General features: G+C 42.7%; 1 protein-coding gene and 1 non-coding gene across 3 annotated transcripts; both read left to right on the plus strand.

Moving 5' to 3' along the window:
* Positions 1-8,723: 8,723 nt before the first annotated feature.
* Positions 8,724-106,535, plus strand: LOC115105705 (nectin-3-like protein). 2 transcript variants are annotated; one of them, XM_029628012.2, is made up of 8 exons: positions 8,724-8,916; positions 56,966-57,313; positions 58,200-58,499; positions 58,747-58,864; positions 58,998-59,149; positions 87,270-87,414; positions 91,820-91,922; positions 104,880-106,535. In XM_029628012.2, exons 1-8 carry the CDS (start codon positions 8,835-8,837, stop codon positions 105,045-105,047), a joined length of 1,416 nt encoding a protein of 471 aa, XP_029483872.1. In that variant the 5' UTR covers positions 8,724-8,834; the 3' UTR covers positions 105,048-106,535. The 2 variants fall into 2 exon arrangements, with proteins under 2 accessions (XP_029483872.1, XP_029483871.1); XM_029628011.2 differs by lacking the exons at positions 87,270-87,414; positions 91,820-91,922; positions 104,880-106,535 and adding an exon at positions 62,687-65,277 and having other exon boundaries at positions 8,731-8,916.
* trnav-uac (transfer RNA valine (anticodon UAC)) lies at positions 64,259-64,332 on the plus strand. The gene has a single exon. It is a non-coding gene; the product is annotated as a tRNA-Val (tRNA).
* Positions 106,536-118,360: the final 11,825 nt, after the last annotated feature.

Raw genomic sequence — 118,360 nt, forward strand, 5'->3', positions numbered from 1 at the left:
AGGGATTCCCCTATAATGCGGCAAGTCGCTCATCAAGGGGGTTGAGCTCCGGTGTCCCCTTTCCCCCTTTCCCCCACATGTGGCACAAACACTTTGTCTGTGTAAGGCTATGCGCCTTTTGGCCTCCACTTTTATGTCGGACCATTTTTTTTCTGAGAGGGTCCGACCTTCTGAGCCAGTAGCATTCACAGCGTCCACCACATGCTGCCACTCTAACGCCTAATTGGCATTTGTAACGCCCACACTGTGTCCACCAAACAATATATTTTTTCTTTCTCCAACCTCCCCTACAAGAACTTCCATTTCACACAAGGTGAAAAAAAATGTTTTTGCCTTTCTGTCGGGATTTGCTGTCATTGTCGTCATGCAGTCAGTGTCGATGAATATTAATTAGGGGCGTTTCACTAACTATTTATAGGCAACTATGGGCGTTAAAAAGGGTGGGACAGGATGCTCGCTCACTCACGCCAAATTTCGAGTTGATTGTGATTTATAAAGGGAAACAGGGAACTGTGTTATAAATCAGAATATTTTTGTGCATAAGCACTTTATCCTCCGCACAGTTTTATAAGTGAGGCCCCGGGTGTCTGTGACAGCACAGAGCAGCCTCCAGGTGGCGCAGTCGCATGTCGAGAAGATCAGACAGCTCTCTGGAGGCAGAGAAGAACCTAAAGGAAAGCCAAAGGATCACGCTACCTGCTGCCATGGGGGAGAAAGTAGACATCCCATAGGCATATCTGCGAATGGATTAACTTTAGATTTTTACATCCATTCTCACACCTTTGAGGCATTTACACTGTTGTCCACATCATGCTGTTTATAATGGGACTCTGTACTAGACACTATAGATTGATGCTGCCTGTATGGAAGCCTAGTGTGAAAAAGACCTCTAATGGTGATCTGGTTATAGAGTGGATTTGATTTCCTTGGCATGACAATGATCAAAAGTTGTTACTTAAATTCCTTGGAATCAAATCGTAGCACCTATACTGCTATTGTGAATATTGCTGTCATGAGCTTGTGTGCATTTAAGCAGAAAGTCCTATTTTAGATTACAGCTTCAACGCTGTCTTTTTTACATCATGTATTAAAATGCATTTTTACAGGGGGGTTGATACGTGCTGAAAATACAAGTATTGGTTATGACTCTAAAGGAGGCAAAAAGTGCATGTGACATTTTTTATTGCAGTCTGAAGTTGTTTGTTTATCTGTATCAGTTATGTTGTCACTTTAAATGTATACTGAACAAAAATATAAAAACAACAATTTCAAAGATTTTACTGAGTTACATTTCATACAAGGAAATCAGACAATTTAAATAAATAAATTAGACCCTGATCTATGGATTTCACATGACTGGGAATACAGATATGCATCTGTTGGTCACAGAAAACGAATAAAAAAAGGTATGGGAGTGGATCAGAAAACCTGTCAGTATCTGGTGTAACCACCATTTGCCTCATGCAGCGCGACACATCTCCTTTGCATAGAGTTGATCAGGCTGCTGACTGTGGCCCTTGGAATGTTGTCACACTCCTCTTCAATGACTGTCCGAAGTTGCTGGATATTGGCGGGAACTGGAACAGGCTGTTGTACATATATATTTATCCAGTGCGTCCCAAACATGCTCAATGGGTGACATGTCTGGTGAGTATGCAGGCCATGGAAGAACTGGGACATTTTCAGCTTCCAAGAATTGTGTGACAGATCCTTGCGACATGCTGAATGAGGTCATGGTGGCGGATGAATGGCACGACAATGGGCTTCAGGATCTCGTCACAGTATCTCTGTGCATTCAAATTGCCATTGATAAAATGCAATTGTGTTCATTGTCCGTGGCTTATACCTGCCCACACCATAACCCCACCGCCACCATGGGGCATTCTGTTTACAATGTTGACATCAGCAAATGGCTCGCCCACACGATGCCATACACATCGTTTGACATTTGCCCGTTACAGTTCAAACCGGGATTTATCCATAAAGAGCACACTTCTCCAGCGTGCTAGTTGCCATCGAAGGTGAGCATTTGCCCACTGAAGCCTGTTACAACCTCAAACTGCGTTCAGGTCAAGACACTGGTGAAGTCTAAGAGCACGCAGACGAGCTTCCCTGAGACGGTTGACTGCCAAATTCTCTATAACAACAGCTCTGGTGGACATTCCTGCAGTTAAAACTTGATATATCTGTGGCATTGTGTTGTGTGACAAAACTGCACATTTTAGAGTGGCCTTTTATTGTCCCCAGCACAAGGTGCACCTGTGTGTAATGACAATGCTGTTTAACCCCCTAGAGTCGATTGACGCAACGGTGCATCAATCTAAGTAACATAGCAAAAAAATCCCCATCAAATCTGTCAGTTCAAGCTAAAGATCTGTTTTTTTTTGGATTGGATGCGACTCAATCCCCCGCAGCTGCCGATATCACACTTCCGCATCTGCGATGAAAAGTGGCAGAGCTAGAGCGGTGTTTGTCAGACAATGAGAACATGAAAAAGTCTGTAGAGTCCGAACGGTTTGATCTACTCTAGTTTATTTATTTCTTGAACTGCATTGTTGGTTAAGGGCTTGTAAGTAAGCATTTCACGGTAAGGACTACCCCTGTTGTATTCGGCGCATGTGTCAAATAAAATGTTATTTGATCTACAAACTCTCACGAACACGAGGGTGATCCCCGTTTTGCTCTACAACCCCCAAAAGTGTCACGTGAGTTGTCTGAAGGTAACTGGTACTGGTTTTAAAAAATGAATGGAAGGATGAAGGTAGTTTTGTAAACACATTTTTGCACAATGTTTGAGAGAAATAAGCTTCTTATACGTATGGAACATTTCTGGGATCTTTCATTTCAGCTCAGGAAACATGGGACCAACACTTACATGTTGCGTTTATATTTTTTCAGTGTAAATAAAAAAGGATTTCTGATTGAATGATTTTTTATTATATTTGTTACTAGTACGTAACATGCCAATAGAATAGCATAGGATTTGGTCTGGAGTGAAACTTGGTCTGACATCAATTTCTTATGCAATCAGAGCATTGAGATAAAATGGGTGAATATTTCCTTTAAGTCAACAAATGATGTCTTAAGTCCATGATTTATTGACTTAAGTCCATGTTAAGTCTTTTCTCAAGTTTGAATCGGGCACCCAATAAAGAGCAGTATGCAAGATGTGTTACCAGTGTCATAGTTACCAGTGTGAATTCTCTATTATGGCCTGCAGATGTCGATGTAGGTTCAAATATGGTCCTAGCTGTGCAGCTCTCGACTATGAATCTACTCATGCATGATGAGGTGTAATCTTGGGAGGAATAAAGCAGAAATCCAGTTGAAGGCTAGGCCCTAGTGAAGGAATGCACAACTTTATGGTGGTTTTATTAACATGCGCTCACCTTAAATAGTGGTCTTTCCCTCACTCAGTCAGAATGTATCTCTTTCAAATGGTGCCTATCTTTCCTATTCATTGAAGCATACAACTTGATGCTCTGGGATGTGAGCTCATCTTGATATTAGAGTGCTGGTGAGGTTTGAAAAGCTCTGACAATTTGAATCGGGGTTAAACGGAGCTGCTCTTCCTCCCGGGGAAGGACTGCCCGTTCCATGATCTCGCCATCACGGTTGACAACTCCATTGTGTCCTCCTCCCAGAGCGCTAAGAACCTTGGCGTGATCCTGGACAACACCCTGTCGTTCTCAACTAACATCAAGGCGGTGGCCCGTTCCTGTAGGTTCATGCTCTACAACATCCGCAGAGTACGACCCTGCCTCACACAGGAAGCGGCGCAGGTCCTAATCCAGGCACTTGTCATCTCCCGTCTGGATTACTGCAACTCGCTGTTGGCTGGGCTCCCTGCCTGTGCCATTAAACCCCTACAACTCATCCAGAACACCGCAGCCCGTCTGGTGTTCAACCTTCCCAAGTTCTCTCACGTCACCCCGCTCCTCCGCTCCCTCCACTGGCTTCCAGTTGAAGCTCGCATCCGCTACAAGACCATGGTGCTTGCCTACGGAGCTGTGAGGGGAACGGCACCTCAGTACCTCCAGGCTCTGATAAAGGCCCTACACCCAAACAAGGGCACTGCGTTCATCCACCTCTGGCCTGCTCGCCTCCCTACCACTGAGGAAGTACAGTTCCCGCTCAGCCCAGTCAAAACTGTTCGCTGCTCTGGCCCCCCAATGGTGGAACAAACTCCCTCACGACGCCAGGATAGCGGAGTCAATCACCACCTTCCGGAGACACCTGAAACCCCACTTCTTTAAGGAATACCTAGGATAGGATAAAGTAATCCTTCTCACCCCCCTTAAAAGATTTAGATGCACTATTGTAAAGTGGCTGTTCCACTGGATGTCATAAGGTGAACGCACCAATTTGTAAGTCGCTCTGGATAAGAGCGTCTGCTAAATGACTTAAATGTAAATGTAAACTAAATCCATGGTCTTTTCCCTGACTGTAATTGTGTAAGGCTTTAGCCACAATTAAAGTCCTAATTTAACACCTGATGTACATAACAAATGGCACGTCTCAATAGGTGGTCCAGATATGACATGACATAGCATACATGGGGGGGAGGCCAATGACATTACATCAGGCCAACTGGCATACATGGGGGGGAGGCCAATGACATTACATCAGGCCAACTGGCATACATGGGGGGGAGGCCAATGACATTACATCAGGCCAACTGGCATACATGGAGGGGAGGCCAATGACATTACATCAGGCCAACTGGCATACATGGAGGGGAGGCCAATGACATTACATCAGGCCAACTGGCATATATGGAGGGGAGGCCAATGACATTACATCAGGCCAACTGGCATACATGGAGGGGAGGCCAATGACATTACATCAGGCCAACTGGCATACATGGAGGGGAGGCCAATGACATTACATCAGGCCAACTGGCATACATGGAGGAAGTCTTTAAATTCTCTTTGGTTTAGCCTTCATGGAAAAAGCAGAATTAAACGGTCTAGAACTCCAAAAGTAACCCGGTCCGAACAGAGTACTGTACAGAATATCCTTGTCCCTGGGAAAACATGTAGTCCATTGAAAGACCCTTAGCTATACAGCTAGACTACAGACAAACATGCATGCATCCATCCATCCATCCACTGACCCTGGCCTGGGAAACTGGAAGCTTGAGTGTAGTTCCCTCAATTTCCATCATGACTTATTGTGCTCCATAGTCCCAGACCTGGCCACAACCCAGACAGACACTTGTGTATGAGACAGGACAGGAAAGAGAGAGAGATTCATGTGGGTAAACACAGAGGGGAGGAGGAGACCCACAGAATAAGAGGATAAAGAAGACAGAAAGAGGGGGACTTGTACTTATTTGATCTTCACTACGCCAGCAGCATTCACCAGCCCCACTCCAATCCCCCCTGGCCCTCACTGAAGAGCACTTGAGGCTTACATAACATTCCTCAGAGAGACAAAGTACTCTATGAAAGAGAACAATGTGAACACGAAGAGATGTTTGTTGTCCATGCCATAGGACAACAGCACAACACATTTTTAAACAGACTCCTCATATCCTACATCAAACATGTTGTCATCATGGTTATTGTTCAAAGTGAAAGTTCTGTTACACAGCTCCTTTTCCTCCTCTGTTGCCCTCGGCTTCAATTAACTGCTTCATTTAATTAATTATGTATTATAACAGTTGTATTGTGGTTCCACATGAGAATTTGTGGGAAAAAATGTGCCCTCTTGTCTGACAATGGAAGTGCTAATGGTTTTACTTCTCTACCTTTCTTTAAATAATTATGCTGCCTCTCTCAAAACAAACCATTAATTTCCTTGCTAAAGATATGCAGATGTATTTTAACGTGGAGCAGAGTGCAAAGCATTCATCTAAGATTAACAGGACAGGACCTTAACTGTGCAGGTTCTGTTGCCATTTGTGAGTGTGTATGTGTACAAGCGTGTGTGTGTGTGTATGCTGTATGACCTATTCAGGCTGTCCAGTGTAAAGTCTGTTGGGTGCGTGTGTTTGTGGTAATTAGGGGAAACACTTGTGAAATGAGAAGATCAGTAGGAGATGACTGCAGTAACTGACAATATCCAATCTGGTTCCAGATTATTCACAGGCCATAGATGTCTATGTCTCTATGATGATATAGAGGGGTACAGACAAATAGAAATATGAACATAAACAAGTTCTGTAGACTTATAAATGGAGTTTATGTGGTAGATCATCTGAGATTGACAGTTACTGGCAAGGCCAGCTTCTCTTTGGATATTGTCAGTTGGCGAAGAAATAAACACACTGCACTGTAAACACACAATAATGAAATACATTCTATTTGAGATATAGTGTACATGACTGCATTATGAAATCCTAATATCACATCATCACTGTGTGAATGAAGATATTGCATCAGTGGGAAAAGCTATGTAGGAAAAAGTGAAGACACCTGAGGGATGATAGAGTAAAAAATGAGTTTGAGACAGCTAAGAGACTATTTATGCTTGATCCGAAAATGTGGTCGGAGGCGCCGTAAGATGGTGTGACGCAATTGCGATGTCTCCGGAGGCACACAGAGGCCAAACTGAGCTCTGTACCATATTGCCGTGCACCTCTCAAATGTTCTGACAACGTGGAAGGCTACGTATACCTCTGCATTTACATGCTTGGTTGATAGGTAGGTGAGAGCAGAAGGTAAATCACCATAAATGCTGCACGGCCAATGCAGACGTTGAAATGACCATGCAGCACCTTTAAAAGATAAATAGATTGAAATACAATACAGTGTCGAGTTTCAGGTCTCAGTTGATCTAAACATTGGCAGATGACAAGGGCTTGTCCAGAGCTGAGTGAATGCCCCTGCTCTCAGGCACATCGATGCGAGGACTCCCAGGGCTCTGCTGCTGGGGCCACCGACAAACAGGACGCTCATGTTATGACAGCCACTCACTGCCCCGTGGTGAGGGGTTGTGGGAGAGTTTTGGAAAACTTTGAAGTCATTTTATTTTGATGAGGTCATGAGTGTGGTGTAACCAATGATGTATAAATGAATCACTGGGTGTAACCATAGATCATACAATGATCATAAAATGAAACAAATGAAGCATGTACAGTATTTGTTCCACCCCCTCCACCATCAAAACTGTCCAAGACTCCCTAACAATAGGACTCTGTACCATCTGTAAGCCTGCCTCTGTGCAAGGTGTAATCAAATCAAAATCAAATGTATTTATATAGCCCTTCGTACATCAGCTGATATCTCAAAGTGCTGTACAGAAACCCAGCCTAAAACCCCAAACAGCAAGCAATGCAGGTGTAGAAGCACGGTGGCTAGGAAAAACTCCCTAGAAAGGCCAAAACCTAGGAAGAAACCTAGAGAGGAACCAGGCTATGTGGGGTGGCCAGTCCTCTTCTGGCTGTGCCGGATGGAGATTATAACAGAACATGGCCAAGATGTTCAAATGTTCATAAATGACCAGCATGGTCGTATAATAATAAGGCAGAACAGTTGAAACTGGAGCAGCAGCACGGTCAGATGGACTGGGGACAGCAAGGAGTCATCATGTCAGGTAGTCCTGGGGCATGGTCCTAGGGCTCAGGTCCTCCGAGAGAGAGAAAGAGAGAATTAGAGAGAGCATATGTGGGGTGGCCAATGACTGTGGGTCTCATATACTAGGATATCAGTGTCTGAGCTCTTTGTAGCCCCAATATTAATGTAATTTCATCACTAATCTGACGAGGTATCTCTGAGATTCTAATACCCAGACATTGTGATTTCTTTAAAAAGTCTCTATCAATGGTGTGCTCAGAAAAGTATTCATAGCATTCACAATGGCTAGGGCACTCCAAGATATATTTTTCCCCCATCTCATCAATCAGCCGGAAAGATGTGCAGAACACATCCCAACACACACACCCTGGGTTGCCTCACACTGTGCCAAGGTGTGGATGAATAGGGTGGCATGAGAGTAATTGTGTCCCTGGTGGCTCTTGAGAAGACATAATATGAGACTCAAATTAAAGCACTGACCTGGTTAGCTTCCAGCCAACAGGAGGGGCACCCCCCCATAATTGCTGTTTGCAAGGATTAGCTAGTTAATTTGTGAACGCCCCAATTAGACTTGGGATGGGGTGGTGGGGGTGCTCTAGTTGTTGAACAGCGGCAGGGGGTCGGATACACAGATTGGGTTTTTGGAGATAGGATATGGTGGGGGATTACCCGTGGGGTACAGGGGGTTAAGGTTGATACTGGTCCTGTATTAACTTGCCTTCAGAGAGAGGTGAAACATGCATAGAAGAGGAATTAATTCGTACATGGGGTGCAGCGATAGGCCTAAAGCAATGGATGATTGTGGACACAAACACACTGACACATGCACTGTGCTCATTGTGCTGCATTCTCCATGCTGTACACAGCAATGTGTCTGAATAAAACCTCCACTTGGTGAGAATATGTGTCAAGGCCAGAGTGTTACTCAACACATGTCAATCATATTGATCTTAAGAAAAGCTTAATTCATTCTTCAGTGAATTTATTATAATCATGTGTTGTTTTTCACTTATCACGGGGAAGTTAAAACACATCACGCATGCTTTATTTCATACTCAGTAGCCTAAATATGTCATGTAGCAACACAATTTAAATCAATATTTGCAATAAGGATGACGTAATCTAACAACGTCTTTTTGGGGTGGTGTGGTGGAAGATTGCCTCTCATTTGGCTGTATCGCTGGAATCAGGTGAGCTCCCCTTATCGCTGCTCTAGTGGTACAGTCCAATCGCAGTTAGGAGTTGTTGCTGAGGAGGTTTCATGGTCCGGCGGACAGACAAACGTGTTCGGTGAAAGACGGATCTACTTTCAAAATGTTCCTGCCTTGCCTCAGGAATTACCCGCTTCATAAGAGACAGCATGCTGTATTTATTTTTCTTCTGTACAGCTTGACAGGTATGCTATCCATTATGCCCGCTCGCTCGGTAACATTAGCTAATGTAAAATATTTGGAGAAGTTCTGAGTGCAGCCAACGAGAGCGAGCCAGAAAGCCGAGTGTTTCGCGCGACTCTGACTACTTGTATGGGGCTCCTCTACAGTCTGAACAACATTTGTTTTAGTAGTTCATTTTAGATGTGGACTGTATTGTTTCGATAAGAAAGGTTGACTTTACCATTAAGGACTGTGCAAGGGCAAGGCAGGCGTCCTTTTGTTGAGAAGTTTAGTGTTGGAATGGTGCCGCTGCCGATGATTGTGTGGTCCGCGGCTGCCATGGAAACATTATTCATGTAGGCATTATTCACAGGAAACCACTGAGGAGCAACAGTGAGGTGCTCTTTAGTGGTGAGACAACTTTGAAGAGCAACACGGTCGCACAGCAACTGCACTCACCTTTACTAACTAAACTGAAGACGTCTGATCCAAACAGCCAATACTTGGTTGTTGTATTTAGTTGAAGTTATGATTCACAATTTTATTTACATCGCTCCAAACTAGGCCCCTTTTGGAGAGTGGGGACTGTGGGCGCTACAGCAAGGAGACCCCTGGCTGCTCCTAACATAAATTCCATAATAGGACATTTATGGTAGGAGACACTCACCTGTAGTGTTATGTGCTTTTAGCAACACAGGTGTTTCTACTGAACAAAAATATAAACGCGACGATTTCAGTAATTTTACTTAGTTACATTTTATATAAGGAAATCAGTCGATTCAAATAAATACATTGGGGCCTAATCTATGGATTTCACATGACTGGGCAGGGGTGTAGGCATAGGCCCACCCACTTGGGAACCAGGACCACCCACTGGGGAGCCAGGCGCAGCCAATCAGAATGAGTTTTTCCCCATAGAAGGGCGTTATTACAGACATAAATACTCCTTAGTTTCATTTGCTGTCGGGGTGGCTGGTCTCAATTCAATTCTCTGGCAACAGCTCTGGTGGACATTCCTGCGGTCAGCATGCCAATTGCATGCTCCCTCAAAACTTGAGACATCTGTGGCATTGTGTTGTGTGACAAAATGGCACATTTTAGAGTGTTTTTTTTTAGTGACTCCCAACACAAGGATAATGCTATTGAATCAGCTTCTTGATATGTAAACTAATTTGTGCACAAAATTTGACAGAAATAAGCTTTTTGTTCATATGGAACATTTCTGGGATCTTTTATTTCAGCTCATGAAACATGGGTCCAACACTTTACATGTTGCATTTATATTTTCGTTCAGTATACATAGCTACAGTAGCGTTGCTTTCAATTGTGTTGCGTTGCACAAAAACAGTCCGTTGGAAGCCAGAAGTTAAATACAATTCCATTCCAACTTCTGTGCCGGTGGGTGGACCTGTTGGTCAGTGTTCCTCTCTGCTTACCTCATGGCAAAATAAAAGTCCCCCACAAGTTTTTCCTTTTTTGTCCACATATGGTGCACGTGCAGGACTTTTTATTTTTACATGAGATAAGCGGAGAGGAAGTGCGTCTACAACAGACCCACGTTTGGGAAGTCTGTATTATTAAACAATCTTTTAGATATTTTGTCTGAATTGCCCATCCTGCTTAATGACCAACCATCCTGTTGAAATGGAATTGTATTTAAAGGTAGATTCCACTAAATTCCATTGCCAGGAGCAGCACAGGTGATATTGAGATGAGCTAGATGCAACACTTAGCGCTCAGACAGTCGAAAATAGTATCTGCGTGGAAGCCACAGGCTTCAACACTCTTAGTTGTTGTGTAAATTGACCCACTATGATGTTGTTTACTTTCTGCATATACGTCATCTTGCTGAGTCTACCTTTAACTTCTGGTTTCCACGGAATGTTTTTGTGCAACCAAATACAATTGAAAGCAATGCTAGTGTATGTAAGTACACCCGCATTGATAAAAGCACCTTCCGTGGTGTCTGTGTCCTAGAAATAGGAACTAGGGAATATCATTGTTCATTTTGGCATTATTTTTTATATTTAGTCTTTTGACAAAAAATGTCATTGTCTTTGGAACATTTTTGCCATTTTAATTATGATTTAGTCTAGTTATTGTCAAAATGACAGTGGGCCATTTTACTTAAGTAAATGCCATTTAATTGTAGTCATATCACATTTTATTGCCTCATTAACCTATAGTAAAGATAAATCACAGATTTTCATGTGCACAAACATACATAGCCATGTTCTACCAACACATTTTTCTACATAACTTCCTATCGCATGATTCTCTTCCCAACAGTCAAATTGGCAGAAGAACACATTACTCTGCAGCAGGTTAAAAATCACACCCCATGACAGGGCTCCAGAGAAAGATGTTCCCCTGGTGGCACTTGTACCACGTTTTCAGTTTGTGGCACCAGCCTATGATTTGGGCGCACCAATTTTTTTCTGTGGCAATGTAAGTGCTTGATTTGGACTGAAATAGTATGTGGACACCCCTTCAAATGAGTGGTTTCAGCCACGCCCGTTGCTTACAGGTGTATTAGTTTACAGGTGTATTAAATCGAGCACACAGCCATGCAATCTCCATAAACAAACATTGGCTGTAGAATGGTTCGTTCTGAAGAGCTCAGTGACTTTCAACGTGGCAACATCAATAGATGCCACCTTTCCAACAAGTCAGTTTAAATTTCTGCCCTGCTGGAGTTGCCTGGGTCAACTGTAATTGCTGTTATTGTGAAGTGGAAATGTCCAGGAGCAACAACGGCTCAGCCGCAAAATGGTAGGCCACACAAGCTCAAAGAACATGACCGCCGAGTGCTGAAGCGCGTAGTGTGTAATGTCTCCACAAGAACTGTTAGTCGGGAGCTTCATGAAATGGGTTTCCATGGCCGAGCAGCCGCACACAAGTCTAAGCTCAACATGCGTAATGCCAAGTGTCAGCAGGAGAGGTGTAATGCCCATTGGACTCTGGAGCAGTGAAACGTGTGCTCTGGAGTAGAGGTCGACCGATTATGATTTTTCAAATCAGATACCGATTATTGGAGGACCCAAAAAAAAGCCGATACCGATTAATCGGCCAATTTTTTTATTTATTTGTAATAATGACAATTACAACAATACTGAATGAACACTTATTTTAACTTAATACACCAATAAAATAAATTTAGCATCAAATAAATAATGAAACATATTCAATTTGGTTTAAATAATGCAAAAACAAAGTGTTGGAGAAGAAAGTAAAAGTGCAATATGTGCCATGTAAGAAAGCTAACGTTTCAGTTCCTTGCTCAGAACATGAGAACATATGAAAGCTGGTGGTTCCTTTTAACATGAGTCTTCAATATTCCCTGGTAAGAAGTTTTAGGTTGTAGTTATTATAGGACTATTTCTCTCTATACGATTTGTATTTCATATACCTTTGACTATTGGATGTTCTTATAGGCACTTTAGTATTGCCAGTGTAACAGTATAGCTTCCATCCCTCTCCTCGCTGCTACCTGGGCTTGAACCAGGAACACATCGACAACAGCCACCCTCGAAGCAGCATTACCCATGCAGAGCAAGGGGAACAACTACTCCAAGTCTCAGAGCGAGTGACTTTTGAAACGCTATTAGCGCGCACCCCGCTAATTAGCTAGCCATTTAACATCGGCTATACCAGCATAATCTCGGGAGTTGATTAGGCTTGAAGTCATAAACAGCGCAATAGCTGCTGGCAAATGCACGAAAGTACTATTTGAATGAATGCTTACGAGCCTGCTGCTGCCTACTACCGCTCAGTCAGACTGCTCTATCAAATCACAGAGCCTTAGTTTCCGGATTCGACCATATTAATGACCTATCATCTCAAAAACAAAACGTTTATTCTTTCAGTGAAATACGGAACCGTTACGTGTTTTATCTAACTGGTGGCATCCCTAAGTCTAAATATTCCTGTTACATTGCACAACCTTCAATGTTATGTCATAATTACGTAACATTCTGGCAAATTAGTTCGCAATGAGCTAGGCGGCCTAAACTGTTGCATTTACCCTGACTCTGCAAGAGAAGTGACCCAATTTCACCTGGTTAATATTGCCTGCTAACCTGGATTTCTTTTAGCTAAATATGCAGGTTTATAAATATATACTTCTGTGTATTGATTTTAAGAAAGGCATTGATGTTTATGGTTAGGTACACGTTGGAGCAATGAGTCCTTTTTCGCGAATTCATCGATTATATGCAGCGCAGGACACGCCAGATAAACTAGTAATATCATCAACCATGTGTAGTTATAACTAGTGATTATTATTGATTGATTGTTTTTTTATAAGATAAGTTTCATGCTCGTTAGCAATTTACCTTGGCTTCTTACTGCATTCACAAAACAGGCAGGCTCCTCGTGAGGCAGGTGGTTAGTGTTGGACTAGTTAACCGTAAGGTTGCAAGATTGAATCCCAGAGCTGACAAGGTAAAAAGCTGTCTTTCTGCCCCTGAACAAGGCAGTTAACCCACCGTTCCTAGGCCATCATTGAAAATAAGAATGTGTTCTTAACTGAGTTGCCTAGTTAAATAAAGGTGAAATTATTTTTAAACAGAAAGGGGAAAAAAAGAGCATGTACACTGATTGTTTAAAGCAAAACTACCAAACCTATCGCTGATGGTGAACCTTAGCTATCGAAATAAAATCTCTTCAGCAGATAGCCTATAGCCAGAATAGAGTTGTCTCTGGTAGCTTACTTTTATTCCAGTAAAATACCATTTTCAACAGCGCATAGTTCACAATAACCAATTAAATTGCAAGTTTGTCACTCAGCTAATAAAGCCTAATATTGCGCAAGCCATTTTAGCATTTGAATGTGCCATGCAGATGTGCAAGATCAGGAAGAGGCCCCCTAGCTCGTGTTGGTCAGCATGCGAACCTGGGTACAGTGTGCAGTTTTGACTAGGCTACTGATATTCCCTCCGGTTGTTCGGCATGGAAAATGACTTCTAGATCAATGATTGTCAACAACATTACATGCAGTTTGACACTGAAGGAAAGGACGCATCATTTGCCACAAAATATGAGGAATTTTCGGGAAGGTAGAAAGAAAGTAATATATAATGTTAGTGAATTGGCGATTCATACCGTTTGATTCGATTTTCTGACTGATGCATGTTACATTTTGGATCAGTTTGGGGTCCAAAGCTTCCAAAGCTACTATATATATTTCCCGCAATTTGATTTTGAAATGTTATACAGCCAGAAGCCTTTTTACTCTATCCCAGAGCAGCAGGCTCCAGCGAAACAGGCCCGGGCTGGGCAGACCCTTTCATTACAGGAATCATGAGGATAATGCACTTTGACCAAATCATAGTTTTAGCTGCCAAAAAATAGGATGTTTTCTAACTTGTTAGTGAGGTGACCATGTAATAAATGTTTAGCTCACACTGTGACCAACAAAAAATGTAACTTGCACAGCCAAGTCAAAAGATCGCAAAATGCAACTAAATGGCCACATTCTGGAGCCCTGCCCCTTGACATATTGTGGCTATATTGTACTCAAAGTTCTGTCATCCAATAACAGCATTGCAACATTACAAAGAGAAAGCCTTTACAATTCTACTAATCTTATGCATGCTTTTGATTGGACTAAACAAATAACACTGAAAAGCTATCAATCTCTCCAAAAACTCTTGTCCAGTCCATTTACTAGTCAGATTTTAGTCACAGAGATTATTTAGTTTCATCTCGTTTATCGTCAACCAAAATGAAAAAACATTTTCATTTTGTAAAAAAAATCATTCTGGGTCTAAATTTTCGTCAGTTATTGTCTCGTCAATTGACACTGGAAAAATAGCTGTTTGACAAATATTTTTGTTGACTGGGGATTATCTGATGTAGGAAGTGGTAGAATCTGCAGACCGGTCCAGAAGACATCAACATGATGGTCACCTTTTGCTGGTTACAGTCAATTGTGGGTAATACAGTGCTTGATATTGAGTTTGTTTGTGGACATCTGTCTCCATTTACTAGACTGACGACGATCAAACAATAGTCTAAAGGTGGTCTCGCTAACCATGACAGAAGATGAAATAAACGCATGGCAAATTGGTCCAATTGGTGTGCCATATGCAGCACCTGTCTCTAGCATTGAAACGTTTGCTGTCAGGCAAGTGAGCATTAGTTGATTGATTTGGGGTCTGTGCAGTTTAATCTGTTTCTCCTGTCCTGAAATGATTGAGATGCACTTTTTGTTGTCAGTTCTTTATTTTAGTTAATATTATTATGCTGTACAGCAGGTGCTATAAAGATGGCTGTCGACTTCCCAGGAATTGGTGAATCCATAAAAGTCTCTTTAGGGAGATCAACGATGCTCCAATATAGACATGATGGTCGGTAGGCTAGTTCTGTGGTCATTTATCTCACGGCTCTTACATTAGAAATGGTGGGCCATGTTGTTATTGTTGCCTGGTTTAGCAGGGCTTTTCATGAGACTCAAGCTGTTTCTGTTGTCTGTCTGGTTAAAAGTCAATTATTTATGTAGTGATGATTTTTTTTAAATAATGCAGTCGATCCTGTTTAGAGATCAATATGGTCTCTCTCGCTCTACACACACACACACACACACACACACAGACACAGAGAGGCGTCTCCAGCCAGTGTGAGACCTTGGGTCCGGTAAGGTGGAACACAGCCCCCCAGGTGGCCCATGCATGGCTATTAGCTGCTGTGTTCAGACTGACTGATGGCAACAGGGGAAGAGGAGAAACAGTTAAAATACCACAGGGGAGCGGGGGATTACTGCCGGCATTCCTCTCACATCACTGGTGACTGCTGTGTCTCTGTTCCCTCTGTTCTACACTCTTAGAAAAAAAGAGCTATCTAGAATCCCCCCGCTGCCCCATAGGATAACCATTTGAAGAACCCCTTTTGGTTCCATGTAGGACCCTTTTTGGTTCCATGTAGGACCCTTTCCTCAGAAGGTTCTGCATGAAGCCAAAAGGGTTCCATGTGGAACCAAAAAGGGTTATTTCTAAGAGTGTAGGAGGATCCTCCTTCTCATTTCCTCCTCTACCCTTTATTCTGTTGTCAGCTTCTATCTATGTCTTGGCTCCTTCCTCTTCTGTCAGTATGTCTTCCTGCTTGTGGCCTTCGATCGATGAAGGCACTGATGTGACTTGGGAATTGAAAGTAGCTCAATGCTTTTACTGAACCCACACCCACCTTCTCAATGCATCACTGTTGTCTCTGCAAAATATTTGTACACTGCTCAAAAAAATAAAGGGAACACTTAAACAACACAATGTAACTCCAAGTCAATCACACTTCTGTGAAATCAAACTGGCCACTTAGGAAGCAACACTGATTGACAATACATTTCACATGCTGTTGTGCAAATGGAATAGACAACAGGTGGAAATGATAGGCAATTAGCAAGACACCCCCAATAAAGGAGTGGTTCTGCAGGTGATAACCACAGACCACTTCTCAGTTCCTATGCTTCCTGGCTGATGTTTTGGTCACTTTTGAATGCTGGCGGTGCTTTCACTCTAGTGGTAGCATGAGACTGAGTCTACAACCCACACAAGTGGCTCAGGTAGTGCAGCTCATCCAGGATGGCACATCAATGCGAGCTGTGGCAAGAAGGTTTGCTGTGTCTGTCAGCGTAGTGTCCAGAGCATGGAGGCGCTACCAGGAGACAGGCCAGTACATCAGGAGATGTGGAGGAGGCCGTAGGAAGGCAACAACCCAGCAGCAGGACCGCTACCTCCACCTTTGTGCAAGGAGGAGCAGGAGGAGCACTGCCAGAGCCCTGCACAACAAATGTGCATGTGTCTGCTCAAACGGTCAGAAACAGACTCCATGAGGGTGGTATGAGGGCCCGACGTCCACAGGTGGGGGTTGTGCTTACACCGTGCAGGGGTTGTGCTTACACCGTGCAGGACGTTTGGCATTTTCCAGAGAACACCAAGATTGGTAAATTCGCCACTGGTGCCCTGTGCTCTTCACAGATGAAAGCAGGTTCACACTGAGCACATGTGACAGACGTGACAGTCTGGAGACGCCGTGGAGAACGTTCTGCTGCCTGCAACATCCTCCAGCATGACCGGTTTGGCGGTGGGTTAGTCATGGTGTGGGGTGGCATTTCTTTGGGGGGCCGCACAGACCTCCATGTGCTCGCCAGAGGTAGCCTGACTGCCATTAGGTACTGAGATGAGATCCTTAGACCCCTTGTGAGACCATATGCCTGTGCGGTTAGGCCCTGGGTTCCTCCTAATGCAAGACAATGCTAGACCTCATGTGGCTGGAGTGTGTCAGCAGTTCCTGCAAGAGGAAGGCATTGACGCTATGGACTGGCCCGCCCATTCCCCAGACCTGAATCCAATTGAGCACATCTGGGACATCATGTCTCGCTCCATCCACCAACGCCACGTTGCACCACAGACTGTCCAGGAGTTGGCGGATGCTTTAGTCCAGGTCTGGGAGGAGATCCCTCAGGAGACCATCTGCCACCTCATCAGGAGCATGCCCAGGCATTGTAGGGAGGTCATACAGGCACGTGGAGGCCACACACACTTCTGAGCCTCATTTAGACTTGTTTTAAGGACATTACATCAAAGTTGGATCAGCCTGTAGTGTGGTTTTCCACTTTAATTTTGAGTGTGACTCCAAATCCAGACCTCCATGGGTTGATACATTTGATTTCCATTGATAATTTTTGCGTGATTTGTTTTTGTCAGCACGTTCAACTATGTAAAGAAAAAAGTATTTAATACGAATATTTCATTCATTCAGATCTAGGATGTGTTATTTTAGTGTTCCCTTTATTTTTTTGAGCAGTGTATATTTGACAGCACTGGCATAATAAGACGGACACAATGTTAGATAGAATTGTATTGTTTGACCTGTAAGGTTGTGACTGTTATGGAATTTTGGGTAATGATTAATTGTCATGCAAATGGCCACAGTTATTGACATAATTGTAATTTTTGTTAAAATGTTTTGAGCTTGTAATGCATCTTTGAAATGAGCTACAACATAGGCCTACCTAATGAATACAAAACAGCTTTAGTGACACCCCTGTCTCAAAACGAATGTTTTTTGACCACTTGGAACTCCCAATCGTGCCATTTTGCTCTTAAAATGATTATGTATTAAGACGATTTTGCAGATTACTCATTTTAGTCAACGGTTATTTTACATATCAAATCAAATTTATTTATATAGCCCTTCGTACATCAGCTGATATCTCAAAGTGCTGTACAGAAACCCAGCCTAAAACCCCAAACAGCAAGCAATGCAGGTGTAGAAGCACCATCATGTCGGTTACATGATTATACGATTATTGTGCCAGCCCTATTGACCTGTAATAATGCTATGAAAGCATTGTGTTGATGTTAGGCTGTGGAGGGCAGGCCAGGGGCTACAAAGGTGAAAGAAGGGATTCTGAATCAATCATGTTCTCTTCACATCAAATCAAACTTGTATTCGGCGCATGAGACAAATAAACAGGTGTAGGTAGACCTTACCGGGAAATGTTTACTTACAAGCCCTAACGAACAATGCAGTTTAAGCTACCCTGCCCAGTGGTTAGAGCGTTGTGCTACTAACCGAAAGGTTGCAAGTTCGAATCTCCTAGCTGACAAGATACAAATCTGTCGTTCTGCCCCTGAACAAGGCAGTTAACCCACTGTTCCTAGGCCGTCGTTGTAAATAAGAATTTGTTCTTAACTGACTTGCAAACTAATTTGCCAGAATTTTACGTACGTAATTATGACATAACATTGAAGGTTGTGCAATGTAACAGGAATATTTAGACTGATTGATGCCACCAGTTAGATAAAATATGGAACGGTTCCGTATTTCACTCAAAGAATAAACGTCTTGTTTTCGAGATGATAGTTTCCGGATTCAACCATATTAATGACCTAAGGCTCACATTTCTGTGTGTTATTATGTTATAATTAAGTCTGATGGAGCAGTCTGACTGAGCGATGGTAGGCACCAGCAGTTTCATAAGCATTCATTCAACCAGCACTATCGTGCGTTTTGCCAGGAGCTCTGCTGTTTCTGACTTCAAGCCTATCAACTCCCGAGATTAGGCTGGTGTAACCGATGTGAAATGGCTAGCTAGTTAGCGGGGTGCGCGCTAATAGCGTTTCATACGTCACTCGCTCTGAGACTTGGAGTGGTTGTTCCCCTTGCTCTGCATGGGTAACGCTGCTTCGAGGGTGGCTGTTGTAGACGTGTTCCTGGTTCGAGCCCAGACAAACAAGCAAGATTTCTGGCTCTCACAGACCTGTAACTTCTTCTGTAAGAGGCTCCTCTGTCCTCCACTCGTTACCTGTATTAATGGCACCTGTTTGAACTTGTTATCAGTATAAAAGACACCTGTCCACAACCTCAAACAGTCACACTCCAAACTCCACTATGGCCAAGACCAAAGAGCTGTCAAAGGACACCAGAAACAAAATTGTAGACCTGCACCAGGCTGGGAAGACTGAATCTGCAATTGGTAAGCAGCTTGGTTTGAAGAAATCAACTGTGGGAGCAATTATTAGGAAATGGAAGACATACAAGACCACTGATAATCTCCCTCGATCTGGGGCTCCACGCAAGATCTCACCCCGTGGGGTCAAAATGATCACAAGAACGGTGAGCAAAAATCCCAGAACCACACGGGGGGACCTAGTGAATGACCTGCAGAGCTGGGACCAAAGTAACAAAGCCTACCATAAGTAACACACTATGCCGCCAGGGACTCAAATCCTGCAGAGCCAGACGTGTCCCCCTGCTTAAGCCAGTACATGTCCAGGCCCGTCTGAAGTTTGCTAGAGAGCATTTGGATGATCCAGAAAAAGATTGGGAGAAAGTCATATGGTCAGACTAAACCAAAAACTCAACTCGTCGTGTTTGGAGGACAAAGAATGCTGAATTGCATCCAAAGAACACCATACCTACTGTGACGCATGGGGGTGGAAACATCATGCTTTAGGGCTGTTTTTCTGCAAAGGGACAGGACGACTGATCCGTGTAAAGGAAAGAATGAATGGGGCCATGTATCATGAGATTTTGAGTGAAAACCTCCTTCCATCAGCAAGGGCATTGAAGATGAAACGTGGCTGGGTCTTTCAGCATGACAATGATCCCCAACACACCGCCCGGGCAACGAAGGAGTGGCTTCGTAAGAAGCATTTCAAGGTCCTGGAGTGGCCTAGCCAGTCTCCAGATCTCAACCCCATAGGAAATCTTTGGAGGGAGTTGAAAGTCCGTGTTGCCCAGCAACAGCCCCAAAACATCACTGCTCTAGAGGAGATCTGCATGGAGGAATGGGCCAAAATACCAGCAACAGTGTGTGAAAACCTTGTGAAGACTTACAGAAAACATTTGCCAACAAAGGGTATATAACAAAGTATTGAAAAACTTTTGTTATTGACCAAATACTTATTTTCCACCATAATTTGCAAATAAATTCATTAAACATCCTACAATGTGATTTTCTGTATTTTTTTCTTCTCATTTTGTCTGTCATAGTTGAAGTGTACCTATGATGAAAATTACAGGCCTCATCTTTTTAAGTGGGAGAACTTGCACAATTGGTGGCTGACTAAATACTTTTTTGCCCCACTTCATTGCACTTTTACTTTCTTCTCCAACACTTTGTTTTTGCATTATTTAAACCAAATTGAACATGTTTCATTATTTATTTGAGGCTAAATTGATTTTATTGATGTGTTATGTTAAGTTAAAATTAGTGTTCATTCAGTATTATTGTAATTGTCATTATTACAAATAATTTTTAAAATCGTCCGATTTAATCGGTATCTGCTTTTTTGTCCTCCAATAATCGGTAACGGCGTTGAAAATTCATAATTGGTCGACCTCTACTTGACAGTACTCTAATGGTTGGGTCATGGGATCAGGGTGGTCCTCATGAAGAGGGTGGGATTGTATCAATCCAAAACCCAGAGCCTCACTTTGATCAGGTAAAGGCCCCCACACACCCACTCTCCCACTGCTCTACTCCTGATGCCTCTACATCAAAGCCATCAAACATGGGACTGTGGTCGACTCTGACTGAAAGAGAGAGCGGGAAACGCAGAGGCAGGGCTGCCTGTGTTGAACTCATTATGCTCTACTTCTTACCTGTGTTAAACCTATCCAACTCCCACTGTGCTGCTGCTGCCTCCGCTGTGGCTCAAATGGGACGATACCACATTCCTTCATTCAATAATGAGAAACTGGCCAGACATTCTGAGAGATTTGAGATTTGCGTCAGTCCTGACTTGTGCATTTTGTTAGAATCTGCTGCTTTTGTGTTATCCATTTGACACTATGTGTAGGCCTACTGTATGTGTCTGTGATTTCCTGCCTCATGTCAGATGTGTGTTCAGAAACCGCTCTTCTCTGGGTTTTATGTAAAGCACGTACACAAACACACAGGGACACCTGGCTAACACATTGGTATTCTCTGGTGATTCCCAGGTCTTCGCTCAATGCCATTACAATGTCGTGTCAAGATTGACTAAAGTGTAAACTCAGCAAGCCTGCTTCTCCTCATCCTCCTCTTCAGCCTCACTCACTCGCCTCTGCTTTTTACTCTGCGCTGTTGCATCTGACCCGACCTTCACCCTGACAGAGAGGAGGAGAGGGGCAATGGGAGGGAGGGAAGCAGCTTAAGCATGCTCGTTCTTTCTCTGGGGAGGGCCGACCTTCACGACAGTTAAACACACACACTCAACCTGGCTCAGTATAATAATATCTTGTGTGTGTGTGTGTGTGTGTGTGTGTGTGGTAAGCATTTTTAGCTGGAATCAGAAGTTCCATTGTAGAAACATTGCAGGATTGAGGTAATTTCAGTATATTGATAGTATTTAATTAAAAACGTGTTGTTCTTAATTATCTGAAGGGACTCTTTTTGTTAACAAGCTATTGTTGGATATGCTGAAAGTGTGTGTGTGTCAATGACTGAGTGACTTTACATGCACACAAGAATGGGATTATTGCGGATAGTCAAATTAATATTATAGTTTGATTAAAATATTTACATGCTTTGCAAGAAGAATGATTTCCCGAATAATCCTTTTTACATGGACTTTTCTGAAATCAGGCTACCTGATGGCACTTGCCAGTCAAAACGAAAATCGGCAGTCAAAATGAACGTTCTACCACAGCGAACATGTTATTTTTTAGGAAGAAAATTTTATTCTGAGTTCGGACATATAACGTTTGTATGTGAACTACTTCTAAGACACATACATTGTGGTTACAAACTTACTTCACTCACACTAAAGAAGGAGGCTCGCTCGGCTGGTGCTAGCACATGCGGAGATCAAATATACTGCTCGTACGCCAATTAAGGTGTTTACATGTCCTAAAAATAATTTGAAAGATAGCTCAGAAAACCAGGTGTTTTAATCGGCGTGTGCTTACTTTGATTTTGACCTTATGCCGATTTAAGATCAGCAGAGTAAGGTGTTTACATGACTGTTGCATAATCTGCCTACTGTTATAATCAGTTTAATATAGAATTATTAGCGTGCATGTAAACATACTCATTAAATATGAATGCACAAAGCCATCGATCGGGCGATGCCTTTTAATTCCTATGTGAAGATTTAGTCTGCAGTGTGGAAGTTCAGCTTTACAGCGTGATTGAAATTTAAAGGTAAGGTGGTAAAGGTAAAGGTGTATTCATGGTAAACGCTGCATATGTCTGCTCATTCAGAAATACCCTTTAAACTTATATTGCAGAATCTGTAACCCTTTAGTTTTACAGATTGAGTAGAGCCCTATATAGCGCATTTGAAGCCAAGGAATTTGGTTAAGATGTTGTCTTATGGAGACAACATGCACAGTTTGAGTTACTCCAGGAAGTGATGTTGCAGGCTACCTGAGTGCTGCCCCCTCCCATTGAGTATCACAAGTTGAATTCCGCCTTTGAAACTGCAGGCTGCCATCAGCAACTAAATTATCCTGATAACTTATTCTTTGTGCGATTTGTAAAATAATCAGTTCAAGGGCATACATCCGGTGTAATAGAAGCAATTATTGGTACCATGATTGTCTTCTATTAATTGTGTTTTTTACATGATGGGGGACCTGTTTTCTGAAAGCAATGCCTGCAGTACTGCCGCGGTCGGCCTTGAACGTCTGTGGCTTCAATGAGAGGGGGCAGTCGTTCTTCCAGTGTGTGTGTGCGCACGTGCTCGTGCATTAGGGAGGGGGTGTGGGGGTTCACTGGGCAGGCTGTCTAAAGCAGTGACCCAGCACAAGCTTTGTAGGATCTGTCTTTTGTTAGCTCTTTAGAGGATTAGATTGATGCTAGGTTTAAATGCTTGTGTTTTGTGGCTGAATGAAGAGAATATGATGGGCCATGTTGATGTCTGTTTTTGTTTGAGTGATGAGACCCTGACCTCCCAGCCGGACATAGCCTATGTTTTTCTAATGTGTCCCCTCCCTCTCTTGAAAGGAGTTTATTATCAGACTACAGAGTACTACCAGATGCAGTTTTTAACTCGAAAGGAGACTGAAACTGAGAAATGTACCCCTCCCACTCTGTATTTGACCTTTTACATTTACATTTACATTTAAGTCATTTAGCAGACGCTCTTATCCAGAGCGACTTACAAATTGGTGCGTTCACCTTAAGACATCCAGTGGAACAGCCACTTTACAATAGTGCATCTAAATCTTTTAGGGGGGTGAGAAGGATTACTTTATCCTATCCTAGGTATTCCTGAAAGAGGTGGGGTTTCAGGTGTCTCCGGAAGGTGGTGATTGACTCCGCTGTCCTGGCGTCGTGAGGGAGTTTGTTCCACCATTGGGGGGCCAGAGCAGCGAACAGTTTTGACTGGGCTGCGCGGGAACTGTACTTCCTCAGTGGTAGGGAGGCGAGCAGGCCACTGGTGGATGAACGCAGTGCCATTGTTTGGTTGTAGGGCCTGATCAGAGCCTGGAGGTACTGAGGTGCCGTTCCCCTCACAGCTCCGTAGGCAAGCACCATGGTCTTGTAGCGGATGCGAGCTTCAACTGGAAGCCAGTGGAGAGAGCGGAGGAGCGGGGTGACGTGAGAGAACTTGGGAAGGTTGAACACCAGACGGGCTGCGGCGTTCTACAGTTCTTTTACAGTGGCATTATACAGTACCTTCAGAAAGTATTGATACCGCTTTACTTTTTCCACATTTTGTTGTTACAGCCTGAATTTAAAATGGATTAAATTGAGATGTCACTGTCCTACATACAATACCCCATAATGTGAAACTGTAATTGTTTTTAGTCATTTTTACATGTTCAATTAAAATTAAAACAAAAAATGTTGAATGCTGAGCTGTAGTCAATGAATAGCATTCTCATGTAGGTGTTCCTTTTGTCCACGTGGGAAAGGGCAGTGTGGAGAGGAATAGAGATTGCATCATCTGTTGAGGCAGTATGCAAATTGGAGTGGGTCCAGAGTTTCTGGGAAAATGGTGTTGAGCTGAGCCATGACCAGCCTTTCAAAGCACTTTATGGCTACAGACGTGAGTGCTACGGGTCTTTAGTCATTTAGGCAGGTTACCTTAGTGTTCTTGGGCAGAGGAACTATGTTCGTCTGCTTGAAACATGTTGGTATTACAGACTCAGTCAGGGACAGGTTGAAAATATCAGTGAAGGCACTTGCCAGTTGGCCAGCGCGTGTTCGGAATACACGTCCTGGCAATCCGTCTGGCCCTGCGGCCTTGTGAATGTTGACCTGATTAAAGGTCTTACTCACATCAGCTACAGAAAGTGTGATCACATAGTCGCCCGGAACAGCTGATGCTCTCATGCCTGCTTCAGTGTTGCTTGCCTCAAAGCGAGCATCAAAGTAATTTAGCTCATCTGTTAGGCTCGTGTCACTGGGCAACATGCGGATGTGCTTCCCTTTTGTAGTCTAATAGTTTGCAAGCCCTGCCACATCCGACGAGCGTCGGAGCCTGTGTAGTACGACTCAATCTTAGTACTGTATTGACGCGTTGCTTGTTTGATGTTTAGTCGCAGGGCATATCAGAATTTCTTATAAGCATCCGGGTTAGAGTCCCGCTCCTTGAAAGTGGCAGCTCTACCCTTTAGCTCAGTGTGGATGTTACATGTAATCCATGGCTTCTGGTTGGGGTATGTACGTACAGTCACTGTGGGGACGACTTCATTGATGTACTTACTGATGAAGCCAGTGACAGATGTGGTGTACTCCTCAATGTCATCGGAAGAATCTCAGAACATATTCCAGTCTGTACTAGCAAAACAGTCCTTTAGCTTAGCATCTGCGTCATCTGACCACTTCTTCTTTATTGACTGAGTCACTGGTGCTTCCTGCTTTAATTTTTGCTTGTAAGCAGGAATCAAGAGGATGGAATTATGGTGAGATTTGCCAAATGGAGGGCGAGGGAGAGGTTTGTATGTGTCTCTGTGTGTGGAGTACAGGTAGTCTAGATTTTTTTTGCTCTGTATGCACATTTAACATGCTAGTAGAAGTAAAACTGATTTAAGTTTCCCTGCATTAAAGTCCCCGCCACTAGGAACGCTGCCTCTGGGTGAGCGTTTTCCTGTTTGCTTATGTCTGTATACAGCTCATTGAGTGCAGTCTGGGTGCCAGCATCGGTTTGTGGTGGTAATTGGACAGCTACGAAGAATATAGATGAGAACTCTCTTGATAAATAGTGTGGTCTACAGCTTATCATGAGATACTCTACCTCAGGTGAGCAAAACCTCAAGGCGTCCTTACTATTAGATTTCGTGCACCAGCTATTGTTTACAATATACACAGACCACCACCCCTTGTCTTACCGGAGGCGGCTGTTCTATCTTGCCGATGCAGCGAAAACACCGCCAGCTGTATGTTATTCATGTCGTCGTTCAGCCACAACTCTGTGAAACATAAAATATTACAGTTTTTAATGTCCTGTTGGTAGGATACTCGTGATTGTAGTTTGTCATTTTTGTTATCCAATGATTGTACATTGGCTAATAGGACTGATGGTGGAGGCAGATTACCCACTCGCCGTCAGATCCTTACTTGCAAGGCACCCCGACCTATGTCCCCGATATCTTTCTCATGCGATCCACGGGGATTTGGGCCTTGTCGGGTGTCAGAAGTAAATCCTTCACGTCCAACTCGTTAAAGAAAAAATCTTCTTCCAGTATGAGGTGAGTAATTGCTGTCCTGATATCTAGAAGCTCTTTTCTGTCATAAGAGATGGTGGCAGAAACACTTTGTACAAAATAATTTTAAAATAATGCGGAAAAACACTAAAACGGCAGCCATCTCCTCCGGCGCCATTATCTCTTTAATACAGTTACATTTTATTGGCTGTGATAGGTGAAAACTGAGGATGGATCAACATTGTAGTTACTCCACAATACTTACCTAAATGACAGAGTGAAAAGAAGGAAGCCTGTACAGAATAAAAAATATTCCAAAACATGCATCCCATTTGAAATAAGGCACTAAAGTATTACTGCAAAAACTAGACGAAGTTAACTTTATGTCCTGAATACAAAGCATTATATTTGGGGCAAATACAACACATCCCTTAGGACCGCTCTTCATATTTTCAAGCATGGTGGTGGCTGCATCATGTTATGGGAATGCTTGTCATCGGCAAGTAATAGGGAGTTTTTTTAGGATACAAATACATGGAATAGAAACACATGGAAACACAGGCAAAAACCTAGATGAAAACCTGGTTGTCTGCTTTTCAACAGACACTGGGATACAAATTCACCTTCAGCAGGACAATCTCCTTCAACACAAATATGTAACTCGTTTCAGGAAACTAGGTGTATGTTGCGCGTCACTACTTTACATGAGAGCCATTTTTAACTACTTTTTATTTTGATCAAAATGCGTTTTTTGGCAGAAATGCCTTCTAGAACATGTAAACTTTCATGTCCCTTAATAACAAACATGTATGCCATCTGTAAATACGAATACAATTGTTAAATTACAAGCCTAATTGGTTGAGCTGTTCAGTATGTGTAGTAGGTAATCCTTTCTAATGCTGTTTTTTTAAAGATATCATGAAGTAAAACTGCATAAGTGTTGTTCTCCACTTTCTGGAGGACAGAGTTTTGAAATCAGTGGAATTAGAGTATTATAGCTAAGGAGATGGAGATTACATCTCCGGATTACATCTTCAAACTAAGGGCAACCATGGCATCCGTGACAGAGGGAGAAGCGTCCATTCATGTACATCACCGTTCAAAAGTTTGGGGTCACTTAGAAATTGTTTTCATTTGTCCAGTGTCTTTGTTCTTTTGCCCATCTTAATCTTTTATTTTTATTGGACAGTCTGAGATGTGGTTTTTTCTTTGCAACTCTGCCGAGAAGGCCAGCAACCCGGTGTCGCCTCTTCACTGTTGACGTTGAGATTGGTGTTTTGCGGGTACTGTTTAATGAAGCTGCCAGTTGAGGACTTGAGGCATCTGTTTCTTAAACTAGACACTAATGTACTTGACCTCTTGCTCAGTTGTGCACCGGGGCCTCACACTCCTTCTATTCTGGTTAAAGCCAGTTTGCTCTGTTCTGTGAAGCGAGTAGTACACAGCGTTGTACGAGATCTTCAGTTTCTGTACTTTTCATCATAGGTACACTTCAACTATGACAGACAAAATGAGAAGTGAAAAGAAATCCAGAAAATCACATTTTAGGATTTTTAATGAATTTATTTGCAAATTATGGTGGAAAATAAGTATTTGGTCACCTACAAACAAGCAAAATTTCTGGCTCTCACAGACCTGTAACTTCTTTAAGATGCTCCTCTGTCCTCCACTTGTTATCAGTATAAAAGACACCTGTCCACAACCTCAAACAGTCACACTCCAAACTCCACTATGGCCAAGACCACAAAATTGTAGACCAGCTCCAGGCTGGGAAGACTGAATAGGTAAGCAGCATGGTTTGAAGAAATCAACTGTGGGAGCAATTATTAGGAAATGGAAGACATACAAGACCACTGATAATCTCCCTCTATCTGGGGCTCCACGCAAGATCTCATCTCGTGGGGGCAAAATGATCACAAGAATGGTGAGCAAAAATCCCAGAACCACACGGGGGGACCTAGTAAATGACCTGCAGAGAGCTGGGACCAAAGTAACAAAGCCTACCATCAGTAACACACTACGCCGACTCAAATCCTGCAGTGCCAGACGTGTCCCCCTGCTTAAGCCAGTACCTGTCCAGGCCCGTCTGAAGTTTGCTAGAGAGCATTTGGATGATCTAGAAGAAGAAGAATGCTGAGTTGCATCCAAAGAACACCATACCTACTGTGAAGCATGAGGTTGGAAACATCATGCTTTGGGGCTGTTTTTCTGAAAAGGGACCAGGACGACTGATCCATGTAAAGGAAAGAATGAATGGGGCCATGTATCGTGAGATTTTGAGTGAAAACCTCCTTCCATCAGCAAGGGCATTGAAGATTAAACGTGGCTGGGTCTTTCAGCATGCCAATGATCCCAAACACACCACCTGGGCAACGAAGGAGTGGCTTCGTAAGAAGTATTTCAGGGTCCTGGAGTGGCCTAGCCAGTCTCCAGATCTCAACCCCATAGAAAATCTTTGGAGGGAGTTGAAAGTCTGTGTTACATTCTCAAAACATCACTGCTCTAGAGGAGATCTGCATGGAGGAATGGGCCAAAATACCAGCAACAGTGTGTGAAAACCTTGTGAAGACTTACAGAAAACATTTGACCTCTGTCATTGCCAACAAAGGGTATATAACAAAGTATTGAGAAACGTTTGTTATTGACCAAATACTTATTTTCCACCATAATTTGCAAATAAATTAATTAAAAATCCTAATGTGATTTTCTGGATTTTTTTCCTTCTCATTTTGTCTGTCATGGTTGACGTGTACCTATGATGAAAATTACAGGCCTCATCTTTTTAAGTGGAGAACTTGCATAATTGGTGGCTGACTAAATAATTTTTTTGCCCCACTGTATGCACTGTTTGTTTGTTTATGCATTTCTGTGATTATTTAGTTTAGTTAGTAAATCAATTATTTAAGACAATTGGTGTAAAGGCTGAGTTCGTGCAGGAAACAAACAATTTACGACGTTTGAAATGAGAGGTAAAGAATAATTCATTAATTAGACTAATTGATCAGATATTAAAATATCTGAAGAGTTATATTAGGAAAATTAACTTTAATCTGAAGATTTTCCTTGGTGCCCCAACTTCTTAATGAATTACATTTACATGATTAGTTTAATCACGTAATAATAAGTACAGAGAATTGATTTGATAAAATAACAATCTCAATTTAATGATGCCAAAGACACAACATCTGTGTTGTAATATTATTTTTTATCTCAGAGCCATTTGCTTTGCTAGTTATAGCCTACCTGCAAATTCATGCGGGGTAGTAACGTCATGAGTTGGGATTATGGGTAATTGTTTAGCTACCTAGGTCAGAGTGAGCGGTTCTCTCATTTGTGTCTGGATGTAGCTAGCCAAAGTTAGCCAGTTAGCTTGGGCGCTTGATTGCTGTTAGGACAGAGAGATCCTTAAAGAGATGGGTGGGGATAAAGCCTAAGATGATGTGAACGGTGCTGAATGGGTGTAGACAAAGAGCTCCTCGGTATGTGTGCCAAAACATTAAAGGGACATTTTCTCAAAAATGAGGTTACAAGTTTGTCAACTTTCAAAGCAGAATTACTTTCCCATTGTTCCTCAGCTGTAGTGTATGATATACCATTTTCTAACTCTGAGTCTCTATTTTATCCAATGTAAAAAATAAATTATAATTGTGCTACACAAGACCGAATCAAGTCGGTTGGTCACATATACACTGGAGTTGCTTTCAAAGACGACATTGAATGTTCCTGAGTGGCCTAGAAAATGTCTATCTAGCAATGATCAACAACGAACTTGACAGAGCTTGAAGAATTAAAAAAATAATCATGTCCAAATATTGTACAATCCAGGTGTGCAAAGCTCTTAGTGACTTACCCAGAACGACTTACAGCTGTAGTCACTGCCAAAGGTGCTTCTACAAATCATTGACTTGGGTGGGAATACTTGTGTAAATGAGATGGATATTTCTGTATTTAGTTTTCAATAAATTTGCAAAAACATATTAAAAAAGAGTTTTCACTTTGTTATTATGGGGTGTTGTGTGTACATGGATGAGGAAAAAAATTGTTTTAATCCATTTTGAATTTCGTCTGTAACACAACAAAATATGGAATAAGTCAAGGGGTATGAATTCTTTCTGAAGACTCCTTTATATGCTCTCATTTCCACTCTTATACTATTTTGTAGTTATAGAAAGTGATATTTGCCGATGTGCTTTAAGATGAAGAGAGAGACAGCAGGAGCGGTAGAGATACTCTGATGATCGGCTATGAAAAGCCAACTGACATTTACTCCTGAAGTGCTGACCTGTTGCACCCTCGACAACTACTGTGATTAATATTATTTGACCCTGCTGGTCATCTATGAACATTTGAACATCTTGGCCATGTTCTGTTATAATCACCACCCGGCACAGCCAGAAGAGGACTGGCCACCCCACATAGCCTGATTTCTCTCTAGGCTTCTTCCTAGGTTTTGGTCTTTCTAGGGAGTTTTTCCTAGCCACCGTGCTTCTACACCTGCATTGCTTGCTGTTTGGGGTTTTCGGCTGGGTTTCTGTACAGCACTTTGAGATATCAGCTGATGTAAGAAGGGCTTTATAAATACATTTGATTGAGAGAGAAAAAGCAGCATTTTAAGTGGGCCTAGACTATTCTCATTGTTGATCACATCAACCCGCAAAGGCATTTTAATAGGAAAAGCAGCCTTGGAAAATGACATCTTTAACCTCTGCCAGAAAATGTGCAGCCAGTTGAGGAAATCTAGGACTGGGAGATGTTTTAATGCAAATGTAATTATACCATAAAAACCAGTCCTGAGCGAAAGAGCTCACTCCTCTACTGACTCTTCTTCTGTCCCATCTCTAACCCGTTCCCCTCCTTCTCTCTTCCTCCCTCCTTTTTTTGTACATGACCTGCAATGCTGATGGCAGATAGCAGCACTTGTCATCTGTTATTCATCATTTGTGGTTGGTTAGGTCTGATGATGCAGAGCTGGAGGCAGTGACTTCTTCACCCTGGTCTCCAGCCACAATCCTGCTAAAGAGGAGAGTTTACACTGACTGGTCTCTCCTCTTTATGCAACTCCTAGTCAGCACAACAGGCCAGGAGGGTGGATAAACTTGACATCTACCTTCCTCTTCTTTTCCTTTTAGTCCACCCACCTACTCTGTCGTTTCCTGAGATCTTATTTCATCTAGCTCACTGTAGACCTACATTAAATGATACTTTTTGTTGTTGAATTATTTATATTTCTGGAAACAGGAAAGGCATCTCTAGGGGTTAAAATATACCACCAGTGTTTTCAGATAGAGCTGAAGTTGACTGTATGAGACACGACTGTACTCTTCGTGGGTTTGTGGGCAGACTTGTGAATGACGTCTCCACATAATTATCTAGCTGGTGCATCACTCTGGCTTGAGGTAGGTTACTTTTTCAGATCCCCTTGTCTATGAGCTGTCTGTGTGGGCATGGATTTACACTGCTAAGGGAATGTGTGGGGATGGCAGGGAATTGGTAACCAGACGGTTTTGGAGTCCCTCTGGGGGATGTTGTAGGCCTATCCATTCTGCTCCAGAGCAGAATCACTTAACCTCAGCTAGTGAGACTGTTTTAAAGTTGCTCTTACTGTAACTCCCACCCACACGCAGTGCAGAAAAGAGAGTGGCACAATGAGAATGGACACAATGAGAAGTGCCCTAAGGGATGGGTGGGTTCATGCACAGCATGTGTGCCTGTGGAGCCGTGTTTCCTCTTCCTCCCTGCACTATGAGCCTGTGAAGGTGTGTTTTATTATTATAAGCCAGCCTATTTCTCAGTGCAACTAGAAGGCTAGAAGACATGTTGGATGACTAGTGTATTGCTGATGGGCTGAGCACAGTGTGCTGATGTGTGTAGCCTAGCTTGTGCAGAGTGGTGAACACACTGTTCCATAACAGCAGCCCTTCAATTATGAATGCACAGCACTTGGTAACATTTGTTACCCTTATACAAAGTGTTTTTAATGGCATTATGACCCAGTGTAATCTCCCACTGCTCGGCTATTGTCTCCTGTTGGGGAACTCTGATTGGGACTGCATGGGGCTTCTTTCTCTGTGATGTCATATTCTGCCCAGTGCTAGTGGAGGTTGTTCCCGCCCAGTGTGGTTTCTCTGCACTCAGTCAGTGACTGAGTCTCTGACAGGGACCAACCACCAGGCCACTGTGAGGTGGGTCTGTGGCGTTTCACTGTCAGCCCTCACCCTTTCTTTGTTTCTGCCCATTGCCCTGGAAGGCTTTAATGAAATCTTGGCACCGGAGGACCAGCCTAAACCCTACTGTTTATCTGTGTACACAGCATGTTTGTGTTTTACCACTTAGCCTGAACAGAGTTATAGATGGGTAGTCTGTCTCAAGTTAGTTGGTGTCTTTGCTAGAGGATTTTCAACCTCTACTTTGAGGTGGTTGAGCGAGGACATTCCAGGCTGTGTGAGCACCTTAGCCTACATTGAGGGCTTATTGCAGATCATGGGGTACGTTCTATGAGCTCCATATACACTTTAACACAAGGCCTGTTGGTTGCCAGAGAGGGAAGGCTTCTGGAGATACTGTATACTCACAACGACCAGAGTAAACAACACTTTATAACAATTCAGTCTAGGCTGCAAGGACAGGGAGGGTCATACTGTGTTTGAGCCCTCTGTTTTCAAACTACTCAAACAATAACTTTGTTCAGAGACAAAACTGAAACTTAGAATGAGGAGGGAAAAGTTTATTGGGTGGTATGTCTCAGGACTAACCACAGTTCAAAACAACTTGTTTTCACAAAACCGAGATGCACATCCGAGACGGTTAAAGCCGAGATGCACATCCGAGACGGTTAAAGCCGAGATGCACATCCGAGACGGTTAAAGCCGAGATGCACATCAGAGACGGTTAAAGCCGAGATGCACATCAGAGACGGTTAAAGCCGAGATGCACATCAGAGACGGTTAAAGCCGAGATGCACATCAGAGACGGTTAAAGCCGAGATGCACATCAGAGACCGTTAGGCTATTATTACTATTTCAATTATTTTGCTTTGCCGACATTGACTCACTCTTGTCTTGTCACTTTGTGGCATTGCCAACAAAGCTTGTTTTAGTTAGGATTTGCTGTTAAGTAAAGGAGCCAGAAGAGCCAGAATGAGAGAGGGAGGGTTGTGGAAGTGGAAAGCTCTGTGACTCACAGAATGCTGCCTGGTGTTGTGCCACATCTCTTCAAACTACATTTAGCTTTGGGACAGGATTCACTCTCTCCCTCTGCTCTCTCTCTCTTTCTTTCAGACACACACACACACACTTGTAATTACTGTGGCTCTCCTGGCGACAGGCGTCTGTCCGCTACTCTATAAACAAGCTCGAACCACAGCCAATCAGACCAGCTCATTTACCCCCAGACCCACCAATCAACCACTCTCAAGGCCTGAGGGTCATATAATTATTATTTTTTCTTAGGGGATAGATCGGCTTTAATATAGCAGATAGATTGTAGCTTCCATCAATGTAATTGTCACTTCCAATCCCCCATATATTTTTTTGCAAATATATACACTACCGTTCAAAAGTTTGGGGTCACTTAGAACTGTCCTTGTTTTTTAAAGAAAATCAAAAAACAATTGTCCACTAAAATAACATCAAGTTAATCAGAAATACAGTGTAGACCTTAATGTTGTAAATGACTATTGTAGCTGGAAACTGCAGATTATTATTATATATTTTTTTAATCATTTAAAAATCAGCTGTTTCCAGCTACAATCGTCATTTACAACATTAAGAATGTCTACACTGTATTTCTGATCAATTTGATGTTATTTTAAAGGACAAAAAATGTTTGTTTTATTTTTTAAAGTGACCCCAAACTTTTGAAGGTAGTGTACGTACGTATAAATACATATACATACATGTGTGTATATATACATATCTTTTTTAAATGATATTTTCCTTTATTACTTTCTAACCCTACCACCCCTCCCTAATTGGATTAAACTAGTTAACAACAACGCTTAGGCCTTTACTTCCAGCTTATACATACTATATGGGGCGGCAGGGTAGCCTAGTGGTTAGAGCATTGGACTAGTAATCGGAAGGTTACAAGTTCAAATCCCCGAGCTGACAAGGTACAAATCTGTCGTTCTGCCCCTGAACAGGCAGTTAACCCACTGTTCCTAGGCCGTCATTGAAAATAAGAGTTTGTTCTTAACTGACTTGCCTAGTAAAATAAAGGTAAAAAATATATACATTTTATGGGCAAAGTCTGTTTTGCAATAGTTGTTTTTGCTCCTTTTCTTCCTCAACCTCTCCCATCTATTCCTGATGTCCATCCGGAATGTTTTCTATTTGCCATATCTTTCATACTGTGCTCTTTCGCAAAAGTTCTTAACTTTTATATACATACAAAACTTTGGAAAACTATATTCCCTCTTGCCTTGCTGTTGCAGAAACAAAACTTAAGAACGGGAAGCATAAAAAAATAGCACACAGAACAGATCCACTGCTTCTTAGACTTGCTTTCAATGAGAATGAAAGATACAGTGCCTTGCGAAAGTATTCGGCCCCCTTGAACTTTGCGACCTTTTGCCACATTTCAGGCTTCAAACATAAAGATATAAAACTGTATTTTTTTGTGAAGAATCAACAACAAGTGGGACACAATCATGAAGTGGAATGACATTTATTGGATATTTCGAACCTTTTTTTACAAATCAAAAACGGAAAAATTGGGCGTGCAAAATTATTCAGCCCCTTTACTTTCAGTGCAGCAAACTCTCTCCAGAAGTTCAGTGAGGATCTCTGAATGATCCAATGTTGACCTAAATGACTAATGATGATAAATACAATCCACCTGTGTGTAATCAAGTCTCCGTATAAATGCACCTGCACTGTGATAGTCTCAGAGGTCCGTTAAAAGCGCAGAGAGCATCATGAAGAACAAGGAACACACCAGGCAGGTCCGAGATACTGTTGTGAAGAAGTTTAAAGCCGGCTTTGGATACAAAAAGATTTCCCAAGCTTTAAACATCCCAAGGAGCACTGTGCAAGTGATAATATTGAAATGGAAGGAGTATCAGACCACTGCAAATCTACCAAGACCTGGCCGTCCCTCTAAACTTTCAGCTCATACAAGGAGAAGACTGATCAGAGATGCAGCCAAGAGGCCCATGATCACGCTGGATGAACTGCAGAGATCTACAGCTGAGGTGGGAGACTCTGTCCATAGGACAACAATCAGTCGTATATTGCACAAATCTGGCCTTTATGGAAGAGTGGCAAGAAGAAAGCCATTTCTTAAAGATATCCATAAAAAGTGTCGTTTAAAGTTTGCCACAAGCCACCTGGGAGACACACCAAACATGTGGAAGAAGGTGCTCTGGTCAGATGAAACCAAAATTGAACTTTTTGGCAACAATGCAAAACGTTATGTTTGGCGTAAAAGCAACACAGCTCATCACCCTGAACACACCATCCCCACTGTCAAACATGGTGGTGGCAGCATCATGGTTTGGGCCTGCTTTTCTTCAGCAGGGACATGGAAGATGGTTAAAATTGATGGGAAGATGGATGGAGCCAAATACAGGACCATTCTGGAAGAAAACCTGATGGAGTCTGCAAAAGACCTGAGACTGGGATGGAGATTTGTCTTCCAACAAGACAATGATGCAAAATCTACAATGGAATGGTTCAAAAATAAACATATCCAGGTGTTAGAATGGCCAAGTCAAAGTCCAGACCTGAATCCAATCGAGAATTTGTGGAAAGAACTGAAAACTGCTGTTCACAAATGCTCTCCATCCAACCTCACTGAGCTCGAGCTGTTTTGCAAGGAGGAATGGGAAAAAATGTCAGTCTCTTGATGTGCAAAACTGATAGAGACATACCCCAAGCGACTTATAGCTGTAATCGCAGCAAAAGGTGGCGCTACAAAGTATTAACTTAAGGGGGCAAATAATTTTGTACGCCCAATTTTTCAGTTTTTGATTTGTTAAAAAAGTTTGAAATATCCAATAAATGTCGTTCTACTTCATGATTGTGTCCCACTTGTTGTTGATTCTTCACAAAAAAATACAGTTTTATATCTTTATGTTTGAAGCCTGAAATGTGGCAAAAAGTCGCAAAGTTCAAGGGGGCCGAATACTTTCGCAAGGCACTGTATATAACTTACATTTCTATGTGAATTTGATCAGGTCGCCTAAAAGTTACATATTGCAGGTTTAAAAAGCTACTCCTTTGGTGCCGAATGACCGATCTGCACGAAAACTTGATATGTGGTATCTATAGACAAAGGTCTCCCTACGCAATATATTCCAAACTAGTGCCTAAAACAACATGGTAGCTATTGACCAAGACAAATTCATGTGGGTGTGGTCTGACACACAAACCCTTTGCCTGGGAGTGCGTCATCGTCAAGTCCCTGTTTTCGTCCCCTACGGATAGACAGAGCCTCAGCATCCCTCTTCTTTCTCCATCTTTAAACCAGAGCTATTCAATTCTGGTCCAGGAGGGCCGAAACACTGGTTTTTATTTCCAAATGGTAGTTATTTGCACTCACCTGGTGTCCCAGGTCTGAATTAGTCCCTTATTAGGAAGGAGAGGTTAAAAGCCAAAAGTGTTTCGGCCCTCCAGAACTGACATTGAACAGCCATGCTTTAAACTCTTTACTGAGCAAGCATATGAGACATATGATCATTTGGCGCTAGATTTTTCCACAGATAAGTTCAATGTTCGTGTCTGAGAGGGAGTTTATGGGAACTGGGAATGGTGTTTTGAAGGGGATTTTTCCCTCCATGCTAGACAGTTGTGTGTCCTTGGAGTCCATTGTCTTATAGGAGCTTAGCATTGTGTGTTTTTAGGCATGCAGGCCATGTTGGCTTGGTGCGGTCCTGACATTTCCTCCATGAGAGGACTGTGTGAATTTTTCACTGCTTCACACGCTGGGTGTGTCCCCTACCTCCTTAGCATGGGACTGTTTTTATGTAGGCCTGTGCACTATCCACAACTGCTTTCCTGGCTGTCCTAGTGCTCCAACCCAGTAGTAGTACATGTCTGTCTCTAGCTATCCTGCTGATCCTCTATCAACACGGAGCCGTCCTCCTGTCTGCCCTGTGGTTTAGGAACCTTGTATTCTCTCTCACTCCAATGTATGATGTGGAAGAGACAGGGAATGTGATAAATATTAGGCCTATACTGAGTGACCGGAAACAACCTATTAGCAACAGCCTGCTCTTCAAGGTCCATTTAGGCTCTACCACATGTCGTTCATTCAATACAGAATAAGGGTCTGTGAATGCCATGGCGATATGCTAATGTGAATGTTGGGGGAGTGAATTGAAAGGGAGGAAAGAGATACATAATCTTCTTTATAGGTGTTATAGGCGCGCTTCGATCTGTGGTTTATTGTGATGATCACTCCATGAGTCGTTCTCCTGACGGGACTCTTCCTCCGTGTGACCAACCTTTTATATAAACACTATGGAATGGTTTTCCCAGTGTTACCTCAACGTTATTACGGCATAAGAAAGGCATTATGACTCCATTAGCAGAGTGCTGGTTACCACAGCCTGAGCGCTGAGTTATCATGGCCATGGCAAAACCTCAGCATTAGCAGGTCTGGTTTCTCCATCACCCAGCAGAGACCGACATACTCCCCTGTCTGGTACCGGAGGCCTGTGGGGGATGACCCCTCAACCAGACACAGTTAACCACCTCTGGAGAGTTAAGGAGTCTGCATTAGAGGTCGACCGATTATGATTTTTCAACGCCGATACCGATTATTGGAGGACCAAAAAAGCCGATACCGATTAATCGGACAATTATTTTTTTATTTGTACATTTATTACAACAATACTGAATTAACACTTATTTTAACTTAATGTAAAACATCAAAATCAATTTAGCCTCAAATAAATAATGAAACATGTTCAATTTGGTTTAAATAATGCAAAAACAGTGTTGGAGAAGAAAGTAATATGAGCCATGTAAAAATGTGTGCCATGTACAAAAGCTAACGTTTAAGTTCTTTGCTCAGAACATGAGAACATATGAAAGTTGGTGGTTCCTTTTAACATGAGACTTCAATATTCCAAGGTATGAGGTTTTAGGTTGTAGTTAATATAGTATTTATAGGACTATTTACCATTTGTATTTCATATACCTTTTGACTATTGGATGTTCTTATAGGCACTATAGTATTGCCAGTGTAACAGTATAGCTTCCGTCCCCCTCCTCGCCCCTACCTTGGCTCGAACCAGGAACACATCGACAACAGCCACACTCGAAGCATCGTTACCCATCGCTCCACAAAAGCCGCGGCCCTTGCAGCGCAAGGGGAATAACTACTCCAAATCTAAAAGCAAGTGACGTTTGAAACCGTATTAGCGCACACCCAGCTAACTAGCTATCCATTTCACATTGGTTATAGCAGCCATTAGGCTGATAGGCTTGAAGTCATAAACAGCGCAGTGCTTGCGAAGAGCTGCTGGCAAAACGCACGAAAGTGCTGTTTGAATGAATGATTATGGGCCTGCTGCTGCTCAGTCAGACTGCTCTATCAAATCAGACTTAATTATAACATAATAACACAAAGAAATATGAGCCTTTGTTCATTAATATGATCGAATCCGTAAACTATCATTTCGAAAACAAAACGTTTATTTCAGTGAAATACGGAACCGTTCGTTATTTTATCTAACGGGTGGCATCCCTAAGTCTAAATATTCTTGTTACATTGCACAACCTTCAATGTATGTCAGAATTACGTAAAATTCTGGCAAATTAGTTCGCAATGAGCCAGGTAGCCCAAACTGTTGCATATACCCTGATTCTGCGTGCAATGAACACAAGAGAAATGACACAATTTCACCTGGTTAATATTGCCTGCTAAACTGGATTAGTTAGTTATAACTAGTGATTATGATTGTTTTTTTATAAGATAAGTTTAATGCTAGCTAGCAATTTACCTTGGCTTCTACTGCATTCGTGTAACAGGCAGGCTACTCGTGGAGTGCAATTGTTAGTGTTGGACTAGTTAACTGTGCGGTTGCAAGATTGAAACCCCTGAGCTGACAAGGTGAAAATCTGTCGTTCTGCCCCTGAACAAGGCAGTTAACCCACAGTTCCTAGGCAGTCATTGAAAATAAGAATGTGTTCTTAACGGACTTGCCTAGTTAAATAAAAAGGTATAAAAAAAAGTACTTAAAAAAAAAAATCGGCGCCCAAAAATACCGATTTCCGATTGTTATGAAAACTTGAAATTGACCCTAATTAATCGGCCATTCCGATTAATCGGTCGACCTCTAGTCTGCATACTAGGTCCGGTTTGCTCCTGGTATAACTCAGCTAGGTTAAGTCAACATCTGTGCCTCGCATACTCCCTTAAAAGACTTTTGCTTGATAAAGGGCAAAAAAAAATTGTCAATAGGACTGTTTGTCCCTCTTGAGATGCCTTAGCCAGTATACACTTCCTCAAAATAGTCAGACTTAATCTAAGATAACTCATTAATTTACGTTTTTTCCAATGAGGTGTCAGTCACATAATTTTACATCTAATAAAGATGCTCGGTATTTCTCAAGTGAAAAATTTGCACAACCCCTACTGTTGACCAATCATTGACAAAGGATGTAGACTTCGGCTACCGAACTTAAATTGCCTCAAGAAAAAAATGGTGTGTACGAACAGTCAAAAGAAAAAAACTTGCAGGAGACAAAAACAAAAACTTTACAAAATGTTGTCATTAATATATGCACAAACAATTTTGAACTGTATCGGATGGAAAGCATGCAGACTCCTTTAGAGATCGTTATTTTTGGAACTTATTTTAAGACCCATGTGCTTTCCAGTGCTCAGAATTCAGGCAGCTGAGAGGTGTCTCTGTGTCTCTCTGTGAAAAGGGGGATTTGTGAAACCTGATGCCTTTGGAGCTGCTACTGTGCACAAAGTAATGATCTGACCTTGTGTGTTATTGTATGTAAAAGTACACGCGCACACAAACACATTAATGACTAAACCGTGTGTGTGTGTGTGTGTGTGTGTGTGTGTGTGTGTGTGTTAAAGCCCCAGTCTTTTCACTCTGCCTAGAACACCTGCTCTCTGCACTAACTGAAGTGGCTCTCCAACCATGTCACCCTTTAACTTCTAACTTTACACACACCACACAAAATAGTAGTTATTTTTAGGTTTTTAAACAACTAATTGACCAGCATCCATTCAATTATTTTAATTCCATTTCATAAATTGTTTTCAGTGGGTTCAATGAGAAATTTCTCTAGAGATAAATCAGATCAATCCCAAACTGTGCGATGTAGTAGGGAATTGGAGTTTCCAATGTCCAATATTCTACATAGTTTAGTGCAAAAAACATGGTACTTCACTAAAATGACCATAATCCATTGGGCCCTACTTGTCCAGTCTGTGCAGACATGAAGACTGAGAGAAGAGACAGAAGAACGCACGATCGAGCGCGATAGAGAGCAGCAGTTTCGTGTGTTATCTCAACCTGGAAATACATAGTTGGTATTCAGCAGTCGTAAAAGTATTTACTTTTAAGAACTACTAAAATAGTGATTTTGTCAGACAGCATAGGCAGTAACTCTATAGAGCTGCAAATAGGCCTTAAACAAATGTAATATTCACAACTTAAATATTTTATTAAAGTAAAGTGAATAAATGTTGGATAATAAGTGATAAGCAGTAATGGGTAGTCACTACCATCGTGGGACTTTTATTAATTGTTTTATTCTGTGTTACAGTATTCAACCCATATAGTGCATTTAATGTATAAAATAAAATAAAAAAATAATAAATCAATCAAACTGGAATTGTTTTTCATAATTGAACTGAAACCAAACCGACCTCAAAAAGCACTAATCGCTCAGCACTAACACAAAGACAGCCACTCTACTCAATCGCCCAATTTATCCACGATGGAGAGGGAGTTGAGTTAAATTATAACACTTATTAACATCCATTTTATACCTGTACTAATGATTCTGTCCTTATGTTCATCAATAATCAAATAATATTTACAGTTGAAGTCGGAAGTTTACATACACCTTAGCCAAATACATTTAAACTCATTTTTTCACAATTCCTGACATTTAATCCTAGTAAGTAGTCCCTGTCTCAGGTCAGTTAGGATCACCACTTTATTATAAGACTGTGAAATGTCAGAATAATAGTAGAGAATTATTTAAACTTTTATTTCTTTCATCACATTCCCAGTGGGTCAGAAGTTTACATACACTCAATTACTATTTGGTAGCATTGCCTTTAACCTTTGACCCAGGTTAAACGATTTTCCGGGTAGCCTTCCAATAGATTCCCACAATAAGTTGGGTAAATTTAGACCCATTCCTCCTAACAGAGCTGCTGTAACTGAGTCAGGTTTGTAGGCCATCTTCCTCGTACACGGTTTTTCAGTTCTGCCCACATATTTTCTATAGGATTGAGGTCAGAGCTTTGCGATGGCCACTCCAATACCTTGACATTTAGTCCTTAAGCCATTTTGCCACAACTTTGGAAGTATGGTTGGGGTCATTGTCCATTTGGAAGACCATTTGCGACCAAGCTTTAACTTCCTGACTGATGTCTTGAGATGTTGCTTCAATATATCCACAAACTTTTCCTGCCTCATGTTGCCATCTATTTTGTGAAGTGCACCAGTCCCTCCTGCAGCAAAGCACCCCCACAACATGATGCTGCCACCCCCGTGCTTCACAGTTGGGATTGTGTTCTTCGGCTTGCAAGCCTCCCCCTTTTTCCTCCAAACATAACGATGGTCATTATGGCCAAACAGTTCTATATTTGTTTCATCAGACCAGAGGACATTTCTCCAAAAAGTACGATCTTTGTCCACATGTGCAGTTGCGAATCATAGTCTGGCTATTTTTATGATGGTTTTGGAGCAGTGGCTTCTTCCTTGCTGAGCGGCCTTTCAGGTTATGTGGATATAGATAATTTTGTACCTGTTTCCTCCAGTATCTTCACGCGGTTGCTCTGGAATTGATTTAGACTTTTTGCACCAAAGTACATTTGGAAATTGCTCCCAAGGATGAACCAGACTTGTGGAGGTCTACCATTTTTTTCTGAGGTCTTGGCTGATTTCTTTTGATTTTCCCATGATGTCAAGCAAAGAGGCACTGAGTTTGAAGGTAGGTCTTGAAATACATCCACAGGTACACCTCCAATTTACTCAAATTGTGTTAATTAGCCTATCAGAAGCTATGACATTTTCTGGAATTTTCTACGCTGTTTAAAGGCACAGTCAACTTAGTGTATGTAGAGTTCTGACCCACTGGAATTGTGATACAGTGAAATCATCTGTAAATATTTGTTGGAAAAATTACTTGTGTCATGCACAAAGTAGATGTCCTAACAGACTTTCCAAAACTATAGTTTGTTAACAAGAAATTTGGGGAGTGATTGAAAAACTAGTTTTAATGACTCAACTGTATTTGTCACATGCTTTGTAAACAACAGATGTAGACTAAGAGTGAAATGCTTACTTTCGGGCCCATCCAAACAATGCAGAGAGAAAGAAAATAGAGAAATATTTGATATTACAGTATTCTCAAAATGTGCCTAGCTCATGTATTCTCCTCCAAGAGACCTCTCGTGATGTCTGAGTTCACCCAGGGTTTGTTGTAGTAACTCTGAGTCTCACCTCCTGTCTGCTGAGTGCTGAGACGCACATCGGATAGCACAACCTAGAAGGACACCTAACAGTTGATGGCCCTAATATATATATTTTTTAAATGTTTTAAGTGGGCGATAGGCTTTGGTCTGAAGCCGAAAATAAAGGAAATTCACATGAGCACCACAATGCCTACTCCACCCATGATCTACCAAGGTTTTTCAGTACACAGCTTTGACAAACTACATTAGCCTTGTGTATTCAATAGCCAACTAGGGCTGTCGTGCAAATAGGGCTGTGGTGGTCATGACATTTTGTCAGCCGGTTATTGTCATGCAAAAAGCTGTCAGTCTCACAACCGTAGCTAATATAAACACGTTTTCCAGGCCTCCAAGCTGCTGATGCAAGCCTTTGGAACATATACATTTAAAGAAGTTTAATACATCAATTTAACTTACACCATCACAATAAATCAAGTGATCATATTTTCACCTATCAGATTATTCTCAATTTAATCTTGTCTTTACTAATATGTCAAATATGTTTAGGTTTAGAATGGCCCATTATCAAACGGGCAGGGGGGGAAAATACATATCATCTGTATGCACTCAAATAGCGAAAGGAGGACATACGCTTTCCCGCCAGTCCGTTTTGTAGGCTAGTTTGGTTTCAAAGCGGAGCATGTGTTTGATATGAACAGCTGAAAAATAAATACAAGAACACTTTTTTTCACTCCAAGCATCAGCCACCGTTTGAGGAGCATGCTCTCGCTGCCCGACAGGTATATTCTGCCCAAACTCTGTATGCCATGGGCTCTCAAACCTTGTTCATGCAGCTACCCAGTGCTTCATTTGGGAAATCTGTTTGGGAACATCAAAAGTAACATGTTTTCACAATTAAATATTTCACTAAACTGTTGACAGCCAGTCTGTGCGCTGAAGAAAGGAATAAATGAGAGAGGAGGAGATGGAACTGCATGGTGGTGAGATATTCTGTATAACTGAAGGTAATGTCACAATTAATTATGAAATATTTTTTTTCAAATCCTTATTACTAAACTATTCAAAATCAAATACTAATTGTAGGCTAACTGTAAGCCACCCTGCGCAATCAATGAACCAATAGCATTGCCTACAACTATTTATTCTTTCCCATACTCATGGATAGAAATGTTGGAGCGTAGCATAAGGAAACCAGTCCATCCAGTATGCATAATAATACAGTCCACACTAAAAGGCGATTACTCACATTTGTTTTGTACCAAAAGACATCTTAAATCAGTCTAGTTTAGTTTTTTTCTGCCATGCATAATATGCGGTAGGCTATGTATTGTATAACGGCACAGTCATCATTTTTATTCCGCTTTTTCTTTCGAGCTTGGGCTCAAAAGTCTATGCATACGGTCTAATACAGTGGGGCAAAAAAGTATTTAGTCAGCCACCAATTGTGCAAGTTCTCCCACTTAAAAAGATGAGAGGCCTGTAATTTTCATCATAGGTACACTTCAACTATCACTGACAAAATTAGGGAAAAAAATCCAGAAAATCACATTGTAGGATTTTTTATGAATTTATTTGCAAATTATGGTGGAAAATAAGTATTTGGTCAATAACAAAAGTTTATCTCAATACTTTGTTAAATACCCTTTGTTGGCAATGACAGAGGTCTTCACAAGGTTTTCACACACTTGCTGGTATTTTGGCCCATTCCTCCATGCAGATCTCCTCTAGAGCAGTGATGTTTTGGGGCTGTTGCTGGGCAACACGGACTTTCAACTCCCTCCAAAGATTTTCTATGGGGATGAGATCTGGAGACTGACTAGGCCACTCCAGGACCTTGAAATGCTTCTTACGAAGTCACTCCTTCGTTGCCCGGGCGGTGTGTTTGGGATCATTGTCATGCTGAAAGACCCAGCCACGTTTCATCTTCAATGCCCTTGCTGATGGAAGGAGGTTTTCACTCAAAATCTCATGATACATGGCCCCATTCATTCTTTCCTTTACACGGATCAGTCGTCCTGGTCCCTTTTCAGAAAAACAGCCCCAAAGCATGATGTTTCCACCCCCATGCTTCACAGTAGGTATGGGGTTCTTTGGATGCAACTCAGCATTCTTTGTCCTCCAAACACGACGAGTTGAGTTCTTACCAAAAAGTTATATTTTGGTTTCATCTGACCATATGACATTCTCCCAATCTTGTTCTGGATCTTCCAAATGCTCTCTAGCAAACTTCAGACGGGCCTGGACATGTACTGGCTTAAGCAGGGGGATACGTCTGGCACTGCAGGATTTGAGTCCCTGGTGGCGTAGTGTGTTACTGATGGTAGGCTTTGTTACTTTGGTCCCAGCTCTCTGCAGGTCATTCACTAGGTCCCCCCGTGTGGTTCTGGGATTTTTGCTCACCATTCTTGTGATCATTTTGACCCCACGGGGTGAGATCTTGCGTGGAGCCCCAGATCGAGGGAGATTATCAGTGGTCTTGTATGTCTTCCATTTCCTAATAATTGCTCTCACAGTTGATTTCTTCAAACCAAGCTGCTTACCTATTGCAGATTCAGTCTTCCCAGCCTGGTGCAGGTCTACAATTTTGATTCTGGTGTCCTTTGACAGCTCTTTGGTCTTTGCCATAGTGGAGTTTGGAGTGTGACTGTTTGAGGTTGTGGACAGGTGTCTTTTATACTGATAACAAGTTCAAACAGGTGCCATTAATACAGGTAACGAGTGGAGGACAGAGGAGCCTCTTAAAGAATAAGTTACAGGTCTGTGAGAGCCAGAAATCTTGCTTGTTTGTAGGTGACCAAATACTTATTTTCCACCATAATTTGCAAATAAATTCAATAAAAATCCTACAATGTGATTTTTTAATATATTTTTTTCTCATTTTGTCTGTCATAGTTGAAGTGTACCTATGATGAAAATTACAGGCCTCTCTCATATTTTTGTGTGGGAGAACTTGCACAATTGGTGGCTGACTAAATACTTTTTTGCCCCACTGTATACATATGTTTTTTTTTTATTAATCGTCACCATGGAAAGCACTGTCTGGTGATTATACAGTCACGACAACAGCCCAATGTGCAACTCAATATTAGGAAGGTATTCCTAATGTTTGTTATACTCAATGTAGAACTGTAACTACTGCAAGTACTGTAATTGTAGTTTTTTTGAGTAGCCTGCCCTACAATTCGCGGGCAGTCCGTCATATTTAGGTTGGGGGAAAAGTCTATATAAAACATTGTTGAATTCAAACGTTCTGCTGACAGGTCCACAACAGTTTTCCATTGTTTCCTCATTTAGAAACTGACAGTCCTTTTCCACATACAGCGTAAATTACTGCTAAAGATTTAAACATTCTGCCAACACCGTAAATAGACCAGTAGTTTATGTAGGCCACAGTATTGCTGTGTGATAAGAGTGCCACATCATTCCCTAAGGCAGGACATATAAACCCAATCTTTTGATGAACAGAATATTGAACAATAATTTGTATTTTTCATGCCATGGCCTAATGCCAAGAGTTCTAAATTATACTGCAAATAAAAGGGTGTTATTGTCACATGAGTATGTATGGGGTGGCCAAGTATATAAATCTCAATGTTTTGTATGTGCACCAACTTCAGAAATGGTGCATGCAGAAATGTATGCAACGGTTATACATGAGACAACAGGTGGTGTGCTTTCTTAACTGCAAGGGTTGCTGGTGTGAACGCTGGTCTGCTGGCTTTTGCCCTCTAATTGCTCAAAACAGTTTAACTATAAACGTTTGTTTAGAATTTACCATGGATCGTCAAAAGTAGTTGTTTGCCGTTTTCAGAAGGTGAATAGCTCAATTGATTGTGACAGTCTTACATTGTAAGATAATGCTAAATTCCCATTGAAAGCAAAGGAAAATGGTTTAAAGTCATTGACTTTTGAAGGTTGTATAACTCACCCATAGAGACTAAACAAAAATATCCCCATGTACACTAGAGCCACGTCTTTTTCTTGTGCCTTTAACAGCTTGTTTCTAGCCTAAAGCAGAGTTATGCATCCTATACATTTATATAATCTGGGTATGGGGGGGGCATTAGCCCACTCCCCCACCACCTAGCGGCGCGCCACTGGAATGGCCGTGCACTGCAGTTGTTGTCTACAAATATCAAGCACGGACTAGTCCAGCATCCAGATCCGAGCTGTAAATACAATCAAGACGGTGGCAGAGTTGTTAGTTTGGCACTGTTGATCAGCATTGATTTGGATTCAAATGTAAAGACAGGAGAAGGAGCGTACTAGAATCTATTCTGGATGTTAAAAAATTGTGTGTTTCTGATGCTAGCAAGCATGAATTTGCACACCGCACTGTTTACGTACATTTGTTTTCTCAGCTACAGTTTTGAGTTGTGTCCTGACTGACAGTGATATGGCTAGCCCTGAGTTGTGTCCTGACTGACAGTGATATGGCTAGCCCTTACCGTAACTTGGATTATGGAGTAGCTAGTTTTGCAAAAACCCATTGCATTGCATGCATTGTAAGCATGACAATTTGCCCAAAGTTTGGTGTTGGTTTTGAACTGGTGTGGGTAGCAAGCTATGTTTTGTGGAAAAATGTAGGATTGGCATTTGGATATGAGCTAGCTATCTGTAGCCAGCTGTGTTGATGTCTGCAGTTGTTGTCTGGCTTTAGTTAGCTATTTGTTATTTGTGTAACAAACCTTCCATAAACAAGTATAGTTAGCTACCTTTGCCTGTTCGTTAGTTAAGCTAGCTATCTTTCAGCTGACTGGTGTTAGCTAGCTAGCTACAGAGGCTGGCTGCTGGACTTTGTAAATAATACATGCAAATCCCCTTCAAGCTTGTGATGTTGTGGGAGTCCCCTATCCTATGCACAAAAAAAAGAGTTTTAGTGCACTAACATGCAATGCAACGCAATCTATTTGACGCAGGTATTTACTTTGCAACATGTATTGTCATTGACTAGAACAAAATATAATTGTATGAGCTATGCATCTGTGTACCAGCATTTTTGTACCCCTCTACTACTAGCTAACTAGGTAGATGGGGCAGTTCAGTCCCAGAGGCAGTCTGTTCAGCATGCCTTCTTGACTTGATACAATGTGTCGTATTGGTAACTGGCATAGCTCAAATCAAATTGTATTAGTCACATGCTCCAAATACAACAGGTGTAGACCGTACAGTGAAATGCTTACTTACGAGCCCCTAACTAAAAATGCAGTTTAAAAAAATGCCAATAAGAATAAAGTAACATGTAATTAAGAGCAGCAGTAAAATAACAATAGCGAGACTATATACAAGGGGGTACCGGTACAGAGTCAATGTTCGTGGGCACCAGTTAGTTGAGGTAGTATGTACATGTAGGTAGAGTTATTAAAGTCACTATGCATAGACGATAACAATCGGGGGGGTGCACAATGCAAATAGTCTGGATAGCTATTTGATTAGATGATCAGCAGTCTTATGGTTTGGGGGTAGAAGCTGTTTAGAAGCCTCTTGGACCTAGACTTTGCACTCCGGTACCGCTTGCCGTGCGGTAGCAGAGACAACAGGCTATGACTAGGGTGGCTAGAGTCTTTGACAATGTTTAGGGCCTTCGTCTGACACAGCCTGGTATATAGGTCCTGGATGGCAGAAAGCTTGGCCCCAGTGATATACTGGGCCGTACGCACTACCCTCTGTAGTGCCTTGTGGGTCGGTCGGATGCCGAGCAGTTGCCATACCAGACAGTGATGCAACCAGTCAGGATGCTCTCGATGGTGCAGCTGTAGAACCTTGAGAATCTGAGGACCCATGCAAAATCTTTTCAGTCTCCTGAGAGGGAATAGGTTTTGTCGTGCCCTCTTCACGACAGTCCTGGTGTGCTTGGACCATGTTAGTTTGTTGGTGATGTGGACACTTGAAGCATGTGAACTTGAAGCTCTCAACCTGCTCCACTGCAACCCTGTCGATGAGAATGGGGGCGTGCTCGGTCCTCTTTTTCCTGTAGTCCACAATCATCTCCTTTGTCTTTATCATAGGAAGAGGTTGTTGTTGGCACCACACGACCAGGTCTCCCAATAGGCTGTCTCGTCATTGTCAGTGATCAGGCCTACCACTTATGTCATCTAAATGTAATGATAGTGTTGGAGTTGTGCAGTCATGAGTGAACAGGGAGTACAGGAGGGGACTGAGCACGCATCCCTGAGGGGCCCCTGTGTTGAGGATCAGCATGGCGGATGGGTTGTCATCTACCCTTACCACCTGGGGGCGGCCCGTCAGGAAGTCCAGGATCCAGTTGCATAGGGTGGTGTTTAGTCCCAGGGTCCTTAACTTATTGATTAGCTTTGACTGCACTATGGTGTTGAACGCTGAGCTGTGGTCAATGAATAGCATTCTCACATAGGTGTTCCTTTTGTCCAGGTGGGAAAGGGCAGTGTGGAGAACAATAGCGATTGCATCAACAGTGGATCTGTTGGGGCAGTATGCAAATTGGAGTGTGTCTAGGGTTTCTGGGAAAATGGTGTTGATGTGAGCCTTGACCAGCCTTTCAAAGCACTTCATGGCTACAGATGTGAGTGCTACGGGTTGGTAGTCATTTGGGCAGATTACCTTAGTGTTCTTGGGCAGAGGGACTATGGTGGTCTGCTTAAAACATGTTGTTATTTCAGACTCGGACAGGTAGAGGATGAAAATGTCAGTGAAGACACTTGCCAGTTGGTCAGCGCATGCTTGTAGTACACGTCCTGGTAATCCGTCTGGCCCTTCAGCCTTGTGAATGCTGACGTGTTTAAAGGTCTTCCTCACATCAGCTGCGGAGAGCTTGATCACACAGTCTCCTGGAACAGCTGGTGCTCCCATGCATGTTTTGTGTTATTTGCCTCATTTTTATTTGCGAGCATAGAGGTAGTTTAGCTCGTCTGGTAGGCTCGTGTCACTGGGAAGCTTGCGGCTGTGGTTCCCTTTGTAGTCTGTAATGGTTTGCAAGCCCTGCCACATTCGACGAACGTCAGAGCCGGTGCAGTATGATTCGATCTTAGTCTGATATTGACGCCTGTTTGATGGTTTGTCGGAGGGCATAGCAGGATTTCTTGTAAGCTTCTGGGTTAGCGTCCCGTTCCTTGACAGCGGCAGTTCTAGCCTTTAGCTCCGTGCGGATGCTGCCTGTAATCAATGGCTTCTGGTTTGGGTATGTACGCACGGTCACTGTGGGGCAACGTCATCGATGCGCTTATTGATTAAGCCAATGACTGATGTGGTGTACTCCTCAATGCCATCGGAGGAATTCCGAAACGTATTCCAGTCTGTGCTAGCAAAACAGTCCTGTAACTTAGCATCTTCTTCATCTTACTGGTGCTTCCTGCTTACATTTTAGCTTGTAAGCAGGGATCAGGAGGATGGAATTATGGTGAGATTTGCCAAATGGAGGGCTAGGGAGGCTGTGTGTGGAGTAAAGGTGGTCCATCATTTTTTCCCCTCTGGTTGCACATTTAACATGTTGATAGAAATTTGGTTAAACGGATATAAGTTTCCCTGCATTAAAGTCCCCGGCTACTAGGAGCGCCGCCTCTGGCTGAGCGTTTTCTTGTTTGCTTATGGCAGAATACAGCTCATTCAATGCTGTCTTAGTGCCAGCCTCTGACTGTGGGGGTATGTAAACAGCTACGAAAAATACAGATAAACTCTTTAGGTAGGTAGTGTGGTCTACAGCTTATCATGAGATACTCTACCTCAGGCGAGCAATAGCTCGAGACTTCCTTAAATATCGTGCACCAGCTGTTATTTACAAAAATACATAGTATACATTTCATAGGGACCTCACTGTCACCACTGGTCATATAGCTTGCCACGTAGCCAGCAGGGTTGCATCGGTTTCTATTGGACAAGAGCTTGCTAGAGAGCTAACGCTTGTTAGCTAACGCAAGCATGCATATCAAGCAAATGCTACTGAATTCATGACAAAATCATGTTTTGACATTGTTTTGGCTATTGATTTTTTGTTTTTGCTTCTTGATATTGCTAATATCATCTTTTGGGCATTTAACTACCGGTATCTAATCCGGTTTTGTCATGAAAAAATGACTGAAGTCCCAAATTCCCATTAGTTACTGTGAGACTTTGCACGCTCACAGATACGAAGCCTCAGAAATAAAGATCCGATCACAGAATAGGAGCCACTCCCTTAATAAAAATTGTTACAAACTTGGTCAATCCTAAAATTAAGTGCAATGGTCACTTTATGGACTCTAAAGTCTCATTTTTATCCAATATCTAGAATTTGGACTGTCGCTGCAGAAATTTCTCTGAATACTCCAATGCTAAAGACTAATCCGGTATGTGGTTCTCTGTAACGTTTGGACGGCTCATGACGAGGCGGGATGTGCGTTGTGTACCAACATTCAAGTTGATTTGTGAGTTTTCATCGATATTAGCATTGAACTTCAACCAATCCCATACTATAGTTGCGCCATCCGGCGCTGACTGAGGGAGAATAATCACCTGAGTCTCCTCTGGGAACAATGTCTCCTTGCTGCCAGGACAGCCAGACTCGCTGTGTGTGTGTGACAGAGGCGCTACAGTAGGTTCTTCTCTGTAATGAGGATGTACAGTTGAAGTCAGAAGTTTACATAAATTTAGGATGGAGTCATTAAAACTCATTTTTCAACCACTCCACAAATTTCTTGTTCACAAACTATAGTTTTGGCAAGTCGGTTAGGACATCTACTTTGTGCATGACACAAGTCATTTTCCAACAATTGTTTACAACCATATTATTTCACTTATTATTCACTGATTCACAACTCCAGTGGGTCAGAAGTTTACATACACTAAGTTGACTGTGCCTTTAAACAGCTTGCAAAATTCCAGAAAATGATGTCATGGCTAGAAACTTCTGATAGGCTAATTGATATCATTTGAGTCAATTGGAGGTGTACCTGTGGATGTATTTCAAGGCCTACCTTCAAACTAAGTGGGAAAATCAAAAGAAATCAGTCAAGACCTCAGAAAAAAATTGTACACCTCCACAAGTCTGGTATATCCTTGGGAGCAATTTCCAAACGCCTGAAGGTACAATGTTCATCTGTACAAACAATAGTATGCAAGTATAAACACCATGGGACCACGCAGCCTTCATACCACTCAGGAAGGAGACGTGTTCTGTCTCCTAGATATGAACGTACTTTGGTACAAAAAGTTCAAATCAATCCCAGAACAACAGCAAAGGACCTTGTGAAGATGCTGGAGGAAAAGGATACAAATGTATCTATATCCATATTAAAACAAGTCCCATATCGACATAACCTGAAAGGACGCTCAGCAAGGAAGAAGCCACTGCTCCAAAACCGTCATAAAAAAGCCAGACTACGGTTTGCAACTGCACATGGGGAAAAAGATCATACTTTTTGGAGAAATGTCCTCTGGTCTGATAAAACAAAAATAGAACTGTTTGGCCATAATGAAAAGGGGGGAGGCTTGTAAGCCGAAGAACACCATCCCAACCGTGAAGCACGGGGGTGGCAGCATCATGTTGTGGGGGTGCTTTGCTGCAGGAGGGACTGGTGCAAAACAGGAGGGACTTCACAAAATAGATGGCATCGTGAGAAGGATAATTATGTGGATATATTGAAGCAACATCTCAAGACATCAGTCAGGAAGTTAAAGCTTGGTCGCAATTCCAAATGGACAATGACCCCAAGCATACTTCCAAAGTTGTGGCAAAATGGCTTAAGGACAACAATGTCAAGGTATTGGAGTGGCCATCACAATGCCCTGTCCTCAATCCCATAGAAAATTTGTGAGCAGAACTGAAGAAGTGTGTGCAAGCAAGTAGGCCTGCAAACCTGACTCAGTTTACCAGCTCTGTCAGGAGGAATGGGCCAAAATTCACCCAACTTATTGTGGAAGGCTACCCAAAACGTTTGACCCAAATTAAACAATTTAATGGCAGTGCTACCAAATAGTAATTGAGTGTATGTAAACTTATGACCCACTGGGAATGTGATGAAAGCAATCAAAGCTGAAATAAATCATTCTCTCTTCTATTATTCTGACATTTCACATTCTTAAAATACATTTACATTTAAGTCATTTAGCAGACGCTCTTATCCAGAGCGACTTACAAATTGGTGCGTTCACCTTAAGACATCCAGTGGAACAGCCACTTTACAATAGTGCATCTAAATCTTTTAAGGGGGGTGAGAAGGATTACTTTATCCTATCCTAGGTATTCCTGAAAGAGGTGGGGTTTCAGGTGTCACCGGAAGGTGGTGATTGACTCCGCTGTCCTGGCGTCGTGAGGGAGTTTGTTCCACCATTGGGGGGCCAGAGCAGCGAACAGTTTTGACTGGGCTGCGCGGGAACTGTACATCCTCAGTGGTAGGGAGGCGAGCAGGCCAGAGGTGGATGAACGCAGTGCCCTTGTTTGGGTGTAGGGCCTGATCAGAGCCTGGAGGTACTGAGGTGCCGTTCCCCTCACAGCTCCGTAGGCAAGCACCATGGTCTTGTAGCGGATGCGAGCTTCAACTGGAAGCCAGTGGAGAGAGCGGAGGAGCGGGGTGACGTGAGAGAACTTGGGAAGGTTGAACACCAGACGGGCTGCGGCGTTCTATAGTACGTGCTAAATAGTGGTGATCCTAACTGACCTAAGACAGGGAATTCTTACTATAATTAAATGTCATGAATTGTGAATAACTGAGTTTAAATGTATTTGGCTTAGGTGTATGTAAACTTCCGACTTCAACTGTATGCTTGTCGCTGGTCTTAAAGGCTGATTCATTTTGATACAATAGAAGGAGTAGCTTTCACAAACGGTTATGTTAAGCATTTCTTTGCCTTCCTCTTTCCCCTGATGGTTAGGTGATTACATTAGAGGGCCTATTTCACTATGATCTGTCTTTTCTTTCTGTATACCTCTCTCTGCTTTTGAGGGGAGCCTAAAAATAACAACAGATCTCTAGTGGTCGAGCAGTTCTCTAGTGGTCTGGTTATTAACATCTACCAATATATGGCTATTTAAATCCCCTGCTTCCCATTTAGAAAAATCTCCATCTTAAAGTTCCAGTTCCAGTTGTGAGCGCCCATACAGCCACTCTCTCTTCTCCTGGACAATATGCTCATCAGAACCCACATCCTGTAGATTGGTCTCAGTGGATGAAACTCTGTATCTGCTGGGTTGCACTGTGATCTTTCAAGCATCACCTGTTTGGAGTGAGTGAATGCCCTTTTATGGAATTCCTGGCTGGGAATGCAGTCGCTATGTGTAACTAGCTAAATACCTCCATCACTGTCAGCTCACTAACTAGCCTTATTGAGCCACCCAGAAGTGACACAGCTGCCACTGATATTTGACATGCCTAACAAGAGTCAACAGCTGTCCAACAGTAAACGTAATGCTGTGGTTCCAGCCTGTAGACCTAGGATCCAAGGTTGCAAAGTCAACTGTGGTCAATGCAGGGCACTTCAGCAATGGGAAAATTCACATACCTAGTCGTTGCGTTACGTGCTATTCAAACATCTGAGAATTCAGGGAAGGATTACAAAGAGTGTTTCCCATCCTTTATTTGCTTGAGATCCCACCCCTATAAAATGGCACAACTCAACTGTTAATCTCTAGGGCACGGCAGGGCGGTCAGAAAATATATTTTCCAATAAAACCCTATATGGCTGTCCCCGAACATACGTATAAGTAAAGAGGGAGCCAGAGATCAATATAGACTAACCAGAAGAAAAAACCTCTTCTGGTCGGTCAGAACCGAAGTTATCCTACCATTTCTGCTGATGTGGGTGCCACAAAACCTAACCTAATGAAAATCGGTGGTCAGCTAGCTAGAAGAGTGTCTTTAGTCGCAAAACGTAAAGTTATATTCGTTCATTTAAATGTTGAGCTTGAGGTGATTTAATCCTCTGGCCCAAAGCTTGTGCTAGCAAACTTGCAACATTATATAAAATATTCTGGGTCCTCCGAGTTTCCAGCACCAGTGGGGGGGGGGGCTTAATCGACATCCACGTCTTCAGTGCCCGGGGAACTGCCTTGCTCAGGGGCAGAATGACAGATTTTTACCTTGTCAACTCAGGGATTCAATCCAGCAACCTTTTGGTTACTGGTCCATCGCTCTAACCACTAGGCTACCTGCCACCCTTAACCAAACAAGCATTGTAGCTAATTTCCCCCCAACATCAGACGTTCCCTAACGTCGGACACTCTAGCGGTTAGAGGATTAAATCACCTCAAGCTCAACATTTAAATGAACAAATATAACTTTACGTTTTGCGACTAAAGACACTCTTCTAGCTAGCTGACCACCGATTTTCATTAAGTTTCATTAATAACTGTTTAATATGGGACGTTTTTTTTTTGCTCAAGAACACTTGAAGGTAATATGTTTTTTAAACTCTTTTGAATATGCTGATAATGCGTGGTGCTACACTAGATGAGAGATAATGGGAATTAACAGTAAATGTGCTACTGTTGTGCCAACCCTGCCGCGTCCGCACTTGATTAGTCCACTCAGACAGGCGCGTATCAGAGGTCTTGTGTGCCACATTTAAAAAATTATTTGCCACTGCTCTACTAAAAAAATATTGATTGACCAAACAATCGACAAGTCGACTAAATGGGGTCAGCCCTCAAACCCTGTCTTTTAACGAATGGTCCTCTTGTTGATTTCCTCTCCTCTCTCCCTCTGGCATTCTAATGTCATTTTCACCCTCTCTGTGCTCAGGTCTCAGGCTTCCAGGTTGGGGGGACACTCAGGAAAATACTTCTGTTGGGTTGGCTGAGAGATTGGGCTGGGGTTGTTGTTGGCTCGGCAACAACAGGCAGAATGTTTTGAGTCAGTTGCCAAGCAATGCAGAGGGTTTTGATTTACGATGACGTCTTCCCACTGGCAGCTTGTTGCAATTAGTGATGTGGTTGAGTGGTGTGGTGAGTGCAGCATGGTGGTATTATTATGATGTTCGTGTTTATTTATCTTTCTGGGACTCGTTCCTTCCACAGTTTTTTTTCTCTCTTGGACAGCAGAATCTCTTAGTGATAGATTTGTTTCCTCTCATCTGTTTCATATGACCCTTTACTTACTTTAGACTGTTCCTTCTCCCACTAGCACTTTCATCATATTGCCATATCTTCTCCCTGTCTTCCTTTCTCTTCCTCCCACCTTTCTCTCTACCTCGCCCTTTCCCGTAACTCTCTCCCTCTGTCTGTGTCTGTGGAGTACTGCAGTTTGTCTCTGTCTGCCTCTGTCTCCATCTCTCTCCCCCCCCCCCCCTTTCTCCCTCTGCCTGTGTCTCTGGAGTACTGCTGATCTTAATGCTGTGAGTGTGGACAGGCCATGTTAATAACTAGAGGGGATGATAGAGCTTTAGGGGCTAGTTCTGATTGGATACAGGGACAGAACGAGTGATTTGTTTCACAAAGGGCTGCTTTTAATTCCTGGATTCAGGTCAGGAGTAGGGCAGGCAGGCAGCTATTGTACAAGAATAAACTGATCTTTGGAACAACATACACAAACGCTGGACTGTGTATTATGTTGATGGAAAACCAAATGTTGGTTGCTGTGGATTCATGATCAGATCAGCACAGATGTCTGTGAATGCTTAGTTTGATCGAACTGACTAAGCTTGTGTTTTGGTTTGGGAATGTCTTAGCGGAGCTGACGTCAGTGCTCTTTCAAGTAAATGTTGTTCACAAAACCATCTCGCTCTCCCGACCACATACACACACACACACACACACACACTATTACACCCAACATGATAAATGTTTATTGATAGTGCCTCGAGAGGAGACTGATTATCTTCAGATGACACACGCATGAAACGAAGAGATCAAGTTGGTGAGGTCACCCTTGAACACTGGTTTATGTCATGGGCTTAAATATGGTTTGAGGACTTTATAAAAGAGAGTCCAGCTGTAATGAATGGTGCTCGAGTTTCATCCATGATTATATGACTAGGTGTATGCGTGGCTCCGCGTGTGTATGTCGTGTACTCCTGTGTGTTTGTAATACCGCACCTGCTGCTGTTGTTGTAGTACTAGCAGGTTGTCCTCACATGTCCTCCTTACCTATTCACAAACTTTAACACACACATATTCACAAGCTGTGCATGTGTTTCAGTTTTATTGTTATTATGGTAAATTATGTGATTCTGAGAGACCGATGGAGGTCCTTTATTGCCATCATCAGTGGGCATATTGAATGTACAGCCATACACATTACACACCCACTTACAGGCTTATGTTTCACTGCCCAAGTACAACTGTTAGGATTATACTTAATAACTTAACATATTCCCCACTGCTTTTCTCTCAATGTTACTGCTAACAGTAGTTCTTTAGAAATAATTGGAATGAACTGATCTTTGATGGTGAAACTATTCATTCTTTGTTTTTCTCCCTGGCTCCAGGTGTGGGGGGCAGTCAGGTGTTGGTGCCCCAGAAGGTGAGTGCTGTATTGGGGAAGAACGTGACGTTGGGCTGTAGTGTGGAGGTGGAGGCCAACCTGAGTTTTACCCAGAGTTCCTGGGAGCGCCGGCTGCCCACAGGCTCGGTGACGGTGGCGGTGTACAATCCCGTGTTCGGTATCTCCATCCCCCCGGACTACGTTCGCCGCCTGTCCTTCCGCTCACCCTCCTCCCATGACGCCACCATCGTACTGGAGGACGTGGGCTTCACAGACATTGGAGTGTACACCTGCAAGGTGGCCACCTTCCCCCTGGGCAACACACAGGCCTCCACCACTGTCAGTGTGCTTGGTAAGAATGTGCATGTGTTTGCTTGTGTGTGTGTGTCTGTGTGCAACACACCTTTTGTAAATGTATGTGTGTGTTTGTCTGGCTAATAGTGTGCTTGTAAGATTCTGAAATGTAATTCTGTATCTTAGTAAAGTGCCTCTTGTAAATTGAATGAATAATGCATACCAATATTCTGGGGGAGAGACATCCTACTCACATCACTGAGCCGGAGGGAAAGTGGTAAGACAAAGTGGAAGAGGAAAAAAGAGAAGGGGGAGAGTGAGGAAGGAAAGTGGTGAGAACGAGAGATTGGAATAAGGGTTGGTCGATGAAGTGGCGTTGCAGTGAGAAGAGTCATGGAGATTTGCTGTGGGGTAAACAGTATGACAGTTGGGTACAGTTGCGAGAATGAGTGGAGGGGTGGAGGAATGGGAACGAGGGAGCAAGGGAGGGGTGTAGAAGAACAGGGTGCTATAATTAGAGCTAGAGAAATGCGGTGGGCAATAAGGCGTGCGGTGTGTGTATGTGTGTTGCACAGTTGAAACGTCCCTCTATTTTAAGGGATCTCCTGGGAGGGGCTGGGGTTGGATAGATGGATAGATCTATCATTCCAGGCAAAGCCATGGCTTTATATATATACACACACACACACACACACACACTTTTGGAAAGGTTACAGGATGTCCCTGAGCTGCTACTGCATAGTAGGAAAGGGGAAACTAGGGAGATGGAGAGAGTGGCAGAGGTGGACAGAAATTAACAAGAGCTTGGTGAATGACTGAAAGAGGGTGTGTGTTTGGAATCTCTCCCAGACTCGGGAACTCAACTCTACTTCCCTAGAGGCTACTGGAACTCTGACTAAACAGTACAGCTCTTTCTCTCCATTTCTCTCTCTCCTCTCTCTCAGTGGAGCCCAAGGTGTATGTGTCGGCTGGCTCGGTGGCTCTGATCGATGAGGGCAATGAGACGGTGGTGGCTACCTGCATCGCTGAGCGGGCCCTCCCCCCTGCCGAAGTCTCCTGGGAGACGGACCTGTTTGGCCATTCAGAGGTGACGATGCAGGACGAGGCCAACGGCACCACCAGCACCCAAGTGCACTACCTGTGGCAGCCCACCCGCCACGTCCAGGGTCAAGCCCTCACCTGTGTGGTGCGCCATCCTGCCCTGCACACGGACTTTAGGATCCCCTACCAGCTCAATGTGGAGTGTGAGTCTCTCTCTGTCTGTGTGTGTGCGTGCGTGATTGAACACGAGTCCCACAAGACTGCCTTTTTTGTTCACAATCATTCACAGATTAGTCATGTCTATCATGATGGAATTTAGACAGATTTGATTGATTTAACTGATTCACATGTCATTTCACACCATTTTTCTCTTTTTGTTGGGAGGGGGGGGTGGGTTTATGCATTTCCTGTTGCTATATATGTTAATCCTCCTGTGTCTTGTCTCTGCAGATGCCCCAGACATTGTGGTGGTAGGTTATGATGGTGACTGGCACGTGGGCCGCGAGAGCGTCCTGCTGACCTGCAAAGCCAAGGCAAACCCACCAGCCCACCACTTCAGATGGATCAGGTTTGTGAGCGTGTGCGATCACATTAAGTGTGCACAAATTTGTTCACACTGCAGATTGAACATTGAACCAGTGTTTGTGTAGAATTGTGTCCGTCTTTCATTTTGTGTTCTTGTATGTGTGTGTGCATCCCAGACTGGACGGGGACATGCCAGAGGGTGTGGAGATACTGAACAGCACGTTGCTATTTCTGAGGCCCCTCCAAAGGAATGACTCTGGAGTCTACAGGTGTGAGGTTGCCAATGCCATCAACCTACGCAGCAGGGACCTGCGGATACGCATACAAGGTGAGAGGGGAAACGTTGCTGAATATGCACACAGCTTGCTATTGCACACATTCTCCCTGTTTCTCTTGGGGAGAACTTGAAGCTTTCATTGTAGAGATAATACCATGGAGATGAGTCTTGATTTATCTCTATGGACAATACTATCTCTGTGTCTCTATGGCTCTCACTACTAAACACTTCACTTATAACTTTTTTATGGTTTTGAAACAATGGTATACTTTTCCGAGGGTGAATCACATTTAAACACACACAGAAACACACATGGTCCATCCAGCATTTCGTCATTCTAAACCCTAATCCATCTAAGCTTGAGGGTGTGTCAGTGTTTGAATTGAAGCGAGCTGCCACGCTGTATTAGTGCAGATTATTTCTGGTCCTCAGATGTAAGAGTCTTAATTGGAGCCTGATTAGTCTTGATTAGGTCTCCAGATGTTCAACAGGAGAGGAGAGCTCCCTAGTTCTCTGGCCAAACCCATCTGTCTGTCTGCTCATCCCTAATCATCATCTCAGACCACTAACTCACTCCAGGCTTTGTCGCCTGTCCCCTGTTGTTCCCCTGGCCTGGCATGTGTCGGTCTCTTCTGTGCAATATGAGCACCATGTCCCTGAGGTTTTGTTAACCCCCTCACCTCCCTCGGCTCAAACCTTTCTTCTCTTCCTGAATTAAGCTTTCAGTATGACTACTGTACATCTCTTTCTCCATCCCTCTTTTTTGTTACTCTTTTGCTCTCTCTTTTCCTGTGTGTGTGTGTGTGTGTGTGTGTGTGTGTGTGTGTGTGTGTGTGTGTGTGACGCAGTGAAAGGCAGAGGCGTGCAGCCTTGACTGAGATGTCCCAGATTCATAAAATATTCACCAGCTCTTTTCAACTCTTATTTATTAAACATATATATTTTTTTGCTTTTCCCTTTGAGGGGAGCTCTGTGGTTTTGTGCGTGTTGTGTGTTCTCTGTGTGCGCGCTTCTGGGTAATGTGTTTCGCTCTTGTGTGTGTGCTCGCCCACACGTTCGTGCAGTTTCTCCGCATGGCGTCGGGACGACGTCATTCTGTTGGATCTGAGAGTCTGATATCTCTACAGATATCGGACCTGGAATCAGGACTAGAGTGTTATTTTATGTTGCTGTTTTAAGAACTTCACAACATCACTGAACACTTTTAGGGGAAACCTTTCACACATGTGCAGTCCTAATCCAATCACAACCACAGCTAGGGTTGCAAAGGGAGGGTATATATCACTGGAACATTTCTAAGTTTAACAGGAAACTACCAGAATGTTGGTATCTTTCATGGATTTTATGTAATCTCTCACAAGACATCTAGTGGCCCTTTTGGGTACTTCAGGTTATCACAGGCATCTAATTATCTCTGGCCTTCTGCATGGCCTTATCACATGTAAAATTATATTAAATCATTGAATAAGATTATTTCAAAATACAAAAATGAATGACAAAGCTGTAAAACATTATGCTAAATAAAAACCATCAATTTAGTGAATACATTTGATGTTTTAATATGAGGGTTTCAGCATTATGTATTAGTTTTACTATGTAAGTATGTATTAGTTTTACTATGTAAGTATGTATTAGTTTTACTATGTAAGTATGTATTAGTTTTACTATGTAAGTATGTATTAGTTTTACTATGTAAGTATGTATTTGGGGGCAGTTGTGAAAAAGTAAATAGTTCAAAGTAATGCCATTGTTGATTAGATGCTTTTTTTCATTAATTAAGCTATTTTCTCTTGAACCACATGGTTTAAGAGAAAATATCTACTTTATCTACTCATGGACAATATGGACACAGATATAATAAATGAATACTATACATGTTTAATTAAGTTATTCCAAGTATAAATCACCAAAGTTATGATAGTGCCATATATTTTCTGTTAATTGCCAAAATTACTGAAGATTCCGGTAACTTTGCAAATTACCGGTAGCTTTGCAACCCTGACCACAGCAGTTAAATACAGACTCAACAAGTCCGGACAGAAATACCAGCGGATGGAATAAGGAGAGCAACATGTCTCATCTGCTGATGTAAGGTGCTTGATCATGGCTCATCTGGCCTAAAGAACATTATAGGGAGCATGTGAAGATCTGGATCAAGTCAACACAGGGAGTATCCAAATCACTTTTTCAAACTGACTGAACTGTAAAGGAGTGATTCGCCATTTTGCCCATTTCTTTTCCCTGAACCACTCCCTGACATTTTAGTAGTCCTTCCCATCTCTCCAAGTCCCCTAACGTCTTGGTAGTCCTTCCCATCTCTCCAAGTCCCCTAACGTCTTGGTAGTCCTTCCCATCTCTCCAAGTCCCCTAACGTCTTGGTAGTCCTTCCCATCTCTCCAAGTCCCCTAACGTCTTGGTAGTCCTTCCCATCTCTCCAAGTCCCCTAACGTCTTGGTAGTCCTTCCCATCTTCCAAGTCCCCTAAGTAGTCCTTCCCATCTCTCCAAGTCCCCTAACGTCTTGGTAGTCCTTCCCATCTCTCCAAGTCCCCTAACGTCTTGGTAGTCCTTCCCATCTCTCCAAGTCCCCTAACATTAGTGCTGATTCTATTCTAGACATCCCTTCCCTCCTACGTATCAGTGCCTTACGACATTCTCAATGACAAAGACATGTTTCTCTTTATTTTAAATGCTCAGCATAAGCTCTCCATAAAGTCTTTATAAGCACCCATAACAGGCACATAATAATCATAAAAGTGTTCATCAGTTCATTCGACCTGATTTTAATGGCGGTAGCTACAGAATGTCGTGAATTATTGTCCCTCTAAAGCTGATCTGTGCAATACGGAACAAATCTTCTCTTCCTTGCAAAGATTTACATGGCAAGGAAAATAGTGTTGAGTGTCCATGACTTACAGTTGACAGTGTGTATGTCATGCAGTGCCTAAAGTTGTCAGCGTAAGTTATATGTGGGCATTATGAACAGCTTATACTACTTCAAATAAGGTGTTACTGACAAAAGCTAGTCAGCATTGAGTTCAATTCATGATTGTTTTAAGAATTTGTTTTTGCTTTGTAGAGGTCTTAGTTCCTAATCACCCATCTCTGGTTCCTAAACTATTAACATCTACATCCCTCTGCCTTACCTTGCCTTTCCATTCTTTTGTGATTAGTGTAATGCTCACTCTCACAGTCTCTGGTTTTCTACCGATCAGGCTACCGCCCATTTGGATGCTCTAAACTGCATGTTTTTTTTAGTCTTTGTCAATTTGTATACATTACCTCAATCCCGAAACATCAAAACTTAATTTACCACATCTATACGTTTTAAAGGTTACTTCTAACCTCAAGTGGTCTGTCAAGAGATCTAACAACAACAACATACTTTGTTCAGATAACATGTCAATGCAAACCTGAGGCTGTTATGAGCACGTTGCTTTAGATGTAGAACTGTTTTGTAGTTTTCTCATGTCTACCTATCCCCTTTCAGTAATATGCTGATGTAGTTGGCATTGACATTCTCTACTTTTCTGTCTGTCCATCCCTCCCTCCCTGACTCTACTTCCCTCCTCCCTGCCTCCCTCCATTAGATCCTCCCACCACCTCCATGCCCTCCACCACCCCTGCGCCTGTCCTAACTGGCTCTGCCTCCTCCTCCACCTCTGTGGGAGACAAGCAACGGGTCCTCTTCACCTCCCCCACCCTGGCAGCCCTGCCCCCTGCCAACCAACTGGGCACCATCGTGGGCGGAGCTGTGGGCGGAGCCTTGTTCCTCCTGCTGCTGCTAGTGCTGGGCGGGGTCTGTTACCTCCGACAACGACAGACCTTCCGCGGGGACTACTACACCAAGCAGTACCTAGGGCCTTCAGACATGCAGAAGGCTCCTCCACAGCACGAGCTCCACCCCTCCAAGCCTGCCAATAACGTTTTTGTAGACAAGGACCGCGAGGAGTGGGGCGACCGCGAACGCAACCACGAGCGGGACCGCGAGCGCCTCCACCTGCATCCAACATCAACAACCATCCTGAACAGCCACAACCACAGAGAGCCAGAGCGCCAGTCCAATGGCCGCACGAGGGCGACGAGAAATGGAGAACACCATGACAACGACCACCTGCGTAGCTACCCCAGCCCCCACCAGAGTAGCCATGCCAGATACACTGCCCCACCACACCCGCTGAGCAACGGTTCCCCCTACTTGTCGGATGACTGCTATGACAGTGGGGCCGAAGGGGACTATGTCTCTCATATGGATGGCTCCGTGATCTCACGCAGGGAGTGGTACGTCTGACCCCACCACCACCACCAGGCACGCTACCCTGCCAACAGACTCTGCCACCAGAGAGAAGAGAGATAACGCTGCAGAAATCACAGGAGGATTTCATACATTATTCAACAAAAGAGAATACTCACACGTTCTGCCTCTCTCTCTCTCAAGCTGTCATACATTTTGGCATCATCCTTAGTTCCCTCTCTTTTTCAACATGGTTTGTCATTTCTCAGTTATTTTCCCTTGATTTTGATCGTCATCATGGAAGGTGTGTGGATTGCCTAGCCACACTGTGGACATGCCTTCATTCTGCACTAGAGGGCAAATCTGTGTTTACTAGCTAATGTGGGGAGGGGAGGCTTTCCCCAAAGAAAGATTAAGTAGGAAGGGGAGAGAGAAATCAAAAAGGGGAGAGTATTTCTGGCACATACAATATTATTTGGTACAGTACGTGGATAGCATGGCTACAAATCACACATTATACCCATTATGTGCTGTCCCACACGTGCGTGTGTGTGTGTGTTATGAGTACCAGTGCCAACTTAGATAGATGCTGTCATTGCAGCAGGATGTCATAGGCTAGAACTAAGTCTGCAATGTTATGTATCAGTGTGGTGGTCTGTCTCACTGTCTCAGATAGCGGTACCATAATGATAACTAATGAGTTAGAACTGGGTTTTAGTTAACCTTTCTCATTTTTTCATGCAGTGATTTTCAGCCCTATATAGAATATTTAAAAAAATATGACAGATGAGGGGATGGCTGTATATTGTAAGAGGAGTTGCATGCATTCTGTAAGCACCCTCTCTTCTTTAATTATTTGTGCTTTAGTATGCATTAATTTATCATCTGAAATGCCCGTAGTAATAGAATACGATTAGTAGAATGCAGGGTCCCGTGTAGCTCAGTTGGTAGAGCATGGTGCTTACAACGCCAGGGTTGTGGGTTCTATTCCCACTGGGGACCCGTATGAAAATATATGCACTCACTACTGTAAGTCACTCTGTATAAGATCGTCTGCTAAATGACAAAAAAATGTCAAATGTAGACTTTATATTTATGGCCGTCTAGAAAACAGTGAATGGGGCATAATAATTGTTGCTTCAGTTTTGTTATTTCCTCTGTAATACAGTGAAGTAAATGGAGATTATTCATGGTTCTCTGTCGTCTAGTGAAATTTCCTCTGTTACTCACTGCTCTGGGTTCAGTTATGTGACCGGTGCCTTATCCCAGAAGAGTAGTAAAGTAATTTAAAAAACAATGATAATGTTATTTTTAGTGCAAGGTCTGTTTGGTCCTCTGAGAGATTTGTTTGTTGCCTTTGTTTTCTACTTTTTTTCACTGTTTTGATTGAGGGATTCTTTTTGTGCCATATCCTCTTTTCTGTTTTCTGTCTCTAAGCCATGGAGTTTGACAATAGCATTATTTTTGCTCACATAATGAATGACATTTGCAACATCTTCAAGTTGCAAAACACCTGAACAAAGCTGATGTAAGCTAAAAGGGCGATAATTGAATTATTGCACAGTTCCTATATGTCCGTTTTCGGTTAGGGCAGCATCGTTAAGTGTGCTTGGTATATAAGAGAATAACGGTGGGGATTTCCAGAATGTTTTGTTTAGTTCAAAAAGTCAGTTTGTACAAAGTGAGAGAACAGAGAGTGAAGCGCACTAGTGCACCTCACCAGGGTCGATCTCCAACCGTATTTCACATTCTCCTTGCAAGCACCTTCATGTTATTCATGTTTGTTTTGTATACAAGAAAAGAGCTAATGTCAGAAAAGGAAGAAAAAAAATAATGCAAGAAAAAATGGAAAATAATCACATGCTGTATCATCTATGACAGCAAGCATTATTTTGTAAATCTTTTTTGAGATATTTTTGTTTTCAATAAAGCACCTTTTTTTCTGTGTCTCATTTCCTGATTGATCTGATCTCCTAGACTGAAGCCGCCCGCATCACAAGCTCCCTCAGGCTGCTACTTTACTCTCAAACTGATCATTCTCCCTGTGCTCTTCAAAGTGACGTCATCTCTAGCTCAGTCACTCATTGTACAGCCTGAGCTCCTGTGAATCACTGGCCGCTTTCGCCATTTCAGCCGACTTTAAAGGCTTGTAGAAACTGACGGATCTACAAATCACCTTTCATTATAGATGACTACTCAATATTATTTCTAGATCAGTCAGTCACAGTACAGCTGTGATCCAGCATGTTGTTGATGCTTTCGAACACAGTCATTGTGCACACACACTCCATATCGTGTCACTGTCGCTAGCCAGCGTTTCAATATGAGATTTTAATTGATTTTTTTGTTGCTCTATATTTCATCTCTTTCTCTCCTCCCCTGTCTTCCTCAGCCTCTCTCCACCTGCTTTTTGTAGAAGTTAGCAGAGATCAAGAAGCCTTGTCTTGTCTCTCTCCCCTCTCTGGTTCTCTTTGACCTCTCTCATCTGACTTTGTGACAGAACATAAATTGCCCCCTGCTCCCATCTACAGCTTGTCTCCTTTGTGAATTCCCCCTGTGCATCTCTCCCAGTGTCTCACAGCTGGTGAAATCAAACAGTGTTTATGTCTGCCCCCGAGTCTCCCCTCTCTGAGCCATTGACTGTCCCCATGGCAACAGTCTTATCTGGAGCTGGTGACAGAGGCAGGCTCCCTCAGGGCTCCACCTCCTATACCTGCACACCGAGAGAAAAAGAGCGGAAGGGAGTGAGGGGAGAGCAAGGTTAAAGGGGCTGTTGAAGAACATTAGAGAATTGGCCATCAGACATGAAATTGCCAATTATGATAAACTGCCTGTTGTATAGGAGGGTGGAGAAATCGCGTCATTGTGACCTTGGAATTGTGTACAGTGCCTTCAGAAAGTATTCATACCACTTGACTTATTCCACATTTGTTGTGTTACGGCCTGAATTCTAAATGGAAGAAATGAAATGCATTCTCACCAACCTACACACAATACCCCATAATGACAAAGTGAAAACTTTTGCAAATGTATTGAAAATGAAACAAAGAAATACCTCATTAACATAAGATGTTAGAATCATCATTGGCAGCGATTACATCTGTGAGTCTTTCTGGGTAAGTCTCTAAGGGACAGATCGAAATGTACAGGGTTGATCCAACTCAAGGTGTCCTAAAAGAAAAAATGTACCCCCACTCCTCAAAGTTGCAAATATTTTCACATGACCCTCTTGTACTGTTAAATACATTGAACACCGTCCCCCCTCATATAATTAACTAAACATGTTTACGACCACAAATGACAACTGTAGGGACCCTGTGTTTGTAAACGTGGATATCAACTTTGCCACTTCAGCATGCTTTTGTGACACAGTCGATGCTACGCAGGACTATGGGCCTGAAGGTTCTCTGACCACAGAAGAACTCACTTTCCCTGCCTGTAAACATTGCACTACAAACAGAGCTGTTGCAGATAATGATCAGCTAGGGGGAAATCAGGTTTTCAACATTTTGATGCCATATTTATAATTACATAACATTTATGCAACAAATTTTCCACCAACGTCTTTCTGTGCCAGTGCACCACACAACCAATAAACAAAGCATACCGACTTCGGGCACTTCAATATCATAGTTTGCGTTTTCATATTCTAATATCTTCATAAAACAAAGTTTTCTTTAGGAAAATTTGGCACTGGAAAACACAAATTTCAATTTACCTGACATTCGAGAAATGTAATGGACATCCATATGCATTCAGATCCAACCAGATCAATAAACGAGGGATGTTGGCCAAATGAGCCACATTTACGTGTCCTTAAAAATATTTTGGAAACAAATAACAAAAACACTATTCATAGTTTTGATGTGTAGCATATGCAAAACTTTATAGCTTTTTTGTTTTGGGGGGTTGTATTTGTATATATTATGGATCCCCATTAGCTGCTGCTTTGGCAGCAGCTACTATTTCTGGGATCCAGCTAAATTAAGGCAGTTTATACCATTTTAAAACATTTTACAGATTTCACATCACACTGTGTGCTCTCAGACCCCTACTCCACCACTACCACATATCTACTTTACTAAATCCATAGTGCGTATGTTATCGTGTGTATGCATGGGTCTGTGCCAATGTTTGTGTTGCTTCACAGTCCCCGCTGTTCCATAAGGTGTTTTTTAAATCGAATTTTACTGCTTGCGTCAGTTACTTGATGTGGAATAGAGTTCCATGTAGTCATGGCTCTATGTAGTACTGTGTGCCTCCCATAGTCTGTTCTGGACTTGGGGACTGTGAAGAGACCTCTTGTGGCATGTCTTGTCAAATCAAATGTTATTTGTCACATACACATGGTTAGCAGATGTTAATGCGAGTGTAGCAAAATGCTTGTGCTTCTAGTTCCGACAATGCAGTAATAACCAACAAGTAATCTAACTAACAATTCCAAAACTACTGTCTTATACACACAAGTGTAAGGGGATAAAGAATATGTACATAAAGATATATGAATGAGTAATGGTACAGAGCGGCATAGGCAAGATACAGTAGATGGTATCAAGTACAGTATATACATATGAGATGAGTATGTAAACAAAGTGGCATAGTTAAAGTGGCTAGTGATACATGTATTACATAAAGATGCAGTAGATGATATAGAGTACAGTATATACGTATACATATGAGATGAATAATGTAGGGTATGTAAACATTATATTAGGTAGCATTGTTTAAAGTGGCTAGTGATATATTTTACATCATTTCCCATCAATTCCCATTATTAAAGTGGCTGGAGTTGAGTCAGTGTGTTGGCAGCAGCCACTCAATGTTAGTGGTGGCTGTTTAACAGTCTGATGGCCTTGAGATAGAAGCTGTTTTTCAGTCTCTCGGTCCCAGCTTTGATGCACCTGTACTGACCTCGCCTTCTGGATGATAGCGGGGTGAACAGGCAGTGGCTCGGGTGGTTGTTGTCCTTGATGATCTTTATGGCCTTCCTGTAACATCGGGTGGTGTAGGTGTCCTGGAGGGCAGGTAGTTTGCCCCCGGTGATGCGTTGTGCAGACCTCACTACCCTCTGGAGAGCCTTGCGGTTGTGGGCGGAGCAGTTGCCATACCAGGCGGTGATACAGCCTGCCAGGATGCTCTCGATTGTGCATCTGTAGAAGTTTGTGAGTGCTTTTGGTGACAAGCCAAATTTCTTCAGCCTCCTGAGGTTGAAGAGGTGCTGTTGCGCCTTCTTCACGATGCTGTCTGTGTGGGTGGACCAATTCAGTTTGTCTGTGATGTGTATGCCGAGGAACTTAAAACTTGCTACCCTCTCCACTACTGTTCCATCGATGTGGATAGGGGGGTGTTCCCTCTGCTGTTTCCTGAAGTCCACAATCATCTCCTTAGTTTTGTTGACGTTGAGTGTGAGGTTATTTTCCTGACACCACACTCCTCACCTCCTCCCTGTAGGCCGTCTCGTCGTTGTTGGTAATCAAGCCTACCACTGTTGTGTCGTCCGCAAACTTGATGTTTGTGTTGGAGGCGTGCGTGGCCACGCAGTCGTGGGTAAACAGGGAGTACAGGAGAGGGCTCAGAACGCACCCTTGTGGGGCCCCAGTGTTGAGGATCAGCGGGGTGGAGATGTTGTTGCCTACCCTCACCACCTGGGGGCGGCCCGTCAGGAAGTCCAGTACCCAGTTGCACAGGGCGGGGTCGAGACCCAGGGTCTCGAGCTTGATGACGAGCTTGGAGGGTACTATGGTGTTAAATGCCGAGCTGTAGTCGATGAACAGCATTCTCACATAGGTATTCCTCTTGTCCAGGTGGGTTAGTGCAGTGTGGTTGAGATTGCATCGTCTGTGGACCTATTTGGGCGGTAAGCAAATTGGAGTGGGTCTAGGGTGTCAGGTAGGGTGGAGGTGATATGGTCCTTGACTAGTCTCTCAAAGCACTTCATGATGACGGAAGTGAGTGCTACGGGCGGTAGTCGTTTAGCTCAGTTACCTTAGCTTTCTTGGGAACAGGAACAATGGTGGCCCTCTTGAAGCATGTAGGAACAGCAGACTGGGATAGGGATTGATTGAATATGGATTGAGGGGTATGCATGGGTGTCCGAGCTGTGTGGCAGTAGTTTAGACAGACAGCTTGGTGAATTCAACATGTCAATGAATTCATAAGTAAAAGTAGTGATGAAGTCAATCTCTCCTCCACTTTCAGCCAGGAGAGATTGACATGCATATTATTAATATTAGCTCTCTGTGTACATCCAAGGGCCAGCCGTGCTGCCCTGTTCTGAGCCAATTGCAATTTTCCTAAGTCACTTTTTATGGCACCTGACCACATGACTGAACAGTAGTCAAGGTGCGACAAAACTTGGGCCTGTAGGACCTGCCTTGTTGATAGTGTTGTTAAGACAGACTTCTCATCTTAGCTACTACTGCATCAATATGTTTTGACCATGACAGTTTACAATCTAGTGTTACTCCAAGCAGTTTAGTCATCTCAACCTGCTCAATTTCCACATTATTTATTACAAGATTTAGTTGAGGTTTGGGGAGTGTTTTGTTCCAAATAACATGCTTTTAGTTTTAGAAATATTTAGGGCTAACTTATTCCTTGCCACCCACTCTGAAACTAAATGCAGCTCTTTGTTGAGTGTTGCAGTTATTTCAGTCGCTGTAGTAGGTGACGTGTATAGTGTTGAGTCATCCGCATACAAAGAAACTCTGGCTTTACTCAAAGTCAGTGGCATGTAGATAGTAAAAAATAAATAAAGCAAGGAGCCTGAACAGCAACCTGGGGAATTCCTGATTCTAACAGGATTATATTTGATAGGCTTCCATTAAATAACACCCTCTGTGTTCTGTTAGACAAGTAACTCTTTATACACATTATAGAAGGGGGTGTAAAGCCATAACACATAAGTTCTTCCAGCAGCAGACTATGATCAATAATTTCAAAAGCTGCAATGAAGTCTAACAAGACAGCCCCCAAAATCATTTTATCATCAATATCTCTCAGCCAATCATCAGTCATTTGTGTAAGTGCTGTGCTTGTTGAGTGTCCTTCCCTATAAGCATGCTGAAATTGTCAATTTGTTGTTGTCAATTTGTTTACGGTAAAATAGCATTGTATCTGGTCAAACACAATGTTTTCCAGAAGTTGACTAAGGGTTGGTAACAGGCTGATTGGTTGGCTATTTGAGCCAGTAAAGGGGGCTTTACTATTCTTGGGTAACTGAATGACTTTAGCTTCCCTCCAGGCTTGCGGGCACACGCTCCCTAGTAGGCTTAAATTGAAGATATGGCAAATTGGAGTGGCAATATCGTCTGCTATTATCCTCAGTAATTTTTCATCTAGATTGTCAGATCCTGGTGGCTTGTCGCTGTTGATAGACAAGAATATTTTTTTCACCTCTTCCACACTGACTTTACGGAATTCAAAGTACAATTCTTGTCTTTCATAATTTGGTCCGATATACTTGGATGTGTAGTGTCAGCGTTTGCTGCTGGCATGTCATCCCTAAGTTTGCGTATCTTGCCAATGAAAAAGTAATTAAAGTAGTTTGCAATATCAGTGGGTTTTGTGATGAATGAGACATCTGATTCAATAAATGAAGGAGCAGAGTTTTTTTCCCAAAATTTCATTTAAGGTGCCCCAAGGTTTTTTACTATCATTATTTATATAATTTATCTTTGTTTCATAGTGTAGTTTCTTTTTCTTTAGTTTAGTCACATGATTTCTTAATTTGCAGTATGTTTACCAATCAGTTGGGCTGCCAGACTTAATTGCCATAACTTTTACCTCATCCCTTTCAACCATACATTTTTAAAATTCCTCATCAATCCAAAGGGATTTAACAGTTTTTTACAGTCATTTTCTTAATGGGTGCATGCTTATTAGTAACCGAGTAAGTAGTTTCATAAATGCATCAAGTGCATCGTCTGGTTGCTCCTCATTACACACCACAGACCAGCAAATATTCTTTACATCAACATATGAACCACTACAAAACGTCTTGTATGACCTTTTAAACACTGTATTAGGCCCAGCCTTTGGAAATGTTGTTTTCCTAGATATGGCTATTACAGTGCCTTGCGAAAGTATTCGGCCCCCTTGAACTTTGCGACCTTTTGCCACATTTCAGGCTTCAAACATAAAGATATAAAACTGTATTTTTTTGTGAAGAATCAACAACAAGTGGGACACAATCATGAAGTGGAACAACATTTATTGGATATTTCAAACTTTTTTAACAAATCAAAAACTGAAAAATTGGGCGTGCAAAATTATTCAGCCCCTTTACTTTCAGTGCAGCAAACTCTCTCCAGAAGTTCAGTGAGGATCTCTGAATGATCCAATGTTGACCTAAATGACTAATGATGATAAATACAATCCACCTGTGTGTAATCAAGTCTCCGTATAAATGCACCTGCACTGTGATAGTCTCAGAGGTCCGTTAAAAGCGCAGAGAGCATCGTGAAGAACAAGGAACACACCAGGCAGGTCCGAGATACTGTTGTGAAGAAGTTTAAAGCCGGATTTGGATACAAAAAGATTTCCCAAGCTTTAAACATCCCAAGGAGCACTGTGCAAGCGATAATATTGAAATGGAAGGAGTATCAGACCACTGCAAATCTACCAAGACCTGGCCGTCCCTCTAAACTTTCAGCTCATACAAGGAGAAGACTGATCAGAGATGCAGCCAAGAGGCCCATGATCACTCTGGATGAACTGCAGAGATCTACAGCTGAGGTGGGAGACTCTGTCCATAGGACAACAATCAGTCGTATATTGCACAAATCTGGCCTTTATGGAAGAGTGGCAAGAAGAAAGCCATTTCTTAAAGATATCCATAAAAAGTGTAATTTAAAGTTTGCCACAAGCCACCTGGGAGACACACCAAACATGTGGAAGAATGTGCTCTGGTCAGATGAAACCAAAATTGAACTTTTTGGCAACAATGCAAAACGTTATGTTTGGTGTAAAAGCAACACAGCTCATCACCCTGAACACACCATCCCCACTGTCAAACATGGTGGTGGCAGCATCATGGTTTGGGCCTGCTTTTCTTCAGCAGGGACAGGGAAGATGGTTAAAATTGATGGGAAGATGGATGGAGCCAAATACAGGACCATTCTGGAAGAAAACCTGATGGAGTCTGCAAAAGACCTGAGACTGGGACGGAGATTTGTCTTCCAACAAGACAATGATCAAAACATAAAGCAAAATCTACAATGGAATGGTTCAAAAATAAACATATCCAGGTGTTAGAATGGCCAAGTCAAAGTCCAGACCTGAATCCAATCGAGAATCTGTGGAAAGAACTGAAAACTGCTGTTCACAAATGCTCTCCATCCAACCTCACTGAGCTCGAGCTGTTTTGCAAGGAGGAATGGGAAAAAATGTCAGTCTCTCGATGTGCAAAACTGATAGAGACATACCCCAAGCGACTTACAGCTGTAATCGCAGCAAAAGGTGGCGCTACAAAGTATTAACTTAAGGGGGCTGAATAATTTTGCACGCCCAATTTTTCAGTTTTTGATTTGTTAAAAAAGTTTGAAATATCCAATAAATGTCGTTCCACTTCATGATTGTGTCCCACTTGTTGTTGATTCTTCACAAAAAAATACAGTTTTATATCTTTATGTTTGAAGCCTGAAATGTGGCAAAAGGTCGCAAAGTTCAAGGGGGCCGAATACTTTCGCAAGGCACTGTATATTGTAATCACTACTATGGATTTGGATACTGCTTTAAAGCAAATTTCTGCAGCGTTAGTAAAAATGTGATCAATACATGTTGATGATTTAATTCCTGTGCTGTTTGTAACTACCATGATAGGTTGACTGACAACCTGATCCAGGTTGCAGGCACTGGTTACAATTTGACTTTTTGTCCTGAGTGGGCAGCTTGATGATAGCCAGTCAATATTTAAATCACCAAGAAAATACAGTTGAATTCAGAAGTTTACATGCACCTTAGCCAACTACATTTAAACTCAGTTTTTCACAATTCCTGACATTAAATCCAAGTAAAGATTTCCTGTCTTAGGTCAGTTAGGATCACCACTTTGTTTTTAAGAATGTGAAATGTCAGAATAATAGTAGAGAATTATTTCAACTTTTATTTCTTTCATCACATTCCCAGTGGGTCAGAAGTTTACATCACTCAATTAGTATTTGGTAACATTGCCTTTAAATCGTTTAACTTGGGTCAAACGTTTCGGGCAGCCTTCCAATAGCTTCCCACAATAAGTTGGGTGAATTTTGGCCCATTCCTCCTGACAGAGCTGCTGTAACTGAGTAAGGTTTGTAGGCCTCCTTGCTCGTATACGCTTTTTGAGTTCTGCCCACAAAATTTCAGGAATTTGTGATGCCACTCCAACACCTTGACTTTGTTGTCTTAAGCCATTTTGCCACAACTTTGGAAGTATGCTTGGGGTTATTGTCCATTTGGAAGACCCATTTGCGACCAAGCTTTAACTGATATCTTGAGATGTTGCTTCAATATATCCACATAATTTTCCTGCCTCATGATGCCATCTATTTTGTAAAGTGCTGCAGTTCCTCCTGCAGCAAAGCACCCCTACAACATGATGCCCCCCGTACCTCCAAACATAACGATGGTCATTATGGCCAAACAGTTCTATTTTTGTTTCATCAGACCAGAGGACATTTCTCCAAAAAGTATGATCTTTGTCCTCATGTGCAGTTGCAAACCGTAGTCTGACTTTTTTATGATGGTTTTGGAGCAGTGGCTTCTTCCTTGCTGGTCGACCTTTCAGATTATGTCGATATAGGACTCGTTGCACTGTGGATATAGATACTTTTGAACCTGTTTCCTCCAGCATCTTCACTAGGTCCTTTGCTGTTGTTCTGGGATTGATTTGCACTTTTCGCACCAAAGTACGTTCATCTCTCGGAAACAGAATGCGTCTCCTTGCTGAGCGGTATGGCGGCTGCGTGGTCCCATGGTGTTTATACTTGCGTACTATTGTTTGTACAGATGAACGTGGTACCTTTAGGCGTTTGGAAATTGCTTCCAAGGATGAACCAGACTTGTGGAGGTCTACAATTTTTTTTCTGAGGTCTTGGCTGATTTATTTTGATTTTACAATTTTCCCACTGAGTTTGAAGGTAGGCCTTGAAATACATCCACAGGGACACCTCCAATTGACTCAAATTATGTCAATTAGCCTATCATAAGCTTCTAAAGCCATGACATCGTTTTCTGGAATTTTCCAAGCTGTTTAAAGGCACAGTCATCTTAGTTTATGTAAACTTCTGATCGACTGGAATTATGATACAGTGAATTATAAGTGAAATAATCTGTCTGTAAACAATTGTTGGAAAAATTACTTGTGTCATGCACAAAGTAGATGTCCTAACCGACTTGCCAAAACTATAGTTTGTTAACAAGAAATTTGTGAAGTGGTTGAAAAACGAGTTTTAATGAATCCAACCTAAGTGTAAACTGTATACTTCTCTGTTGATATCACATACATTATCAAGCATTTCACACATATTATCCAGATACTGACTGTTAGCACTTGGTTGTCTATAGCAGCTTCCCACAAAAATGGGCTTTATGTGAGGCAGATGAACCTGTAGCCATATTACTTCAACAGTATTAAACATTAGATCGTCTCTAAGCTTTATAGGAATGTGATTCTGAATATAGACCGCAAAACCGCCTCCGTTGGCATTTCTGTCTTTTTGGTAGATGTTATAACCATGTATTGCTACCACTGTATCAGCAAAGTTATTATCTCAGTGAGTTTCAGAATATGAATGTCATCTGTTACAAGCAAGTTATTGACTTCATGGATTTTGTTTCCTAGGCTACATACAGTGGGGCAAAAAAAGTATTTAGTCAGCCACCAATTGTGCAAGTTCTCCCACTTAAAAAGATGAGAGATGTCTGTAATTCTCATCATAGGTACACTTCAACTATGACAGACAAAATGAGAGAAAAAATCCAGAAAATCACATTGTAGGATTTTTAATGAATTTATTTGCAAATTATGGTGGAAAATAAGTATTTGGTCACCTACAAACAAGCAAGATTTCTGGCTCTCACAGACCTGTAACTTCTTCTTTAAGAGGCTCCTCTGTCCTCTACTCGTTACCTGTATTAATGGTACCTGTTTGAACTTGTTATCAGTATAAAAGACACCTGTCCACAACTTCAAACAGTCACACTCCAAACTCCACTATGGCCAAGACCAAAGAGCTGTCAAAGGACACCAGAAACAAAATTGTAGACCTGCACCAGGCTGGGAAGACTGAATCTGCAATAGGTAAGCAGCTTGGTTTGAAGAAATCAACTGTGTGAGCAATTATTAGGAAATGGAAGACATACAAGACCACTGATAATCTCCCTCGATCTGGGGCTCCACGCAAGATCTCACCCCGTGGGGTCAAAATTATCACAAGAACGGTGAGCACACGGGGGGACCTAGTAAATGACCTGCAGAGAGCTGGGACCAAAGTAACAAAGCCTACCATCAGTAACACACTACGCCGCCAGGGACTCAAATCCTGCAGTGCCAGACGTATCCCCCTGCTTAAGCCAGTACATGTCCAGGCCCGTCTGAAGTTTGCTAGAGAGCATTTGGATGATCCAGAAGAAGATTGGGAGAATGTCATATGGTCAGATGAAACCAAAATATAACTTTTTGGTAAAAACTCAACTCGTCGTGTTTGGAGGACAAAGAATGCTGAGTAGCATCCAAAGAACACCATACCTACTGTGAAGCATGGGGGTGGAAACATCATGCTTTAGGGCTGTTTTTCTGCAAAGGGACCAGGACGACTGATCCGTGTAAAGGAAAGAATGAATGGGGCCATGTATCGTGAGATTTTGAGTGAAAACCTCCTTCCACCAGCAAGGCATTGAAGATGAAATGTGGCTGGGTCTTTCAGCATGACAATGATCCCAAACACACCGCCCGGGCAACAAAGGAGTGGCTTCCTAAGAAGCATTTCAAGGTCCTGGAGTGGCCTAGACAGTCTCCAGATCTCAACCCCATAGAAACTCTTTGGAGGGAGTTGAAAGTTTGTGTTGCCCAGCAACAGCCCCAAAACATCACTGCTCTAGAGGAGATCTGCATGGAGGAATGGGCCAAAATACCAGCAACAGTGTGTGAAAACCTTGTGAAGACTTCCAGAAAACGTTTGACCTCTGTCATTGCCAACAAAGGGTATATAACAAAGTATTGAGATAAACTTTTGTTATTGACCAAATACTTATTTTCCACCATAATTTGCAAATAAATTCATTAAAAATCCTACAATGTGAATTTCTGGATTTTTTTCCCTCATTTTGTCTGTCATAGTTTAAGTGTACCTATGATGAAAATTACAGGCCTCTCTCATCTTTTTAAGTGGGAGAACTTGCACAATTGGTGGCTGACTAAATACTTTTTTGCCCCACTGTATGTTAATATGGGCTATTTTTAGCACTTTTCTGGGTTGCTTGATTGTTTTTAATGCTTTACTGGGAAGCGTATCAGAGGTAGACTTACTCATGTTATTTACATTGGAGCTGATAGAACAGGGTGAGCTGCATAAAGTGGTCTTCCTACTATTGCACACCACCTCAGTGCTAACAGTGTAACTCTAGTTTATAGGCTCATGATTACTGCTTACAATAGCTGTAGGATCAACAGATGTATTCGGTGCAATTAGGGGTACATAAATGAAATTACTTACATTGTGTTTGCCAATGCCCCTAGGATCATGTAGATTTGATGCAGCATTATGACGACTCATTGTCACAATGGTAGGGATTAACTGAGCTGGTCTCGGATCCTTTTACCAGTCATTGTTTCAACACAGCCTTGAAATGCAAGGACAGTGTCCAGGAGCCAAGATGATTTGGATGGACTCCGTCATTCTTGTAGAGTATCTTCTGTTTCCAGAAGGTGTCAAAGTTATCAATACAAACAAGTGCCTACAGCAGAGCTACAGTAGTCTGTAGCAAGGGTTTAGGCTGCTTTCCTAAAACAATAATTGTCCACCTCACAGTTCAGCTGTCAAATATTTGAACACTAAATGTATCAGGGCATTGCATGCAAGGTTTAGGTGCAATACTTAGATGTCAACTGTATGTTGGCTCTCCAAGATGGCGTAGCAGTCGGACGTGTGTTTTGTCTTGTCCCGTCCTGTATAGTGTAAATATAGTTTTTCCTAGTTTTTTTCTGTATATATTTCGTACATATTTTAATCTCACTTTCCAACTACAGGCTGAATATACTCTCCTGCAACCCGCATCACCCAATGTGGTACGGATCTGCTTTTTCTATACTTTAGAATCGGAACCCTCATCAGAAGCTAGCCGCTAACTAGCTACTAGCTAGCCACTGCTAGCGGTCTTCAACGCTAACTAGGACACCAGCGCGACATCTACCCAAAGCATATCAGACTGCTTTTTCTCTACCACATCTCCGGATTCCTACCGCAAGCTCTGAACCTTTATACCGGATCATCGTAAATAGCTAGCTGCAATCCGAGTGGCTACTCCTGGCTAACGTCTCTGTCCCAGAGCAAGCACCAGTTAGCCTGGAGCTAGCCTCGAGCTAAGCCCATCTCCCGACTAGCCGAAGAGGTCCAAAAATACCTAATTTGCCAATTGGCCTGGACCCTCTACTGACCCTCTACTGCCGACACGGAGCCCCGCCGATCCATCACAACTGGTCCGCCGACATAATCGTCCGAGGGGGTTTCGACAGGCTTTTCCGCTGCGACATCGGCAAAGATCCATCTGCTGGCCAAGGCCCGCGAGCTTTCTGAATCGCTGTATCTCCAGCTCACCGCATGAAGAGGAATAAACAGACTCACCCCATCGCGACGTCCCCCAAAGGTTAACTCTCTAGCCCTCGCTATCTCCCTGCTTGCTAATTCGGCCTGCTAACGGCTAGCTTGTCAAGCTCCGGTCCGCTAACTGCTACCTTGTCTAGCTCGGGCCTACGAACTGTTAGCTTGTTAGCACAGGCCTGCTAACCGTCTGAACCACCGCGTCCCAATCACTCTCTGACCCCATTTACTTTCTATCTCTTTTTGATTTTTAATTTGTTTATACCTTCCGGAAACCTGCCTCACCCAATGTGATACGGAATCGCTATTACTTTTACTCTTATTTTTATTTTTATGACACACTCAAGAACCTCCAGACGCTAACCAGCTAACTAGCTACAAGCTACAAGCTAGTTAGTCATTGTTCGTTTTTAAAAAAAACCTGGATAACACTCGCCAGCCCAGCCCCCCTGCCCATCCACCGCTGCCCCCTGGACACTGATCTCTTGGCTACATAGCTGACGCACGCTGGACTGTCCATTAATCACGGTACTCCTTTCTGCTTGTTTGTCTTACCTGTCGGCCCCGTTGCCTAGTCAACGCCATTTTACCTGCTGTTTGTTGTGCTAGCGGATTAGCCTCGCCTACTGTTTTTAGCTAGCTTTCCAAATTCAACACCTGTGATTACTGTATGCCTCGCTGTATGTCTCTCTCAGATGTCAATATGCCTTGTATACTGTTGTTCAGGTTAGTTATAATTGTTTTAGTTCACAATGGAGCCCCTAGACCCACTCTGCATACCCCTGTTACCTCCTTTGTCCCACCTCCCACACATGCGGTGACCTCACCCATTACAACCAGCATGTCCAGAGATACAACCTGTCTCATCATCACCCAGTGCCTGGGCTTACCTCCGCTGTACCCGCACCCCACCATACCCCTGTCTGTGCATTATGCCCTGAATATATTCTACCATGCCCAGAAACCTGCTCCTCTTATCCTCTGCCCCCAACGCTCTAGGCGACCAGTTTTGATAGCCTTTAGCCGCACCCTCATACTACTCCTTCTCTGTTCCGCGGGTGATGTGGAGGTAAACCCAGGCCCTGCATGTCCCCAGGTACCCTCATTTGTTGACTTCTGTGATCGAAAAAGCCTTGGTTTTATGCATGTCAACATCAGAAGCCTCCTCCCTAAGTTTGTTCTACTCACTGCTTTAGCACACTCTGCTAACCCTGATGTCCTTGCCGTGTCTGAATCCTGGCTCAGGAAGGCCACCAAAAATTCAGAGATTTCCATACCCAACTATAACATCTTCCGTCAAGATAGAACTACCAAAGGGGGCGGAGTTGCAGTCTACTGCAGAGATAGCCTGCAAAGTAATGTCATACTTTCCAGGTCCATACCCAAACAGTTCGAACTACTAATTTTGAAAATTACCCTCTCCAGAAATAAGTCTCTCACTGTTGCCGCCTGCTACCGGCCACCCTCAGCTCCCAGCTGTGCCCTGGACACCATTTGTGAATTGATCGCCCCCATCTAGCTTCAGAGTTTGTTCTGTTAGGTGACCTAAACTGGGATATGCTTAACACCCCGGCAGTCCTACAATGTAAGCTAGATGCCCTCAATCTCACTCAAATCATCAAGGAACCCACCAGGTACAACCCTAACTCTGTAAACAAGGGCACCCTCATAGACGTCATCCTGACCAACTGGCCCTCCAAATACACCTCCGCTGTCTTCAACCAGGATCTCAGCGATCACTGCCTCATTGCCTGTATCCGCCACGGAGCCGCAGTCAAACGACCACCCCTCATCACTGTCAAACGCTCCCTAAAACACTTCTGTGAGCAGGCCTTTCTAATCGACCTGGCCCGGGTATCCTGGAAGGACATTGACCTCATCCCGTCAGTTGAGGATGCCTGGTCATTCTTTAAAAGTAACTTCCTCACCATTTTAGATAAGCATGCTCCGTTCAAAGAATGCAGAACCAAGAACAGATACAGCCCTTGGTTCACTCCAGACCTGACTGCCCTCGACCAGCACAAAAACATCCTGTGGCGGACTGCAATAGCATCGAATAGCCCCGTGATATGCAACTGTTCAGGGAAGTCAGGAACCAATACACGCAGTCAGTCAGGAAAGCTAAGGCCAGCTTCTTCAGGCAGAAGTTTGCATCCTGTAGCTCCAACTCCAAAAGTTCTGGGACACTGTGAAGTCCATGGAGAACAAGAGCACCTCCTCCCAGCTGCCCACTGCACTGAGGCTAGGTAACACGGTCTCCACCGATAAATCCACGATTATCGAAAGCTTCAATAAGCACTTCTCAACGGCTGGCCATGCCTTCCGCCTGGCTACTCCAACCTCGGCCAACAGCTCCGCCCCCCGCAGCTCCTCGCCCAAGCCTCTCCAGGTTCTCCTTTACCCAAATCCAGATAGCAGATGTTCTGAAAGAGCTGCAAAACCTAGACCCGTACAAATCAGCTGGGCTTGACAATCTGGACCCTCTATTTCTGAAACTATCTGCTGCCATTGTCGCAACCCCTATTACCAGCCTGTTCAACCTCTCTTTCATATCGTCTGAGATCCCCAAGGATTGAAAGCTGCCGCAGTCATCCCCCTCTTCAAAGGGGAGACACCCTGGACCCAAACTGCTATAGACCTATATCCATCCTGCCCTGCCTATCTAAGGTCTTCGAAAGCCAAGTCAACAAACAGGTCACTGACCATCTCGAATCCCACCGTACCTTCTCCGCTGTGCAATCTGGTTTCCGAGCCGGTCACGGGTGCACCTCAGCCACGCTCAAGGTACTAAACGATATCATTACCGCCATCGATAAAAGACAGTACTGTGCAGCCGTCTTCATCGACCTCGCCAAGGCTTTCGACTCTGTCAATCACCATATTCTTATCGGCAGACTCAATAGCCTCGGTTTCTCGGATGACTGCCTTGCCTGGTTCACCAATTACTTTGCAGACAGAGTTCAGTGTGTCAAATCGGAGGGTATGCTGTCCGGTCCTCTGGCAGTCTCTATGGGGTGCCACAGGGTTCAATTCTCGGGCCGACTCTTTTCTCTGTATATATCAATGATGTTGCCCTTGCTGCGGGCGATTCCCTGATCCACCTCTACGCAGACGACACCATTCTATATACTTTCGGCCCGTCATTGGACACTGTGCTATCTAACCTCCAAACGAGCTTCAATGCCATACAGCACTCCTTCCGTGGCCTCCAACTGCTCTTAAACGCGAGTAAAACCAAATGCATGCTTTTCAACCGATCGCTGCCTGCACCCGCATGCCCGACTAGCATCACCACCCTGGATGGTTCCGACCTTGAATATGTGGACATCTATAAGTACCTAGGTGTCTGGCTAGACTGCAAACTCTCCTTCCAGACTCACATCAAACATCTCCAATCGGAAATCAAATCAAGAGTCAGCTTTCTATTCCGCAACAAAGCCTCCTTCACTCACGCCGCCAAGCTTACCCTAGTAAAACTGACTATCCTACCGATCCTCGATTTCGGCGATGTCATCTACAAAATGGCTTCCAACACTCTACTCAGCAAACTGGATGCAGTCTATCATAGTGCCATCCGTTTTGTCACCAAAGCACCTTATACCACCCACCACTGCGACTTGTATGCTCTAGTCGGCTGGCCCTCGCTACATATTCGTCGCCAGACCCACTGGCTCCAGGTCATCTACAAGTCCATGCTAGGTAAAGCTCCGCCTTATCTCAGTTCACTGGTCACGATGGCAACACCCATCCGTAGCACACGCTCCAGCAGGTGTATCTCACTGATCATCCCTAAAGCCAACACCTCATTTGGCCGCCTTTCGTTCCAGTACTCTGCTGCCTGTGACTGGAACGAACTGCAAAAATCGCTGAAGTTGGAGACTTTTATCTCCCTCACCAACTTCAAACATCAGCTATCCGAGCAGCTAACCGATCGCTGCAGCTGTACATAGTCTATTGGTAAATAGCCCACCCATTTTCACCTACCTCATTCCCATACTGTTTTTATACTGTTTTTTTTTTAAATTTATTTATTTACTTTTCTGCTCTTTTGCACACCAATATCTCTACCTGTACATGACCATCTGATCATTTATCACCCCAGTGTTAATCTGCAAAATTGTATTATTCGCCTACCTCCTCATGCCTTTTGCACACATTGTATATAGACTGCCCATTTTTTTTTTCCTACTGTATTATTGACTTGTTAATTGTTTATTCCATGTGTAACTCTGTGTTGTCTGTTCACACTGCTATGCTTTATCTTGGCCAGGTCGCAGTTGCAAATGAGAACTTGTTCTCAACTAGCCTACCTGGTTAAATAAAGGTGAAATAAAAATAAAAAATAATAAATGTTATTCATATTTTAATAAATATATACAGTACCGGTCAAAAGTTTGGCCACACCAACTCATTCAAGGGTTTTTCTTTATTTTTACCATTTTCTACATTGTAGAATAGTGGTGAAGACATCAAAACTATGAAATAACACATATGGAATCATGTAGTAACCAAAGAAGTGTTAACCTCTTGAAACTAGGGGGCACTATTTTCATTTTTTTTTTAAATAACGTTCCCAAAGTAAACGGGCTATTTTGTCAGGACAAGATGCTAGAATATGCAAATAATTGACAGCTTAGGATAAAAAACACTTTAAAGTTTCCAAAACTTCTAAAAATATTGTCTGTATAACAGAACTGATATTGCAGGTGAAAGCCTGAGAAAAACACAATCGGGAAGTGACTCATGTTTTGAAAGCTCTGCGTTCCGATGCGTCCCTATTGAGCAGTGAATGGGATATCAACCAGATTCCCTTTTCTATGTATTCCCCAAGGTGTCTACAGCATTTTGACGTAGTTTCACGCCTTTATGTTGAAGAATGAGCGTAAACGACTACATTGCGTAAGTGGCCAGCTGAGGGCTCTCAGGGTGATTCTTGCTTAATAGACAGAGGTAGCTATTTTTCCTCCCGGTCTTATTGAAAATACAGCTGTCCCGGTTGATATATTATCGAATAGATATTTGAAAAACACCTTGAGGATTGATTATAAACGTTTGCCATGTTTCTGTCTATATTATGGAGCTAATTTGGAATATTTTTCGGCGTTGTCGTGACCGCAATTTCCGGTCGATTTCTCAGCCAAACGTGAAGAACTTACGGACCTATTTCGGCTACAAAAATAATCTTTATGGAAAAAAGGAACATTTGCTATCTAACTGGGAGTCTCGTGAGTGAAAACATCCGAAGCTCATCAAAGGTAAACTATTTAATTTGATTGCTTTTCTGATTTTCGTGACCAGGTTGCCTGCTGCTAGCTAGACATAATGCTATGCTAGGCTATCGATAAACTTGAACAAATGCTTGTCTTGCTTTGGCTGTAAAGCATCATTTCAAAATCTGAGATGACAGGGTGATTAACAAAAGGCTAAACTGTGTTTCAATATATTTCACTTGTGATTTCATGAATAAGAATATTTTCTAGTAATATTTTTGACCGTTGCGTTATGCTAATTAGTGTCAGTTGATGACAATTGTCTTCACTATTATTGTACAATGTAGAAAATAGTAAAAACAAAGAACAACCCTGTGTCCAAACTTTTGACTGGTACTGTAAATATATAGCCTATGTAAAGGAAGAGAAGCTTCGCCTATCCCGAAGCATGCTACAACACCAACATGCATTTATTTTGTCAGGTGACTACTGAATCTGCTATAGAGATATAGACGTACAGAAGGAGGGTCATTTGTACATTTTCGATCCAAATATTTTGTAGAAAGATGAGCATTATATTGTTTGACTATAGTAGTAACTGGTAGGCCAGGGAGCCTCCCGAGTGGCGCAGTATTCTAAGGCACTGCATCGCAGTTGCTAGCTGTGCCACTAGAGATCCTGGTTCAAGTCCAGGCTTTGTTGCAGCAGGCCGTGTATGGGAGTCCCAGAGGAGGGTTTGGCTGGCAAGGATGTCCTTGTCCCATCGGGCTCTAGTGACTTCTGTGGCGGGCCGGGCGCATGCAAGCTGACACAGTCGCCAGGTGTACGGTGTTTCCTCTGACACATTGGTGCAGCTGGCTTCTGGATTAAGTGGGCAGTGCGGCTTGGTTGGGTTATATTTTGGTCGCATGGCTCTCGACGTTCGCCTCTCAAAGAGTCCGTTCGGGAGTTGCAGCGATGAGACAAGACTCTAACTACCAATTGGATACTACGAAATTGCGGAGAAAAAAAGGTGTAAAAGTAAAAAATTATTCAACTCTGGTAAACCTGAAACAGTCTTCACGGTAGCTAAAGCTTAATAATAGCCACACCATACCAAACTTTCAGAAACGTTTCTTAACTTTTAATAGGCTAGTATCTATCAAAAGTAAGTCAAGACATTTTTTATAGGGAAAATAAGAGCAGAAGAGCACATGTAAACCAGGGGGCAGTTGTCTTGGGGGGCAGAGCCTTGTGCCCCCCAAAACAAACACACAACCCTCCCCAAAGCAAAAAAAGTTTGACAAGTCTACTCTATTTTGGACCACCACTCCCCCCAGTCAATTTAGATCTGTCCTTAATATCTTTGCACACCTGGATTGTACAATATTTGCACATAATTCTTTTTACCGTTCTTCAAGTTCTGTCAAGTTGGCTGTTGATCATTGCTAAACAGTCATTTTCAAGTCTTGCCGTAGATTTTCAAGACAATTTAAGTCAAAACCACCTTGGTAACTAATTCCAGTGTATATTTGGCCTTGTGTTTTAGGTTATTGTCCTGCCGAAAGGTGAATTTGTCTCCCAGTGGCTGTTGGAAAGGAGACTGAACCAGGTTTTCCTATAGGATTTTACCTGTGCTTAGCTCTATTCTGTTTATTTTTATCCCGAAAAAACTCCCTTGTCCTTTCCGATAACAAGCATACCCATAACATGATGTCGCCACCACCATGCTTGAAAATATGAAGACTGGTACTCAGTGATGTATTGTGCTGGATTTGCCACAAACATAACGCTTTATATTCAGAACATGAAGTTAATTACTTTGCCACATTTGTTGCAGTTTTACTTTAGTGCCTTATTGCAAACAGGAATATTTTTATTCTGTGCAGTCTTCCTTCTTTTCACTCTGTCAATTAGGTTAGTATTGTGGAGTAACTACAATGTTGTTGATCCACCCTCAGTTTTCTCCTGTCACAGCCATTCAACTCTGTAACTGTTTTAAAGTAACTTTTGGCCTCATGGTGAAATCCCTGAGCAGTTTCCTTCCTCTCCGGCAGCTGAGTTAGGAAGGATGCCTTTGTCTTTGTAGTGACTGGGTGTACTGATACACCATCCAAAGTGCAATTTATAACTTCACCATGCTCAAAGGGATATTCAATGTCTTCAATAGGTGCTCTTCTTTGTGAGGCGTTGGAAAAACTCCCTGGTCTATGTGGTTGAATCTGTGTTTGAAATTCACTGTTCGACTGAGGGACCTTAGAGATAATAATATGTGTGGGGTACAGAGATGAGATAGTCATTCAAAAATCATGCTAACCACTATTATTGCACACAGAGTTTATGCAACTTATTACAGTATGTGACTTGTTAAGCACATGTATACTTCTGAACTTATGTAGGCTTGCCATAACAAAGGGGTTGAATACTTACTTATTGACTAAAGACATTTCAGCTTTTCGTTTTTATTAATTAGTCAAAAATTCTAAAAGTATAATTCCACTTATGGGGTATTGTGTATAGGCCAGTGACAAATAAAATCTCAATTTAATCCATTTGAAATTCCAGCTGTAACCCAACTAAATGCAGAAAAAGTCAAGGGGTGTGAATACTTTCTGAAGGCACTGTATGTCATCAGGACACAGCTTTTCCAGAATTTCATATTCTTTTTTATCTTGTCATGTGTGCTCCCTCTCCGGCCTCTAGGTCACCAGGCTGCTCGTTATGGCACACACCTGTCACCATCGGTACACGCATTATGACACTCACCTGGACTCCATCACCTCCTTGATTACCTGCCTTATATATGTCACTCCATTTGGTTCCTTCCCCAGGCGTCATTGTTTCTGTTTCATGTATGTGCGTTGTACGTGTTTCTTATTTTGTATTATGTCGTGTTTATTTATTAATACACTCAATCCCTGAACTTGCTTCCTGGCTCTCAGCGTGCAACGTTATAGATCTGCTCTTCTTTCAGTAGTTAGTCTATGAAAGTTGTTCAAGGTCTCATTCAGCTTGGCCTAATACTATATGTTCTGAAACCAGTGGATTAGGAGATTGAGTGAAACATTGAAACCCTGAGAGGTTTAACCCTCTGCCTGGGTCCGTTTGTAGTTTTGGAATGCATTGCCAGGATGGAGATTTATAACCTTGGCGGTTCTTGTCTCTTTTACTATCTGATCCTCTTAAAGGTGTTGGTCATGGAAAAGTTAAACATGGACATCCACACACCCTGCAACACTCTCCTCTCACCTACAGACCTCACCCTGTCTCCGACATCACCACCCCACTCAACTCATAGGATCTCTCTCTCTCTCTCCCTATCAGCCCTCTTTCATGCCACTAACTAATAAGCAACCACACTGTTATGTTCAACCGGGCCCCATAAAAGTTGTGTGTATGCCACTAGGTTGTATAAGTGCCCTCCCCACCTCACTGGCCACGGGCCAGGGTTCTGTGAATTTAATTCATCTTAATTAATCATAATTATTGCTAATCCCCCTCTCTGGACCCCCAACATGGATAACGAGCATGTAATCTAACAGAGTTAACAGAGAGAGGTTGCCAAGCCACCTTACATTCACAGGATCAGGGAGAAAGACTGATAGAGAAAGATGGAGGTTGAGGTGAAATGTGAATGAGGCCAAGTTAAGCATTGGAGACCTGCAGGGGAGAGCCTTCAGCAGGAGCAGCACGGAGCCCCTAATTACACTGTTACTGTAGTTAGTACTGCTGGGAGACAGAGCAAGTAACCTGCCTGCAGCACACAACAAACTCTCTCGCTCTCACACACATCACACACAGACATCACACATAGCCTCTTAAACCTACAGTTACACTCTTAGAATGTTCCTGGATTTGTATATTCTCACTTATTTCTGCATGATATCCACACTGCTCTATTACGTGGTGTTGTGTCTGCTGTTTCATATCATCCGTCTGTGTTCTTTTCCAGACCAGTCTCAGGAACAGAGGTACAACTCCATTGCCGTGGCGGGGGCAGTGATGGGGGCGGTCCTCGCCCTCTTCCTCATTGCCGTCTTCACCATCATCATCCTCACCGCACGGAAGACCTCGACCCCAGCGTACACAGACAAAGTGTGAGTTAAAGTGATGTCACCGTATTCTACGGCAGTAGCTAATCAATTAAGCCATGAGTTATATCATCAACTAATATGTTTTGTGACTGTATCATATCAGCATACAGTCTAACTCAAATCCAAAGGGCTTTTTTTGTGTCATTCCACTGCAGTGTACCATAAAATGGAGTCTGGTGCAGGGAAGTAAAGAGGTGGTGGTATAAAGTTGAGGTGTGACAGGTAATTGCAGTCTTGGCAGGAGTTCCTTGTCTTGTTTAGCTGAGTAAGTTTCTATTGCTAGACCTGCGCTCATGTTAACGTTGGGGCAAGGAGAAGGCAGGAACTTTTAGATTCAATTATTTACAGTAAATGAGAGTTGGGTCACTCCCTGCCCATGAGGTCTGTGACTGGCATCTGACCGTGTGTGCGTAGGTGGATTCTAGTGATTAAGTTGATTCTAGTGATTTGGAAGCCGCAAAAGAAGTGGCTGGTATAATATTTAAACTCATATCTGTGTGTCCTCCTGTCCTCCTTTTAGGATGAGGTTTTATGTCAGACACACACAAATACACACATTTCCCAATACAGGATGTGAAGCAAAACAATAGCATGTTTTTCTCATTGGTTTATCCTCCTATTACAGCATAGATATGGAGATCCACCCGGCATCTCTATCCCCACAGGGATTACATAATCTCTGTTTCCCTTTTGTTCATGAAAGGCCTCCTCAATCCCACACCTCCCCTGTCTGTCTGCATTTCCTCACCGTCCAGTCACAGATTCAGTTTCTGACACCCGGGACGAGCTGGCCAATCAGCCGCTCCCGTTCCATAGAAGTGGGCGGATCCTAGCAGAGCATCACTCCCAGATGATGTTCTTCATGAGGGAGACAGAGATAAACACAGTGAGCTGAGGAGGATGTGTCTAATGTGGGAACAATCAGTCTGTGGTTCTACAGCCTTTATTAACGTACATTGCACACTGTTAAACACTGCATGCAGGGGAGGGTTCAACTACAATACAGAATAATGTACATTAATTAATACATGAATGTACAATACAGTACATTGATGTACATTACAATAGAGAGAATGGGAGTTGTTGGGCTGTTGGCAGTCCTGCTAAAAGGCTCTCATTCATCTGTCATGGTAGCAGTTTAGGATAAAGCCTATGGAGACCCTCTCAGCTTGCGGGAGGTGGGGTTGTTTGGATATTTCTCTCTGTGTGTGTGTGTGTGTGTGTGTGTGTGTGTGTGTGTGCGTGCGTGCGTGCGTGCGTGCGTGCGTGCGTGCGTGCGTGCGTGCGTGCGTGCGTGCATACATGCGTGTTTGATTATACAGTTGAAGTTGGAAGTTTACATACATTTTAGCACATACACCTTATACACATTTAAACTCTGTTTTTCACAATTCCTGACATTTAATCCTAGGAAACATTCCCTGTCTTAGGTCAGTTAGGATCACCACTTTATTTAAGAATGTGAAATGTCAGAATAATAGTAGAGAGAATTATTTATTTCAGCTTTTATTTCTTTCATCACATTCCCAGTGGGTCAGAAGTTTACATAAACTCAATTAGTATTTGGTAGCATTGCCTTTAAATCGCTTAACTTGGGTCAAACGTTTCAGGTAGTCTTCCACAAGCTTCACACAATAAGTTGCGACCAAGCTTTAAATTCCTGACTGATGTCTTGAGATGTTGCTTCAATATATCCACATACTTTTCCTCCCTCATGATGCCATCTATTTTGTGAAGTGCACCAGTCCCTCCTGCAGAGAAGCACCCCCACAACATGATGCTGCCGCCCCCGTGCTTCACTGTTGGGATAGTGTTCTTCGGCTTGCAAGCCTCCACCTTTTTCCTCCAAACATAACAATGGTCATTATGGCCAAACAGTTCTATTTTTGTTTCATCAGACCAGAGGACATTTCTCCAAAAAGTAGTTTGTGCAGTTGCAAACCGTAGTCTGGCTTTTTTATGGCGGTTTTGGAGCAGTGGCTTCTTCCTTGCTGAGCGGCCTTTCAGGTTATGTCGATATAGGACTCGTTGCACTGTGGATATAGATACTTTTGTACCTGTTTCCTCCAGCATCTTCACAAGGTCCATTGGTGTTGTTCTGGGATTGATTTTCCCCATTCGCACCAAAGTACGTTCATCTCTAGACGCCAGAAAGCGTCTCCTTCCTGAGCGGTATGATGGCTGCGTGGTCCCATGGTGTTTATACTTGGGTACTATTGTTTGTACAGATGAACGTGGTACCTTCAGGCGTTTGGAAATTGCTTCCAAGGATATACCAGATCTGTGGTCTACAATTTTTTTTTCTGAGGTCTTGGTTGATTTCTTTTAATTTTACAATTTTCCCACTGAGTTTGAAGGTAGGCCTTAAAATACATCCACAGGTACACCTCCAATTAACTCAAATTATGTCAATTAGCCTATCATAAGCTTCTAAAGCCATGACATCATTTTCTGGAATTTTGCAAGCTGTTTAAAGGCACAGTCAACTTAGTTTATGTAAACTTCTGACCCACTGGAATTGTGATACAGTGAATTATAAGTGAAATCATCTGTCTGTAAACAATTGTTGGAAAAATGACTTGTGTCATTCACAAAGTAGATGTCCTAACCGACTTGCCAAAACTATAGTTTGTTAACAAGACATTTTTGGAGGGGTTGAAAAACTAGTTTTAATGACTCTAACCTAAGTGTATGTAAACTTCCGACTTCAACTGAATGTATGCTTGACTCTTACTCACCCTATCCTTACATTCTAGCAGTTTCTGATTAAGAGCACTAGTTTAATCCTGATAATAATGGTGATAATAAGCCTAGATTGTTTCACTAGTTTCGCCATTGATCCAAGGTGTTATTTAACCATTATGATAGTAGTCTGATCGCTTTGTTAAATCTCGACTCTGGCTCTTTCACTGGAGTTTCACATTTGGATTCTACAGCCGTTTGTCCCCACGGCCTTGGAGCTGGTGAGTGTGAGAGCAGATTCTCAGTCTGACTGTTGGAGAAGACTCTAATACATCCAGTCTGGCCAAAAGAAACATGACCCTGATCTGAAACCCAGTATTGAACAGCTGTGTGCGAATGGAAAAAAATACTTTCTGTCCCTGCATGCGTGTGTGTGTGCCACATTACTCGACTACTCAAACACACCACACAAACGCGCACACACACACACACACACACACACACACACACACACACACACACACACACACACACACACACACACACACACACACACACACACACACACACACACACACACACACACACACACACACACACAGGTCCAGACGGGTGTGTCTACTCTACTCTTGGCCATCTTGGTGTGTGTCTGATGCCAAAAAAAAGGCGGTCGTCCTGAGTGTAACCCCGGCTGTGTCCCCCTGAGGGCGTCCCTATTGACCCTGTGGGCCCGGCTGAGTGGTTCCAGGCCTCATCCCTCTTTGTCATCACACACACATTAAAGCCCAGGTCTTCTCCTAATGGATCCGGTGCAGTCTACTGTCACACAGGCTACTGTGGGAAACACACACAAGTTCATTAACTATACATCAACCATGTCTTCTCTCCAGGTGTCATCCAAGTAGGAGAGAAGGAGCTGGAGTCCTAGGAGTAAGGCAGTTAGTTATAAGGGATGCACTTTAGGGTGATCAATCTTTTTAGAAATCAATGATTATGACGAGAGGTAATAAATGACCACAGGTCCAAGTGTATATGTTTTTGATCAGTGGGGGAAGGTTGCAAAAATTAACTATGAACTCAAGCTGCTTTCCAATTCTCTGGAGTGTGAGGGTCATCACTACAATAATAGGAAGTACATCCACAGCCTAACATTACATGTCCCTGTTTGTATGACCTGGGTGAAGGACAACAATTTGGAGTTAGAGCAAGAGCGATGATACTACATCTCTCCAAAACAGGAGTAAAGTGTAGAGGAAAGAGCTGACAGTGTAGTGGAGTGAAGATGCTGTGATGGTTGTGTGAGGCGAAGTAGGAGGATGGTTTTTACGACTAGTGTTTAGAATAGGATCCATTGGAGGGGAGTTGGTCAGTGTTTTGCTGGTGGAGGGGGATTGATGTTGAGGGGAACTTGAGTGGGGTTTGAAGGATGTGGGAGGAGATTAGGTTGATTGGTAAGCCAAGCGTGAGGTGAGCCTTGATTAGGGATGGATGTTAACCTAATGATTCTATTCAACCCGGCTTAGCACCTGTCAATTCTAGTCTGCAATTGATTTAATTCACAGTGGAAACCGTTCCTAACAATTGAATTAATCTGGTCCAACCACTTTGCAATTACCTGGTTTGCCATCTCACAATAATATGTCTTACGGTGTGAGTTTTAGTCACTGTCTGCTTACATTTTAAGAGTGACATCAAATGTTTTTTATTTTCTCCTGTCTCCCTGCAGGATTGATCTACCTCCAACACACAAGCCACCTCCTCCATACACAGAGAGACCCCCAGCCATCCCTCTGGCTGTCCATGCACCACAGGTGGCCTCCCTGTCACAGGTAAACACTGCACTGCTACACTGCTATTATTGAACACCGCCCTCTGCAACTAGATCCTGGATTTCCTGAAGGGCCAACCCCAGGTGGTGAGGGTAGGCAACATCACCTCCGCCACGCTGACCCTCAACACAGGGGCCCCACAGGGGTGTGGGCTTAATCCCCTCCTGTACTCCCTCTTCACCCACAACTGCGTGGCCAAACACGACTCCAACCATCATCAATATTGCTGATGAAATGTATTAGGCCTGATCACTGGCAACAACCTGTCAAGACGACAACCTCTCCCTCAACGTCAGTAAGACCAAGGAGCTGATCGTGGACTACAGGAAACGGAGTAGCGAGCATACCCCATCCACATCGACAGGGCTGCAATGCAGAGGGTCGAGAGCTTCATGTTCCTCAGGGTCTAAATCAATAAGGACTTAAATTGGTCCACTCACACGCACACAGTTGTGTAGAAGGCGAGACAGCTCCTCTTCCCTTTCAGGAAGTGGTAAAGGTTTGGTATGGGCCCTCAAATTCTTAAAAAGTTATGCAGCTGCACCATTAACCTCTTGCTTCTACCCTCTACTTTTTTGAACATTCTGTTAAAAATCGCGCAACATTTCAGCGCCCTGCTACTCATGCCAGGAATATAGTATATGCATTTGCTTAGTCTGTGTGGATAGAAAACACTCAGACGTTTATAAAACTGGTTAAATCACTGCTGTGGCTTTACCAGAACGGCATTTACATCGAAAAGCACAGGAAAAACTGATCACTGAAAATGGAAAAATATATTGCTGCGCTACTTGAACCCACTGATAAAGGTGAACCACAATTAATTGGCTGAGGTTGCAGTACCTACAGCTTCCACACGGTGTCTAGAGTCTTGTCATTTGCCTACGAGTTTTTTCTTGGTCAAACACATGCAAGGCAGCGCATTTCTTCAGGTCTAGGACCAGATATTTTGGTTGAGTTTCTAGCCGGACATTTTTCCAGACGGACAGCTAATGATTTTTACATCGCCTCCTGATGAATTTTATCGCTTATTAACGTTTACTAATACCTAAAGTTGCATTACGAAAGTATTTCGAAGTGTTTTGTGAAAGTTTATCGTCGACTTTTTGAATTTAAAAAAATGACGTTACGTTATGAAACGCTGTTCTTTTCGTTTATCACACAGTCTACATATAATGATATCTAGGCTATATATGGACCGATTTAATCGAAAAAAAGACCCAATAGTGTTTATGGGACATCTAGGAGTGCCAACAAAGAAGATGGTGAAAGGTAATGAATGTTTTCTATTTTATTGTGCGGTTTGTGTAGCGCCGAATATGCTAATTATTTTGTTTACATCCCCTGCGGGTCTTTTGTGTTGTAGTGTATTGTTACATGCTATCAGATAATAGCTTCTTATGCTTTCGCCGAAAAGCATTTTAAAAATCTGACTTGTTGCCTGGATTCACAACGAGTGTAGCTTTAATTCAATACCCTGCATGTGTATTTTAATGAACGTTTGAGTTTTAACTAATACTATTAGCATTTAGTGTAGTGCATTTGCATTTCCAGAGCTCTAGTTGGGACGCAAGCGTCCCGAGTAGAAGCAAGAGGTTAAGAGCATCTTGACTGGCTGCATCACTGCTTGGAATGACAACTGCACCACCCTCAATTGCATGGCACTACAGAGGGTGGTGCAGACAGCCCAGTACATCACTGGGGTCATGCTCCCTGCCATCAAGGACCTCTATATCAGGCGGTGTGAAAGGAAGGCCCGTACAATTGTTAAATACTCCAGCCACCCAAGCCATAGACTGTTTTCTCTGCTTCTGCGTGACAATCGGTACCGGTGCATCAAATCTGACACCAACAGGCTTCTGAACCATTTCTATCCCCAAACCATAAGACTGCCAAATAGCTAAAATAATGGCTACACAGAATATCTGAGTTGACCCTTGTATTTTTTTTTTTTTTTTGCACTGTCTCTGCACACTCACAGGACTCTACACACTCACGCACACTGACACTCCAACACACTGTCATGACGTTGGCCTCTTTGGCTATAGCAAGCCCCATCCCCCTCTCCCTTCCTCCCCCTTTGCCTCCTTCAACTAAGTTGCTGTGGTCAGAGAGGTCGTAAATTCCTGAGAAGACCCTGCCACATGGCCACACAGTTTAGAGAGAGTAGATTTTCATGGAGAACAAAGGAAATCCTTCCACCTCACAGAACTTGAGGTATGAACAAATGTAATCTTCCGGAGAAAGTATAAAAAATGAAGAATCCAGCTACGAACTGGTCCGTTTGTTACAACTTGGGGAAGCTCATGGGAGACGGTGTGGCCACATTACCATAAAGCTGTTTATATAATAGCCTCAGATATGAGGTTTACATCTAATTGTTGTATAAGATGAATGAGTGAGTATGATACTGTTTGTATAATTGTGTAGTATGATTTTGGACTGTTTAATGAAGAAAAATACAATTCCCTTTTGATTTGAACTAAATCAGAGGACCGCCCCTGAGCCCAGTTAGGGTCAGGCCTCCTGGGACAGCCTTCTGAATAAAACCCCCACTCGGGTTTTCGATCAGCAGACCGAGCTTACCTCAATTACGAGATGGCTAAAGGTTGCAGACCATGTTTCTCTCAATCACCGGAGCACAAAGGTTGTAGACCATTGCTGAATCTTTTAACCATACCACGTGGTTAAACTCTTAGACTGTCGATGCCGACAGAATAAGAACAAGTCTTTGATATTAATTACTAGTCTGCAGCTAGGAATTTGGTATCATTGAACGCGAAGAAAGACAACCGCCGAAACACAAATGAATGAATGTCACTCTGAACTATCCCCTCTAACCACAACCGAGAGAGAAAGGGAGAGAGACGGACAATTCTACAAAAGAAACTAACTTTTCACCAGAGATCAAGACGACACACTGAGCATAAATATATATATATTGATTGCAATTGTTCCCGAATGAATGAGCGTTCATGTGCAAAGGATTAGCATTTCAATTGTTATAATTATCACTGTAGTGACTTCTTCGTCGACCCCCACTTCCCCTTTTGTCTAACAAGCCACCATGCCGGTTTAGCCCACTAGGGCACATTCTCCTATCATTTCATTTAACCACATTTACCTTGTTTGTTTGTTTGTTTATGCATTTCTGTGAATTACTTAGTAATAAATAAATGATTTAAGACAATTGATGTATGGATGACTCATAGTGAAGACTGGGTTTGTGCAGATAACCAACAATTTACGAAGTTTGGAATGAGACTAACGTGAGGTAAAGTAAATAATTCATTAATTGGAAGACTAATTGATCAGATAAAATATCTGAAAAGTTATTTTAGGAAATGATAACTTTGTAATCTGAATATTTTTCCTTGGTGCCCCGACTTCCTAGTAATTACGGTTACATGATTAATCAGTCTAATCACGTAATAACTAATTACAGAGAATCTTTGATAAAAACTATCAGTCTTCAGTTAATGATAGTAAAGACACGACAACACACATAACATGCACACACATTTATACTGACTCTACACACATACACACATGCTCACATACAATCATAATTTATGCTACTGCTTCTCTGTTTATCATATATCCTGATGCGTAGTCACCTTACCCAATACATGCAGTATTTATCTCTATCACTCCAATATTCCTGCACATTGTAAATTATGGTATTGGAACTGACCCTGTAAATAGCTTGTTACTTAATTTTTATTTCTTGTGTGTTTTTGCTCTTATGTTATTTTTAGTGCCACATCGATATTGATTACTGCATTGTTGGGTTTGGAACTTGCAAGAAAGGCATTTCACTGTACTTGTGCCCGTGACATTAAAACTATACACTTTATTATGTGTAGGGTTGCAGGTGGTGCTAGGGTTAGGGCTACATCTGGGGTTAGGGTTGTGGTTAAGGTTTAAGGTTGAACAGTGATGTAGACATGAAGCTAGGGTTAGGTTAGGGTTGTGGTTAAGGTTTAAGGTTGAACAGTGATGTAGACATGAAGCTAGGGTTAGGTTAGGGTTGAGGTTGAGGTTTAAGGTTGAACAGTGATGTAGACATGAAGCTAGGGTTAGGTTAGGGTTGTGGTTAAGGTTTATGGTTGAACAGTGATGTAGACATGAAGCTAGGGTTAGGTTAGGGTTGAGGTTGAGGTTTAAGGTTGAACAGTGATGTAGACATGAAGCTAGGGTTAGGTTAGGGTTGTGGTTAAGGTTGAACAGTGATGTAGACATGAAGCTAGGGTTAGGTTAGGGTTGTGGTTAAGGTTTAAGGTTGAACAGTGATGTAGACATGAAGCTAGGGTTAGGTTAGGGTTGTGGTTAAGGTTGAACAGTGATGTAGACATGAAGCTAGGGTTAGGTTAGGGTTGTGGTTAAGGTTTAAGGTTGAACAGTGATGTAGACATGAAGCTAGGGTTAGGTTAGGGTTGTGGTTAAGGTTTAAGGTTGAACAGTGATGTAGACATGAAGCTAGGGTTAGGTTAGGGTTGAGGTTGAGGTTTAAGGTTGAACAGTGATGTAGACATGAAGCTAGGGTTAGGTTAGGGTTGTGGTTAAGGTTTAAGGTTGAACAGTGATGTAGACATGAAGCTAGGGTTGGGTTGAGGTTTAGGTTGAACAGTGATGTGGGTTAAGGTTGAACAGTGATGTAGACATGAAGCTAGGGTTAGGTTAGGGTTGTGGTTAAGGTTGAACAGTGATGTAGACATGAAGCTAGGGTTAGGTTAGGGTTGTGGTTAAGGTTGAACAGTGATTTAGGGTTAGGTTGGTTGTGATGTTTAAGGTTGAACATGAAGCTAGGGTTAGGTTAGGGTTGTGGTTAAGGTTTAAGGTTGAACAGTGATGTAGACATGAAGCTAGGGTTAGGTTAGGGTTGAGGTTGAGGTTTAAGGTTGAACAGTGATGTAGACATGAAGCTAGGGTTAGGTTAGGGTTGTGGTTAAGGTTGAACAGTGATGTAGACATGAAGCTAGGGTTAGGTTAGGGTTGTGGTTAAGGTTTAAGGTTGAACAGTGATGTAGACATGAAGCTAGGGTTAGGTTAGGGTTGTGGTTAAGGTTGAACAGTGATGTAGACATGAAGCTAGGGTTAGGTTAGGGTTGTGGTTAAGGTTTAAGGTTGAACAGTGATGTAGACATGAAGCTAGGGTTAGGTTAGGGTTGTTGTACTACAACACCACACTGCTCCTAACATCCCACATGGAAAAATACTACAGTTTACTATAGAATATTATAGTACTTAGAATTCTGTTGTAAACTGTAGTGAAATGTAGTATACTGGAGAGTACCGGTGCCGACAGAGATGGCCGCCTCGCTTCGCGTTCCTAGGAAACTATGCAGTTTTTAGGTTTTTTTACGTGTTATTTCTTACATTAGTACCCCAGGTCATCTTAGGTTTCATTACATACAGTCGAGAAGAACTACTGAATATAAGATCAGCGTCAACTCACCATCAGTACGACCAAGAATATGATTTTCGCGACGCGGATCCTGTGTTCTGCCTTTCAACCAGGACAACAGAATGGATCCCATGCGGCGACCCCAAAAAACGACTCCGTAAAAGAGGGAAACGAGGCGGTCTTCTGGTCAGACTCCCGGAGACGGGCACATCGTGCACCACTCCCTAGCATTCTTCTCGCCAATGTCCAGTCTCTTGACAACAAGGTTGATGAAATCCGAGCAAGGGTAGCATTCCAGAGGGACATCAGAGACTGTAACGTTCTTTGCTTCACGGAAACATGGCTCACTGGAGAGACGCTATCGGAGGCGGTGCAGCCAGCGGGTTTCTCCACACATCGCGCCGACAGAAACAAACATCTTTCTGGTAAGAACAGGGGCGGGGGCGTATGCCTTATGGCTAACGAGACATGGTGTGATGAAAGAAACATACAGGAACTCAAATCCTTCTGTTCACCTGATTTAGAATTCCTCACAATCAAATGTCGACCGCATTATCTACCAAGAGAATTCTCTTCGATTATAATCACAGCCGTATATATTCCCCCCCAAGCAGACACATCGATGGCTCTGAACGAACTTTATTTGACTCTTTGCAAACTGGAATCCATTTATCCGGAGGCTGCATTCATTGTAGCTGGGGATTTTAACAAGGCTAATCTGAAAACAAGACTCCCTAAATTTTATCAGCATTTCGATTGCGCAACCAGGGGTGGAAAAACCTTGGATCATTGTTACTCTAACTTCCGCGACGCATATAAGGCCCTGCCCCGCCCTCCTTTCGGAAAAGCTGACCACGACTCCATTTTGTTGATCCCTGCCTACAGACAGAAACTAAAACAAGAAGCTCCCACGCTGAGGTCTGTCCAACGCTGGTCCGACCAAGCTGACTCCACACTACAAGACTGCTTCCATCACGTGGACTGGGATATGTTTCGTATTGCGTCAGATAACAACATTGACGAATACGCTGATTCGGTGTGTGAGTTCATTAGAACGTGCGTTGAAGATGTCGTTCCCACAGCAACAATTAAAACATTCCCTAACCAGAAACTGTGGATTGATGGCAGCATTCGTGTGAAACTGAAAGCGCGAACCACTGCTTTTAATCAGGGCAAGGTGACTGGTAACATGACCGAATACAAACAGTGCAGCTATTCCCTCCGCAAGGCTATCAAACAAGCTAAGCGTCAGTAGAGACAAAGTAGAATCTCAATTCAACGGCTCAGACACAAGAGGTATGTGGCAGGGTCTACAGTCAATCACGGACTACAAGAAGAAAACCAGCCCAGTCACGGACCAGGATGTCTTGCTCCCAGGCAGACTAAATAACTTTTTTGCCCGCTTTGAGGACAATACAGTGCCACTGACACGGCCTGCAACGAAAACATGCGGACTCTCCTTCACTGCAGCCGAGGTGAGTAAGACATTTAAACGTGTTAACCCTCGCAAGGCTGCAGGCCCAGACAGCATCCCCAGCCGCGCCCTCAGGGCATGCGCAGACCAGCTGGCCGGTGTGTTTACGGACATATTCAATCAATCCCTATACCAGTCTGCTGTTCCCACATGCTTCAAGAGGGCCACCATTGTTCCTGTTCCCAAGAAAGCTAAGGTAACTGAGCTAAACGACTACCGCCCCGTAGCACTCACTTCCATCATCATGAAGTGCTTTGAGAGACTAGTCAAGGACCATATCACCTCCACCCTACCTGACACCCTAGACCCACTCCAATTTGCTTACCGCCCAAATAGGTCCACAGACGATGCAATCTCAACCACACTGCACACTGCCCTAACCCATCTGGACAAGAGGAATACCTATGTGAGAATGCTGTTCATCGACTACAGCTCGGCATTTAACACCATAGTACCCTCCAAGCTCAACAACAAGATGTTGTTGCCTACCCTCCAAGACCCTGGGTCTCGACCCCGCCCTGTGCAACTGGGTACTGGACTTCCTGACGGGCCGCCCCCAGGTGGTGAGGGTAGGCAACAACATCTCCACCCCGCTGATCCTCAACACTGGGGCCCCACAAGGGTGCGTTTTGAGCCCTCTCCTGTACTCCCTGTTCACCCACGACTGCGTGGCCACGCACGCCTCCAACTCAACCATCAAGTTTGCGGACGACACAACAGTGGTAGGCTTGATTACCAACAACGACGAGACGGCCTACAGGGAGGAGGTGAGGGCCCTCAGAGTGTGGTGTCAGGAAAATAACCTCACACTCAACGTCAACAAAACTAAGGAGATGATTGTGGACTTCAGGAAACAGCAGAGGGAACACCCCCCTATCCACATCGATGGAACAGTAGTGGAGAGGGTAGTAAGTTTAAAAAAAAGTTCCTCGGCATACACATCACAGACAAACTGAATTGGTCCACTCACACAGACAGCATCGTGAAGAAGGCGCAGCAGCGCCTCTTCAACCTCAGGAGGCTGAAGAAATTCGGCTTGTCACCAAAAGCACTCACAAACTTCTACAGATGCACAATCGAGAGCATCCTGGCGGGCTGTATCACCACCTGGTACGGCAACTGCTCCGCCCACAACCGCAAGGCTCTCCAGAGGGTAGTGAGGTCTGCACAACGCATCACCGGGGGCAAACTACCTGCCCTCCAGGACACCTACACCACCCGATGTTACAGGAAGGCCATAAAGATCATCAAGGACAACAACCAGCCGAGCCACTGCCTGTTCACCCCGCTATCATCCAGAAGGCGAGGTCAGTACAGGTGCATCAAAGCTGGGACCGAGAGACTGAAAAACAGCTTCTATCTCAAGGCCATCAGACTGTTAAACAGCCACCAATTACATTGAGTGGCTGCTGCCAACACACTGACACTGACTCAACTCCAGCCACTTTAATAATGGGAATTGATGGGAAATGATGTCAAATATATCACTAGCCACTTTAAACAATGCTACCTAATATAATGTTACATACCCTACATTATTCATCTCATATGCATACGTATATACTGTACTCTATATCATCGACTGCATCCTTATGTAATACATGTATCAGTAGCCACTTTAACTATGCCACTTTGTTTACATACTCATCTCATATGTATATACTGTACTCGATACCATCTACTGTATCTTGCCTATGCTGCTCTGTACCATCACTCATTCATATATCTTTATGTACATATTCTTTATCCCCTTACACTGTGTATAAGACAGTAGTTTTGGAATTGTTAGTAGATTACTTGTTGGTTATTACTGCATTGTCGGAACTAGAAGCACAAGCATTTCGCTACACTCGCATTAACATCTGCTAACCATGTGTATGTGACAAATACAATTGGATTTGATTTGATTTGAGTACTATACTATACACTGTAATATCCCTTGATCATGTGTAATTAGTACTTAAAGAATAATATCATTTTGTAGTATACTCTAGAATACTAGCTATACTACTCGTAAAGAATGATCAACGATGGGCTATGTATTCTATGGAAAATAATGAACAACGTGGAAGGTGTGTTCCAAGATGTGCATGCGTTGAAATGTGTTCAACACCCACTGAAGTAGCTAGCAAGTTTACTAGATAGCAACAGTAGTTGCCATGGTAACCAAACAAACATACTTGCTAGTTTAGCCTACCAAACCATCAATCCTAGCTTGCTATTATGAAAACAGAATTCAACAATACCAATACTGTTTTCAATTCGACTTTTGCTTTCAAAAGCAGGTCAAACAAAACTTGTAAAAATGATCTATAGCCATTGAATTATACCGTGCAAATATACTGTATGTTATTGGGAAATGATGCACACACTAGAATTCCCTTCAAGTCAATCCGAAAGGAGTATTCAACAATGCCATGGGATAAACTGTATTATAAACTGGGTGGTTCGAGTCCTGAATGTTGATCAAATCAAATCAAATCAAATGTATTTATATAGCCCTTCGTACATCAGCTGATATCTCAAAGTGCTGTACAGAAACCCAGCCTAAAACCCCAAACAGCAAGCAATGCAGGTGTTGAAGCACGTTGGCTAGAAAAACTCCCTAGAAAGGCCAAAACCTAGGAAGAAACCTAGAGAGGAACCAGGCTATGAGGGGTGGCCAGTCCTCTTCTGGCTGTGCCGGGTGGAGATTATAACAGAACATGGCCAAGATGTTCAAATGTTCAACCCAGACAGGAAGATCACATCAGTGACTCAACCCACTCAAGTGACACACCCCTCCTAGGGACGGCATGAAAGACCACCAGTAAGCCAATGACTCAGCCCCTGTAATAGGGTTAGAGGCAGAGAATCCCAGTGGAAAGAAAGGAACCGGCCAGGCAGAGACAGCAAGGGCGGTTCGTTGCTCCAGAGCCTTTCCATTCACCTTCACACTCCTGGGCCAGACTACACTCAATCATATGACCCACTGAAGAGATGAGTCTTCATTAAAGACTTACAGGTCTCTCACATGGGTAGGCAGACCATTCCATAAAAATGGAGCTCTATAGGAGAAAGCCCTGCCTCAAGCTGTTTGCTTAGAAATTCTAGGCACAATTAGGAGGCCTGCGTCTTGTGCCCGTAGCGTACGTGTAGGTATGTACGGCAGGACCAAATCAGAGAGATATGTAGGAGCAAGCCCATGTAATGCTTTGTAGGTTAGCAGTAAAACCTTGAAATCAGCCCTTGCCTTGACAGGAAGCCAGTGTAGGAAGGCTAGCACTGGAGTAATATGATCAAATTTGTTGGTTCTAGTTAGGATTCTAGCAGCCGTATTTAGCACTAACTGAAGTTTATTTAGTGCTTTATCCGGGTAGCCGGAAAGTAGACCATTGCAGTAGTCTAACCTAGAAGTAACAAAAGCATGGATAAATTTTTCTGCATCATTTTTGGACAGAAAGTTTCTGATTTTTGCAATGTTATGTAGATGGAAAAAAGCTGTCCTTGAAACAGTCTTGATATGTTCGTCAAAAGAGAGGTCAGGTTCCAGAGTAACGCCGAGGTCCTTCACAATTTTATTTGAGACGACTGTACAACCATTAAGATTAATTGTCAGATTCAACAGATGATCTCTTTGTTTCTTGAGACCTAGAACAAGAATCTCTGTTTTGTCCGAGTTTAAAAGTAGAAAGTTTGCAGCCATCCACTTCGTTATGTCTGAAGCACAGGCTTCTAGCGAGGGCAATTTTGGGGCTTCACCATGTTTCATTGAAATGTACAGCTGTGTGTCATCTGCATAGCAGTGAAAGTTAACATTATGTTTTCGAATGACATCCCCAAGAGGTAAAATATATAGTGAAAACAATAGTGGTCCTAAAACAGAACCTTGAGGAACACCGAAATTTACAGGTGATTTGTCAGAGGACAAACCATTCACAGAGACAAACTGATATCTTTCTGACAGATAAGATCTAAACCAGGCCTGAACATGTCCGTGTAGACCAATTTGGGTTTCCAATCTCTCCAAAAGAATGTGGTGATTGATGGTATTAAAAGCAGCACTAAGGTCTAGGAGCACGAGGACAGATGCAGAGCCTCGGTCTGATGCCATTAAAAGGTTATTTACCACCTTCACAAGTGCAGTCTCAGTGCTATGATGGGGTCTAAAACCAGACTGAAGCATTTCGTATACATTGTTTGTCTTCAGTGAGTTGCTGCGCAACAGCCTTTTCTAAAATCTTTGAGAGGAATGGAAGATTCGATATAGGCCGATAGTTTTTATATTTTCTGGGTCAAGGTTTGGCTTTTTCAAGAGAGGCTTTATTACTGCCACTTTTATTGAGTTTGGTACACATCCGGTGGATAGAGAGCCGTTTATTATGTTCAACATAGGAGGGCCAAGCACAGGAAGCAGCTCTTTCAGTAGTTTAGTTAGGGTCCAGTATGCAGCTTGAAGGTTTAGAGGCCATGATTATTTTCATCATTGTGTCAAGAGATATAGTACTAAAACACTTGAGTGTCTCTCTCTTGATTGGCTGACAGCCGTGGTATATCAGACCGTATACCAAGGGTATGACAAAATATGTATTTTTACTGCTCTAACTACATTGGCAACTAGTTTATAATCAAATCAAATCAAATTTATTTATATAGCCCTTCGTACATCAGCTGATATCTCAAAGTGCTGTACAGAAACCCAGCCTAAAACCCCAAACAGCAAGCAATGCAGGTGTAGAAGCACGGTGGCTAGGAAAAACTCCCTAGAAAGGCCAAAACCTAGGAAGAAACCTAGAGAGGAACCAGGCTATGTGGGGTGGCCAGTCCTCTTCTGGCTGTGCCGGGTGGAGATTATAACAGAACATGGCCAAGATGTTCAAATGTTCATAAATGACCAGCATGGTCGAATAATAATAAGGCAGAACAGTTGAAACTGGAGCAGCAGCACAGTCAGGTGGACTGGGGACAGCAAGGAGTCATCATGTCAGGTAGTCCTGGGGCACGGTCCTAGGGCTCAGGTCCTCCGAGAGAGAGAAAGAAAGAGAGAATTAGAGAGAGCATCCTCTTCTGGCTGTGCCGGGTGGAGATTATAACAGAACATGGCCAAGATGTTCAAATAATAGCAATAAGGCACCTTGGGGGTTTGTGGTATAATGCCTGCATCCAGGCACTCCGCTTTGCGTTGTGCTTAAGAACAGCAGTTAGCCGTGGTATATTGGTCAAATACCACAACCCATCATGCCTTATTGCTTAAGTATCCCCCTCGATCGTGTAGTGATTACATAGAATGTTGTAGTATACTGTAGAATAGCATTGTAAATACTACAGTAATGTCCGCAAAAACACTAGTCTTTTTACTTAGTAATGCTACATTATTTAATTTTCATATACCCCACCCATTCGCATACCCTATATCCCAATTTGTGCAACCCATGACTGAGAATAGACCATACGTATAGACCATATGCTGTATTGTGTTCCATACATGTTATAGAAAATAGCAGTAGCTCTGAACTATCCAGACTCCAGTCTTTCCTACGTACAGGTTATGGAAAATTTGCTCTTTTAGTATTTGTCAAGTAAGTTTCCTCAAGCCCACACGTTAAACGAATTACTACAATATACTACTATCATGTCTGCAAAACACTACAGTAAATACTACAGTATACTACAGTTATGTCTGAAAATAACACTACAAGAATATATACATTTTAGTAATTTATCAGATGCACACACAGACAAGAATACTATTGAAACCACACACTAGTAAGGTTTCTTTTCTCCCTGTTATTAAATTAATATCTGTGTATGTAGAGCTTGGGTCTAGTATTTCTAACAATGGCTGCTGTCTGTTTGGACTACTGGGAGAACAGTCCTTTCCATCCAATTAGCATCTCTCCTTTGTGAGCCCCTCTCTACTGATTCAGTGCCAACCTAAACAACATCCTTTTCAACTCACACATCTTGATATTTTTTTTTAGCTGCATATATTTAGGATTGAAATGGAAAGTTTTTAACATTTCTGGAATATGATATGTTTATTGTATATCAACAGCGACTGAGATTGTCATCCCGTCCTCTTTGTTGTGTGTTGCAGGCTCGCAGGGCTGATAGACGGTTTGAGATGGCAGAGAGAACACCCACCAGGCTCGCGCACCAGGAACCCCAAAGCCCCTCCCATCAACCACTGTCTTATCAGGAATGGGTGTGTCACCAGCATGGGACGGACCGCATCTTCATCAACCACCGGGAAAACTATGTGTGACAGACACATCTTGAGCCCTTCTATGGACCTGTCACTCACCCCGCCCACACCCAACGCCATGCCATGTATGCTCACAGAGGACATCCTTTACAATGTGAAGAACACAGGCAAAGAAACAGCTCATGATTTGACCAAGCCTTCACAGATGTGTCTACTCCACATTTAAACTTATTTGAGAGCAGCAGTTATCAGCTGTAAGAAACAAGACTAATGAGGCCGAAGCATAAACTGCTGAGTTTCTCGAAGGAACACATCCATACACCCCCTCCACTCCACTACCATAAACCACCACACACCCTTTCTGTTCCCAACCACATTAATAAACAGAGCATAACAGTAGGGGGAATGGGAGGAAACCGACTTGGTACAGTACGACAAAATAGATATTTAAAACAACGCACTAATCTCTGTTGTGTACTATATATATATATATATATAGGAGTGGAATAATATGAAAACACCATACTAATATTTAACATGTATAGGAATTAAATAAGTTACTATGTCACTGTAGCTATAGGGATATTGTAATTATGTGATAATCCTGTGTTCAGTTATGCTTTTTGAATTAGATTTAAACCTAATTAAAACATCTTATATAATCCCACAGCACCCCCTAACACTAGTACTTGACTTGTTCCCCCCTAATAGCACTGACTTTGCTGATAGCTACTTTATTGAGGAAAAATGTACTGACTATGACTGAGATATGTGGTAGCTATCTTAAGATGAATGCACTAACTGTAAGTCACTTGATAAGAGCGTCTGCTAAACTACTAAAATAAATGTAATCATTATTTATATAATTGTGGTAATAAATATCAGACATATCTCAAAATGGTTCTGGTAAACACGCAGCCAATTTAGTAGGATTCTAACTTTCTGGTATAAGAACAAAGATGGCAACATTGTCTGAAGCAGGGTTTCCTGAACTCGGTCCTGGCACGCCCCCCGGGTGCACGTTTCGTCTTCTGCCCTATCGCTACACAGGTGATTTAGATAATCAACTTGTCATCAAGCTCTGATGATTTGAATCAGCTGTATAGTGTAAGGGGAAAATAACTAAAAGTACACCCAGGGCGGGCCCCAGTAGCGAATTTGGAAAATCCTGGTCTGGAGGACCAGGCACCAGTGTTACATCAGGATCAAGTATTTCACTGAGTAGGCTATATCAGATAGTAACATATAATGTAAATTCGCTGTATAGAAATGTTCAGAACTAAAATGTTCAGAAAAGATAAATGTGGTGTAGTTCTAGTGTTTTGAGAAGTCAACTGAATCATGTAAAATATTTACTTCCTTACATGAAATTTAAACATGAATCGTTCTTTCGTCAGTGAGAAAATCATATTTTGGTTTTTTTCATTGCAAGTTTGTAGTTTTTGAAATTTTCTTGTGCCATGTTAATATTTGAAGGGGGATTTTTTTCCACTATATATATGATCCGTTTATAAAATTGTAATTCTTCCATTGTGACTAGTTAAATATATGCAGTGTTTTCTTTTTTTTATATATATTAAACATTATGTTTATTACACAGTGGTATTTTTTTTTACCATCATATTTATACAATATAAGTACTCTGTTTATATATGGTCAAATGATAGGAAGGGCAGTATCAGCCCTAGACAGGATTCTGCTAAGGACCTGAGCCCCATATAACAGAGTGCTGATGATCTAGGCTTCTGTGCTTCTCCTCTCCTGGCCAGGCTGGTTCTCCTCTCCTGGCCAGGCTGGTTCTCCTCTCCTGGCCAGGCTGGTTCTCCTCTCCTGGCCAGGCTGGATCTCCTCTACTGGCCAGGCTGTTTCTCCTCTCCTGGCCAGGCTGGTTCTCCTCTCCTGGCCAGGCTGGTTCTCCTCTCCTGGCCAGGCTGGTTCTCCTCTCCTGGCCAGGCTGGTTCTCCTCTCGTGGCCAGGCTGGTAGGGAACAGGGCTCTAGCTGAGCTCCAACCCACAATAAGGCCATTGTTTGTTTCCCTGTCACTGGTGAATAAGCTCTCAGGAATGCAATAACTATTAAAATATACAAATGTGTCAATTCCTGGGCAAACCTTGCTCAGTTTCCATCAGCTAACAAACTGCCCTGCTGATGCACGAGTAGAACGGCATAAGTGTGTGAGGGGCTAGTTTCACTTTTGTAGTTCTACTATACAACTTAAGTATCGTTATGATCGTATGTGTAGGATAGCATTGGTGGTTTGGGAACTGATCTCAGCACATTCCTAAAGAGGCTACCTCATCCTGCATAAGGCTATCAGCTCATAAATAGTTAAATGTAATGTTTAATTTAGACTGGTCTTAAAGGAAAACAAGACATTTTAGAAATGAAATATGAGTTTATGAATGGATTTTCAGTTTGTTCACATGTTCACAGAGGGATTTCTTCTTTTGGCCAGTAGCTGTCCTGCGTACTGGCCTCTTCCAGACATACATTCTCCCTGTTAGTTTAATGAATAGTGCTCCCCTGTTAATGTGCTGGTGTACAGGCCAGATAGAGAATGAGGAACGTCTCGCACGCAGGTACAGCCAAGAAATATATCTATAATAATCGTATGCCTGCAGAGACACCTGAGGGAGACCTGTGTGAAGAGCGCAGCCAGCTCTCTGTCCAATTGACAGATACAGTGGGGAGAACAAGTATTTGATACACTGCCAATTTTGCAGGTTTTCCTACTTACAAAGCATGTAGAGGTCTGTAATTGTTATCATAGGTACACTTCAACTGTGAGAGACGGAATCTAAAACAAAAATCCAGAAAATCACATTGTATGATTTTTAAGTAATTAATTAGCATTTTATTGCATGAGTAAAACGGTGACGTGAGAGTGATTATATGTGACCCATAACAGTGGTTAAAACCTTTTGAGGTGTTGTTAAACTAGTGCAGCCACACACTCTCTCTCTCTCTCTCTCTCTCTCTCTCTCTCTCTCTCTCTCTCTCTCTCTCTCTCTCTCTCTCTCTCTCTCTCATAGGGGACCAGACTCGGGGGATAGGGGGCCAGACTCGTGCAATTTACTGCCCTTAAGAGGAGGGGCTTGGCCTTTCTTCTTCCCCTGAGCTGTTTGTCACATTATTTATTTTGCTGCTGGAAAATGTGGATGAAGAAATACAGTGACATGGAGACGGGTATGGAATAATTGATGGCTTTGTGGCGAAGCAGTGAAAAAAGAAGGGATGAAGGATGAGGGAGGGGAGATGAGAGGGGCGAGTCTTTAATAGCATTCAGGGGTGATCACGGGCACCATACTTGGTGATGTGCCATCTGTTGAAATCGGCTGCATGTGTGTGTCTCTCACCATGCCTGCATGTGCGTGAGTGTGTGCGTGTTTGCCTCGTTCAATGCATTGTAGTATTTCTGTTCCTACTCACCTCACAGTACAGACCGAGCCCTCTGAATGACTCAATCAGTGGAGCACAGAGCCAGTTCTGCTCGTTATAGCACTGTGAAACACCTATAAATCAGACTAAGAAGAACACAGAAGTGATATAAATTAATTCCTCTTTCTCAGCATTGATCTGTGACCGTTTATAGAACAGTGGTTTATCACCGAACAACAGCCAGCAGGTTGTTTACAGAGCAGTCCACAGCAGGGAGACAAACACTATTAGCCAAGTCCAGCTCATGACATCTAAATGGGGGAGGAACATATTGTTTCTGAAAGCGTATCTATAAAACCTAGTCTAACACAGAGGCACAAGAAAACCAGAGCAGCTCTTGCTCATAAAGTCGATAAAAGTATTTCTCGACAAACCCATATTTGCATGTACAGTTGAAATTTGAAGTTTGCATACACCTTAGCCAAGTACATTTAATCTCAGTTTTTCACAATTCCTGACATTTATTCTGAGTAAATATTCCCTGTCTTAGGTCAGTTAGGATCACCACTTTATTTTAAGAATGTGAAACGTTATCACATTCCCAGTGGCTCAGAAGTTTACATACACTCAATTATTATTTGGTAGCATTGCCTTTAAATTGTTTCATTTGGGTCAAACGTTTGGGTAGCCTTCCACAAGCTTCCCACAATAAATTGGGGGAATTTTGGCCCATTCCTCCTGACAGAGCTGGTGTAACTGAGTCAGGTTTATAAGCCTCCTTGCTCGCACACGCTTTTCAGTTCAGTGTTTTATAGGATTGAGTTCAGAGCTTTGTGATGGCCACTCCAATACCTTGACTTTGTTGTCCTTATGCCATTTTGCCACAACTTTGAAAGTATGCTTGGGGTCATTGTTCATTTGGAAGACCCATTTGTGACCAGGCTTTAACTTCCTGACTGATGTCTTGAGATGTTGCTTCAATATATCCACATAATTTTCAACTTGGCACCGTCATAGGATGCCACCTTTCCAACAAGTATGTTTGTCAAATTTCTGTCCTGCTAGATCTGCCCCAGTCAACTGTAAGTGCTGTCCTCAGGTTGCAAAACTCACTACCGAGTTCCAAACTGCCTCTGGATGCAAAGTCAACACAATAACTGTTCGTCAGGAGCTTCATGAAATGGTTTTCCATGGCCAAGCAGCTGCACACAAGCCTAAGATCACCATGCGCAATGCCAAGCGTTGGCCTGAGTGGTGTAAAGCTCACCGCCATTGGACTCTGGAACAATGGAAACAGGTTCTCTGGAGTGATAAATCACACTTCACCATCTGGCAGTCAGATGAACGAATCTGGGTTTGACGGATGCTAGGAGAACGCCACCTGCTCGAATGCATAGTGCCAATTGTAAAGTTTGGTGGAGGATGAATAATGGTCTGGGGCTGTTTTTTTATGGTTCGGTCTAGCCCTTTAGTTCCAGTGAAGGGAAATCTTAACGCTACAGCATACATGACATTCTAGACAATTCTGTGCTTCCAACTTTGTGGCAACAGTTTGGGGAAGGCCCTTTCCTGTTTAGCATGACAATGCCCCATGCACAAAGCGAGGTCAATACAGAAATGGTTTGTCGAGATCGGTGTGGAAGAAATTGACCAGCCTGTACAGAGCCCTGACCTTAACTCCATCGAACACCTTTGGAATGCTGACTGCGAGCCAGGCCTAATCGCCCGACATCAGTGCCCAACCTCACTAAGCTCTTGTGGCTGAAAGGAAGTTCCCACAGCAATGTTCTAACATCTAGTGGACAGCATTCCCAGAAGAGTGGAGGCTGTTATAGCAACAAAGGGGGGACCAAGTCCATATTAATGCCCATGATTTTGCAATGAGATTTTTGTAGAGCAGGTGTCCACATACTTTTCATAATGTAGTGTACTTTAGTGCTTTTGATGGGAATAATATTGTATGTTTTTGTGCGTGATACTCCACCTGTAAACATGAAAGGTCATGCTGGTTGTTTAAGGACATACAGCCTCTCTCCCTCTAGAATGCTTCCAGTATGAGTGTGAATGCACAGAGACATGTTTCAGACCCTCCCTGTGTTGGAATGAAACGTTTTGCCCAGCCTTTCCCCCTAATCATTATTTCTGAGTTTCAGCCCAGTCTCAGTCTGTACAGTGAGAAAAATGTGCCTTTTCGCAGGAGTACAAAAATAGCAGCCATTATTCTTTGTTAGTGTGTGTCTAGACATTTGCACAATCTGAGCTACACCCTTTTGAGGCCCTGTGATTGCGTGTGTGTGTGTGTGTATGCATGCTTGCATGCATGTGTGCTTGTGTGTGTGTCAGGGTGTGTTGTTGTGACGAGATGGCCTCTATATACTGTAGGATTGATCCTGTCTACTTGTCCTCCCATCGATCACCCTCATCTAATCTCTATCTCTGTCTCCCTTTAACCCCTTTTTCTTCCCGTTCCGTCTTTTCTCCCCTTCTGTCTCTTTCTCGTTCTGCCCTATTCCCCAGTCCTCTTACTCTAACCCACACACTGTTCTTCAGAAAGGACCACTTTGTTGATACTCCAAGTATACTCACAAACATTGAATATCTGCTTAAAACAAGGCCCCAATTGCTGTTCTTTTGCATCTACTATCATTGTCAGTTCTTGTGGCCTATGTATTATGGCCATTTCTGTTGTTGGCTGAGCAGTGCTCCTGTATTTGCCTTGTACTATACTGTTCCTACTCCATGCACTCAGACTCAGTAACTCATTCACAGATCCCAGAGAAAATAGAGATGTGTGACTCCTGGCCTCCTTAACCCATTTGGTCTTCCTTGAGGGCATATTATGTATTTATGGCTGTTAAGCTGAGGCCAGGGTGGATGTCCACACTCCAAGGCCTGCACTCCATTGCGCCGGCCAGCATGTTGACATTTTCCCTCCCCTGTGTCATGGCAGGGGTGGTGTGGCGAATAAAGCAGGATTGGGGGGCTCTGTTCAGACATCTCCATACATCACAATGAAGGAGTGGGGTTTCCCTCTGTCTGTCTGTCTGCCAGACCTCCATCTGACAATGACACTGGAGTGTGTGTGTGTGTGTGTGTGTGTGTGTGTGTGTGTGTGTGTGTGTGTGTGTGTGTGTGTGTGTGTGTGTGTGTGTGTGTGTGTGTGTGTGTGTGTGTGTGTGTGTGTGTGTGTGTGTGCGTGTGCGTGTACGTGTGCGTATCTGCAGAGAAGAATTGGAGATACTCCCCAAATACAGTTGTAGCGTCATACCCAAGAAGATTCGAGGTTGTAATCACTGCCAAAGATGCTTCAACAAAGTACTGAGTAAAGGGTCTGAATACTTATGTAAATGTGATATTTCAGTTATTATTTTTCTAAAAACCTTTTTTTGCTTTGTCATTATGGGGTATTGTGTGTAGATTGATGAGGGAAAAAACAATTGAATCCAATTTAGAATCAAATTTAATAATTCAAGGAGTTTGAATACTTTCTGAATGCACTGTATACAAACACAGGGACTTAAGATGTGTGCATTTGCACTCAGCTGGTGTATACATTTTCCTTTCAACCAGAGAAAGATTTCATTTCAACAAGGAGTTAGAAAGTCATAAAGACAGAAGGCATCCATGTAATTGAATATGATGATGATGATGATGATGATGATGATGATGATGATGATGATGATGAAAACTTAAGGCCTTCCAGGGGGCTTGTGTCTTAGTAAGCGTCCCCTTTCCATCTGTGGCCCCAGCTGTCGTCTAGTCACATGCCGAGCCCGATCAGTTATAACAATAGAGGTCAGAGGTCATAATATCAGCACTGGGCTCTCCCATTGTGCCCCCAGCAGCCTGGTGTTCATTGTTTGGCTTGACACTGCACAAGGCCAAAAGCATTAGTGTGATGTAACTACTGACTGTATTATCTACTTATACATTGTAATATGTATTGGATTGTTTTGCAGTGATTTCTACATCCAATTAGATATGGCAGTGCTCTAAAAAAACATTTAAATCAGATACAAATAACTTTAAATAACATAAAAATGTAAGCCCCAATGTCATCTGAATACAAGTTAGTTTACCTGTTGCATGCTTACTGAAGGGAGCTTAACATTTGTTGTTCCAAAGCACCTCCTTGTGGTGATAGAGGTGTGACATGTGATTCTGAAAGGACTAGTGCAGTCAAAAATGTTGTTTTATTTATATTTCCACACTACGAGGTTGGAATAATACTGTGAAATTGTGAAAATGATGTAATGCCCTTTTAGTGTAAGAGCTGTTTTAGAAGGATGGAGATTTGGTCTTCCATGGTGACATCACCATGCGGTAAATTAGTTAATAGACCAACAAGAAAGCGATTTCCAAACCTCTCTGCCAAGATCAGCTCATTTTCCTTCCTCACTTAAACCACTCCAGGTCAGGACTCTGACTGGGCAACTCCGGAAGGCATATTTTCTTCTGTTGAAGCCATTCTGTTGTTGATTTACTTCTGTGATTTGGGTCATTGTCCCGTTGCATCACCCAACTTCTGTTGAGCTTCAATTGACAGACAGATAGCCTTACATTCCCCTCGAAAATGTTTTGATAAACTTTGGAATTCATTTTTCCATCGATGATAGCAAACTGTCCAGGCCCTGAGGCAGCTAAGCAGCTCCAAACCATGATGCTCTCTCCACCATACTTTACAGTTGGGATGAGGTTTTGATGTTGGTGTGCTGTGCCTTTTTTTCTCCACACATAGTGTTGTGTGTTCCTCCAAACAACTCAACTTTAGTTTTATCTGTCCACAGAATATTTGGCCAGTAGCGCTGCAGAACATCCAGATGCTCTTTTGCGAACTTCAGACGTGCAGCAATGTTTGTTTTGGACAACAGTGGCTTCTTTCGTGGTGCCCTCCCATGAACACCATTCTTGTTTAGTGTTTTACGTATTGTAGACTCGTCAACCGAGATGTTAGCACGTTCCAGTCTTGAGCTGACACTCTAAGATTCGACTTAATCTCATTGAGCATTCTGCGCTGTGCTCTTGCAGTCATCTTTGCAGGACGGCCACTCCTCGGGAGATTAGCTACAGTGCTGAACTTTCTCTATTTATAGACAATTTGTTTTACCATGGATTGATAAACACCAAGGCTTTGAGAGATACTTTTCTAACCCTTTCCAGCTTTATGCAAGTCAACAATTCTTAATCATGGGTCTTCTGAGATCTCTTTTGTTTGAGGCATGGTTCACATCAGGCAATGCTTCTTGTGAATAGCAAACTCAAATTTTGTGAGTGATTTGTATAGGGCTAGGCAGCTCTAATCAACATCTCCAATCTCGTTTCAATGATTGGACTCCAGGTTAGCTGACTCCTGATTCTAATTAGCTTTTGGAGAAATCATTTGCCAGCAGCATACTACCCTGCATACCACTGCTGGCTTGCTTTTGAAGCTAAGCAGGGTTGATCCTGGTCAGTTCCTGGATGGGAGACCAGATGCTGCTGGAAGTGGTGTTGGAGGGCCAGTAGGAGGCACTCTTTCCTCTGGTCTAAAAAAAAATATCCCAATGTCCCAGGGCAGTGCCCTGTGTAGGGTGCTGTCATTCGGATGGGACGTTAAATGGGTGTCCTGACTCTCTGAGGTCATTAAAGAGCCCATGGCACTTATTGTAGGGGTGTTAACCCTGGTGTCCTTGCTAAATTCCCAATCTGGCCCTCAAACCATCATGGTCACCTAATAATTTACAATTGGCTCATTCATCCCCCTCCTCACCCCTGTAACTATTCCCCAGGTCCTTGCTGCAAATGAGAATGTGTTCTCAGTCAACTTACCTGGTAAAATAACAGATAAATAAAACATTTGCCTAGAGGTTCACATACTTTTCCAACCTACACTGTGAATGTTTAAATGATGTATTCAATATAAAGAAGAAAAATACAAAATGTGTGTGTTATTTGTTTAAGCAGACTGTGTTTGTCTATTGTTGTGAAGATGAAGATCAGATCAAATCTTACGACCAATTTATGTAGAAATCCAGGTAATTCCAAAGGGTTCACATACTTTTTCTTGCCACTATATATACAGTTGAAGTCGGAAGTTAACATACACCTTAGCCAAATACATTTAAACTCTGTTTTTCACAATTCCTGACATTTAATACTCGTAAAAATTCCCTGTCTTAGGTCAGTTAGGATCACCACTTTATTTTAAGAATTTGAAATGTCAGAATAATAGTAGAGAGAATTATTTATTTAAGCTTTTATTCCTTTCATCACATTCCCAGTGGGTGAGAAGTTTACATACACTCAATAAGTATTTGGTAGCATTGCCTTTAAATTGTTTAATTTGGGTCAAACGTTTCGGGTAGCCTTCCACAAGCTTCCCTCAATAAGTTGGGTGAATTTTGGCCCATTCCTCCTGACAGAGCAGCTGTAACTGAGTCAGGTTTGTAGGTATCCTTAATCACAATCACTTTTTCAGTTCTACCCACATATTTTCTGTGGGATTGAGGTCAGAGCTTTGTGATGGCCACTCCAATACCTTGACTTTGTTGTCCTTATGCCATTTTGCCACAACATTGGAAGTATGCGTGGGGTCATTGTCCATTTGGAAGATTCAAGCTTTAACTTCCTGACTGATGTCTTGAGATGTTGCTTCAATATATCCACATACTTTTCCTGCCTCATGATGCCATCTATTTTGTGAAGTGCACCAGTCCCTACTGCAGTAAAGTACCCCCACAACATGATGCTGCCACCCCCATGCTTCACGGTTGGGATGGTGTTCTTTGGCATGCAAGACTCCATCTTTTTCCTCTAAACATAACGATGGTCATTATGGCCAAACAGTTCTATTTTTGTTTCATCAGACCAGAGGACATTTCTCCAAAAAGTACAATCTTTGTCCCCATGTGCAGTTGCAAACCGTAGTCTGGCTTTTTCATGGCGGGTTTTGGAGCAGTGGCTTCTTCCTTGCTGAGCGGCCGTTCAGGTTATGTCGATATAGGACTCATTTTACTGTGGATATAGATACTTTTGTACCTGTTTCCTCCAGTATCTTCACAAGGTCCTTTGCTGTTGTTCTGGGATTGATTTGAACTTTTCGCACCAAAGTACGCTCATCTCTAGGAGACAGGTCTCCTTCCTGAGCGGTATGATGACTACTATTGTTTGTACAGATGAACGTGGTACCTTCAGGCGTTTGGAAATTGCTCCCAATGATGAACCAGACTTGTGGGGGTCTACAAAAAAATTCTGAGGTCTTGGCTGATTTATTTTGAATTTCCCATGATGTCAAGCAAAGAGATACTGAGTTTGAAGGTAGGCCTTGAAATACATCCACAGGTACACCTCCAATTTACTCAAATTATGTCAATTAGCCTATCAGAAGCCTCTAAAGCCATGACGTAATTTTCTGGAATTCTCCAAGCTGTTTAAATGCACAGTCAACTTAGTGTATGTAAACTTCTGACCCACTGGAATTGTGATACAGTGAAATAATTTGACACACAAGTGTCACGGGACTCGTCTGAAAGTAACCGGTACCAATAAAATAAATGAATGGAAGTATGAAGGTAGATTTGTGCCTACCCAAAATAGGGGTTAAATGCAGTGCCTTCAGAAAGTATTCAGACCCCTTGACTTTTTCCACATTTTGTTAGGTTACAGTCTTATTCTAAAATTGATCAAGTATTTTTTTCCCCCTCATCAGTTTACACTCAAGATCCCATAATGACAAAACAAAAACAGGCTTTTTAGAAATGTTTGCTAATTTATATTTAAAAAAACTGAAGTATCATATTTAAATAAGTATTCATACCTTTTACTCGGTACTTTGTTGATGTACCTTTGGCAGCGATTACAGCCTTGAGTCTTCTTGGGTATGAAGCTACAAGCTTGGCACACCTGTATTTGGGGAGTTTCTCCCATTCTTCTCTGCAGATCCTCCCAAGCTCTGTCAGGTTGGAAGGGGAGCATTGCTGCACAGCTATTTTCAGATCTCTCCAGAGATGTTCGATCGGGTTCAAGTCTGGGTTCTGGCTGAGCCAGTCCTGCGTTGTCTTCGCTGTGTGCTTAGGGACGTTGTTCTGTTGGAAGGTGAACCTTCGCCCCAGTCTGAGGTCCTGAGCGCTCTGGAGTAGGTTTTCATCAAGGATCTTGTTGTACTTTGCTCCGTTCATCTTTGCCTCGATCCTGACTAGTCTCCCAGTTCCTACCGGTCCCTGACTAGTCTCCCATGCTTCACTGTATAGATGGTGCAAGGTTTCCACCAGACATGATGCTTGACATTCAGGCCAAAGCGTTCAATCTTGGTTTCATCAGACCAGAGAATCTTGTTTCTCATGGTCTGAGAAACTTTAGGTGCCTTTTGGCAAACTCCAAACGGGCTGTTTTGTGCCTTTTACTGAGAAGTGGCTTCCGTCTGGCCGCTCTACCATAAAGGCCTGATTGGGGGAGTGCTGCAGAGATGGTTGTCCTTCTGGAAGGTTCTCCCATCTCCACAGAGGAACTCTAGAGCTCTGTCAGAGTGTCCATCGGGGTCTTGGTCACCTCCCTGACCAATGCCCTTCTCCCCCGATTGCTCAGTTTGGCCAGGCGGCCAGCTCTAGGAAGAGTCTTGGTGGTTCCAAACTTCTTCCATTTAAGAATGATGGAGGCCACTGTGTTCTTGGGGACATTCAATGCTGCAAAAATGTTTTGTTACCCTTCCCCAGATCTGTGCCTCGACACAATCATGTCTTGGAGCTCTACGGACAATTTCTTCGACTTCATGGCTTGGTTTTTGCTCAGACATGGGTGGTCAACTGTGGGACCTTATATAGACAGGTGTGTGCCTTTCCAAATCATGTCAAATGAATTGAATTTACCACAGGTGAACTTCAATCAAGTTGTAGAAACATCTCAAGGATGATCAATGGAAACTGGATGCACCTGAGCTTAATTTCGAGTCTCATATAGCAAAGGGTCTGAATACTTATGCAAATAAGGTATTTCTGTTTTTATATTTAACAAATGTGCAAACATTTCTAATGTTTCGCTTTTCCATCATGGGGTATTGTATGTAGATTGCTGACAATTTTGTTTAATTTATTATTTAATCTATTTTAGAAATAAGGCTGTAACCTAACAAAATGTGGAAAATTAAAGGGGTCTGAATACTTCCCAAAGGCACTCTGTGTAAATTATATATATATTTATATATTTCATGAGCTTTCTTATATCTCCTAGATAAACGACAAACACTTAAAAACCTTGTTTCTAATTATAAAATGTTTTGTCTTTTTTTTCATTTATGAATGTGTTATTTAACGTGTTTCTCTGGGCTATAGCTGTAAGCCAAATTCAATATTTTATCAAATTACTTATTTTTATACCTAAATTTAAAATCAAATAGCTAAATGATCCATAGTATGACCGTCTTAAAGAAATTTAGAACACCACAACCACAACCCTAACCTTGGTTAACGCTACTTTTCTCTTTGGCTCCTCCCTTTGACCCAAGGTGCAGGAGTCCGGCTCAATTTAACACTGAATATGCTCATCCTATGTTGATGAATTGTGTTTATGTTTCTTAGCCACACTCATAGAAATAGAAAGTCATAGCAGTAGAAAATTTAATGAACATTTGGTTAAATAATTTATTAATTCAAGATCATACAGGCTTTGCAAAGAGGGGCAGTTCTTCCGTTCAACAGTTACATCTAGCACACATAGTGATACATTTTATAGATAGACAGGTCATACGTAAGATCATAGTCCAGATATATGCAAAAATGGTAGATTTTCACATTTGTGCTTTACATCAAGTAAATACACCAATTATCACTCAATCTATCAATGACATTCTGGTTAGAATGGATTTAGATATGGCCTTAACCCTTTCATAATCATTGCACAACACCTTACACATTTAAAATACATATTTGTTTGCTCCAAACTTGGAGATTATGATAGTCAGTCAAAGATATTAAAGCTGAGATCTGCGAAAGGTGAAACAGTGCAATGTTTTCGGCGCATT

Source organism: Oncorhynchus nerka, linkage group LG22, assembly GCF_034236695.1.
Source record: "Oncorhynchus nerka isolate Pitt River linkage group LG22, Oner_Uvic_2.0, whole genome shotgun sequence".
NCBI lineage: Eukaryota > Metazoa > Chordata > Actinopteri > Salmoniformes > Salmonidae > Oncorhynchus > Oncorhynchus nerka.

Bases quoted from the DNA above. Each gene is read 5' to 3' on its own strand.
- LOC115105705 (XM_029628011.2), top strand. From the start codon at position 8,835: ATGTTCCTGCCTTGCCTCAGGAATTACCCGCTTCATAAGAGACAGCAT. The intron at 57,314-58,199 runs GTAAGAATGTGC...CCTCTCTCTCAG, and splicing joins CACCACTGTCAGTGTGCTTG to TGGAGCCCAAGGTGTATGTG. The intron at 58,865-58,997 runs GTTTGTGAGCGT...TGTGCATCCCAG, and splicing joins CACCACTTCAGATGGATCAG to ACTGGACGGGGACATGCCAG.